Raw genomic sequence first — 144,179 nt, forward strand, 5'->3', positions numbered from 1 at the left:
ATGTATTTAAGGGGAAAAATGAAAACAGCAATAGCTTGGAGTCATTAATTATAACTAACATAACAGGTCAAATGGGAAGGAAAATCATTTATCTCAAACTATAGTTGGTCCAGTCAGAACTAACATGTTATCATAAAGATATTTCTTTCCTTGTATAAAAAACATATACATATTGACCATGCAAGCCTTCCTGATTCATTATCGTGTGCCTTTCAATTACTTTTTAATTTCAGTAAAATTTGAAAACAATGGAGGAAGAGGATTACAATCTAAAAATTACAATCTAAAATAATAGAAATGCACCTTGCATTTTTCCCATTTCAGAAAATTAGATGTCAAATTTTACTGTTGGAAAGTTGTTAATATTTTAAACATAACTGCAATCTTAATATATGTTTTTCATTATTGTTAATGTATTGTTAATGTTTCAATATAATTTAAAACAAGTGTGAAGTTACTATTAGAATTCAGAGTAAATTTATTAGATTGTATTTTTAAAATATCTTTAATATTTATACCTGTAAAAAATAAAATAAAGGAAAATAGAATGAAATAAAATTGCAAACAAAAAAAGAAAATATGCATGCAACAGTGGTCATATTAGGATGAAATATCACACAGCATAAGGGAAATCATAAAGGCAGGACTAAAAAAGATGGAGATTAACAATCAAGAAGACATTTAGATAAGAAGAGAAGTTAAAGAAAATATGTGATTAATGGATTAGATCTGTTAGTGATTCCAAATAATGACTTCTCCTGCTTTAAATTTAACATTCGATTAGGTTTAAATATATGTTAGTAATGGTACTTTTTGAATATATTTTCATTTTTGATTTGACCAGAACTGAAGAATGTACTAAAATTAAAATTTTAAAGTTGACATAAAACTAAACTTTCCTGACTAGATAAAATTTGTTAGATTTCTCAAAATGCTTTAGATAACATGAGTAAAAATGATGTATATGAAGCAATGAAACAATATTCAACTCTTAGAGAAAACAGTGGAGCAAGACAGTGCAAAGACTTGAAGTAGATAAGTGCTTTTTGCTTGACCAGAGCCTTTTAACATACATGCTTATCTCATATAGTCTCAAAATTTAATGGCTTACTGCAATAATGATTTTATTATTTCTCATGTTTCTGTGGGTTGTTTGGGCAAGGCTCAGCCAAGATAGCTCTGGTGTCTGTTCCATATGATGTTGGCTGGGTCATCCATGGGGCTGCTATTTGGACAGACATATCCATGATGTCACCAGTCATGTCTGGCCCCCCAGCTGGGATGGCTGCAGGCCTGAGGCTTGTCTCTCTTTGGTCTTTATTCTCAAAGACTTTTTTCCCTTCATGGTCATTCATCTCCCATGGCCCCTCTTACCATGTGACCTCTCTAGCATGATGGTCCGGACTGCTTTACATGGTGGCTTAGTTCTTCACAAGAGAGAGCCTCAAGGCCTCTTAACTTGGTTAGGGAACTTGAGAAACATCATATCTACCACATTCTATTGGTTAAAGCAAGTAACAGGTCAGTTCAGATTCAAAGTGGAAGGGGACAACACAAGGGCATGAATACAAGAAGATGATATTCTTTGGGGGAAGGTCATATTGTAACAACCTGCCACATACATTAATCAGTTATCAACTTAGTCATGTGTCAATAAGTGTGAAAACTGAAGTTGAACATCTGCTATTGCCCTTCAATGTTAGGTGCAGGAGATGCAAAGATAGTAAAACATACTCCAAACCTGATATCCATAGTGTTATGAATTCTGATTCTCTGTAGGATTTAATTCAACCAAAAAGGACTTTTTCATGAGATTGGTTTGGTTCAGGAAAAAAAAAAATCTGGAAATGAGAAGATAGCTTAAACATATCTACTAAATTGTGAGTACTGAAAATCATAAATTTTGAATGTTAGAATGGATGTTTCATCATATAAATAAACTGTTTCTATTTTTTTTAAAAATCAGCCTTAGCTCTTCAAAGGCAAGTGTGGAGGAAGTTAAATGGGAAAGTACCCCTAGCCTCAGTAATAATACTTCTGGAGTCTGTGCATTTCATTTGTTTACATCTCTACTTAAAATTTTATTTATATAAAAGTTCTGCTCTAAAAGATAAAATTATGAAAATCGCTGACTTAAATCTATCTAATCCTTTCACTCTAGAGCGGCTGAAACTAAAACCTGGAAAATTGACCTTTTTTGGGTCACATACTGGTTAGTTATTTAACTGTGTTTGGAGGTCTTGTCTTCTGATTCCGCATTAGCATTTTTCCCATGAATCTACATGAAACCAGGATCCCTTTCCTGTAGTACTAGCTACAGTGACTTCAGTTGAACCTAGTAAAGTCTCTGTACCGTATAACCAGAGTCTGGGGCACCACATGCATCTTACTATCCCTGAGTTCCTTTGAGTTGTATCATGTGCCATTTGTGGTGTTTGTCTTATTTCATCACTGGACCATTAGTGCCCAACATGGGACAGAAACTACTCTTTTGGAAGTGGAACAAGTATTTTTCGCATCCACTTTGGAAGTGGGAAGCATCTTATTTTGGGGGAACAATGATTAGCATTCAGTGGAACGGGATGGTCAATGATAGGGTAATCATGGAAATTATATCTTGGGACTACAGAATCATGGAGTGGAGGATCTACTGAAATATAGAAATCCAACACAGTAAATTTGCTTAAAATCTCAACTATTGAAACAGAAGAGCCAACAAATACCATGTCCACGAGGAGACAGATTAGTCCCTCTCAAACCATGTTATGCCTCCAGGAAGGAAACAGAGCAAGGGGACACTAAAAGTTTATTTCAGAGCTTTACTTGGTGCCTGACTGAACACTCCTATGTCTTTAATAAGAAAGGAGCCACTGTAACTCCGCTTATGCTGGTCGTTGTAACCTGAACTAACTGCGTTGTTATCACTGCCAGCATGTAGATAAATTTAATAGTGGCAGCCACTAAAGACATTGCTTGCATCTCACTGCAAATTTCCCAAGCACAGCTCACCGAGATGGATGACTGCTGTACACAACTGTATAGACATGAATTTGGAAACACTTTTGTATTTCCAAGATGGCATCTAGTGTTCATACACACCCATAGGGCCACTCTTACCATACTTTTGCTCATGCTTGTCTATGTTTGCACTGTATTCCAGCTCTGAACTTATGGGACCTTGGCCCACTTCTTATTCATGTGCAGCCACTCTCCTATATTTCCTGGAATTTTCTTTGGTGCTAGAATAGTGAATCCTAGGTGCTTGTTGAGCTCTTGAATCAGGGCAAAGGACAAATAGTCTGGCATTTCCAGAGGGGCATGACAGATCTCTGCTGGAAGTATGTGAATATATCCAACCCTGGAAGCAGGTAGGTGTTAACATGTGAGTAACTTTTCCCTTCTTTGTATTTCAGGTTCGGTTAGGCTGACCTAATCAGTCCTTTATTATTCTTGTAGGTAGTACTCCAGAGTAAAACCTTGCCATCCTCTGGCTACTAATTTTTGTGCCTTGTAAGGATGTTTGTCTGTCTGTTAAGCTTAATGTAAAGTAAAAATTGGCAAAATTTTAGAAACATATTAATTGTTGCCCACATTCCCCTCCACAATCATTTCTTTTTATTTTTTTTTTGTAACTGACATTTTGTTACTAGTAAAGCATCAGAAAGTTGTTGATTATATTTTCTGTCAAAAAGTTGGAGTAGAGACGTTGGATATTTCTGATTAAAAGTGGATTCATCTGCTTTGGGAACAAACTAAAAATTAACTTGACATTCTCTAAGAAAAACAAAATAATTCAGGACTCTTGACTGAAGTTTGGCCATTCTTTCTGGGAGAGCTCGATTTAGAATAAGGAAGCAATTCCAGGCTTGGATTATACATTTCCTAGTAACACTCTGAGGTCTATTTTAGTAAAGGAGCCAGATGAATGTTAGCACCTCAACTGTGGATGCCAAGCTACACGACTTGCTTATTCACTTTTTTTTCAAGTCTGTTGAGTTGTCTCTTTCACTGTGTGGCTTTGCTTCACTGTCTGAATCAAAATTTTATCATACCTCATACTTGCACAGCTTTTCAAATCCTCCTTATTTGTTTTATATTGCTCCGTCTGACAAATTCTTCTACACATGAGTGGTCTTATTGTTAGACTCCTGTGATAGAATTAAAATACCACCTTGCAAAGATTTTTGTTTTCTTTTTGTGTTTGGCAATTAGTAGGCATTCAGCAATCATTTCTTAAATCAAGAAACCACTTTTGGCTTGAAAGGTTTTCAAAGCAAATGTTGATGCTTGTTAATGTAATAGTTGGGTAAACTCTTAATCATTTAATAATAGAATATCTTTAAAATAGCGATTTATTTTTACAACATTGATTTTTAACCCATTCAGATATCAGTTTCACTTTTTCATGAAAGCTGTTCCTACTTTGTATCCATAAAAATCTTATGACTTTTATACAGGAGAAAATATGATTCTGTTCTCTCTAGAGTGTTGAAGAGGAAGTGTGAAAATCACTCAGATTAAGTAATGGTAGTTTCAAAACATTTAGCACATTATTTTAAAGGCAGGACCAAGTAAAGAGCAAGGATGTGATACTTTTCTTGGATGCCTCCACATTTTCATCAATTTCTCATAGTTTTCCATAGCGGAATAGCAACACCCAACATTCACTTTCTTCTCATGTTAATTACTGGGAACAGAAAGAGAATTAACTACATTTAAAGGACCTGGGAGAAAGTAGAGGCATACCTCAGAGATATTGCAGGTCCTGACCACCTCAATAAAGCAAATATCAAAATAAAGTGATTCACATGAATTTTTTGGTTTTCCAGTGCATATGAAAGTTATGTTGACACTATACTGTAGTCTATTGAGTGTGCAATAGCATTATGTCTAAAGCGACAATGTATATACCTTAATTAAAAAATACTTTATTGCTAAAAATTGCTAACCCTCATCTGAGCTTCCAGCGAGTCATAATCTTTCAGCTGCTGGAGGGTCTTGCCTCGAAGTTGACAGCTGCTGACTGATCAGAGTCGTGGTTGCTGAAGGTTGGGGTCACCATGGCAGTTTCTTAAAATAAGACAGCATTGAAGTTTGCCACATCAATTGATTCTTCCTTTTACAAATAATTTCTCTGCAGCATGCAATGCTATTTGATAGCACTTTACCCACAGTAGAACTTCTTTCAAAATTGGAGTCAGTCTTCTCAAAACCTGCAGCTGGTTTATAAACTAAGTTTCTATAATATTCTAAATCCTTTGTTGTCCTCTCAACAATCTTCAGTGCATCTTCACCAGGAGTAGATTTCATCTCAAGAAACCACTGCCTTTGCTCCTCCATATGAAGCAACTCCTCATCCATTCAAGTTTTAACAGGAGATTGCAGCAATTCAGTCACATCTTCAGGCTCCACTTCTAATTCTAGTTCTCTTGCTGTTTCCACCACATCTGTGGTTACTTCCTCCACTGAAGTCTTGAACCCCTCAAAGCCATCCACGAGGGTGGGAACCATTATCTTCCAAGCTCCTATTAATGTTGATATTTTCATTTCATCTCATGAGTCATGAATGTTCTTAATGCCATTTAGAATGGTGAATCCTTTCCAGAAGGTTTTTAATTTACTTTGCTCAGTTCCATCAGAGGAGTCACTGTCTATGGCAGCCAAGGCCTCGTGAAATATATTTCTTAAACAATAAGACTTGAACGTCAAAATTACTCCTTGAACCCTGGGCTGCAGAATGGATGTTGTGTTGTGCTATGTTTTCAGGCATGAAAACAACATTAATCTCATTGTGCATCTTCTTCAGAGCTCTTGGGTGACTCAGGTGAATTGTCAGTGATCAGGAATATTTTGAGAGGAATCTTTTTTTCTGAGCAGTTGTCTCAACAGTGGGCTTAAAATATTCAGTAAACCATGTTGTAAACAGATGTGCTGTCACCCAGGCTTTTTTGTCCCATTTATAGAGCACAGGCAGAGCAGATTTAGCATAATTCTGAAGGGCCCTAGAATTTTCAGAATGATAAATGAGCACTGGCTTCAACTTTAAGTCACCAGCTGCATTAGCCCCTAACAAGAGAGTCAGCCTGTTCTTTGAAGTTTTGAAGCCAGACACTGACTTCTCTCCAGCTATGAAAGTCTTAGATGGCATCTTTTTCCAATATAAGGCTGTTTCATCTACATTGAAAATCTGTTGTTGAGTGTAGCCACCTTATTAATTATCTTAGCTAGATCTTCTGGATAACTTGCCTCAGCTTCTACACCAGCACTTGTTGCTTCACTTGGCACTTGTATGTTATAGAGAGAGCTTCTTTCCTTAAGCCTCATAAATTAATCTCCACTAGCTTCAAATTTTCTTCTGCAGCTTCCTCCCTCCCTCAGCCTTCGTAGAATTGGAGAGAGTTAGGGCCTTACTCTGGACTAGGGTTTGATTTAAGGGAATGTTGAAGCTGGTTACAAACCTTAAATTTGTAAAAAAAAAGAAAAAAAACCCCACAGTATCTGCAAAGTGCAATAAAGCAAAGTGAAATTATAGGAGGTATGCCTGTAAACAGAATACAGGCCATTTCTATTCCTTTTATTTTTCTAGTTTTCAACCCTTGAAGGAGTCTATAACCAGGAAAAAATCATATTAAACAAGTAAATTACAAAACTTCATATATATGATGTAAAAATTCTCCACTATCCTAAGGGAACAGGATACAATCAAATTCCTTAGTATAACAAAGAAAGTTTTTCTCAACCAAGACATGTTATATTTTCTACTTTATGTCATGTAGCAGACTTATAGTATCTAAATTCTTACATGCACCTCTCTGATGTTGTTGATAAAATGTGCTATAATTTTCTAACCTTTTCAGTAGACGTAGATCTTAAAATAAGATGTAATATATATTCGTATCATTCTACCCCTAGTGCCTGTTGGAACACTGTAAACATAATATTCACATGTAGTGAATAGCAAATATCCTTTAAGTGTTACAGCCAAATTATAATATTACTTCCATCTTTGCACTTAATCTTTTTGGTCAAAGATTTCTCACCTCTCTTACCACATACACACCCACAAACATGCTCACATATAAACACACATGCACACACAAATAGAAGAAGGAGGGAGCGAGGTAAGATTTCCACCATGAAATCTTACTTCAAACAAATCCAAATAAATTCTAACAAGGACCACCCAGCTTGGTGCCAGTATCCTCTTCAAGTGAATTATTTTATATATGAAAGTATCATAAAATTCACAAATAGATATTAGTGTATACAGACAGATATTTTTAAAAATTAAATTATGCTTCTTAGGAGACAGAAGACATGAAATCAGGGAAATTAGGAAACAAAGCATTTAACTGAAAGCCTGCTAAGACTTTAAAAATGACCTTAAGTTGTACAAAACTATGGTAAGAACTTGGTTTAATTATTTGTCTAAATCTGGGTTTTACCTCCATAAGAACAATCAGATAGTTCATAGTCAATTATGCATGTAGTATAGTATATAAATATGCAAATATATGTAATTACTATGTAATAATATCCAATGCATCGGTGGCTATTTATGTATCTAAAACCAAATAAAGACTCAAAATTACCAGGATAGTTGAAGCAAAATCACATATCTTCTCTTACAATTATGCTAAGTGACTCTCCACATTTTTATCTATTACAGGTTGACAAAACTTAGTGAGACTCAGTTCAGCCATTGCTATCTAGTTGACTTGGAGCATATTTCTTTGACAAAACTGTGTCTTCAACTATGAAATTTAAGAAATAATGCTATTAGTAACATCGGGTAAATGAAAATTATAAAGATAAATCATGCAAAATATCTAACACAAAACTGGCATAAACCCCAAAAGAATTTTACTATTTTACAGATAGCTATTAAATATAATATATATAATAAATTATAGACCACCTCTCGACTAAAGAATTAAAGAATGAATTATAAAATTTTAACAATAATCCTTTATGTGAATCTTTTATCTCAGATTCATTTCAGGCTAGTGGAGCTTGGAAATGTGTAAATTGACACTCGTCACTGGATGAGTGTTTAGCCCAAAAGTTAAAAGGTATGTTCTTGAAACTGACAAGTTTTTACTGAGTTGAATAATCTCCTGTTTGGGTACTGATTCTTACTATTCTTAGAGAATCCTTTTACTTCCCCTGTCTTTTTCTCTATGCCATTTTCATTAACAGATTTTGACTATAGAGCTTTTCAATGTAGATATTTTTTGCCTAAAGGCCAAAAAAGAGCCTCAGTGCCATTTTAATGACACTTAGTAAAAAAAATACTTGTGCTTTAGATTTCAAAAAGTGACCAACTTGTCACCTTTGGTGTGTTATTTGAGTGATAACCCAAAGGCTCTCCAACAGCTCACCACAGAGACACTGTTTCCAGCTACGTGGGGGAAGACAAGCCGCAGCTGCAGCCAAAGAGCAAGCTCTTTGCAGCTCTTCCGTGAAGTTTTTACACTTTGCTTAATTCTCAGGTGATGGGGCTTATCAGTTAGAAGAGATGTATGTTAAGGGCCGACATTAAGAAATTTTGAAACAAATTTACATTCTCTTCACTCTGGTTTTATAAACCTCTCCCAACCCTAAACAATCAGAGAATGCCAATGTTTTATCCAAAATATATGTTACCTGTTAGATCACTATTATTTGAATGCTTCTTTTTCTCTGTAAACATCTCACTTTATAAAATAGCTATTAGGCAGAGTCGAGTGCTAAGAAAGATCTAGATATGTCCAAAAATTTCACATTGTTTTATTTCTTTCACTTGAGTCTGAGTGAGCTATTCCTAAACCAGATGCAGAATTGATTGCTGCTGTGGTTTTATTGCTTGTTTATCCTTTTATTTCTTTTGATGGGAAACAGTACTCTTGGCACCTTTAACTTCATGCAAAAAAGGGACACTTTCTTGTGTAATGTCTCTGGTCAATATCTATGATTGAATTTGTAACTGTCAGTTAAAATTGTAACAGTAAAATGATACCATACTTGTAAAAACAACAGTGCAGTATCCAAAACCAATAATATAATTATAAAGATACTGGGTAACATGTCAGAGGTCAAATTAAAATAATATGTTGAACAAGAACTGAAAATCAGATTCTCACCAATGGCAAATATTTCTCACTTGATTGGAGCTACAAGGTAATCATCTCTACTTCTTAGAGAAGGCCAGAGCAAGACCTGTTAAAGAACAATCCACCAATGGCAAATATTTCTCACTTGATTGGAGCTACAAGGTAATCATCTCTACTTCTTAGAGAAGGCCAGAGCAAGACCTGTTAAAGAACAATCCTAATTAATTCTTAGAAAACTTTCATCAGTGGAAATGAATGACCAATAAGAAGCCAGCTGCTCAATTTTAAATGGTGTCAGGATCTAGGACAAGATTATTCAAAGGTGGGAGAAATTTAAATGATTTCCTATTGCTAGGTATACTTGTGTGATCTTCACATTAAAGAAGGTATTGCACAGAGGATTTCTGGTGTATTAATAAATTTCTGCATCAGTAAAATACTGAAATACCAAAATACTTCACTAGAGGGACTTCCCTGGTGGTCCAGTGGTTAAAACTCTGTGCCTCCACTGCAGGGGCACATGACTGATCCCTGGTTGGGGAACTAATATCCTGCATGCTGCGTGGCCAAAACAAAAACAAAAACAAAATAATTCACTACGATTAAATATAGTCATCCTCATGGAAGCAACCTAAGTGTCCATCAACAGATGAATGGATAAAGAAGATGTGGAACATATATACAATGGAATATAACTCAGCCATAAAAAGAAACAAAATTGAGTTATTTGTAGTGAGGTGGATGGACCTAGTCTGTCATACAGAGTGAAGTAAGTCAGAAAGAGAAAAACAAATTCCGTATGCTAACACAATATATATGGAACCTGGGGGGTGGGGAAAGGTCATGAAGAACCTAGGGGCAAGACGGGAATAAAGACACAGACCTACTAAAGAATGGACTTGAGGACACGGGGAGGGGGAAGAGTAAGCTGGGACAAAGTGAGAGAGCGGCATGGACATATATACACTACCAAACGTAAAATAGATAGCTAGTGGGAAGCAGCCACATAGCACAGGGAGATCAGCTCGGTGCTTTGTGACCACCTAGAGGGGTGGGATAGGGAGGGTGGGGGGGAGGGAGACACAAGAGGGAAGAGATATGGGAACATATGTATATGTATAACTGATTTACTTTGTTATAAAGCAGAACCAACACACCATTGTAAAGCAATTATACTCCAATAAAGATGTTAAAATATATATATATATATATATATATATTATAGTCATCCTAAGGTGGAAAGACATACACATTCAGCACCACAATAAGCATGTTATGTGTGCTAAGTAAATGTTAAAATTCTCCCCTACTGAACCAGTTCATTAAAATGAAAATTAGTAAGCAACGGTAAAGTCTCCGTTATTTATCTTGCCTTTAACAACCTTACTTCAGAGTAACAAAATAATTGGTGGTAATTATTTTCTAGACTGCAAAAACAGATGTGATGTTGTTTACATGAATTTACACATGGGATAAAATTACATAAAACTATATACACATATATATACACACACATAAGTGAATAAATGCATGTGAAATCTGAATAAGGACTATAGATTGTACTATCGTTGATATCTTGGTTTTGATGTTATGCTTTAGTTATGTAAGATGTTAAAGGGATCTCCCTGTACTGTATATTTTTACAACTTTCTATCAATCTATATTCATTTCAAAATAAAAAGTGAAAAAAAGGTTAACAGAAGACAGTATATTTATTCCCTTGGTATTAGCACTAACTATCCTCATTTTCCTGTCCTTCTTATGTCTCAGCTACACTGCTAGTTCTTTCACTAAAGCAAATTCTGTTATATTCTTTAACAAGAGGTTCTTTCCACATCAGAAACAGTAAATTCAGAGATGGTGGATGTGCTAAATGTTTTCAAATCAAAGCTCACAGAACTCATTGTGCCTCTGTTATAACACTCTTTCTTGCTGAATTTGGACTTGAAGATTTCTGAACACAACACCCCTAAATATGTACTCTAATTGATGACAATAGGTACACAAGAAGATCATTCTCATCTTTTCACTGTGCTTCCAAGTGAACTTGTACACGTAGATCAGTGGGAGACTCATTCAGAAAGACCGATCTTGAGAAAATAGCAAAACAAGACCAAAAACAAACATGAAACATTATTGATAGGGGTCACTACTTTCTAAAGTTCATCTTAGAAGTTCAGCCTCTCAAAATTTCCATTAGATAATCATTGCTCGCCATTTTGTTTTGAGTAAAGTTGACCCCACCTCAGTATCCAAGTAGGGTCCCCACGGATTTAAGTCAACCAATGTGTCATCCATGGGCCACAGTAGTAATTTGTATCTAGCTTAGTTACTGTCAATAAGATAGAGAGGAATCCTTGGATAACTCTCACAAGGACTTGAGCAAAATAAACTAGACACAAACGAGTTTATATTATATTATTCTAGTACACATTTCAAAAGCAGTCAAAACTAAACTACAGTGTTAGAGGTCAAGATGGTGGTCATATCTGGAAGGAGAAAGAGGGTAGGAACTGGAAGGTTAAATGAGGAAAAATCTTGAGCATCTTGGAAGTGTTCTATTTCTTGACTGGGGTGGTAGTTACATGGGTGTTGCCTGTGATAAGTATTAAACTTTATGATTTTATTACTTTTCAGTATGAATGTTATATTTTATTTAGAAAAGGGTAAGAAGAGAAAATACGCTTGTTGAATTCTTTCTTGTCTTATTTAGGTTTTGATATGAGGTAGTTCTGTTAACTCCTTCTTACTTTATAGTAACCACGCTTCCATATTTCCAAGTCTATTTACCCTACTCGACCATGCTCAAATTTTAATCTTATTATGAGTTCTTTCTTCATTTCGTTCTGACGTTGTCTCTCCCTTCTCTGGTACACAGTTCTGGTCCAGAGTTACTGGGAACAGATTCAGATGTTGTCTCCTTTCTAATGAAGCAAAATTTTTGATAAAGAGCTGGGGTCTCTATCCCCAGATTGTCAGAATTCCCTTGTATTTCAGTTAGAGAGTAGAGATGAATCAATATTTTCTCAAGCCAGGTATCACACTGTTTTCTTTGGAAGACATTGAGAAATACTTCACAATTAAGTTGAACACTTAATTTGATTGGTAGACATTGAATGGAATCTGAACAAATTATTTGGTTTCTACTTGTACTCTAAAATACTCATTATAAAACTGAAATAGGTGCTTTAACTAATTACACAAATAACATAAAATTTAGGTTTTCAGAAAAAAGTGTATAAAACTCTTAGGAAATTTTATAATGAATAAAATAGGTCATTATTAAACATTAAAATATAGACCCCTGTGTTTTTGTGAAAATGAAATGGTCATAATCATGATTAAAATATACATATTCAATGTTCTTACCTGGTGATGTGACACTTAAATAGGCTTCTTATGTTCATGTTTTGCACTTTAGGAGATTAGAGATAAAATAGGCAACCATAATTCTAATACTTAGCTTGAATATAGAGTAAAATTTCAGTCTCATCCATGTTATTCAACAACCATTTAAATGTCTTTGAATCATAATTTTAACTCATTTCTATTGTTTGTTTTAAAATGATGTAGCTTTTTTTGCATCTCTGAAATAACATGTACAACCATCTTAGGAGTATGAAAATAAAAATTAGTCCATACTTTTAAGAAGAAAGCTCTTTCTCTGAGTACATTCAAAACCTGTGCTGACCGACTACACAAACAGTAGGACCTACGCAGTTGCCTTATCCACAAAGTTTCATTTGAATTCAGACATCTTGAGATGGAATTGCTAGCAATTTAGGAAGGAAGTGTTGCTTTAAACATGTATGTTCTGACCTCTCCTATGATGAGTGCACTTTCATGGTGATTTATACTCTATAATGGAATGGGCAAAAAAAAAAGGAACGAGGAGTCATGTGGTTATTCCCTTATTATAAGAGGAAATAATTTTGGAACATGAGGTTGAATGGCTGAGTGTGATGTCATGCATTTACTTTATTCAAAATGCAAGGTGCCCAGAGTTGCATAAGCAAAAGTAAATTTATGAATTTTTGGGTAATGGGGTTGCAGGGATTGGGATTCATTTTAAATGGTTTTTTTTTTTTTTTTTTTTTTTTTTTTTTTGTGGTATGCGGGCCTCTCACTGTTGTGGCCTCCCCCGTTGCGGAGCACAGGCTCCGGATGCGCAGGCTCCGGATGCGCAGGCCCAGCGGCCATGGCTCACGGGCCCAGCCGCTCCGCGGCATATGGGATCCTCCCAGACCGGGGCACGAACCCGTATCCCCTGCATCGGCAGGTGGACTCTCAACCACTACGCCACCAGGGAGGCCCCCATTTTAAATGTTTGACTGTTTCCAGCCAGGGCTTTCTGAACTCCCTACCATCTTTTTCCTGGCCCAGACCCTCAACTAGCACCTGCTTGTGGGACAATGACTCTGCTTTTTCCTACAATTTGTTAAGTGTCTGGTAGTTCTGGTGCTATGCTGCTTTTTTTTTTTTTTTAGTTTACCTTAAGATTTGACCAAGGTAATTCACATTTCATTGAATTGCACTAAAGGTAAAGTCTCAGGGTGTGAAATTTGAGACTAGAAGAGAAACAGGATAATAATTCATATCTACCTAGATTACCCTAGTAGGCTCAAAAGATGTTGCTGTGTCCATACATATTTTAGACTTATGATCATTTGTATACTGGAGTGTGCATATACACACATACACATAAACACACACACACACATCCCATCTCTTTTTTGTCACCCTCTAGAGTGTAAGGAAAGGGAAATTTAAAAAAAATCAAAACTATTGTATTTGTAAGAAACACCTTATTTAACTGTTTTCCTAGAAAAAATTCAAATCTCATCTGACTAAAAATGAAACCTCTTATAAGTCATGCTCATTTCTCTACCTCTAGAAGACAGTGAAATGTATCCATGTATATTTTATCTCATAATAAATATTCTATAAATACATTTGAAACCACTTATATTGTTGTTGATAAAATTTTTGTCTCTACTTGAAATATAAAGATTAAGAAAAATTATTTTTTAAATTTCCTAATTTTATTGTATTTTTTGTGCAAATTCATTGTATTATTTCAAGCACTAATAACACAACTGAGGGGTATATGATTTTTTCTCATCATTTCACCATACAGTGTGTCAATGTAAGGAAATCCCTTCATTTATCTCTTAAGATAGACAATGTGACTATCACAGCGAAATCATTTTTACTCATGAATAAAGTAAGAATTAGGAGAAATAAACTTAAGTTATACAATGATAGATGCAGATTAGAAAATGCCATCTTTCAAAACATTTGAAGTCTAAAGTTATGAATTGTTTCTTGGAGATGTAAATTTTTTTGCTTAATTGTGTAGTTTTCTGCATAAGCAAAACATGCATATGCTTTCAAATTCCATAGTACAGAAGAGCTTATTATGAAAATCAACAATTCTTTTTTTCTATTTTTCCTCAGTCTGGTCCTGCCCCCAGGGGCAAACTGATTCTTATCCTGGTTTTTCTACTTTAATTAGCTTTCCATGTGAAAATATAAAGAGGAGTTTTTTACATTTCCAGCCAAGAATGAATCTTGGACTTCTTTTGTCTAACCAAATCAAGATTCAGAAATACTATTTTCTAACTGACCATTAGGGTTCCATTCTGTTTGATTATGACCATTGTTGTTGTTGTTGAGAGCTTATGAGGATTATTGAATGTTGCAAGAAACAGGGGTGTTAAATAGGATGGATGCTACCTCTTTCAAAGGGAAATCATCTCCAGAAAATAGTAAGATGAACAGTTAGAATACCACTTAACAGCAGGAAATGCACGGTACCCTCCCACATAGAGGGTGAATCATCTTTATATATTTACCCATTTCCTATAATGATTCAAGACGTTGGTGAAGGGAAGTGCTGACTTGAGTGGCAGGTGAGTGTCACCCAATGCAACCTCTCTACTCACAGCAGGTCAGGGGGCAAGACTGATCTTGCCCCCTGACCTCTTTTTTATCTTCCGTGCCCCCCCCACCATTACACCATTAGCTTCTCTTTTCCCTCAGGTCAGGAGAGTTTTTCTTAGTCTTAGGGATGGGGAACACTTTTTTTCACACACTTCTTTTTTCAAGCATGCATCCTCAAATAGTCCCTGTGTATTAGAGAAGCAAAAGGAGCTGGAATATTTATATATCGAATCCCGAGATTTACTGGTGTGAGGGCAGCAAAGCTTTCAGCAGATCTTGGGGGGAAAGAAGGCTCCAAGAACAGAGATGCAGAAATCTGTCTATGTACAATGAGGGTCCCCAGGGATATGAGAGGAGCAATGATAACTTCTGCTACAAGTTAAGGTGAGTGGCAGGGGATGTTTGATTATACACATATATCAGGATGCATATTTCTCCTTATCTATGTGGACAAAATTTATCAATTTGTCAAGAAGATGACACAAACAATTGGATAGTTAAATCAGACTCACAGCATCATCAGAGATTTTACATAGTAGCAAGCTTTACTAGTAATTTCTATGATACAATCACTGTGACGTACAGACCAAGTGGTGAGAAGTACAAGCTTGCCCGGTCCTTCCTTTCCACCTTAGGATGTACTGTGGTCCAGACCAACAGATTAACATATGAGGGTCCAAATGATGCTTGTGGCTGCACCACAAACACAAAAGGAGATGCTATGGTCATTATACATCTCCATTTCATACTCAGATGGTTATATAGTTTATGACACATTTTCTAGGAAGCCATGCTCCATAAACCAATAGACCCCAATTCCATCTCTTACTTTGTTTTGTTTTGACCATAAACCATTTTAGGCAATCTAATGCATCCTCCTAAAAACAGTCCATGATGAGGATTTTGGCAAGCAAAACCCACTAGTGTTGGCTAGTAGGTTTGTCATTAACACATGTTTCCAAGGAGATTTTATCAGATCAGAATCTTTTTTTTTTCTTTTCCCAGGGAGTCCTTTCCCTCCCTTAAAAGGAGAATAATTTGCAACTTGATGCTAGCAATTTTCTTTCTACTCAGAGAATGCACACATTTTCCAAGTCATGAGATCAAAGTAAATTTCTCATTTGGGACCATTGGAATATATATTATTACTGTGTTCTGGAACATTTTAGTTATACATTGTTAGGCAGGGAAAAGACCTCACTGTTTATAATTAAACTGACATTCATTTATTTACCCCAGCTCTTTGTTTAGGTTTGAATGATCTTTTAGTTATTGGAGTCATTACTTGCTTTGAGCAAGGGCAATAGTAAAGTACAGGGAAGAAAAATTGTAGTTGCCTGCAATGGACACTAGGGCAGAGGAGATCCTGCAGAGAGACATGCATTTTCTGGAAGGACACCTAACATTTAACAAACAAACATGTAAGTGAAGCTGAACATTTCAGTGGAATTTCCATCTGGGTTCTCTCTGCAACAGACCCCTATAAAGGTTTGAGTGAAAAGTTTATTTGGGATGTGTGGTGGATAAAGGTAGGGAGTGTTGAACCAGGAAAGGGAAGGCAGAACACACTATAGGTCATTCTCTTAATCTAGATACTAGAGGAGGAGACTGGAACCTAACGCTGTTGAAAGATTCTGGGAAATGGGAAAAAAACACAATGTTCTAAATTGCTTCCCATTCAGGTCAAAGTTGCTGAACTACCCCAAATCCTGAGATTCGTTGCCCGAGGGCCATCCAGGTGAGAATTCTTTAGTACTTCTGGACTGTCATGTGTGAGAGCAGCAAAGCTTTCAGCAGTTCCAGGAGGAAAAAGTCTGCAGACACAGAGCTGCAGATACCGATTGGCCATAGTTTACAAACATTCCGAGGGATATGGATGGAGAAATGAAAACTTCTGCTCCAAGTGGAGATAAATAGTAGGGAAACTGACACAAAAACAGTTCAACTGCCTATGTGCAAAAATGGACCAATCAACCAGGGTCGACAGTTCAGAAAGAATTAAAGGGAGTTTATACACACACACACACACACACACACACACACACACACACACACGTACATATCATATATCTCTAACTATCTATCTATATCTTGTGTGTGTGAGCACGTGTGTATTCAGTTATCTTATTTGTGACTTGAGCTTAGAGTTGTTGCACTGAACACATCTTTGATGGATTTTGACTTCTGAGTTAGTGAACTAAGGTAAAGAGAGAGACAGAGAGCAAAAAATGAGCAAAATTAGGCAGTTTTTGCTAGTTCCGCTTTGTACAACATTAAAACAGACAAAATAGACTTTAAGAAGGCACAGTTTCATTTCTATCACATCTTTCAACTTGGATTTGCGTAAAATCTGGATGAAGAATTTTCACGTTCACATTCTCGAGGTAGGATTTATGTTTCAGCTATTTTGGTGATTCAGTGAAAGCAGCCCAATGCACACAGTGCAAGTTAAAAAGATGGAAAGCTTTTAGCCTCATGGAAACCAAGAAATCAAATCACAGTCCTGGTTTTTTGTTTCTCTTCTTCTTTTTGGTTGAAAAGCCTGTCTTTTACAAAAGGGTTCATCTATGGGAATATTATAATGCTTAAAAATAAACAATATAAATAACAAAAAAACTTGGGAGTTATGTTTTGTGTGGGGATGAATGGTAGATTATATTTCCTGACTCTTAATCGTAGATCAAGGTCTCTGTTCTCGACTCTTAATCTGCCTATTTGTCCCTCTTTTGAAATTCTCACTGTTAAGGTTACGCTTCTGAGGACAAAAATGTGTAACTTGAATTATCTCTATATTACCTGAATAACACTGTAAATGATTATAATAATTAACATATTAGTAAAAATAAGGAGAGTCAAGATTAAATGAATCTTTTTAAGGCTGTTGTGAATGAGGCACTACGTGTGGGCTTAGGCCAGCTGAGGCAGTCATAGTGCGTGTGTGTGTGTGGGGGGGTGGGGACAGTCATGGGAAGTCCCTCTGATTCTACCCTTTTTATCTTTGCCTTCCACACTTGAGTTAGTGAGGCAGGGATCAGAAGCACCAAATGAGAGCTGTAAAATTCCACCCACTCTGTACTAAAGAAAATAAATGAAAATCAACAAAACATATAGACACACAGAGATAGGCTTAATTTGAAATATATCACATATGTGCTCTAGAGAAAGACTACAAGGGTTTCAAACATAAGTGACCTTTTTCTAGTACTTAGCTTTACTATACTATACTTTTCTCATTGGTAAAACATGTATATTTATATATCTTTATTATTAAGTCATTTTCAGGGATAAATAAGCTAATATAGGCCGAGTGCTTTAAACTATGTTTGGCATATGGTAAATAATAGACATTTCTCATTATCAAAAAAGGAAAATTATGTGTGGAATTTTATTATACCAAGTAAATTTGCCTTTGGCTTGCTTATATTTTCCATTTTTCAGGTAATTTTTTTAAGATGACTTTGATGTTCAAACGTTAAAAAAACTTCCTGTCGCCTTCTTTTGTGATAGTCAAAGGGTGTGCATTGCACAAGTTCAGTGAGAATTTCCTGTATTGTGGTTCCGGAAACATTTTAGAAGATAGTGATTTTACTGCTTCTTGTTCATACTACACATCCATGTCTCATCAGCAGATGATGCAAGCACACTTGAATACACAATTTTTCTTTTTTAAAAAATTTCTTCATACACAACTTTCAGGTTCCTTAGCCTACAGCTCAGCTCCGTTATCTAACCCAATTCTTCTTGAACAAGCAGCCGTCGTGCCTTTCCTGCATCAACACTGGAACAACATTTCACATGGCAGGTATGTCAAGTCATAAAATGAAAAAATAAAAATAACCAGGAAAAATATCTTGTGGGTATGGCTAATTTGAAGCAACGCTTTAAGACAAAAGTATACATTTTTAGGCTCCCCATGTAGCTGCACTTTCTACTTTAATTTCATTTTTCTGATTCTTCATTCTGTAACTTAGAAATGATTTTGTAAAGATTTTTCCAACAGGTTTAAAGAGTGGATTCTGACAGGGATAGCTCTAAATTCTGATTGGAATCTGAATTTACCAGGAAAAATATAAACAACATAATTCTAGCATGAAAATAAATAGAGAATGTTAAATATTATCAACAAAATGTTAGAAAGTGTTTGTTTTTTAAATTTACCATTTGTGCTGTGACATCCCCCAAACCACCCAGATTAACAGTTTGACACATTGAACTGCTGTGAATGACAACACCCTTTGGGAGTGCACTAATGTTAATGCAGAATCTCCTGATGCTAAATTATTTTAGGGGAAATGCCTGTGAGCAAGTAATTTCTGGCATGAGAAGATGTAATACATGTAAAACATGGTTCCTGTAAAAAAAAGTGGGTTTTTACGTATCATAATTCAATGTACTGTGAAATGAACTCAGGTTCCCAAGTTATTACCGCTACATTGGTTGGGGAACCTCTCATCACACCATGTCTTCTCTTCACGGTACAGCCTCTACAAAGCTATGGGCAGCCTGACATTTCTCAGAGTAGCGGATACACTGAGATTAGCAGAAGGACACACTCCCAAGTAGTATTGATATTATTGTAACAATGATGGAATATATGTTGAATGAAAGACTCTGGGTCTAGACAAACTTTCATTTGATTTCTGACTTGGGTACTTAATAGCTCTGATTCCTTGAGAAAATATTATTAATGAATCCTACATTTTCTCAGCTATCTAACGGGAATCAGATTCTCTTCTCGTGATTTTTTTGTTGCTGTTACAAAAATAAGAGTTTGTTATATCAGCCCACAAGACCGAACTTGGTGCCTGTTGATCTCTTTTTACTACAGATCTCTAAGCTTCTTTGTCAAATTAAAAAATAAATGGTAAGTACAGTTTGATAAGATAGAACTGATAAAGAGGGAAAGGTATGGCTAATCTCACTGAATAATAAAGTATATCATATAAAATTTTTGGTATTGGGTGGAGTTCTAAATGGAATGTCTTCATTTTCCAACATTTCACTGGCAAAATGATTGGCTCATTAAACCAAGGACCTTTTTGGATTCCCTCACTGGTTTCTGCTTTTAATAACTTCAGCTCCTCTGTTTGTTCTTTAAATCTTTACCCTATCTCTCTTTCTTTATAGCTTTTCAGACCACTCCATGGAGGCTGATTTCTGGGGTCTTAGGAGTAATGTGCCTTTTTTTGGTGGCTGCTTTGGGAGTTTTGTTGAAAAATTGTAAGTTTTTCTAGTCAAGACTATATAAAAAGATCAAAATTGTGATGAAACTGTCTTACAATAAAGGTTTCATAATGTGTAATATTTTGTTATTTCATAAACCTGTGTCTGATGAAGTAAATTTCTAATTACTTCTTACAGCATTTACTAAACAAAGTGTTCAGCCAACATTCTCTCCAGGACCCTCCACAGATCTCCGGGAAGGTGGGTTCCATACTTTGGAAAACTTTAGTGCTGGTAGAGAATGAAATATTCTTGTTTTTCTCACACAGAAGCATGAAGGGATATTATGCTTAGTAATAGAAATTATAGGATAGTCTCATTTTATTGCTAACTTAAGAATTTATAAAATTACATTGAATGTGTGTCATTTATATATTAAGTAATAAGGAAAATATTAGCCTGAAGTGACCTATTTTTCCTATGTGACTGCTCATGTTTAAGTAACAGAAGCAAATTACAGTAAATATTGTAGCTGGTCCTAAGTGCCTCCTTGTGTTTCATAACCCATACTTCGATACCTCTTTACCTTTACCTCCGCTTCTTCCGTAACTCAGAAAGAAGCACAGAGATTTCTGCAATTCTAAACTCTACTTAACCCATGAACTTCAGCTCAAAGTCCAAGTTTTTAAACGTATCTTTTCCGAAATGATGTCTCACCATCTTCTGTGTTCATATAGCACTTCATTCATATCTTTTTTTCCCTCAGCGTTTTTCCAATTTTATTGAGATATAATTGACATATGACATCGTGTAAGTTTAAAGTGTACAATGATTCACTTATTACAATGTTATTACCACCATAGCACTGACTAACACCTCCATCATGTCACACAACTATCATGTCTTTTTGCGGTGAGAATGTTTAAGAAGCTCTCTTGTAGCAACTCCCAAGTATATAATACAGTATTGTTAACTCTAGTTGTAATGATGCACAGTAGATCCCCAAAACTTAATCATCTTCTAAATGGAAGCTCGTACCTTTTGACCAACAGCTCCCCATTTCCCCCACCTCCCAGCCCTTGGTAGCCACCATTCAACTCTACAATCTCAGCACCATTCATTTGACAAAGATTTGAGTGCCTACCACATAATATGACTTTTATCGCTGAAGATGGTAAATGTTGAAGACACTGTCACTAGTAAACTGGATGGTCAGATTTCAAGCTAAGTGCTTTATGAACTTCATTTTGAAATAAAATATCCAGAATTATTTTCTGACTCAGGAAATATGCTAAAATGCTTTCTTCCTTTAAATATCTCTTTTATCTAGTTCACTTTTAATTACACAGCAGAGATCAACTTTGGGTCACTTCCTCAAAAGAAGTTCTTCTAACTGCCCCCCATCCTATACTCTGCTTCACAATGTTTTAACATACTGAATTCCTTGTGTATACTTACACAAATTATCATTAAATATAATTCACAAATGACTGAGATTTGTATAATTCTGTCTCTATCTCTAGAATATAATCTTCATGAGGAAGAAGGATCATGTCTGAGTCATTCAGATTAATATCCCCTGAACTGTGGTGTATGCAGTAAATTCTCAAAGAAGAGTTGTAGAAAAAATTAAATAACAAATGAGTAAATAGCACTGAAAAAAAACGAATCTCCAATGTCATCAAGTCATGTTTTGTTTTTTCTCTTAGGGTCTGGCTGCTGTTCTTGCCGAGAAAAGTGGATTGGCTACCAATGCAACTGTTACTTCATTTCTAATGAATTTAAAACATGGAAAGAGAGTAGAAATTTTTGTGTTTCTCATAATTCCAGTCTACTTCAGATACAAAACAGAAATGAACTGGCATGTATTTAATTCTGGTTTTTCTACATTTTTTTGACCTAGGAAAATATTATCTAAGTAAGCTGAATACTTTGATTCAAGTCTTTAATCAGATAGTAAATAGGCAGTTATATTTGAACTAATTTCCTATACTTTGAAACAGTCATAAAATCTACACAAAATTTCTCAAAGATTTACATTATAAGAATGTGACAGATAAAGTACAAGAAACTTTTTAGAGAGAATTCAAAGAATAAATAATAGATCATTATTTTTATTCAAAGAACTTTGAATTTTTAGTTCATTAATTGAATTTATAATTTATTTTGTAATTATATAGCTTTTGTTATCACTCTTGGAATGAATATGAAGAATATTATAAAACAATCACCCAACTCTTAAGAAAAAGTGAAAATTTTCTCTTGCTCCATGCAGAACCTGTGCTAAGATTTATCCCTCAAGATACTGTTGATTTGGGATCAAATTTGATTGCTGATCCCTAGTGAAGGGAGTGTTCCATGAAAGCTCTAATTCTCTTTATGATGTTTTTCATTCTTTCAAGAAGTGAGATTCTGTGGTATGTTTTCCTCCATAAATGAATGGGCCTGATGAATGAGAAATATAAGGCATGTGACTTGACTATACCTCCTAAATTAAAAGTTTAGAATGATTTTAGTTTGTATAATTGAAAAACTGAATCTGAATACTGGACACTGACTTTATTAAAAGTACATGATCCCTAGAGTAGATTCAAAATAGGTTAATATGTTGGTCTTTGTTTCCAAACAGCATTTTATGAAATCCAGTTCCTATTATTACTGGATTGGACTCTCTTACAATGAAGAACATCATGCCTGGCTGTGGGAGGATAATTCTACTCTCTCCCAAGATCTGTAAGTTTCTGGCACTCAAAACCTTTTTCTGTTCTTTTTGAGTTTATCCTTAGATCTGATCAGAGAACGTAACATCCAGGAACACTGTAGGTAAGATATCCTGTTTAGGATGTGAGAATACAGAAAAGAGAATTGATGCAACAGAATAACAATTTTAGTACCAACCACCACACCCAAGTGTATGCTCAAGTGACATGAAGTTAGTGTACTTGTGACTCTAAAAGAGCTTTTGATATATGCTTTTATTTCCTGCCTTGGTACAAGCACTTGGATATGTATGTACATGTACAGATTCTCACATACACAAAAGCCGTCCAGAGAAAAGAGTATATCCACTATTTTCCTTATTCTGGTGGAGCCCAATATTCTCAGCATCATCCCATATTTCAAACATTCAGGGCTTATTTTCTGTGTACTTGTAATCTTCAAATCTCATTTTCATTCATAAACATGGGATTTACAGTATCATACAATGACAGGTTTTATGCTCTGATTTTTTTCCTAGACTAGATTAGCAGATGCATCTTAGAAGTAAAGTATATAACATATCAAAACCATTAAAAACAACAGCAAAAACAAAAAAATCTCCAACTTCATTGCTATTGATTATTGATGCAATAGCTGAGTTTTTGTAACATTGTACTCTGAAATTGTGAAAACTGACTTGAATGAAAAAAAAGGTAATGCCTCAATGTGGTAATATCTCATTAAAATGCTTTTAAAATTTCTATAGTTCTATCATTTAACAAAAACATCATCCTTGAACATTCTCATTTCCTTTTCCCAATATATTAAAAAATTCTTCTTCATTACAGATTTATATTCCTTCACCATCTAAATCCAAAGAACTGCATAATATATGGCCTAAGCGGAAGTGTTTTGGATGCAGACTGTGGAAGTAAATATCGTTATGTCTGTAAGCAACAGCTTATTTAGATGTTTCTTGGGGCAGAAGGGGTGTGCAATGAAGATTCAGTATACTTAGAATGGTAACATATATTACTAACTACCTACTTCTGGGATCTGTAAAATGTTTCAAATTGTGTCTTATCAATCATAATTTTCATGTATTTGAAAATGTGTTTAAATGTTTATCAAGATATAATTGACATATAACATTATGTTAGCTTCAAGTATTCAACATAACAATAACTAGACACTAGGTCTAATTAACATCCATCATCATATATAGTTATAATTTTTAAATTTTGCCATGTGTCTTAAAATTGATGAAATGTGTGCCTACACCTAAAATTATAGTCAAGACAAATAATTTCATGAATATTAATGTATATAGTAAATAGTGAATTCAATAGTTTATGCATATATTCTTGGAAATTCTGCAGAAATTTAAATAAAACTTAATTCATGCGAAATAATATATATCACATCATATCAGTCCTTTGTATGGCGTACTAAGTTGAGAAGCCCCATCCTCATCTCTCTTTTTCTGGAAGTAAAAATAATTTTAGTGTTCTTTTTTAATTCTTTCTGGATATCTATACATCTATATGTTCTAATTCAGAGCTGAAAGTGCCATATAATAGTTTCTTGTTATGTATCACCTGGCCTCAGAGGGGAACACATTTGTGTGTCTTCTCTTGATGCTACAGAGTTCTACAGAACAGTTGGAAGCCTTTGGCCAAATATATGGTCTCACGTGATTGCTTTCATATTTTGCAAGAGGAAAAGGCATCTAAGCCCTGATCATATAAATTTATAATACTTATTCCTTTACTCCAAATATCTTTCTTGCCTTATGCTTATCCATCAGTAAAAAAGCCATTCTTACATGTACATTGAAGATTTTAATCTCTAGCCAGTCCCCAAAGCCTTTTCCTAAAAGTATGTACCAAAAACTAAATACTGTAAGATGTTACAGAAAAACCCAAATGAACTTTTGGGCCAACCCAATAATTACCCTTTTTTTTGGGTGGAGGAGGGGCTAGCTCATTTTATTGAAGGATTTCTAAACAGGTAAAAGAAGGGGTGGGAACACAATGAGTTCTGATGCCCATCTGACCTGGAAGAGATTTTCCCAACCTCACAGATATCAAAAGCCAATTCTCTTTTTGTAATTGTTGCATCTACATCTTAAAAATTGTGTATTGACATCTATATTTGCTTTCTAGTTTTATATTTTAATTAAATAATAATAACTGGGCTTCCCTGGTGGCGCAGTGGTTGGGAGTCCACCTGCCGATGCAGGGGACACGGGTTCGTGCCCCGGTCTGGGAGGATCCCACGTGCCGCGGAGCGGCTGGGCCCGTGAGCCATGGCGCTGGGCCTGCGCGTCCGGAGCCTGTGCTCTGCAAGGGGAGAGGCCACAACAGTGAGAGGCCCGCCTACCACAAAAAAAAAAAAAATAATAATAATAATAATAACTAAGAACCCAAAGTTGATTTTTAAAATACAAAGAGGAAGGGGGCTTCCCTGGTGGCGCAGTGGTTGAGAGTCCGCCTGCCGATGCGGGGGACGCGGGTTCGTGCCCCGGTCCGGGAGGATCCCGCATGCCGTGGAGCGGCTGGGCCCGTGGGCCATGGCCGCTGGGCCTGCGCGTCCGGAGCCTGTGCTCCACAGCGGGAGAGGTCACAGCGGTGAGAGGCCCGCGTACCGCAAAAAATTAAAAAATAAAAAAATAAAATACAAAGAGGCAGGAAGAAGAAAGAACCTCTTATGTTTTATTTCTCAAAATATAAATATAATAGTACTACAACTTGAACTCTTGACATTCTTGTAATGCAGGTTGATTTAGGAAAAATGCACTTAAGTTATACTATGCAAAATTCAGGATAGACTATAACATCTTTCAAATGTTTAACTTGGACTAAGCGGACATGCATTGCACTTTCTAGATATTTGAAATGTTTTGCCTTTGCCGTCCATGTGATTTTCATAATCATATAGTTTAATTGAATTTAAAAAGAACATTATAGGCAGCTTATAATGAAAATAAATAGTTTTCTGTTCCAACTGTCCCATCAATCTGTCCTCTTCCCACAAAAATTTCCTCTGAGTTTTTTATGTGTTTCTTTGTTTTATCCTACCTAGAGTGGTTTTCTTTGTAATGAACCAAGGATAGTCTATTTTCATAATTTTTGTCCAGGATGAATCTCAACTGTGTTTATTTAGCCACATTAAAGTATAGGTTCAAATTGTTACTTTCATATCATCACACTATGAAGTGTCCAGAGTTCAATCAGCCTTTTTTTTTCCTGAGAATTCATGAACATTTATTACAATATTGCAAGAACAATGAGGGAACAGAAGGTGTTAAATATGATGGATGATGTCTAATTTCAGAGAGTAATCTATTTCAAAATTGTCTCCATTGAGGGAAGAAAATTCCTGTTGCTTCCCAATTATAGCTCAGATGTTTTTTTAAGCTCCCATATCTTTTCAGGGCATTGTGATGGAAAGTGCTGATTTGAATGAAGAGTACTGTTCACCCATAGCAGTGTTCTGCTCACATCTGGCTCCATCATACTAATCACACTCAATCCAGGACCATCTGACCCATTTCATTTTTATTATTTTTTCTCCCACTCTTTCCTGCATTCTGCTTTACTTCATCCTGAAAATATCTTTGTACTCCTTGGGATGGGAACAACTTTTTTTATAGAAAGGTTTTGCACAAAATATTTTTTCCCTCTGACATGACATTTCTGATATATTGTCTGGGGAGAGACATTTATTTTTCTTTTGATCTCTGCTTTTTGCTATGAAATGGGCTTAATGTACATAGGAGGATCTAGTTGAATGACTATCTCAATGTTGGATATAGAAGAAAAGGAAGAGTGTAAGGAAATTTGTAAAAAACACACAATATAACAAAATAATATTGCCAAAAGTCAGTTTATTCTTTCTTAATTTCATCCTGTTGCTTTGAATGTGTTATCCATTACCCTGAATGTATGTAATATGGGTTATGTATTGGTGCATAACAAATTACACTAAATTTAGAAACTTAAAACAGCATGTTTATTATCTCACACTATCTATGGATCAGGAACTAGGCACAGCTTAATTGTGTTCTTTGTTCAGGGCCTCACAAGGCTGGAACCAAGGTCTTGGCCAGGCAGTATTCTCATCTGAAACAGAGTCCTCTTCCAAGCTCATTCACCCTTTGGCCAGAATTTCATTCCTTGTGGTTGTAGGACTGAGACCCACAGCTCCCCTCTCCTCCCCATAGGCAGTCACACCGGGGCTACTTCCTTCTTCCAGGACAGGGGAGAGCATCCCTGACTCCTCTCTTTATGACCTCTAGGTCTGTTTTAAGTGTTCACCCGATGAGGTTAGGTCCACCCATAATAATCTCTCTTTTGATTAACTGAAAGTTGACTAATTTGGAACCTTGGTTACATCTGAAAAATAGCTTTATTTTTGCCATTTAGTGTAATCTAATCACAGCAGCATTCCATCATCTTCACAAATCTCACTGGAATTTAAGGGGAGGGGATTATATAGATGCACACCAGGGCATGAGTATTTTGGGGGTCATCTTAGAGCTCTGCCTACCATACCAACATACCCCTAAAAATATGTCATAACTGCTACTTCATAGTTGATTGAATTTTTTAAAGATTTTTCTCTTTTTAAAATTATTTATTTATTTATTTATTTATTTTTGACTGCATTGGGTCTTCGTTGCTGCTCTCCGGCTTTCTCTAGTTGCGGCGAGCAGGGGCTACTCTTCGTTGTGGTGCACAGCCTTCTCATTCAGTGGCTTCTCTTGTTGCAGAGCACTGGTTCCAGGCTCGTGAGCTTCAGTAGTTGTGGTGCAAGGGCTTCAGTTGTTGTGGCTCACGGGCTCTAGAGCACAGCCTCAGTAGTTGTGGCAACACGGGCTTAGTTTCTCTGCAGCATGTGGGATCTTCCTGGACCAGGGTTCAAACCTATGTCCCCTGCATTGGCAGGTGGAGTCTTAATCACTGCACCATCAGGAAAGTCCCCATAGTTTACTGAATTTCAGTACTGCCTTTTGATTCCTGATAACTAAGAATTTGGTTCACATATGTCATGACAAGTAATCTTTTTCTATTTATTCCAATATATTAATTCTTAGTTCCTCTGTTAGTGAATCTGAATTTGCTTAATGAAAATAGAGTTATTTTACAGCTAGACTGAGACAGCTCTTTGCTTATCTCCAGAGAAGCTTGAGAGTTGTTTTTGACTGTTGGCCATGACAAGGGCAGTGAGTTAACTAACTAACTGAACAATGATTTATGATAAATTTTTAGAGGTTCAGAATTCCTGAGTGGAACGTATGACTAATTTGTTTATTGATAACTTTCACTTGAGGTAGATATCCTATCTTTGATATGTGACTAGACTCTGCAGGAAACTTCTGCCTGAGCTCTCCTGAAACCAAGTTTCAACACATGTACATCAGCACAAATAATAACAGTTTCATTCAGAGATGATGAATCATGTCTTCAGGCAAATAAGAACATTGGGAAGCTTGTTCCTGGATGTTCCTTTGTGGTTTTTTTCCCCCTGGATGTTTCTTTGAATTATCTTTCTCCTGTTGTCTTATATTATTTGCCTTTATTAAAAGCGTTATATGATTATGCTCATTGGAGCCTTTTGATTTATGTCAATTATCTAAACCTGGAAATCTTTGGAACATTTAAACCACTTTTTTCATTTCCATAATTTTGGAACTTTTTGAAACTTTTTATATCCTAGTGTAGGGGTTGGAAAACTTTTTCTAAAGAACTGGATCATAAATAGTTTCAACTTTGTGAGCCAGTCTCTGTTGAAACTACTCAACTCTGTCTCTGTAGTTCAAAAGAAGACATTGATAATACAAAAATTAATGGTTTAGCTGCATTACAAAAGAACTTTATTTACAAAAACAGATGGTGGGACAAATTTGATCTGCAGGACATAGTTCACCAACCTGTCAAAATGTGTGAAAGGAGAATATATAGGCATCAATGCTACTGTACACTTTGCCTTATCTTTCCCCAGGTTAAATCCTACAGTTGTAAAAGTACTTATAAATTTTGATGTACAAAAACAGTTGTATCTTATATCATCAGTATGTACTAGCTACTATAAAACCTATATTTTATAATCCAATGTGATAATCTTCTTCTGTATGTTTCTTACTTCATCCAACATTAAAATTGTTAGACTTGCATTTTTTCAGCCATGAGGCTACAGTTGTTTGTTAGAACACTAAATAAATAACACAGTGAGGCTACCAGAAAGCAAATGCATACATGGAGAACTGTCACATCAGGTTAATATTTTAGAATGCTTATTCACTGAGAACTGTCATACGAGCTTTTAGTGGCTAAGAGTGTGAAATAGATTTTAAGTAGGGATCTAAAAGAAAGGATACTTTAAAAAATATACTAGCTAAATCACCAGTTTTATATTGTAAAGATGGTTGCCTGATTCTAAATATCCCCCAACCTTCCCCCTAATCCATAAAATCAATAAGGAAAACAAATAAAACCAGAAAAGACCCATGCCCTTTCAGCATATCCAGAGACACAGAGCATCACAACTGTCAAATTATCTGTAAGTAGAAATAAAAAAAATGTTAACAGAGCTCTTGCTCCAGACTACTACTGAATGCCTATGGTGCAGGTTAGGGAAATTAATTCTTAAAATAGTCTATGGGGGCCTCCCTGGTGGCGCAAGTGGTTGAGAGTCCGCCTGCCGATGCAGGGGATACGGGTTCGTGCCCCGGTCTGGGAGGATCCCATATGCCGCGGAGCGGCTGGGCCCGTGAGCCATGGCCGCTGAGCCTGCGCGTCCGGAGCCTGCGCGTCCGGAGCCTGTGCTCCGCGACGGGGGAGGCCACAACAGTGAGAGGCCCACATACCGCAAAAGGAAAAAAAAAAAAAATAGTCTATGAAAAAGTGAAAATAGAGAACATAGATGAAGTGTAGGCATAATCAACCTATAAAGATAAAATTGCAACAATAAATTCCAAAATACTTAACATAGGTTGGGACTTGGTGGTTCATAACACTGAAAAAGGGTTTGAAATGTAAGATAAGAAGTGAGAAACTTGGAAAATATTTTTTTTCCTTTGGAGATGCAGATGACAAAAATAGGGTGGTACCTCTTAGAGCTATGAGCGTGAAAGCGAAAACGTAATTTGGAGGATTTAATGATACTGAGGAAATGAAAGAGAAAAAAAAGACACACCTTTGCCCTCCTCACTTCCATAGCAGTACCATCCACGAAGGAAACTGCAAAGAATAGGGCAGAACTGACAGAAGAGGGAGCTCTCTAACTAGGAACCTTGATCCTTAAATAAATAGGAATAGAAAAAAACAGATTACTTCTACATAAAACCACTCTAAAAATTCAAGAATGTGAATTTAATATTTTATACCTACAAAAAGTCATCCACCTAAAAAGGGAAACAACCATAACACTGAAGAAAACTGTAATATACTACTGCAAAATAAATTAGATATACTCATACCATCATAAAAAAAAGGAAAGGTAAAAAATAAAAAAGGTTGAAGTAAAGCAGAAGTTGATCATACCTAGGAAAGTAACAGAATGCTAAAAGTAAAGTGATGAATAAAGATTTACAAGGCAAAAGGAAGCAAAAAGACAGCAGGGGTTGGAATCCTGATACTAGGTGAAGACATATACCTAAAGAGAATTCAATGAGAAAGACACTTTATAATGTTAAAAGCCAAATGCTACCATGAAGATTAAATAGTTCTGAATCCATCCAGTAAATAACAGTGACTATATAATATAAAAATTATAGGAGATGAAAAAAGAAATACATAGTAACACTTTAGTAAAAGGCGACTTTAACAGGCCACTCTCAATATAAGATAGAAAGTTTGGACAAAAAAATAAGTTATATTATCGATCTAAATAATATAGTTAATATGGTACATATTCTGGACACATACTGACCACTATACATAGATAATAGAAAATGTAACTTCCTTCCAAATGCACCTGAAACATCTGCAAAGATTGAATATACAAAACTTTTGAAAAAAGTAAAAATGTATGGATACTTCCTTAACTGGATAAAGTACATGTATATACTTTACTTATGTGTGTGTGTATATATATGTATGTGTGTGTGAATTCTAAAGCCAGCATTTTATTTTGTAGAAATCTTATGAAAAAAAAATACAAAATATTCCTGAAAGACAAAAAATAGGCTTTAAAAATGTAAATCTATCTCCTGGTTTCAGTTAGGACCTTTTCGTAATTTATAAATTTGTAGTGATACCAATAAAAATCCAATGACTGATGGATCTGGGTAAGCTGACACTGAAGTTCGTATGGAAAAATAAACACATAGAATGTATATACAGTCTACATGACTGTAAAAGTATAGCTGTGAGGAAGTACTAGACCTACTAATTATTAAAACACACCTCAAAAGCCTCCAGTTAAAACAGTGTAGTTGGTAATGGCACACAAATCAGCAAACCAGAGAAATAGAATAAGAAGGCCAGAACTAGTCTCAACTACATAGAGAAATTTGGATTATGATAAAGACAGTGTTCTCAAGTCATAGGCTTTTTAATAAATGCTTCACTTCACATTGTGAAAACAAGAACGTATCAGTATTCCTTGAAATGTTAGTTGAAGATAATTTTGGCCCTCGGGTTTCACTGTTTATAAAGCAAAGGTCAAATTTTTCTTCCAGTTATTGGTGATGTGTTCATGGCCATAAAGAAAAAATATGAGGGAAGAGTAGAGTAGTTTCTTACAGGTATTATTATTCTCAAAGTGCTACATAATTAATACGCAAAATTATAATTTACCAAAAAGAAAGAAAAAGGAGGTAACGTGGGACATTAATTATATCACCAAAAATAACATAAGTAAAACTTGGACATAGGCCTTTTAAATCACTTTTACATATATATAATTATATGAGTGCAACATAAAAACATTAAAATAATACTACATATTACTTAAATAAACTTTTTATTTATTTTTTTTTTTTGCAGTACGCGGGCCTCTCACTGTTGTGGCCTCTCCCGTTGCGGAGCACAGGCTCCAGACGCTCAGGCTCAGCAGCCATGGCTCACGAGACCAGCCGCTCCGCAGCATGTGGGGTCTTCCCGGACCGGGGCACGAACCCGTGTCCCCTGCATCGGCAGGCGGACTCTCAACCACTGCGCCACCAGGGAAGCCCTCTTATTTTTTCTTTTAACAAAATGCAAGTTTACTCTATAGCTTTTGTTTTCACATGATATAAAATGCTTACTTTCGCTATTCTTTAAATATTGGACTGTCTGTAGTTTCAGCTTACCCTCTTGTTTTTCATTTTTACATATACTCCCTAGTGATTCACCTAGTCTTTTGGCTGTAAATATCATCTAACTGCTAATGACTCAAAATTTATATCAATCTTGGATTTCTCTCCTGCATTCCAGACTAACTACACAGAATTGTAATCCAAATCATCTCTTGAATGTTACTAGAAATCTTAAACATGTACTCCAAATTGTACTCCTGATATTATCCACCCAAATGCTCTTGTACACTTTTTCTCACTTATATGCTCGCTGTCACGATTACATAAATGTTTTGCACAAATTTGACATTTGAAGTGAAAGACATGGAATTCAGCCAGATGAATGTAGGTTAGCCACAGGTCCACTGTTTTTCACTGATTCCACCTTGACAAGTAGGTTTAGATAATATTAAAGACTCAGAAGAATGCAAAATCAAGAAATTCAAGTTTAAGGAGTTTAAGAAGATATACATGTATTATCAAAGTTTGGAGCAAAGGCCTAGAGGATCTGAAAGGTAAAATCTGCTGTATCACCTCTCCTGAGAAGTCCATGGAGCAAGTTATTCATCTCAGATTCCATGTTTTCTATTCAGATTATATTCTTATTTTCATTATGTACTTAGAAGTTTCACATCTCTACTGAAATGTCCCGTATGTTTATGCCAGTTTCCATCTTTCCCACTAGATGCTTTAACCTATCAATCATTGTTATTTCAAATTCCCTGCCTAGAAATGACAACTGATCCATCTCCAGATCTGGTTTTTAATGTTTTATCTTTAAAAAATGTTCTACTCAGTGCAGAATTTATTGCTCAGACAGCTGGATTTTCTGTCCCTTTCGCTGTGACACCTGTCCTGTACTGGTAGATTTTGTGTGTGAGGCAATTTCCTCTCTCTCCCCCAGTGGAGGTCCTCTGCTCTGTACAATTTCAGGATCCTGGGCAGAAGATGGTTTTCTGTCCTTTCTCTAGAAGCAGGTGGCTTTTGCCTATTGTCAGTGCAGGGTACAGGGTGGGCTAGATTTCTACTTTTTCCTCCAGTAGCAGGTGAACTCCTAGAATGGGTGAGGTGGCGGGTGGTGGAACATTTATTAATCCTTCCCCAGGGGCAGCTTGTTTTTATTGGGGTCCTGGAGTCTGGACACCCACGGCACTAGGTGGGTTTTATGTTTGTCCCTCAAGGACAGACATTAACCACCTTGTACATAGTATGGGCTCAGAGCAGAGATGGCCCTCTCCAGGTTTACCCACTACACCCACAAGTTTTGGCAGATCCTGTAGACCCACATCAGAGAGAGGAGGTTCTCTCAAGCTTCCCAGTGGAAGCCAACAGATAATAATTGGCAGTTGGGTGTGAACTCCCATTAGTCTATGGCTACAAGAGATTCTAAAGTCTCATGATAGCCTGCCCTTAGCCTTGAAGATTTGTTGAAATTCTTCACTGTTTTATGACTGCCACTATTCCTCCTATGCTTTGCCAAAGGTGAAATAGAGTTTGTGTCCTGTCTTTCCAAGGAAGCGGGGCTTCACCTCTTTAGAATTCAGATCACCTAATCATTTTTAAATTCAGCTGCTTCGTTCCCTCAAAATGAGTTATGATTTTGTAGATTACCTCCTTTTTCTCTATTTTTAGGATGCGAGCTATATTGTTGTATAGTTTACTACACCTAAAACAGAAGAACTCTAAATAAACATTTAGAAGCTGATGTCACAAGGTTTATTCATCTCTTTCTACAGATCATCCTAATCCATCTTCTTCATGGAAATTTGTTGCAGTGATTCTGTGGATCATTGGCCTGGGGCTTCTTTCATCTGTTGTATACTTAGCCATTGAGTGTAAGTCACAATGTGAAATAGAAGTTTGCTTTTCCATTACTCACACAGTGAAATCTGTTGAAGATAGTACAGTGTTTTGATCATTTCTATTCCTTTACAAAGTATAATATTGTCTGCACCGAACTTAAGATAATTTCTTAGAGACACATCAAAATATTGTCCATTTTTAAGCATATCGTGAACATTACTTAATGCCTTACTATTTGTTCTCATGTTTCCTTTACCAGAAATGCCTTTTAAAAATTTTTAACTCTATGAAAAACTTGTTTACACTGTTATCAGACCAATTTTTCTTTCTTCTGTGATCGATTGCTGTGTGAAGTTGCTGTACATATATTGTAATTTGATTTTTATGATTTTGACTCTGCTAATCCGACTCTGCAAATTTAAGTTATTTGAAGCAAGTGATGTTTCATTAATCACTTTTGTATTTCCAAATTCAGTACAATGTCTTACACATAAGAATGTGTCCAGTTATTTTTCTTTTCAAGTTTAAAACTGACCTTTCTGAATTCTCTTCAATGAATAAGAAGTCATTTCAATCAGAAGGATGTCCAGGAAATATCTCCTCTAACAAGGAAGTAAATAAAACAGGTAATATTGGAAGAGTCCCTGAGTCATAATTTTATTGCAGGAGAGAAGTGATAATTAACTATTTTGCTTGATACATGTAAATGTATATGAGTCAAATCTACTTGTATGTCAAAGAGTATTTCTCTTGTAGTCCTCTGTATATTATGTATACACTCAAAATGATGACACTATCAAATGATGACCTAAAGTCAAATAAAATACTTTGACAAGGTATCTGTTTTGGGATATCTATATCTAATTTCATTTATGTATCTCCTATTTTCTCATTTTTGAAACTTATAGCTTTTTAAAAACAAATATATACATGTTTTATTTTCATTGTGAAGACAAAGAACATTATGTTGACAATTTTAACAGTTATATATATTGGATATATTTCCTGATACATTTCTAATTTTGTCATTAAAAAATTGTTTCCCAATATGCATCTTATGAGTCTTGAAGACCAAAATGTTTTCAAAGAAGTGAGTTATTAATTTAAGATAAATTTACTACTAAATTTAAGTGCACACAGTCTATAATGTAAAAATCAGAAGACTTTTTATTTGTAGACAGTAGATTTGCTATGTCAATTAACTGGATGTGATTTGCACTGATGGAAGTCATTCAGTTATATTCTAATTTTTTAATAGTTTGGAAATATCCTGCTTGTTCAAACAACTGGCATCAGTATGGAGAAAACTGCTACTGTTTTTAAAGAAACACACATCCTTGGAAAGAATGTCACCATTATTGCACTGATTTAGATTCAAGATTTCTTAAGTTGAATATTGAAGAAGAGATGGTAAAGACAAGATTTTTGTTTCATAAATTTCAGTATCAGAAAATTTTAGAATGACAGCAATCACTCAGGTTTTATATTCTTCTGAACTACCTTCCATATCATAGTCACAGAAATCTTTGCAATTTGTAATTTTGAATGTGTACTTCAATAACACCTGAGTGGTTTTCCCCAGCACTTGGGGTAAAGTAAAAATAACATGTAGATAAGGTCACTTGTGATCTGATTTCTACCTATTTCTCTTGCTTCCTCTGCTGTTAAGGACTCTCCATAACACAGCTCTAAGGGAAGTGTGCCATGGTCTCCAGCTGTATTAAAGTTATTTAAATTCATCATGGTCCCCCTATGCTCTTTTATGTGACAAATTTTATCTCCTTCACCTCCCATCCCAAACTGTTGTCTCTCGGTTAATACATTCTCATTTTAAAGATTTTAGCTTATTAGACGATCCCCTTGGGAAATATTCTTGGTTCACTAAAACCTGTTAAAATCCCCTGTTAATTCTTCTCCTTTGATCTTGTATTTCTGTTCTTGTAGCATATGTCACTTCTCATTACATAAGCTCATTGAATATTGTTCAATTTTTCAGTGCCTAATTTAAGCAACTACAGTTTTAAGACATTTTGCTCACTTTTACAACCCATAACTTAAGAAAATGTCTAGAATATAATGTGTAGTAAAAAAATTGCTCACTGAATAAATGAGTCATTAGCTCTGGACATGCAGCCTATGGCTGAAGAATTTATGGTTAATCCTTCCAGATTCTCTTGATATATAGAACAGAGAATCCAAAAGGAAGTTTACATGAAATATGAGCATTTAAACTATTATATTCCTCCTTTTCAAGGAAAGCTCTACTTTCTGATTTATTTTCCTCTTCCTCTCTGCAGAATTTTATAACAAAATTGTCAAAAATGCAATGTGGTATGCAAAAAGAAAAGTTTTCAATCAGTTTATACTACAACAACCAACAACTGAAATGTGTTTGGCTAGATGGCACACAACCTACCCTGAACAAGAAAGTCTCTTGCTGTTTTAAAATTATCATGAAAAAGACAGGGATCTAGGACATTAGACATGTGTTTAATTCACAGGGCCACGTTTACTAAGTTAATAATTTCACAAATTGCAAGAAGAAAAAAAGAAACAGAAAGAAATGGAGAAAGAGAGACAGAAAGAAAGGGGGAGAGGGAGGGAGTGAGGGAAACAAAGAATATTAACAAAACCTGGTGTGGGTATTTTAAAAAGTAAAAGAAAGGGGGCTTCCCTGGTGGCGCAGTGGTTGAGAGTCTGCCTGCCGATGCAGGGGACACGGGTTCGTGCCCTAGTCCAGGAGGATCCCACATGCCGCGGAGCGGCTGGGCCCGTGAGCCATGGCCGCTGAGCCTGCACATCTGGAGCCTGTGCTCTGCAGCGGGAGAGGCCACAACAGTGAGAGGCCCGTGTACTGCAAAAAAAAAACAACCAAAAACAAACACACAAAGTAAAAGAAAATGAAATGCATCTAGTATCAATAATGTAAACTATGTAGTAAAGTTCCTTACAGTGAAGAACTTAACGAAGAACAAAATAGTAGGTTCTAAAATTTTACGAAAAAGACAAGTAAAGAATCTCGTCTCTGAACAACACGAGTGAAAAATATTTTTTTTTCTTTTTGAAATAATCACTACTGGATATGTAAGAGCCTTTTATAAATGAAATGTGAATATGAATTACCTTTCACACCTAAAATTAAACTAAAACATTTTTTAGTTTATACATACAGTATGTAATTTAATTTAAACTTCATTATTAAGTATGTGAAAAATGTAGGTGTTATTTTATTTATTATTTATTTATTATTTAGGTAAATATTTATTATTATTTTATGGGTGAAGAAATTAAATCTTAGAGGTGGCCAAAATCATACCGCTTATTCAGTATAAACCTATCACCTATGAGTAATTTATAACACTTTTAGTTTAAAAAGCACTTTCAAATGTATGTCACTTGAGTTGACTATCATAGCAATCCACTAAGGTAAATATGGCATGTTTTATATCTCTATTTAATAGAAAAGGAAACATAAGTCCATAGAGGCTGTTATTGTCCCAGATCTCAAAGCTAGAGACTGGTAAAATTTTGATGAAAACTCAGTTCTAACTCCAAATACTAAGGCTGTTATCTCAAATTGTGAGATACATTCCTTTAGGTAGTTATTGAAATGAAGGAGGAAAGAACCTTTCAAGTTTTTGAAGCCAGGATTTAAAATATAACATGACCATAATATAAAATGAACATAAGTGAATCATAGTAAATTACTTTTCTATGACTTATATGCTTGTATCAAATTCTGGGTAACTTAAAATTGTACAGAAAGACCAAACTACATTTATGTGGAAAGTACATACCCGCATTGTGATGGGCCCACGGACCTCGGACTGACCCCATCATAGAATTATGACTGCCCATCTATCCCACAGATGAATCCAAACTCTTCATTTTTTACAAAGGTTTACTGAATAAAATAAAAATGGGAATTTTTTTCCTGTTTCCTCTCCTTGGGGTGAGTTGATATATTTAGATTAGAAAAGTGAGAATACAGAAAAATTTCACCCATGCAGACATGAAAAAGGAAAGAATGGAAATGAGAATTCATATAGAGCCAGGTAAAATTACTTTAAAATTTTCTCTTGCTATAAAATAAAAAACAAAATGTTAAAAAATGTAATAGCTGTTTTTAGTTCACCTACACTAAGATACTTAAAGATGTTTTTCATCACTGATAGTGAATGATAACACACAGAGTTTTTTATTTATAGTCATCTTATCTTATTTGGTGGTAACTTTATTGGTGGTAATTGCTTTCTTTGCAAGGTAAGTCTGGGTAGGATATATGAATTTTTGTTGAATGGTTTTTCCTAGTATACTTTAATTAAAGTTCTGCCCATATCGTTGTCATCATTTACAAGTTATCATTGTCATCATTAACAAAACTAATCTCACATTTGTTTATATAGTAACATCTTAACATTGCCTAGCAGAGCTCTCAGGAAAAAATAAAAGGTGTTTAATAAATGTGCATAGTGCTTAGATTTTAAAAAATATAAACTGTTTTACATTTGATCATGATAGTTGGAAACAATGAAAATAATTTGTTTCATTTTGCAAGTAAGGTTGTGTGTCACATCTTATAGTAATATCATAACTTCTGATTCTTCAATAAGTATATCCTCCTTACCATCATTAAATAAAGTGGAGCAGAATATACCTCAGAAGTAACAAGTATTCATTGCCTTCAGTAAGTCAATTCAAACACTTAAGAAACAATTAGAATTACCTATAGCACATATATTTTTAGAAATTTTCTTGAGGTTAAAACCTCAAGAGTTTCTTATTTATTGAACAATAGTTGTTAGAAACACACACACAAACACACACAGACACACATCTGATTAGAGAAGGAAGGTCCTGATTCTTGTGGATAAGAACCTCCTGAAAAAATTAAACATGTCCTGAGTTCCTGATTTAGATTTGATACTAGCAATATCCAGTCAATTCTGATCCCTGAAAAGGATATGACAAGTGTTATTCTAATCTCATCTTTCTGTTGAAAAAGCATAGCACAAACCACAGTACTTCCGCCTCTCACTACACAGAAAATTTCCCTTTTTGGTGGAATAAATGTTAGGTCCTAACATCACTTTATGACTTAAAAATGGTGAATTCAGTGATAAGAAGTCACCAGAGTTTTAAGAAACAAATGGTGGGATCACATAATCTCTTTCTGAATTTTTTTCAAAAGTGAAAAATTTGTAATAAAATATGGTTATAAGTACTATGTGGAAAAAATAGAGAAAAAATTAAACTTCTTAATCATTTTGTGCATAGGTTTTTATAAGTTTGAGTAGAATTAAGTATGGTGTATCATATAAGTTGAAACAACAGAGAGATAGCTTTCATATATATACTACATAGGTACATGTATATGCATACATACCTACATGTATATGCATACATATGTATATATGCATATGTGTGTACTTATATGACCTTTTAATAATGAAAATATAAGTGTATACAAAATAAAAATTCCATGATGAATCATCATATGCCTAATTTAAATAATTACCAACTTATGGCCAATATTATTTCATTTATGATATATGAGAGTGTCTCAGATCTATCTCTGCTCCTAAATAGGGCTCTTTTCTCCTTCTTCCTCATGTACACCACTCATTATATTACTCTCTCTTTATTGCTCAGAACAATAGCACCAAATCTCTTACCAGAATAGTAACATAATCAACTAATGTCTTAATGCTCTCATTTTTAGCTATTTATAATTTCTGTTATATTAAGAAATGATGACAGCCAAAAGGAGTTTAAAGAGACTGAATGACTAAAAGTAGCATGGTATCCTGGATGGCATAATGGAACAGAAAATGGATATTAGGTAAAAACTAAAGAAATACGAGTAAAGTATGTTCATTAATAATAATATATCAATATCAGTTCATTCATTGTGAAAAATGCACCATGCTAATGTAAGCTGTTAATAATAAGAGAAACTGGACACTGGGTGTAGGGAACACTCTACTATTTTTGCAATTTTTCTGTAAATTTAAGACTACTCTAAGATAAAAAGTTTATTTAAAAATAAGTATTGGTACTTCTTTATAATGTTATATTCTACAGAAGAGTAATAATCATTATCTTTATTATTATTATAAATTAGATGGGGCAATTTGAAAAAGAAAACCAAAAAATGACTCTAAAGGGAAACAGCTTAAAAAGGAGTCATTCATATGAACTTTCACTCAACATGCGCTTCTGAAAACAGAACTTCAACCAGTAAATCCACAACCTATTCAGTCAATAAGAGAATTATCAAGCAATAATTTTTAGTCAATAGAACAATTACAGACACTGTAACTATTTACTATGTACAATATGTGTGAGATAATTTAACATAGGTAAAAGTCAATTCTGCAAAGTTTGACAAAGCTATAATAATTTTTATGAAATCAATACATTATTTTAAATCTTCCTATAGGGATAACACAAAAGCCAAATATTTTTACAGGAGAGAAATAATAAACTTTCAAGGAAGAAATAATTAAAACATATAAACTTTCCTAAACTATAGGAGAGAAAGGAATTGTTGCTATTTTTTTTCACTATGACTAGAGTTGTGTTGATGTCCAAATTAGATGAGAATGTGTTAACAGGAAAAGGAAAAGTCAATCTTACTGTGAAAATTGTCACAAATTCTTAAAACAGTACCAAACCAAATCAAACAGTATATAAAACTGTCTAGTCTATAGATGACCAAATTGAGTTTATTTCAGGGTTGTAATAATAATTTTCTTTTGGAAGAAAAATTGTCAAATGAAATTTGCTCCAAACAATAGATTAAAGAAATAGAAGATGAATATATCCAGGTGGAATGCATATTTATTATAATTCAACAGCTTTTCATGATAAAAACAATCCTTAGCATATATATCAGAATGTGTATAAACATCATTCTTAACCTGGAGGTATTAGTAGCTTTTTAGAAAATCATTAAGACAAAATGATAATAATACCACTTCTTTTCAATATCATTGAGGAGATTCTCCAGCACATTTAAGACCACCATAGAAAATTAAAAAGAAAAGGACTTAAAAAAAATTTTTTGCTGATGATATATTTATCCACATAGAACATAAAAAATAATTTAATGACCAGTTAATAGAAATAATATTAGTATAACTGAATGTGACATTAATTTGCAAATACTATTAATGTTCAATAATAAACAGAAATAATTAATTAACTTAACAACCACAACAGAAACACTGTAAGGTACTTATGAGTAAATCTAACAGGAATAGACAAGATCTATATTGAATTTATTGTATAATTTTATAGAAATATTTTCAAAAACAACTAAATTTTGATAGGACCACTGAATCTAATAAAGATGTCAATTAATCCTAAAATATTTTAGAGATTCAGTTCAATTCCAATTAATATCCCAGGTTATCCTATGTTCATTAATGCAAAATCCAAGAGTAGACCTATCACTATTGAAGAAGAAAAAATGATGAGGGACTTGTCCTACTAATTTTTAAGACCTTTGCTAAAGCTATGTTCATTACAACAAAGTGACATGAGAATGTAGACAAATTCGATAAATTGAAAGAGAAAAGATACAGACAATGAAAAGCCATGTGAATAGATGAAAAAACAGATGAGGTAGCATTACAGATAAAGTAGGAAATGAGATACTATTAAATAATTACTGTTGTGAAATTTTTTATGCCAATATAAAACACACACTTGAATCTCTACTGTATATACATCATATGCAGAAGAATTAGGAACTTAAATCACAACCCTGGTGTGCATTAAAAAATAAGTAAATATATGAGAGTTGATATCAATTTATAAGATTGATTCAGTATATATTTTATTTATTTTCATTTATTCAAAACATTGAGATACAATATAAAGTAAGATAACAAAACATCATAAAATTTTGAGGAAAAGTAAGGTATCAAAGTCAAAATTCTTAAAAATATACTAAGGAAATAAGGAAAGCAAATTTGTTGACATGTTTCAACTTGGACAATAAACAATTTTATTCAACATAGGTTTTTTAGTGACTACTATTTGCTAGGTGCTTTTCTAAGCCATGAAAATGTTAAACAATCTAGGCAAAATTTCTTGCCATCATGGAGTTTACATTTTAGTGTAGGTGATAGAAAAATAGACCAGAAAGTGTGAAACAAGTTCAAGAATAAACAAGATAAGTGAATATGAAACAAGTTGAAGGAAAAAAGAATAATTTTATCTTCTGACAGTCTTCGACCAATATTCTTTTCAGCTAATCCACATTTTCCATTGACTATTTTAGAGTAAAATTAGATCTCTATATATGAAATGTAGGCTGACATTTACAACCACATTTTAAAAAAATATTTGGTTTATAAAAGGAAATGAATGTGGGCTTTTTATGGGGAAATCTAAATCACACTTACTTGAAGAGCTATTTTTTATGTTAGTGGCTTTTTTTTTTTTTTGCGGTACATGGGCCTCTCACTGTTGTGGCCTCTCCCATTGCAGAGCACAGGCTCCAGATGCACAGGCTCAGTGGCCATGGCTCACGGGCCCAGCCACTCCATGGCATGTGGGATCTTCCCAGACCAAGGCACGAACCCGTGTCCCCTGCATCAGCAGGCGGACTCTCAACAACTGCGCTACCAGGGAAGCCCTAGTGGCTTTGTTTTTAACTGATATTATGTGTCTCTTAAATAAAAGACCAAGAAAAAGAGATAGCAATAGGGTATAAACAGAACACCTAGTATTTCATTTAGTTTAAATAAGAACTTAGAGTCCTGTCGGAAAGTCACAAAACATACCTACAAGTACAGTTTCTGGAAATAGGTAAAGCTGAGCATGGAGAGCTATGGTGTCATATGTAAAGCCCTGCTACATAAATTAATGGAGTGAGGAAAGGATTCTTTTTCTTTGAAGTGGCGGTGGTGGGGGCAAAGTGTCTTTAATTAATTAATTGAGGTGTGATTGACATATAACATTATATTAGTTTTAAATATATGACATAATGATTCGATATTTGTATATATTGAAAAAAGATCACCACAACATCTAGTTAACATCCTTCCTTAAGGATTCTTAAAGAGATATATTCTGCATTAGGATGGTGAGCTAAAAAACTTAAAAGGCAGGGGAGAAGTTAAAAAACTTACTTGTAGGGCTTCCCTGGTGGCGCAGTGGTTGAGAGTCCACCTGCCGACGCAGGGGACACGGGTACGTGCCCTGGTCCGGGAAGATCCCACATGCCGCGGAGCAGCATGGCCATGGCTCCGCAATGGCTCATGGCCATGAGCCATGGCCGCTGAGCCTGTGCGTCCGGAGCCTGTGCTCCGCAACGGGAGAGGCCACAACAGTGACAGGCCTGTGTACTGCAAAAAAAGAAAAAAAAAACCTTACTTGTATAAAGAGACAATATGTACAAAGAAATTCCAAAATCTTTCTCAATGCTAAGCATATATTCACCTTGCATCTGTCATCATGGAACATTTATTGAGGATGTGCTGAATAGTAGTGATGTTTCAGTGACATGTGAAATTGCAGAAAGACATGACATTGCTTTCAGAAAACATACCTTCTAATGAATGGAATAAAACAAACAAAATGAATTTATGCAGAAAGAGTAATTTGAGTACAAAAGTACATGTATAGGTTGCATAAGGACATATTTATCTGACCTTTTAAAACCACTGGATATAGAAATGTACAATTTTGCTTTGCAAACAGCCTGGGTTCAAGTCATCTGAGAATAACTGCCACCACTTCAACAAACTATGCAGAAACTAAATTTGTTAAGTGAGAAAAACCACCATGGCCTAATCCGCAGGCCTTCTTGACCAGTAAATAACAGTCTGGTTAACATGACTGAGCCTGAATTAAGCTCTTCCTGTGTACCATAAAGGGAGAAGGTAGTGAGGCACAATGCAATTTTGTGGTGAGAAACAGTCCTCTGGGCAGGATACTGACTTCAAGCTGTGACTCTAAAAATAGATGTGGTCAGGGGTGTTTACTGGACCATTGCCTAGAAACGCAAGCATATGATGTATGGCCATGACCAAGGGAAACTTTTGTAGTCTTGACTTTTTTGTAAATGTGTTTGGATTAATAAGAGACATGACAAAAAGATTCTAAAATTCACATGAGCAATGAAGTAAATAAATGGGACAGGGAGAAACAGAGCTGAGTCTGGATATGCATGGGCATGTTGAAGCAGAACTGAAATGCTGAGTGACAAAAAAGTGAAAAATCTGCAAACACACTTGAAAAAATATTTATTCAGAACCTAAATATTTATTCAGAACACTTAGCGGGTATTACGTACTGTGCAAGTAACATATAATGCCAACTAGCACATTGTAGTAGAATGAACACAAGGCAGATAATTCATAAATCTTGAACTTCAGCAGGGAGGGAAAGAGAATAGATCACCATCTTGGCAACTGTTATTGCTTGACACAGTTTCCTGAGCTTGTAATGGGTAAATAATTTCTTGGCCCCATCTCAGTTGAAACCTTCTGTAATTCTAAAAAAAACAATTCTACTGAGATGTCATTTCTTTCACAAAGAAATATTTTCATTATATTAACTTAGTCCATGCTAGAAAACTTCATTTTTTGTTTAATATCCATCTATATAATATAATGAAACTGAACATTTTTTCTCCTCCTGTGGTATTAACTTAGAATTTGAGAATAAACAGCATGTAAATAGTAACTCTTTTCAAAATTGCTCTCAAGTAAATCACATGCATGACTTACAAATTAGAGGACTTCAAATTTCTATTAGCATCCTAGTTATTTTTCTTTGTTTGATTGCTTGTTTATTTGCCATTTAACCTTACATTTCCTGCCACAGCAGTAATCTCCACATTCATGGAAAAAAAGAAAGATGTTATTTACAACTTCTGCATCTTGCATCCAAGTGGATTTTGTGTTTACTTCAGTACTTTAAATATCAAAGAATAGTAGAATTTTGTAAATATCATGAAATTTGGACAGTACTTGTCCCAGGTGCCCAAGGAAATAGAGTTAGGAATAAGACAGCACTTTTCCCAAGGAAAAAGGCTCATTAGTTGAAGATCTAGGTAGAACCAAGATCTCCCAAGTCACAACCTTTTTTTTTAATGCACTTAATAACAGTTGGTCTAATTCTAATTTATTTATTGCTTCTTCAGTTGTTCCCAGTAGATTCATTTGTGTACACAAGAATGAAAATGCATTCAGTTTAAGCTCTACAATTCTCACATTATCCTCTTGGAGAGTTTGAAAATAACTACTAAAAGCTTACAATGTTCCTTCTGTGGTGTTAGCCCATCTCCTGGAGCCTTTTTATACTGCATTAATTTTTTTCTCCATTATTTTACACAGAATTAACAACATCAAAGCATAACAGAATATATAATTAAACATACAAATAGGAAACTGTTGTATTTTCATCAAGGCTGTTTCCTGTTTATTGTTTGAGCTAGTATCTGTTAAGGATTTCTGTGTGTCAAGCATATTGTTTGGCAATGGATATACATAGTTTAATAAAGTATAAAGCACAATCCCTATCATCGAATTGTCCACAATCTATTTAAGGCATAGACATAAGCATATGGTTTTAAATTAATATGAATTTGCAATGGTAGACACAATTACTGGGTATTAGAGAAGATAGGATTATACATAACAATTTTGCAATGGATTACCAGTATCAACTATGAGAAAATGGTGCTAGGGAAGATCTCCTGGATTAGGTGATTTGGAGGGAGTGTTTTTTTTAAAAATATGTTAGATATCAAGTTGAACGGGGTTAACACATACCAAGAATTGGAGATGGAAATGACAAAGACTAAGAAGAAAGAGACAGTAAAATGAATAAAGAGAGCTATACACACTCCAGTATTGTTGGTTTATTAGGTGGGGTTATGAATATCTGGAGATGGATGGAACCTGGACAGTCTGGAAGGACAAGAAGTGGGTGTGTGTGAGTGAGAAGAAGAAAGATTCATAATCTAAGCTTGAATAGTACCATAGAGTCAATAAAAGCCCTTTGAGGAGGGCTTTTATCCTTTTAGTCCTAAGAAAGGATTGACAAGGTCAGATTTCCATACTGTGGGTAGACAATTTGACCTGTTCAGAGGACAATAGATTTGATACAGATGGGAATAAAGAACAAATAAGAAAAATAGTTAGGAACAGTAGAAGTAAATAGTGTTTTTATCCAAAAGTGTGATGTTAGGAATTGTGAAGACGACAATAATTGGGAGGTTACTGACATAGATGATGACATTAAATCTGACAGTAGGTGAAGACAAGAGTGGGGAGAGGGAAAGGATAAGAGAGATGCATACGTTTTTAGTTTTTACTGAATGAAATAATGATGATACCATTGATATAGAGGATACTAGAGTAAGCAGTTTAGGGAAGGGGATGATGACCTAATATACAGACATAATAAGGTGTAAAGCCAGTTGGGATTTTTAACCCATTTCTATTTTAAAATACAAATGGGCCTCACGGGCCTTAGTTTTATGATTCAAAACACGAAATTTTACTTTCTAAATATTTTTAATGTTAGACGGTTTGTTTAAAAAATACTCTGTAGAATTTTCTCTTAATAAGAAATGTCAAGAAGACAGGTTAAAAAAGAAATTTTAAAAAGTGATGTGTTCTCAAGGTTAACATGAATAATCATTATTACACTAAAATAGGATTTGAGTGGTGGTTCCCGATGTGATTAAAAAACAGAAAGCCAAATATTTCCTTGTAATTAAATGTTGTTTTAGATTATTAAAGACATATATGCTTGTATCTTTAAGAGCAATGACTCACATTTTCAGTCTCAGTGGAGTGATGCAGTCAAAAGAATGAAAACCATCTAAAAAGTACTTTCAAAAATGTGTACCTTGGGCTTCCCTGGTGGCGCAGTGGTTGAGAGTCCACCTGCCGATGCAGGGGACACGGGTTCGTGCCCCAGTCCGGGAAGATCCCACATGTCACGGAGAGGCTGGGCCTGTGAGCCATGGCCGCTGAGCCTGCATGTCTGGAGCCTGTGCTCCGCAACGGGAGAGGCCACAACAGTGAGAGGCCTGCATACCGCAAAAAATAATAATAATAAATAAATAAATAAATAAAAATAATGGTCAAGAACTTCCCAAATCTGCTGAGGGATTTTGATATCCACATTTATGAAGCTCATGAGTCACCAATCAAAATCAACTTAAAGAGATTCTCTCCAAGACACATTATAATAAAACTGTAAAAAAAAAATCAAGGACACAGAGATAGTCTTAAAACCAGTGGGAGAAAAAGAAGCTATAACTTACAGGGGAACTCCTAGAGGGCTATGAGGAGATTTCCAGGCAAAACCTTACAAACCAGGAGAGAGTGGGATAGGGCCAGGGAAAAAACTGCCAAGCAAGAATATTCAACCTGGCAAAGTTGTCCTTCAGAATTGAAAGATAAAGATCTTCTCAAAAAAACAAACAAAAGCTGAGGGAATTCATCATCACTAGATCTGTCTTATGAGAAATGCTGAAAGGGGTTCTTTAACCTGAAATGAAAGGATGCTAATTAGTAACATGAGAACATAGAAAATATACAGGACATTGGTCAAGGTCAAATCCAGAATACTCTAATACTGAAATAGTATAAAGTTTAAAGGAAAAGAATATTAGAAATAACTATAGCAAAAATAATTTGTTTTTAAACACACAATATAAAAAGAGGTAAATTGTGATATGAAAAACATAAAAAGAGTGAGTAAAAAGGTAAGGTTTGTTTTGCAACTGAAGTTGTTATCAGCATAAAATAGATTGTTATATCTATAGCATGTATTATTTAAGCCTGATGGTAACCACAAAGTGAAAACCTATGATAGATTCACAAAAAATAAAGAGAAGAGAATCAAAACATACCACTATGGGAAATTATCAATTTGCAAACAAATGCAGCAAGAGAAAGAGAAAAGAACAAGGAAACTACAAAACATCCAGAAAACAATAAAATGGCTTAAGTAAGTGCTTACCTGTTAATAATTACCTTAAATGTAAATGGATTGAATTCTCCAACCAAAAGGCATAGAGTGACTGGATTGATAAGAAAACTGAGACCCAACTACATATATACTCATAGGGACTCACTTCAGCTTTGAGAATCCACTTAGGCTAAAAGTGAAGGGATGAAAAACGATATTCCACAGAATTGGAAACCAAAATAAAGAAGGGGTAGTGATACTTATAACAAACAAAATAGAATTTAAACAAAAATGTAACAAGAGCTAAAGAAAGTCCTTGCATATAATGATAAAAGAGTTATTCATCAAGAAGATATAACAATGCAAATATACATTCAACTTCAACAAATACTAACAAATGTGATGGAAGAAAGAGGCAACAATACAATAATAATATGGAACTATAATACCCACTATCATCAAATGATAGATTATCTAGACAGAAAATCAACAAAGGAAATGTTAAACTTGAAATATATTCTAGCCCAAGTGGACATAACAGACATATATAGAACATCCCAGCCAAAAGAAGCAAAATATACATTCTTATCAAATATATATAGACCATTCTCCAGGATAGGTCATATACTGATCATAAAAAAAGTCATAGTAAATTTAAGAAGATTGAATCATACCAAGCATCTTTTCTGACCACAATGGTATGACTAGAAATCAATTACAAGAAAAATACAGGAAAGTTTACAATTATGTGGACATTAAACAACAAGCCCCTGAACAATCCATGGGTAAAAGATAAGATCAAAAGAGAAATTTAAAAGTATCTTGAGACAAAAGAAAATGGAACAGAATATATCAGAATTTGTGGGATGCAGCAAAAGCAGTTTTAAGAGGGAAATTTATAAAGAAATACCAACATTAAGAAGAAAGAGATCAAATGAACAACCTGAACTTCCACTTCACAGAACCTCAAAAAGAAGAACAAACTAAGGCCAAAGTTAATAGAAAGAAGGAAATAACAAGATCAGAGGGGAGATAAATAAACTAGAGATAAAAAACAATAAAAAAGATTAATAAAACTAAGAGCTGTTTTTTTTAAAAAAACATAAACAAGATAGACATTGTATTTGTAAGACTAAACAAGAAAAAAAGAAAGAGGACTCAAGTAAATATAATTATAAATGAAAGAGGTGGCATTCAACTGTTATCACACAAAGGATGCAAAGGATCATAGGAGGCTCAGTGAACAATTATACAACATTAAATTGGGGAAACCTAGAAGAAAAAGGAGAAATCACAAATGACACCACAGAAAAACAAAGGATTATAAGAGACTATATGCTAATAAAATGGACAACCTGGAAGAAATGGACAAATTCTTGGAAAGGTACAATTTTCCAAGACAGAACCAGAAAGAATTAAAAAATATAAACAAACCTATCACAAGCAATGAAATTGAAACTGTAATTTAAAATCTTCAAACAAACAAAAGTCCAGGACCAGATGGCTTCACAGACAAATTCTATCAAACATTTAAATAAGAGATAACACCGATCCTTCTCAAACTCTTCCAAAAAATTGCAGAGAGAAGAACACTCCCAAATTCATTCTATGAAGCCACCATCACCCTGATACCAAAACCAGAAAAAGATATCAAAAAAAAGAAAATTATAGACCAATATCACTGATGAACATAGATGCAAAAATCCTGAACAAGATACTAGCAAACAGAATCCAACAACATATTAAAAGGATCATACACAACCATCAAGTGGGATTTACCCCAGGAATGCAAGAATTCTTCAATATATGCAAATCAATCAATGTGATACACCATATCAACAAATTAAGGAATAAAAACCATATGATCATCTCTATTGATGCAGAAAAAACTTTTGGCAAAATTCAACACCGATTTATGATAAAAACTCTCCAGAAAATGGACATAGAGGGAACCTACCTCAACATAATAAAGGTCATATATGACAAACACATAGGAAACATCATATTCAATGGTGAAAACCTGGAAGCATTTCCACTAAGATCAGGAACAAGACAAGGATGTCCACTCTTGTCACTCTTATTCAACATAATTTGGAAGTCCTAGCCATGGCAATCAGAGAAGAAAAAGAAATAAAAGGGATACAAATTGGAAAGGAAGAGGTAAAACTGTCACTGTTTACAGATGACGTGATACTATACATAGAAAATCCTAAAGATGCCACAGAAAACTACTAGAACTAATCAATGAACTTGGTAAGGTTTCAAGATACAAAATTAATACACAGAAATCTCTGGCATTCCTATACACTAAAATAGAAGAATCAGAAAGAGAAATTAAGGAAACAATCCCATTTACCATTGTAACAAAAAGAATAAAATACCTAGGAATAAACCTACCTAAGGGGGCGAAAGACTTGTACTCAGAAAACTATAAAAAACTGATGAAAGAAATCAAAGATGACATAAACAGATGGAGAAATATACCATGCTTTGGATTGGAAGAATCAATATTGTGAAAATGACTATAATACCCAAAGCAATCTATAGATTCAATGCAATTCCTTTGAAACTACCAATGGCATTCTTCATAGAATTAGAACAAAAATTTTTACAACTTGTATGGAAACACAAAAGACCCCAAATAGTCAAAACAATCTTGAGAAAGAAAAATGGTGCTGGAGGAATCAGGCTCCCTGACTTCAAACTATACTACAAAGCTACAGTAATAAAGATAGTATGGTACTGGCACAAAAACAGAAATAAAGATCAATGGTACAGGATAGAAAACCCAGAGATAAACCCACGCACATATGCTCACCTAATTTATGACAAAGGAGGCAAGAACATACAATGGAGAAAAGACAGCCTCTTCAATAAGTGATGCTGGGAAAACTGGACAGCTACATGTAAAAAAATGAAATTAGAACACTACCTAACAACATACATAAAAATAAATTCTAAATGGATTAAAGACCTAAATGTAAGACTGGACACTACAAAACTCTTAGAGGAAAACATAGGAAAAACACTCTTTGACATAAACCACAGCAAGATTTTTTTGACCTACCTCCTAGAGCAATGGAAATAAAAATAAACAAATGGGACCTAACTAAACTTAAAAGCTTGTGCACAGCAAAGGAAACCATAAACAAGACAAAAAGACAACCCACAGAATGGGAGAAAATATTTGCAAATGAAACAACGGACAAAGGATCAATCTCCAAAATATACAAACAGCTCATGGAGCTCAATATCAAAAAAACAAACAACCCAATTTAAAAATGGGTGGAAGACCTACATAGACATTTCACCAAAGAAGACATACAGATGGCCAAGAGGCACATGAAAACATGCTCAACATCACTAATTATTACAGAAATACAAATCAAAACTACAATGAGGTATCACCTCACACCAGTCAGAATGGACATTATCAAGAAATCTAGAAACAGTAAATGTTGGAAAGGGTGTGGTGAAAAGGGAACCCTCTTGCACTGTTAGTGGGAATGTAAATTGATATAATCACTATGGAGAACAGTACGGAGATTCCTTAAAAAACTAAAAATAAGGACTTCCCTGGTGGCACAGTGATTAAGAATCCACCTGCCAATGTAGGGAACATGGGTTCAAGCCCTGGTCCAGGAAGATCCCACATGGCATGGAGCAACTAAGCCCAAGCACCACAACTACTGAGCCTGCGTGCCACAACAACTGAAGCCTGCACGCCTAGAGCCTGTGCTCCACAATAAGAGAAGCCACCGCAGTGAGAAACCACGCACCACAACAAAGAATAGCCCCCACTCGCTGCAACTAGAGAAAGCCTGCATGCAACAACAAAGACCCAAAGCAGCCAAAAATAAATAAATTAATTAATTAATTAATTTAAAAAATTACAAAAAATAGAAATACCATATGACCCAGCAACCCCACTACTGGGCATATACCCTGAGAAAACCATAATTCAAAAAGATGCATGTACCACAATGTTCATTGCAGCACTATTTACAATAGCCAGGACATGGAAGCAACCTACGTGTCCATTGACAGATGAATGGGTAAAGAAAATGTTGCGTACATATACAATGGAATATTACTCAGCCATAAAAAGAAACGAAATTGAGTTATTTGAGGTGGATGGACCTAGAGTCTGTCATACAGAATAAACTGTCAGAAAGAGAAAAACAAATACCATATGCTAACACATATATATGGAATTTTTTAAAAAAATGGTACTGATGAACCTAGCGGCAGGCCAATAATAAAGACACAGACATAGAGAATGGACTTGAGGACACAGGGTTGGGAGGGGAAGCTGGGGCAAAGTGAGAGAAGTATTGACATATATACACTACCAAATGTAAAATAGCTAGTGGGAAATAGCTGCATACACAGGAAGATCAGCTCCATGTTTTGTGACCACCTAGAGAGGTGGGATAGGGAGGGTGGGAGGGAGGCTCTAGAAGGAGGGGATATGGGGACATATGTATGCATATGGCTGATTTGCTTTGTTGTACAACAAAACTAACACAGCATTGTGAAGCAATTATACTCCAATAAAGATGTATTAAAAAAAAAAAGAAACCTTTATTCTAAGTGAATACCTGGATATGCAGAAGGGAAAGAAGAGTTGAAAAAATTATGTGGATATATTTAAATGGATATTGAGTCAACAAAATGTTAACAATAAAGTTTCAAATTTTAAAATACATATTTGTATTCAAATTCAAGGGAGCAAATACGGCATAAGCAGTAAATAAATGTAGAAGGTAGTTATGTCTTTTCACTTTTCGAGAAAGAATAAAGGTACTAATTTGTTAGACTTTTATGAGTTAAGAATTTATGCTGTAAAATGTGGGGCACTAATAACATAATATTTAAAACATATTAAACTGACAACCTCTTACAGAGGACAGTTAAAATAGTTATTGTGAAAGATAAAAAGAAAACAACAAAAAAGTGGAGTTCAAAGAAATGGTAGCATTCATCTCTGATTAAGGCTAACAATATTATACTTAATTAATTATATATATACATACATTATATACTATACATACTTATATATAAAGAATATGTGTAAATATATCTTATAATAATTTTTAAATTATGTTAAATATAGAATAACTTCCAATTTAAATTCTAAGAATATTTATATTTAAAATAACTGTTCACTATCTTAATGAGAAACTCCTTTAACAAAAGCCTAAAGAAAGAGGAAAGTAAAAAGATGAAAAATATACCATGCAACACAAGCCAGTAGAAAATTGCTATAGTTAGTATACTGTTATAATAGAAGGCAAAAACCGTATTAGAAATAATGAAGCATGTTTCATAATGATAGATAGAGTATCTAAACTATTAGCAATGTTTTTAAAAAAACCTTTATGTACTTAATAATACAAGTTCAACATAAGTTTGAAAAAAGTGAACTATTACAAATAGAGATTTAAACAATTCTCTCTCACTGCTTACAAACAAGCAGATATCAGTAAGGCTAAAGAAAGATTTAAACTAGACAACTAATCAATACATATATGTAGAACACATACTATATACTTGTATGGACTATTCATATTTTTTTACATAGAAATTTTCAAAAAATACACTATAAGTCATATTTCCAAGCATATTCATATAAAAATATAGAAGTGGTGTCACTGCAGTAGCTGCTAGCCAAGTTTGGCAAGTGGGCATTTGAAATGTGGGTATTCAAATTTAATTTTAATTAGTTAAAAAAATAATATTTTAATATTGGTTCCTCTTTCACACCAGCCACTTTTAACAAAGATGTGGAATATTTCTAGCTTCACAGAAAGTTCTCTAACCAAATAGAATGCTCTTTACTATATGCAGAAGTCAATAACCAAAAATTTGAAAATCCTTATATGGTGTTAAATTCAGTAATAAATGTCTAAGTAACAGATGGACCATAGAAATGACCACAATGAACGTTCAAAATTTTTAGAAGAATTACAAGGAAAATATAAAACCAAATGTCTGTCTTATGACGTATTGATTGCCTTAAATTCTTACCTTACAAACTAAATAAAACAAAACAAAGCAGAAATTCAAGCATGCATCACAAGAAACTAAAAATGGAAAAGCTAAATTTAGGTGAAATTAAAACCAAACGAAGTAGAAGGAAGAAAAAAATAAATAGTACAAAATCAAGACAAATAACAAAATTACAATAGAGAGGAGCAAGGCCAAATGTATTCTCATTGAAAACATTTAATAAAATTGATAAAAGACTGCTGAAAGAAAGGTGAGGAGAGGGAATCCCTGACGGTTCAGTGGTTAGGACAATGTGCTCTCACTGCCGAGGCCTCGGGTTCATTCCCTGGTCAGGAAACTAAGATCCCACAAGCCATGCGGTGTGGCCAAAAAAAAAAAAAAATTTTGAGAAGAAACAAGTCTTTTATGTCTATAATAAATATGGGGATACCATGTGGTTTTTACAGATATCAAACAGATTAAAAAGCAATATTATGAAAACATTTTAGTATCTATAAAAAATAGAAAAATCCTAAATTGCAAATTACCAGTATGCATCACAACAAATAGAAACCTGAGTAAACCTAACACATATTGTAAAGAAATTGAGTTCGTTATATAAACCTTCCCACAAAAAAGTTCTAGAAGCTCAGATGGCATTGGTAGTGAATAATAACACTTGAAAATGTAGCAGTACTCTTTCACAAAGCTCCAGGTAAAAGAAAAGGAAATACTTCCTAATAATAGCCTTGGTAACAGCTTGTCAAGTACATAACATAAATGAAAACTCAGTCAAATCTCTTTGGGAACACAGATAAAGAAAAACTTTATCTAACTTGACATAGATATAATATATGCATTGATTTTTTAAAAAAAGGACAACACATGATCATTGTGATTTTACTTCAAAATGCAAGACTGGTTTAACATATGAAAGAAATAAAGGTAATTTACTTCATAATCATTATACAGAGAAAATATTTATCATTCCAGCTGATGGAAAAATAATACAAATGTAACGTCAATTGATTATAAAATTTGTTTGAAAAATGAGAATATCATGGAATTGTTTTCATATGAGAAACTTATGATAATAAAAACCTTAAGATGAACCTCATATTGATGAAATATTGAAATATTTTCCTTGAAAATAGAAAAGGATACATATAGAACCTTTACTGTACCTTCTATTCAACATTGGAAATAAAATCCTAGCCTATAAAAATAAGTCAAGAAAAAAAATTGCATCTGGAAAGAAGAAATAAAGTGTGATTATTTACAAATGCAATCGCTGTTATATAAAAATCCAGAAGACTAGATATTTGAAATGACAGAATTAATACATAAAGTCAGAGAAATCATTGGCTATAAGACCAATATGTAAACCTCATTGTATTACTGTTTACAGCAGCAAAACTTACTAAAAATTTTCAAATAAGGAAAGCATGAGAGTGAAATACCCATGTATACAAAAGCATGAGAGTGAAATACCCATGTATCTTTAAGAACTCAATATAGAAAAATCCAAAATATAATAGGGAGAATTTAAAGAAAACCTAATTCATAGAGAGATAAAGCATGATATTGACTGGAAGAGCCAATATTGTAAAGATGACTATCTTTACAAATTACTTTGAAGATTAAATGCAATCCCAAACATAATTCCAGGATTTTTTTTTAAAACAGCTTTATTGAGGTGTAATTTACATGGCATAAAATTTATCCACTTAAAGTGTATAAATCAGTGATTTTTTTTCTTTAGTATATTCAGAGTTTACAATCAACACTAACACACTCTAGACATTTTCATTGCCCCCAGAAGAAACATAGTAACCATTAGAAGTCATTTTCCAATCCTACCTCTGCTCTATGGTAACCCTTAGTAACCAACAATCTACTCTCTGCCTCTAGAATAGGTTTCCCTCTTCTTGATATTTCTTATAAATGGACTCACACAACATGTGATCTTTTACAAAGGTTGAAGGCCATAAAAATAATGTAGAGTAAAAAAAGCCAGACACAAAAGTAATGATATCTATACTTTTTGGTGTGCATATTATATTTCAATATAATTCATTTTAAAATTTATATAATCATAATATTATTTCCATTTCATAAAAGATAAAGTTACTCAACAGCATCCAAACTCATGTTTTCTCAAGCTGATCCTTGCAATTATATGTATGTGGAAACTCACAATTGTCTGATTTAATGCCATCTGGATATAGCAGAGCACAGTTATGTTTATGAGGTGATGAGTCTGTTATACTGTAATGGAAAAAAATGCACAATTCTGTTATATCATATGAGGACAACTCACAAAACAATAGCATTTTCCATGTCACTGTAATAAAAGATATTTTGAAAATGGGTAATGATTTTTTAATATAATTTTAGTAAGAGCTTGTTATTAAGGAAATGGGCTACTCAGTAGCCCATTCTTTAATAATTATATCAACATTTTATTAACTTTCAACATCTTCCTTCATCTTTCTATAATTCAACTAAAACAAATGTTTTAATATTATTCTTAAAATTTTTATTTTTAATCTTTTCCTCCTCTATACAGTATTATTTTAAAAAACTTACTGTAGTTTGTAAGTTGAACCATTTAGCCACATCCATGGATGATCACGGCCTTTACGAAAGACTGAAATCCATGACATAATTGATAGGGACATCAGGAATTTCTAGCCAAAAATAAAGAATTTTCACTTAAATAGTCATTATGAAAGATTTTTATTAATTTTTCAAAGGCAAGTAGTGTGTTCTTTCATAGGATCCTTAGTTTTCTGAACAAAATGAGAGTGTTCGAGTCTCATCTAACACTAAAAATATATTAAAGTTGAAAGTTTTAATATTGCCAAAAACATTAACCAAGATCTGTACTTTTGATGTAAAATTAACTCAAACAGTTATGCTTAGCAGTTTCACTGTTTTTCTTAGGTTAATAAAGAAAATTCTGATTCATGTAATTCAATTGTTACCCATGTTGTCAAAACTAACATAGCAAGGCTTTAAATAAGCTTTTAGATTCTGTGACATCCATTTCTCAGGATACTGTGACTATATCAATGGATTTCTCTTCTATGTTTCTCAGAGTTTCGGTTTTAGAAGGAAATTAAGGGAATGAAATTGAGAAAATAAGTGACATGAAAGCCAAAGATCACACTATTCTTTGACTAGATCAACCCCCAATCACTCTGTTTCTGTGTTGCTGGAATCCAATGGACCAGACAAGGAGTCAGAGACTCATTTCTCTCAGCTGCGTCCTGCTAAGTACAACTGTAAACACTGGAACTAATGAAAGACACAAGTCAAGGAGAACTCTGAAAGGTGGAAAGAGAAGGGTGAAATGGTTTGCGACCCTGAGGTTAAGGAACAACTATTAGGGGCATCTTATATCTGCCACCCAACCAAAGAAAGTGAGCTAGGCCTGCTGCTTCCCAACACCCAGCCTAGCCATTCCTCCTCGGTGTTCAGGGGAATCCTGTGGGCAACACCAGGTGAGCCTTACAAGGTGATCCAGCAGGACACTTGCTAACAAGAAGCAGCCAGAGTAAATGCTTCTCCTCACCCCCACCGAGAGATACCAGAGTTGGGGGGTAGAGGTGGAGGTGGGACCAGCAAAGGGGATCCCACGACTAAAAATACTGAACCCAGGAAGCCTCTTTATCCCTGAGGGCATAAAACTCCATCTCTACACAGAGACATTGGATAGATTGGATTTTAAATGTTATATTTACATAATGAGCAGTGGAAATTTACAAACTACACATAAATGCAATAATATGGATGAATTGCAAAAATAGCATATGGGGGTGAGAGGAGACAGGAAGAAAAATGCATACTCTATGATTCCATGTATATGAAGTTCAAAAACAAGCAAAGAGATTCTATAATATCAAAAGTCAGGACAGTGGGTATACAAGGAGGGTGGAGAAGTGATGAGAGAATACAGAGGAGTGGGGCTGCTGTGAAGTGGAAACTTCTATTCCATGATCTGATATGCAATTACATGGTTCTATACATTTTGTGATCAATATGCAAAATCATGATATGTTTATTTTCCTTTATATATTGTAAAATTAAATAGCACAGTTTATTTTAGAAAATAATAGCATTTGTAGAAACATGTTTTTTTATGAAAAGCAAGAACTGGAAATTATCAAACGTGTATTAATGGTATAAACATATAAATAGAATATCATAAAGTTGTATTCTGTTTTTTAATGGAACATTAATAGTCCTTAAACTACAAATATGTACAAAAACACAAGTGAATCCTAACAAATATAATTTTGACTGAATCAAGCCTTTAACAAAGTGTTTGCAACATTTAATATCTTACCATTTCTTCTTCATTATCTATATAAAGCAGAGTAGAGTTCTTAGTAGCACAGGCTGCCACACTCTCATTCCATGTTTTTTTTTCAAAATGAATATAATAGCAATTGTTGGAATATGTAAACCACTCTTTTGGACAATGACCAGAATGACATTCTGAAGAAAGATTGTGAATTATTATCTAAAAACAATATGAATTTTAAAAAATGAAAATTAACTTACATATATGCATAGGTATAAATATATATGTGTGCATATATATAAAACATATCTATGCACCCTCAAGGCTGGTGCATATAAAACAAACCACACTCATACATTCACAGAGAAGGGTCAATCCCTCCCCCCAATTTATGTCTCCATATAAAGCAAACACACAGAAATAGCCACTCTTTACATGTCCTGAAAATAAAAAAATGAAACCTGTTTTAGAATAGCAAAGTTATTTGTCTCTTATCATATTACAGAGGGAGGAAATTTGAACCAAATGGCAACAGTGGGTATGGTGATCATATGTTTGCATAGGGAGAAACACTCCCCTATAATCATTATTTATGAATATTTGTTGCCCGATTTTGTAATTTATGTTCTACCCCAAAATCTATTCTTATTTTCACTAGCCTAAGATAGAGACAAAATACAAACTGTATTTATATCAGAACTTTGAAAATCATTATGTACCTTTCTGGAGCCTTTTTATCGGAGAGGAGTTATTCTGCTCCCGTATTACAGTAGCTACAAAATTAATCATTATAAAAGTTAATATTGATCTAAATAAATCATAATGATTGTAGTTTCTGAGTTAAAATTTGGTTTATTGCTTAGGATTAGAATAATCTGGAATAAAATTGATTTTACCAAGAAAAATTAAGTAATGAAGGTTTGGTTGAAAAAATATTTCAAAAGCCTAAAGGAACAGATCAGCACCTTGTATAGTATTTGTTTTAACCAATCTCAAGAATTAATTTGTATTTCTCAATAAGATCTTTCAATCTCCTAAAGCATGCTTTTGAGTTATGAAATCAGAATATACATATACATACTCTGTAATTATTGTGTTGTATACTTTTGACAAATTCAGAATAACCATTCCACATTTAGTCTAAACACATACATTTTAATGAGAAGCCCATTCCATAATATTATGAAGTGTTTAGAGGCACTGACCATCATTAAAGTATAAAGTTCCCTTACAATTTTTCAAAAATCTACTTACAGGGAGTAAAAACTATCATTGTTACCACACTGGACATCAAAACAAGGCAGATGATTCCCAGAACCCCAGCGATGAGCTTCTCTGGAGGTGATGGTAAATCTACAGGGAAAGAAAAGGAAACACTGAGAAAAGAGTGATGGTGACAGTTGTTTAGAAAGTTTACAAACAAGAGAACCCACATAAACAGGGAGTTATACATAAAAACTTGGACCCCAAGCCCATTTCTACCACTATAATCTTTCTCTTAGAATATACCATTGCATTTTCAGCATATATAACGCTTCATGAGTTGTTGATCAAAGACTACAAATTACAGCAATGCGAGAATAAAAGTAGTCCTCCAATTTCACATTAGAATACCATATGCAACTTTAAGTTCTCTTCCTCAAAATGAAAAATATGTGAACTTATCCCCTACTCTTTCTCCAACCTCTGTACCCCAGCTGCATATCCTAGAACAGTTCCACCATGTGACTATTAAATGTTTTACCTTTGCAGTGGTAGTTCTTGTCATTCCCTCGAAGATTCTGAGAAGTATTTTGATTTAATTCTGCATAGGTTATTTCCTGCTCAGTTATTGAAATGGAACTTTTAGTTCCCTTAGGTTTTATTTGCTGCCTCTTTGAGTTCTTGGCTACCTTCAGTTCTGCATAGGTTACTCCTTGGTTATTCATCTCTGCAGCTGAATTATATCAAACAGTGCTCTAAGTGTACTTAGGAATGAATGGTATATGAGTAAGATGAGATCCTTATACAGTAAAATGGGCGGGGTAGAGTTTAGTGCTCACTTCGCAGTAGAACAATCTTAAGGCCTGGTTCTAAATTCTTTAGAGTTTTAAACAAGTATCTCATGGTTGAATACTTTTTTTTTAAGTTATTCTACATTTGACAATATATTTTGGTTGAAATAATGAAAAGCAATAAATTAGGGAGGAATAAAGAAGTTCATAACTAATAATATCCTAGTCAGGTTCCACAGAAATATTTTAACACCATTATAATGCTTGTATTAAAATTAAAATGTTTTATTAGAAAAGAGAGATTCACCTATATTTATGATAATTTTGAAATCCAGTAATGGTTAAAGATAGAGTATTTTAAAAATGGGGAAAGAGTAATGTTGGCATGTACAACAATTTCCTACACTAAATTACATTATTTGGTGACTTACATTTATTTATTAAAAGTGTTACCAAATGGTCATTATTTTGAATGGTTGAGGAGCACTGAGAAGACATTAAAAATTGAGGAAATACTTCATGTATTGGAAAATGTTACATGATACACTAAACTTATATATAACCTAGACAATATTGAAAATAAGACAACAGAAAAAGACTAAAAAATACTTAGTTTACAAAAGTAATTGATAATTGACTTAATGGCTAAGATATGAACCCACAAAATAATAAACAAATATAAGTAATTTATGGAAGAACACTGTTAGTTCAAACTTCCAGAAAGATCCTATAGGTGTCAAAGTTAGTAAAGGTCATTTTAGTTGTATAAGTGATGGTACTTACTTATAAAAATTACTTATAAAAAATCCAGATAACATAACTTAATAATTCAGTCAATGGACACAGTAGTCAGAAAGACCTGGAAATAAATTATGGCTTTGAAACTTACAAGAGTGTGACCTTTAAAAAATGATTTAGTATCTAGTAACCTATTTTACTAATCTAAAATGGAAATAAGAATAGGTAATATACAATGCATGTAACACTGAGTATTCAACCTGACACTTATAAGTTCTCAATAAGTATCCATTTTAATTATTATTTTAGTCACAATTTCTATGTTACCATTTCTAATTCATATCAGTTAGACCCTGTTAAGTAATTTATTAAGCAGAGATGTCTTTAATTAGCATGGTACATCTTTTTTGCAGTGTTTGTTCAATTTTTTTAAAAATTCTTTCATTACTTACAATTAAGTTTAAATTAGCATTTAGGAAGCTACCTCATCCTGATTTTTATTATAAAATCAGGCTGCTTTTATTGAATCTAAGTACACGTATGAGGAATTATGTTTGGCTTTTGATATGCAAAGAATTCCTTTCCAAGAATCTATTTATAAAGGTTGAGCAAAATATATATTAACATATTATTATACAAAAAACCCACCTTCTACTGATTATAAAATCCCAAACTGATTGTTCCCTGTCATGATGTCTGTGGGTTTCACTTAATATTATATTGATTTACAAACCCAAATATGCAAGTGCGTATGCAATTGACCTACTCCCTACAGACAATAAATTGAATACTTTGAGAAATCTTCCAACATATTTCATGTTTTATGATTGCTTTTTACCCTGAATTATTTTTAAAAAACACCAATGTTCTACTTTGATTTTGTTGTATATTAATTCTACCTCACTTGCATTACATTTAACATTTGTTATTTCCCACTAAGTGAGGTGGTATAGTAGAGAGACAGGAGAGGAGGGACACATACCTTCTGTTGTCCAGAAAGTCATGCATCATTTAGTGGGGAGGTCAGGTTACTCTCATAAAAGAGGCCTGCTATAGCTGGATAATAAAAGAAGAAATTTAAAAACATAAATCTAGGACAAGAATAAACAATTTCTGTGACCTCCACAGACTACCCTGTGAAAGCTCAGAGTGAAACAAGAGTGGAAAATGTTGATTTCTCATCAATGTGTCACTTTAGGTTTGAACAGGAAATTCTCACACTTAGGCTATTTTGAAGACAGTTTACCTCATCACAAACCTCCAGAAAATAGGAGACTTTGGGCTCCAGTTGAAAGGACAAATTGATCTCTAAGTGTGTCATTTAGATTTTCCATTTTCAAATGTCTCTGAGAAATTGTTTTCATATTCTACAAGATCTGAGGAGATGGCGGCTTAGCCACCCTGCAGTTATCTTGTTTCCATCTCAATCATAAACACTGCAAACTTCAAATACCCCAAGTTTTACTTTTAAACTAGTTGCTAAATCTTGGCAGTACATACACTATTTCCTCATATCCATTATTATTTCATTTCTATTGTCATGGAAGAAATTGTAAAAGCCATAATCCCATTTTCAACAAGTATTTAAGGATATTTGTCACTAATTATCCTGAGGAATTTCTACATTCTCAACCATACTCTACCTGGCACAAAGTCCATCATTTTCAAAATACCATCTCTATTTCTCTGTCCTAGTTCTTACATTCCATTTTATTCTTATTAAATAAATAATTTAATCTGCAGATTTCCTCTGACAAAAATAAATGCCTCTTGAAAGGATAAAAAACAATATTAAACTGTATCACCATGACATAGGTGGAAATATTAAATAACTACTCATTATATCATTCATGAATTCATCCTCCAATCATGACTAGTTGTCTATATTACACTAGGAATATTTGATGTAATGATATAAACCCAAGTCAAACTATGCAGTTCAAGAAAAGGTAATTTTTAAAAATATCACCTAACCAAACAATGGGAAGGGGAGGAGAAGAAGGCTTAAACCACAAGATAAATGGCACATGCAAATGAAAATGACAAGAAAGTATGGGTAGCAATACTCATATCAGACAAAATAGACTTTAAAACAAAGTTCATAATGAAAGACAAAGGACACTATATAGTGATAAAAGGATCAATACAAGAAGAGGATATTACACTTGTTAACATGTATGCACCCAATATACTTAGGAGCATCTAAATACATAAAACAAACACTACAGACATAAAGAGAGAAATTGATGGGAATACAATAATAGTAGGAGTCTTTAATACCCCACTGACATCACTGGACAGATCTTCCAGACATAAAAAGCAATAAGGCAAAGGAGATCCTAAATGACACAATAGAACAGTTGAACTTAATTGATGTCTACAGTAGACATTACATACAAAAAATCCATAATACACACTCTTTTTTAAGTGCACATGGAATATTCTCAAGGATAGACCACATAGTAGGACACAAGACAAGCCTCAAGAAATGAAAGGGATAGAAATTATTTCAAACGTCTTTTCTGACCACAACCATATGTAACTAGAAATCAACCACAGGAAAAAAAAATGATTACATGGAGACTAAACAACATGATACTAAAAACCAATGGGTCAAAATGAAATGAAAGAGAAAATCAGAAAATACCTGGAGACAAATGACAATTAAAAGACAACCTTACAAAATCTATGAGACATAGCAAAAGCAGTTCTAAAAGGGAAGTTCACAGCAATACAGGCCTTTCTCAAGAAAGAAGAAAATCTCAAGTAAACAACCTAACCTACCACCTAAAAGAATTAGAAAAAGAGGAAAAAACAAAACCCAAAGTCAGAAGAAGGAAGGAAATAACACACATTAGAGAGGAAATAAATAAAATAGAGATAAAGAACAATAGAAAGATCAATAAAGCCAAGAACTGTTTTTCTGAAAAGATAAACAAAATTGACATACCTCTAGCCAGGCTCACCAAGAAGAAAAGAGAGAGGAGCTAAATAAAAAAAGAAAGAAAAGAAAAGATAAAGGAGAAATAACAACTGATACCAGAGAAATACAAAAAATCATAAGAAAATACTATGAACACTTAGGTCAACAAATTGGACAACCTAGAAGAAATGGACAAGTTTCTAAAAATGGTCAACCTGCCAAAACTGAGTCAAGAAGAAAGAAAATTTGAACAGAATGATCACTAGAAGTGAAAAAGAATCTGTAATTTTTTTAAAAACTCCCTGTAAACAAAAGTCCAGGTCTGGGTGGCTTCACTGGGGAATTTTACCAAATATACAAAGAACTTATACCACTCCTTCTCAAAGTATTCCAAAAGACTGAAGAGGAGGGAACTCTCCCAAAGTCATTCTAGGAAGCCACCAACATCCTGATATCAAAATCAGACAAAGATATTACAAAAAAAAGAAAAGTACAGGCCAATAACTTTGATGAATATGGATGCAAAATTCCTCACAAAATATTGGTAAACTGAATGCAACAATACATAAAAAGGATCATATGCCATGATCAAGTTAGATTCATTCCAGGGTTGCAAGAATGGTTCAACAAATACAAATCAATCAATGTGATATGCCACATAAACAAAAGAAAAGACAACAACCACTGATCATCTTGATAGATGCAGAAAAAGCATTTAATAAAATTCATGATAAAAACTTTCACCAAAGTGGGTATGGAGGGACTATACCTCAACATAATAAAAGCCATGTATGACAAACCCATAGTTAATATAATACTCAACATTGAAAAACTGAAAGCCTTCCAGCTAAAATCTGGAAGAAGACAAGGATGCCCATTCTCACCAGTTCTGTTCAACATAGTATCAGAAGTCCTAGCCATGGCAATCAGACAAGAAAAATAAATAAAATGTATCCAAATTGGAAGGGAAGAGGCAAAATTGTCACTATATGCAGATGACATGATACTATGTATGTAGAAAACGCTAATGACTCCAACACAAAAACCACTAGAACCAATAAACAAATTCAGCAAAGTAGCAAGATACAAAATTAATACACAGAAGTCTGTTGCATTTCTTTGCACTAACAATAAAATATCAGAAAGGGAATGTAAAAAAAAAAAATCCTGTTTAAAATCGCATCCAGGGCTTCCCTGGTGGCACAGTGGTTGAGAGTCCGCCTGCCGATGCAGGGGACACTGGTTCGTGTCCCAGTCCGGGAAGATCCCACATGCTGCAGAGCGGCTGGGCCCGTGAGCCATGGCCACTGAGCCTGCGCGTCCGGAGCCTGTGCTCCGCAACGGGAGAGGCCACAACAGTGAGAGGCCTGCATACCATAAAAAAATATATAAATAAATAAATAAATAAATTTTGTAGGAAAATCATAGATATGAAACAATGTAAAATTGTTGCAGGCTGGAATTAAAGTTATATAGTAGGTAATCTGGTGTAAGAACCTCCAGGGAAGATTCTAGTTTGAAAAATAATCTAATAATGACATAATATTTTGTTATTCAAAGCATGCATGAAAAACTACAAAGGAAGTTTCATGCAACTGCTAATTTGTAGTTTACCTCCTCCACAAAATACCTATCAGGAAGTGAAAAATAGTGCTTTAATATGACATGACCTTTGGTATTTTGAAAATTATTTCATAAATTACAGACTTTTTGATTTAAAATGTATAAGAAAAATATTTAATGACTGCTTAATAAGAGTATTCCTATAACAAGTCTGAGGCCCTAAAGGAGAAGAAAAATGAACCAAATTACATATTGTATTAGAGGTTACATGGAACAAAAATACCATAGGATACAGAGAAAAGTATGTAGTTTTGTCAGAATAGAAATTGTATTTTTGGCTTTACTGGTTAAATTATAATAGATAATTCTTAGTAGTTGGTAACTACTTAGTGGTAGTTGATATCACCACCCATAGCAGGGAGTTTACATTTTGTTTTTATAGCATGTAATATAGTTTAGTACAGTCTGTTGTGTTACAGTAAATAACTGTATAGTTTGGAAAACTTCAGTGGTCACCAGCTTGTAGGTAAAAAAGAAAATATCTTATTATAAATTTCCAAATTTGTCTCTGTTGTTAGTTTGTACCTGATGACTGAGAACCTTAGTATGGATACCACCTCCCTCAAGCCTCTCCCACTTACTTATGAGTCTAACGTTCATTTGCCCTCTTCTCATTGTTGCGTGTGTCCTCCCGGGTAACCTTGTTATTGACCAGTGATGATGAATCACATTCTTCTGATCCATCAGTGTCCATGTGCACCATCCTCTTACCTCCCGGCCACTCAATTGCTCTGCTTCACCATCTCCATGTGACTTCTCCACTCTACCTCAGCCAACCCCTCCCATGAGAAAACCTTGCTTCTTGTCGTACCTTTAAATGTTTCATCTCAAAAATGTCTTATTAAAACTTCCCACCCTCCACAAACACACTAACTTTTCTAGATTGCTCATTTATCTCTTTCCAACATGAAAGTGTTTCGATCTCACTAGCATCTCTAGTCTTGTCTCCAGCTCGACTTTGTTCTAATCTATCAGTCTGCCTCTTACTTCACCTTCCTCCATGTCCACCTTGATTCCATAATATGTTTCTCTTCTGCCAATCACTGACCTCCTTGAACTTTTTTTGGTCCCACTTCTGCAATAAAATCATTATCTTATATGGTATAAATCATCTGTTTCTCTTTGTCAATGCCTGAGAAGCCAAGTGCTTTGAGATCACATCAGATTTTCTGCACTATAAATTCATTGTCACCAACATGAAATTGCTTTAACACTGCTGGGAGTCCTGTTACTTTTTTCAGGTCACCATTCTTTCACATTCTCTGAAACCAGTTTTATCACACTTTCTCCATTCTTCGCAAATCTCTGTCTCTTCCTCACCCACTCTTGTTCTCAGAAGATGACCTATATCACAGAAAAATAAAAGCCACCAGATTATCAGACTGAACATCTCTCACGTTGCTCCCTATATATGCGTGCATCTTATCTTCTCTCCTGTTCAACAGAGGTGTTCTTCCTCTTCAGTAAAGCCAATTTCAACTGTATTTGAGTCTATCCACTCCTATCACCGGAGAATCATACACTATTTATCACTCCTCTTTCCTTTTGGATATTCAATGTCTTCTTAGTGGTTTCCTTCTCACCAGCTTAAAATTACATGCAATTTTTAACCTTACTAGACCTCAAATCCCAATATAACTTCTATCTTCACTCTCTATCACTCTTAAAAAAGAAAAATTCTCAGAGTGCCATTGCATTTCATCTCTATTTCTTATCTTTTATTCTCACTACTCAAGCCGTTGCATCCTGGCTCCTGCCCCAGTGATTCCTTGGCATCAGCACACCTTTAGATCATAAGTGATCTCTGCTTCACTAAATGGATCCTTTTATTTCCCTTTTAGATGAGCTTTTAATAGCATTCAACACCATTTACCACTCCCTTCTTTTTGAACATTTCTTCTTAATTCTGTATTTTCTTGGTCTCTTTAGCCACAATCATTGTTTCAATGATTTCTTATAACAAGTGTTTATACATGTGTATGTGCTGAAAAGATTTTTCCTTTAGGTTTCAGCTCACTTGTCTCCTTGTCAATTAACATCTCCTCTTAGTGCCCCAAATATTAACAACTAAAACTCAACACCTCAAAAATGAAAACAAAGTAAACAAGATCATCATCACAAATGCATTCCTATATTAGTAAAGGTCACCATTTTCTTTTTTTTTTTTTTTTTTTTCTGTACGCGGGCCTCTCACTGTTGTGGCCTCTCCCGTTGAGGAGCACAGGCTCCGGACATGCAGGTTCAGCGGCCATGGCTCACAGGCCCAGCCGCTCCGTGGCATGTGGGATCTTCCCGGACCGGGGCATGGACCCGTGTCCCCTGCATCGGCAGGCGGACTCCCAACCACTGTGCCACCAGGGAAGCCCACCATTTTTTAACCTGTTGAAGGAGTAAGAAATCTGGAGTTCTCCTACTTATTATCTCATTCTCTGTATATCTCTGTCAATTACAAGACTTGGCCTATTTTAAATAATACATTATTCTCAGACTGGCTGCCTCTGCTCTGCCTTGCCTTTGCAGCTCCGTGTGATACTACACTGCTTTCTATCTTTATGCTCTTGCCACATCATTCTTCTTTAACTGAATGAGCCATTCTTCCTAACATCACCAGGTCTTTACACATCCTAACGTCCTTGCCTGAAACACTCTCTCCCTCTTTTCTTTACCTAAGTAACTGTAGGAATTCAGTTTGTAAAATACTTATTCCAATCTGCACTCCCTTAGAGATCTTCAGGGAACTCCTACACTAGCTCAGTTACCTCTATGATATTTCTCATAGCACCATGCAGATAACTTACCTTTTTCTAGGCAATAATCAACACTGCAATTTAAAAATAATTTCTGTAGTTATTTGACTGATATATGTTTTCTCCACCAATTCTAATTTCCACAAGGATATGTCTATTATTGTTTATCATTTTAGGACTTGACATATCGTAGACACCCAAACATGTTACTTAAATGGGTGAATCAGACAGTAAATTATAGAACACTCAATAAATTGTGTTTAAACAACTGGATATACTTTTGGGGAAATTAACCTTAACTCCCTATGTCAGGCAAATGAAATACTAAACGTAAGTAATATGTATAAGGGAATGAAACACAGAAATTGTATTTTTAATCTTTGAGTAAGGCCAAGAAAAATAGAAAATAAAGACAACTTTTTTAAAATAATATATTTGGTCAGAAAAAAGAAAAAACAGAATATTTTAATTTATATAACACCCTTTATTTATTAAAATATGAAAACTACATAACCTATGTATATTGTATAACACACATATATAACATGTGATAAAGTCTGATGAAAATATAATCAGTTTCATCTTAGAATGGTTAATTAGGAGTTTCTCCCACCATAGACAACACCAGTTCGGTTTTTAAACAATAAGCTTGCTATTTTTTATATCCAGTTTTCTCAGAAACAGAGCCAAAAAGACATGAAATACTAATCTAAAATAATGAGCACTAGCCATGCAGAAGGAAAGCAGAGCTGGGACCAGGGCTAGGGTAGGGAAGGGAAAAGGTGGGTAAGGGTGCAAGGGTGTGGTTGCAGATGAAGGAGGGGCCATAAGAGCTGGAGCCTAGGATTAGGAGATGGGGAGCAGTGATGCCACCCAGCCACGTTTTCTCCTGCGGCAGAATCTACCCTGCCTTCTTCTACTCCTCTTCCTCAGCTGGTCAGTGGGGGGCTGAGGTGGGTAGAATCCAGCCGTCAGAGATCTTAAGAGAAAAACCCAAGATAGAAAAGCATCGGTAAAATTTAAATAAGAAGGGGAGTTAGTCAAGGCAAATGATCTAAGAGCATAAACAGATATTGAAATTTAATTTGGGTTCAGAGAGTAGAAGAATTTTGGTGACCTATTAAGAGCAAGTTTATTTGAATGTCAGAAAAGAAAGTTTGAGCAGGACACTGAATTGGAGAAGAGAAGGCACAGGCAGGTGCTGAGTTAGATTCAGTACAATCAGGTGCTAGGAGATTTTAGATTTTACCCATAAAACATTTTTTCAATTTTTTACCTCTTCTCCATCTATGTTATTTTTCTTATCTGAGATATTATTTACAGGGTCTTCCCATCTCTTTTATTTCAGTTGTTGGCTTAAATTGCCATAAGTACAAGTTCAATCATGCTGCTTTCCAATGTGTTCAGTTGGTGACTCCCTGCTTCAATGCCTTTTTGAAGCACTTGTATAAAGTTGGATGGGTAATAAATCCTTGATCCTAAATCAGGGCTTGAAAGTTTGAGAGGCAGCCTTTGTGATGTACACTTTGGACACATATCAGAAGCCACCGTTATTTAAATTTCCATCCTTTCCTAATATGTGTGAGGTTTGATAGCAACACTGGTCTCTCTTTTTAAAAAATATGCTCTCCAAACTTAATTATAACCTTAAATTTGGTTAAGGAATATGTACTACATATAACTCAGATGAAAAGATTGAGAGAAAGAGATAAAGTATATTTGGTATAATCTGTTAGGACATTGCAGTACTAAATTATGTCTGTATAATATCTCCAATACAGTTCCTATTAATACTCCATTAAAATAACCGTAGGGCTTCCCTGGTGGCGCAGTGGTTGAGAGTCCGCCTGCCGATGCAGGGGACACGGGTTCGTGCCCCGGTCTGGGAGGATCCCACATGCTGTGGAGCGGCTGGCCCCGTGAGCCATGGCCGCTGAGCCTGCACGTCCAGAGCCTGTGCTCCTCAACGGGAGAGGCCACAACAGTTAGAGGCCTGCGTACCGCAAAAAAAAAAAAAAAACAAAACAGAAATAACTGTAGAGAAATCAGGAAAATGCAGAGAACTAATTACTAATATGGACAGTCAGTACTGCCATCCTTTCCCCTCTACCAAACATTCAGCTGCTACAGTGAGAGTGTCATATAAGAGAAACACATCATTTCCCCATTCTCAGCATCAGACCTGTGCTCGGAGAATTTGCCCAGGGAGAGAAAAAGGCCATAGAATAAAATTCCAGATTCCTCCTCCAAGGAATTGAGGGCTGTGGGAGATAGGGTAAATGGCCCCCAAAGATGTCCACATCCTTATCCCTGGAAATTGTGAATACATCACCTTATATGTCATGTCCCAAGGGAAGCATTTAATTGCCTAAACCTATTTCACATGCCAGGATTCAGAGAGAGAGATTTCCCACACATTCTTATCTTCCTTGGTGAAATTCAAAAGATATTTAATAATTAAAGTCAAACAGTGCATTGCATTCCCCTGGTCTCCATTATTGCTTCAGTGCCTGCTGATGAATCTTGGTGAAACTTGGGTCTTTACAAAAACTATCGAATTTGAATTATTCTTTGCATTGGCTCTAAAGCTATGAGAATACAATATTCATACCATCAATAGCCATCCTGTGACCTCAAGTAGGCAATCTATCTCATAGTGAGGTCAGTCAATATCATATAAGAGATTTTAAGTAATTTTTAAATTTGGGGAAAATTTTTCGTGACAGGCTGAACTTTCAGAGCTTCACTATTGGTGATGATTATTTTAAAATAAATGTAGATTATTTTAAAAGCATAGAGCATTATCTCAAAACCAACTTCTTGTCCAGTTTTAAATCCTCTAGATCTTAACTTTTTTTTCTATTTCATATGAGTTAGCGAATGAGAAACTTGAAATGTGAACTTTCCCTCATCTTTACCATTGCCCTATGGATACTTTCTGAATACGACCACTCAAAACTGATATGAATAAAATTACTAATTTCCCTGTAGTGGATTTCTCCTCTGCAAATAAAACAACATCAGATTAAAGGCAATTTCAGGGCATGTGCAGCTTGAAATCTTTCAAAACATTGCCACTACAACTGGATGAAATAAATCTGACTTCTCTCGTACCTTTACAAATTACTTGCCATTTCTTCTTTAAAATAAAATCTGTTCAGCACTCAGACAAAATCTGAACAAATGAAAGTTAAGATAAGAACCATAACCTAGTTTTTAATTTTGAATTTAAAAATCAAGACAATAATAACTCTTCTTCTTAATTTAAAGCCGTAAGAAAAATCTTTAGTGCAAAATTCTTCATTGTGGGGTCTGGTTTGTGTCTTCTTAGAAATAGAACAGCAGGCTCTTTATATAAGATTTATCTTCTTGTAAATAGATTGTAAAGGTCCATTTAAAAATATTTGTCTGCAGTCAATTGGCAAAAAATACTTCTACCATGTTCTTGGGGTAAGTAATTCAAACCTCTTACCAGTCCTAAAGATAGCATTGTGACATTACATCTATGGATACTACTGCCAACCTAAAAGAACACTAATTCCCATGTATACTGTTGAGAATATATAACAGTGTAAGAGAATAAATTTGTATAATCAAATTTTTTCTTCTGTGAGTGGATGACAAATTAATATCTTTGTGCTTTGTAAAGTTATGAATCAACAGACTCATGCGAAAAAATTCCTCAAATATAAGATTTAAGTATAAAATGTTTTGTGTTCAGTGTGTATATCAATTCTTGGAAAAGTTATTAAAAACAAAAGTCACCTGAGAATGGTCAGATAAAGTGTGACCTCCTTTAAAATATCTAATACTTTATGTAAGCTAATATTATATAATACTTCTCCTCCTCGTTACTTTCTTTCTTGAGAGCTGGGCAACAGATAACTTGCTTTTAATTCATAGATCACTCAAGGATCCTCGTTCACAATTTGACTTTATTTAAATGATGAGGTCCTGGACTTCAAGGTGAGTGCATTTTGAATGTGGGAAGGATGTGAATTGTGTGCACAGGGTGGACTCTTATACATTGTGTTTCCAAAGTTAGCCACAAAAATATCTCCCTTTCTCATGTGTTCTCTGCTATGTATCCATGCTTTCCCTTCTTCATAATGTGTAGTTTATTTCCCTTCTGCTTGAGCTGGTCTTATGGTTTGCATTAACCAATACCAAAGCATTAAACTATTTAAATCTTGAACTACCTACACAATAGAAAAATAAAGACATTTCTGTGACTATATTGGTTTAGAAGTCCACTGACTAAAAGGGATGTTAGGTGACCAACAGATTAAACCTTCCTCAACCCCATCTCCTTCTCAAGTCATTGCCCCCATCTCTCCATACAGCTAAACATCTCAAAAAAAAGTTATTTAAACTTCCTTTCTCCATTTCTCGCTGCCTACTTTATAAACCATTGCAATCTAACTTTCATTCTTTTATCACCTATTAAAAGTGCTGAAACCAAAACCAAAAATGATACCCTTATAACTAAATCTAATGGACATCCTTTAGCATTAATCATATTTATCACTCCACCATTCTTGAAATATTGCCTTCCATTGGTTTATAAGACATCACTGTTTCTCATTTTTTTCTTTTATACGACTGTATAACAATACATCCTGCTGTGTCTCCATTTACCCACTGCCTGCTTTATAAACCATTGCAATCTAACTTTCAACCTCTTATCACCTATTAAAAGTGCTAAAACCAAAACCACAAATGATATCCTTGTAACTAAATCTAACGGACATTCTTTAACATTAATCATATTGATCACTCCCTCATTCTTGAAATATTGTCTCCCTTTGATTTATAAGACATCACTGTTTCTCATTTTTTTCTTTTATAGGCTGTATAACAATACATCCTGCTGTGTCTCCATTTACCATTATATGTAATTTCAATATCGATGCTGCTCAGATTCGGTGCTAGATCTCCTCCTCCAGTCACTGTCCTACTTGACAAATCCTTACTAATAATGGGAAATTGTCAGTTATATTTTGCTGACTGTATTTTTGTACTGCATTGTATTTAAATTGTATCATACTTCTGCACCATGTCACCAAAGCAGTTATCAGTTTAGTTGCAAAAACAAATATCCAGGTGTGATCTTGACTTCTTGTCATAGAGAAATGAAAGGGAGGTATTGTAGTTAAACTGTCTTTCTTTTGGTTTCTAACCGATTAGCAAGTGATTGTTTTTTACTTCTTTCCAAATGTGCAAAACTATATACATATGAGCAAAATGAGGTCTATATGCTCAAGAAATGTTTGAGCCTACTCTCTTCCACTTTGTTGCTGTTTCCTATTTCCAGGAAATTGCTGTTGAATGTTTTTTTAAGGTGATAAGGGGAATCGATTATGATTTTGTTTAATAAAAAGTTTAATATAACATTGGCTGGGACTGGAGAAAATAAAATGCAGAAAAGAAAATGTCTTTCCCTGCCCTCCAAGTGGAGGCTTCAGCCAACTAGCTGTTCTACCATATCACTGGACCATGATTCTAAACACCTGATTCAAGTGGATTAAAAAAAAGATCCCCTTTTTATTCCACCTCCTTTTATTCAGGAGTTGTATGGTTACTGAGTATCCCTTTCTATGCAATAGGCAGTGTCTAGGCACCCTAGAATATATCTTGGTTCCTTCCAATTTAATTCATAACTATGTCTCTATTTGCTACCGTGTAACCAACATCTCTCTTTTTTATTACTGTAATATGTTTTTACTAGTCTCACTGCCTTCAGCACTAACGCTAGTTCATTCATACTCATGGCACAGTAACTGAGATCTTTCTACAACACAAGTTTAATTAAATTATTGTTCTGCTTAAAACACTTGAGTCGATTCCCACTAAGTAAAGTTTAAACTCCTTACCATGACTAAACAGTACCAAGCCGTGAATGGTTCTTAAATATTTTTTAGTCTTTTCTATATGCTTTTCAGCTGAATTGGATTCTATTTCTTCCTTATGTTCATTTATAGGGTTTTTTTCTCTACAGAAATCTCATTATCTGTAACATCAGTTCTGCCCAATTGCAACTCAGTCCTTCAGATTTGATTTCTTTATTCTGTCATGAGTGCTGTGCTGTGCCCTGATTCCCCCTTCAGGACTACAGTACTAACTCCTACAAATGCTAGGAATGCTGACACATGACAGCTTTTACATCTCAACCAAGAGACATTGTTCCCAGCTTAAGACATCTATCTCACCTAGTATCACCACCCTCTCTATAGGCCACCTGCCGCCCATATCTTGTTGATACAAGAGATTTAAAGGCCCAGCCTTCACCCTAATTTGGGATTATTCTGAAGGACATTCCCAGCCTCAGAAATCTCCATGCGGTTGGCTGCAGCTGAAGCTAGATTTATCACAGCTCATTCTGTTCGATACTGTTTTCCTTCTTTCCCACTAAGTGTTGATCCCAAGAGCACTTCTGACACAATAACCTCTGTCTCAGATAAAATTTTCCTAAGAACATAACTTCCAAAGTATTCCCCCAAAATTGAGATTTTTGGGATATATCGATATATTTTTCTAGATATAAAATCCACTAGGATTCCTCTCCTGATTCATCCTTAAATTTGAGTTGCATCTCTTACCTGTGCTCCCCAAAGAACATGTTCTTTATCTATCACTGCAATTCTACTGCAAAACTGCAAAAGCTGTATAGTCTTCTGTGTTCCCCACTATTTTGTATTGAATACAGAATCATGAAGATTTTTTATTCATGATTTTCTAAGGTTTCCAGCATAATCTCACCTGTTATTAAGTGGTATATTATGCTTTTGCTAGACGCTTCTTTGAGTAAGTATATGAGAAGATATACATATAGTCATGTGTTTCAGGTCCTGGGTTGTGGCATTAAGATGCCTAAGTTCAAATTCTGGCTCCATTACTAACAGATTCTACAGTCTTGAAAAAGTTAACCATTTCTCTCATCTATAAAATATTGCAATTTACCTTATAAGGTTATTTTGAGAGTAAAATTGATTAACATTTGTAACAGCACTTGACATGGAGTAAATTTTAAATATATGTTTGCTATTATTTACTTTTTCTTAGAATCTCTAGACTTTGTCAAGGAATATTTTTTATTTGGGGTAACTTTTGCTTGTACAGGAAAAATTAGTGCATAATTATAAGGGGCATCCATGCAATTATCAGCCAGCATACAGCTCTTCTCCTGAGAACTTCCCACCCTCCAATATATACAACTATGGCTAAGGTGACTGTATTTTTAAGGCTTAGCACTTTCTTTCTTTTTTTTTTTTAACCTCTTTATTGGCGTATAATTGCTTTACAAAGTTGTGCTACTTTCTGCTTTATAACAAAGTGAATTAGATATACACATACATATATCCCCATATCTCTTCCCTCTTGCGTCTCCCTCCCTTCCACCCTCCCTCTCCCACCCTCCCCTCCCACCCCTCTAGGTGGTCAAAAAGCACAGAGCTGATCTCCCTGTGCTATGCGGCTCCTTCCCACTAGCTATCGGGTTTACGATTGGTAGTGTATATATGTCCATTAACTCTCTCACTTCGTCCCAGCTTACCCTTACCCTTCCCGTGTCCTCAAGTCCATTCTCTAGTAGGTCTGCGTCTTTATTCCCGTCCTACCCCTAGGTTCTTCATGACCCTTTTTTTTTTTTAGATTCCATATATATGTGTTAGCATACGGTATTTGTCTTTCTCTTTCTGACCTCACTCTGTATAACAGACTCTAAGTCCATCCACCTCACTACAAATAACTCAATTTCATTTCCTTTTATGGCTGAGTAATATTCCATCATATATATGTGCCACATCTTCTTTATCCATTCATCTGATGATGGACACTTAGGTTGTTTCCATCTCCGGGCTATTGTAAACAGTGCTGCAATGAACATTGTGGTACATGACTCTTTTTGAATTATGGTTTTCTCAGGGTATATGCCCAGTGTGGGATTGCTGGGTGGTATGGTAGTGCTATTTTTAGTTTTTTAAGGAACCTCCATACTGTTCTCCAGAGTGGCTGTATCAATTTACATTCCCACCAACAGTGCAAGAGGGTTCTCTTTTCTCCACACCCTCCCCAGTATTTATTGTTTGTAGATTTCTTGATGATGGCCATTCTGACTGGTGTGAGGTGATACCTCACTGTAGTTTTGATTTGCATTTCTCTAGTGATTAGTGATGTTGAGCATCCTTTCATATGTTTGTTGGCAATCTGTATACCTTCCTTGGAGAAATGTCTATTTAGCTCTTCTGCCCATTTTTGGACTGGATTTTTTGTTTGTTTTGATACTGAGTTGCATGAGCTGCTTGGAAATTTTGGAGATTAATCCTTTGTCAGTTGCTTCATTTGCAAATATTTTCTCCCACTCTGAAGGTTGTCTTTTCATCTTGTTTATGGTTTCCTTTGCTGTGCAAAAGTTTTAAGTTTCATTAGGTCCCATTTGTTTATTTTTGTTTTTATTTCCATTTCTCTAGGAGGTGGGTCAAAAAGGTTCTTGCTGTGATTTATGTCATAGAGTGGTTCTGCCTATGTTTTCCTCTAAGACTTTTATAGTGTCTCACCTTACATTTAGGTCTTTAATCCACTTTGAGTTTATTTTTGTGTATGGGGTTAGGAAGTGTTCTAATTTCATTCTTTTACATGTAGCTGTCCGGTTTTCCCAGCACCAGTTATTGAAGAGGCTGTCTTTTCTCCATTGTATGTTCTTGCCTCCTTTATCAAAAATAAGGTGACCACATGTGTGTGGGTTTATCTCTGGGCTTTCTATCCTGTTCCATTGATCTATATTTCTGTTTTTGTGCCAGTAACATACTGTCTTGATTACTGTAGCTTTGTAGTATACTCTGAAGTCAGGGACAGTGATTCCTCCAGCTCCATTTTTCTTTCTCAAGCTTGCTTTGGCTATTCCGGGTCTTTTGTGTTTCCATACAAATTGTGCAAGTTTTTGTTCTAGTTCTGTGAAAAATGTCATTGGTAGTTTGATAGGGATTCCATTGAATCTGTAGATTACTTTAGATAGTAGAGTTATTTTCACAGTGTTGATTCTTCCAATCCAAGAACATGGTATATCTCTCCATCTGTTTGTATCATATTTAATTTCTTTCATCAGTGTCTTAGAGTTTTCTGCATACAGGTCTTTTAGCTCCTCAGGTAGGTTTATTCCTAGGAATTTTATTATTTTTGTTACAGTGGTAAATGGTAGTGTTTCCTTAATTTCTCTTTCAGGTTTTTCATCATTAGTGTATAGGAATGCAAGAGATTTTGTGCATTAATTTTGTATCCTGCTACTTTACCAAATTCATGGATTAGCTCTAGTAGTTTTCTGGTAGCATCTTTAGGATTCTCTATATATAGTCTCATGTCATCTGCAAACAGTGACAACTTGAAAGTAATGCATTTTAAATGGAAGTGGTTGCATATATGTGAAAGGGGAATTAATGGCATTAAAACTTGAAACAGCATTGGGGATAGGGGAAAACTGATCTAGATTATATTTTTCTTAAACTTATATTTTATATTGGAATATAGTTGATCAACAATGTTGTGTTAGTTTCAGGTGTACAGCGGAGTGATTGAGGTACATGTACACATGTATCTATTCTCTTTCAAATTCTTTTCCCATTTAGGTTATTACAGAGTATTGAGCAGACTTCCCTGTGCTTTACAGTAGGTCCTTGTTAGTTATCTGTTTTAAATATAGCAGTGTGTACATGTCAATCCCAAACTCCCAGTCTATCCCTTCCCCCCCACACCTCCCCCTGGTAACCATAAATTCATTCTCTAAGTCTGTGAGTCTGTTTCTCTTTTGTAAATAAGTTCATTTTTTTTAGATTCCACATATAAGCACTAGCCTTTGGCAGGAAATTTATCTCTTCTGTTATGATGAGAAGCAAGGAATTAAAGGTGTGAGTGAAATTGATATATTGAAAATCTGTTAGGAAGACTTCTGCAAGCAACTTGAGAAATAGATGACTACGTCAATTTGTTTTAATTAATTTTTTTTAATTTCTGCTTTTTGTTATTATTGATATTTCTTTGTATTTTTTACACTCTTTGTATATTATGTGGTAAACCATTTATCATTTATATTTCCCACTGTATTTGTTCTAAACGCTTATTTCCACAGGTCACAATTGTAAATGAGTAATTAGATTTTGAAATATAAAAAAAAGACTCCCAGGGCCTCCCTGGTGGCGCAAGTGGTTGAGAGTCCGCCTGCCGATGCAGGGGATACGGGTTCGTGCCCCGGTCTGGGAGGATCCCATATGCCGCGGAGCGGCTGGGCCCGTGAGCCATGGCCGCTGAGCCTGCGCGTCCGGAGCCTGCGCGTCCGGAGCCTGTGCTCCGCAACGGGGGAGGCCACAACAGTGAGAGGCCCGCATACCGCAAAAAAAAAAAAAAAAAAAAAGACTCCCAAAGACTAAGTATTTCTGACAAATGATATGTTTATTAATTCATTTATATAATTCTCAGAAAATCAAACAGGTTATGAGTTTCTAAGTTTTCTGTGCTTCTCTGTTTTTTCTCCTTTAACTCTAGACTCTGGCTTCTTCTATCATGAAGTCATTTATCAGTTTCTGTTACACACAAAAAAGAGTTATGAATAACATGAAGTGCCAATAGAAGAAAGGCAGGCAGATCTTGAATATGGAATGTTATTGAGATGTGCAAACCTCATCAGTATTTTTTTAACTTTCTTCTGAGTGTTTAGCACAGACAGGCTTCTCACACACACATGAAGAGGACACGGTGCAGGTATCCATGCCAACAGTGTGCACATTTGCATACACACAATTCCCCTGGAAATCAGTACTTGGCTTTGGTAGACTCCTGAGAAATTTAGAAAACACAAGTCACTGGCCACTCACTGTGTTCAAATTAAGTAGCATTAGTTAAGAACATGCTATGTGAAACCGATTATACCTGGCACTTTAGGGAACTCAAGGGAGTAAAGGCACTCTCCCTCTTTGCAAAGCACTCATACATGTATATATACAAAAAGAGATAGACATGTAAGTCATAAATAAGCTTCACAAAATGTGATAGTTATTTATGAGTATTTATAAGTGGGAAAAGGTACACCTGTATAGAGAAGAAGAGAATGGTCCAGCTGGAAAATTATGGAAAATTATGGCAGGAAAGACAGGACATATGATCTGGGGTACGTAATTAAGTTTAAGTACAGATTAGCATGATAGAAACCACATGCATGTACAGCTACCGTTGGAGGAGGGATATTTACTTATAAATACATTAGATATAAAAGCTAGCCAAAATTAGTAATGAAATTTAGAATATATATGTATATGTATATATGTGTGTGTGAGTGTGTGTGTGTGTTTATCCTTGAATAACCTGGATTTGAACTATGCAGTTCTACCTATATGCGGATTTTTTCAATGGTAAATACTACAGTACTACAGGTTGGTTTAACTGTGGTTGGTTTAACATGTAGTTTTGGAACCACCTATGGAAGGGTAGACTATAAGTTCGAAGCAGATTTTCCACTACATGGAGGGGTTAGTGCCCCTAACACCGTTGCATTATTCAAGGGTTAACTGTATATGTAATATTTCAGGACACTTGCCTCTGCTCTGATAATGTTCATTTTACTTTAATTCACATATTACTTTAATTTACCACTAATATAAATGCCAGAGGGTAGATGTTATCAAATACGCTGATTGAATTTAGCCCTTTACTAAAGGTCTAGATTATAAACAACATTTTAGATCAATGTTAACAAGACGATTTTTCATCAACTCTAGAGCAAAGCTGGTTGTTCAGTACTACCTAAAAAAAAAAGGCAAAGCTTATTTTGTGATTTATTAAATGCAGAGTACATTTCTTTTAAAAATGCCAAAGGAACTAGAAAAAAAATTCTGAACTGTGTTGGGAATATTAAATCGCCAAAATATTTCATATGTTATTTCATTCATTAATTCAACATACCTATTGAATGTTCTATGTTCCAAACATTGTACAAGGTTTGAAGTAGAGGAAAACTTTCAATTCACAAAATTCCAGTAATTAAAATGATCAACAATAAAGTTAGAATAGACTAATAATTTGATGCAATAGTGCAGGCAAGGCTGGGAAAATATTCAAGAATATTTACACATAAAATATTTACACAAACTATGAAATACTTAAGGGACACGTAAAAAGACTAAAATTATTTAAATATTAAATTTTAGTGTATGATAAATGACATTAAAATCAGTGATGAAAGTAAAATGAATCATTTAAACAATATTGACAATTGATTACTTAATTGAAATAACATAGAGAGACATATAATTATATCTACATTTGAACATACATGTACATGTTTCAGCTTTCTACCTTATGTCTTAAAATAAATTTCAAATGAACAAAGACAATTTCATTATACTTCAATGTTAACCATTTGTTCATATAATAAAAGCAAATAAACTTAAAAGGACAAATTATTAAAGGAAAACACTGGTAAGATATGTGTGCAAGAGAAATTAAAAACTTAATATATAAGGAATCATACCAAGAAATAAAAGGTAAATATTATAAAATGGTCAAAAGTATTATTATAGGTTATAAGAAAAACAGCCTCACTAAACATCAGAATAATATAACCTAAAGGAACAAAACAAAAATAATCTGCTATCAAAATTATCAAAACTTTGAAAGATTATCTAAGACTGGCACACAGTGATGAAATAACTTGAAAATATTTTTTCTGCCATAGCTGTCTAATGCAGTGTTTCTGAAAAACAATAGAAAAATATGTACTTAAAACCAAAAAAAAAAGTCCCGAATTATTTGGCTGAGGAAAGACAATTTTATCTATACTTCTTCCCAATAAAAATACCAGAGAGGTCCCCATATTCATACTAATGATATTCTTCCCCACATTATATTTCTTATCTGAAATTGTAATCATTCAGCTCATCTAATAATAAGGGTATATTTACACTAATTATGAAATATCCAAGTGACTTTATGATTTACAAAATTACTGACAATATAATATGAAATAACAAAAACAAGAAATAAAGAGGTCTAAATTCGATCCCTCTTTGAGAAGAGAAATGATCTTCTCTCTATTTCCTCAAGCTCTTTAGGCCAAAGGATCTTCTCTATTTCCTCAAGCTCTTTAGGCCAAAGACATTGAAAAAGGAGTAAGGAATTGGATTTTATACTAGAAACTTACAGGCCAGGAGAAGGAAGGGAGCCATCCTCCCACTTCCACAGATTGTCCTCTTCATTATAAGACAGGCCAAGCCAAGTGTGATTTACTGCAAGTAACTTCATGATGTACTACATGGAACCAAAATACACAAAGGTGTTAATACTAAGAGTGCATTAGAGATAAAAATATAGAACTTGTGTCTAAAGAATCATAAAAATAAAAATAATGCAGTCTATATATGCCCACTGATAAATAAAACATTGAAAAAATATTTCAGTTCTTTAGTGTCTGTGCATTTCTTAAACCAGGAATTAAACACCAAGAAGAAAAAAAAAAGAGAGAGAGAGAGCTAATAGAAAATTTTATTTTTTTTAGCTTAGTTCCAGTAATGATAAAGGTTTTTATTTCCCCAGTGTATTTTAGAAATATTTAAGTTGTAAAAAGAAAGGGCACAGTATTAACTGTATTGTAATTTCATCCAATTTTTTACACTTACATATATTTTTAAAATCTATCACACAAATGCATGCACTTGGTTTTAGAAGTCAAATGATGCTAAATATTGGTATATACAAAATAGTAGTCATTTCCTCCCTCAATGAATGCCATTCTCCAGAGGCAATTAACTGTTCCTAACTCTTTATTAGTTCTATGACTTCCTATTTTATGAAGGCAGAATTTTTAGTCTCATGCCCTATCTTCTCACCTCCTGTATCCTTTTGATATAGTTATTTCACAGTTTTTACTAGGTAAAATTTACCATACTTTTACTAGGTAAATATTATTCTTTTCTGAACCAAATAGTAAATGATGATTATAATAGAAAATTTTATATTTAAGAAGACACCACACCAAGATATGAATTACTTTCTTATTCTATCATTTATTTAATGCTGTGCCTATTCTTAGAGCTTGAGATATATCATTGAACAAAAATGAGAAAGATCCCTGCTTCTGGGGGATGTGGGCCAGATAGAAGTAAAAAACATACGTGTAAATGATATGATACATAAGAAGGTGACAAGTGCTATATAATGTTAAAGCAGGGTAAGAATGCCTAAAAGTACAGAGGAGGGGTCTGGCGGTGGGGTGGGCACTGGTACAGAGGTTGCAATTTTAAGTAAGGTTGCCGGGGCAGGTCTCATTAAGAAGGTGACAACTGAATAAATAGTTGAAGGAGGTGAAGTAGTTTGCCATGGTTGCACCTGAGAGAAGAATTCTCCATGCAGAGGGAACAGCAAACACAGTGTTTCTTCAGTGAATGCATGCATGGTGTGTTAGGAAAGAAAGGTGTGTTGATGTGGATCACGCCAGGGAAAGATGAGTGGAAAACGAAGCAGGAGAGTGCCCCTTACCCTGGTTTCAGAGCTGCAGGTGAGCCCTTCCTTCTCCTGGTGGCTACTATACATTTATCCCAGAAGTAAAGAATGAACTACAATCTCACCATCAATCTATTCCTTTCTGTCTTTAAAAATGTAGCATTCAAAGAGACGCAAAGATCCGAACACTCTAACCAAGAAACAATTTGCACGGTTTGGTGGTAGCAGTGGTCTCTGTATTGTACCCAGTGACTCAGAGAAGGTCCACACCTGTCTCCTAGGAAAGAAAATATTTACAACTCAGAGCCCACAGAACCTCACAAACAAGGCCTCATGTCTTCACACGTTCTCCCACTTCAAAGAATGAGGCTGTTATTAAAAATTGCTATCTACTCAGAATTTTCTCACTTCCAAATTACCTTGTTCCACATTTAGTTCTTGTAGAGTCTCAGTGATATACTCATTCTGTTTTAGGAGCTGCTGTAAGATTTCTATATAAGACAACAAGACTTAATATTAGATAGGAATATCTGATTTTTTTCATCTGATTTTTTACTGTGCAAGAGTCATAATATCAATAATGATCAAGTGACAAAATGTACAAATAATTTTAGTCCAATTCTCTTCCCTACTTAATTAGCTTCATCTCTGGCTGAAGTAATCAGCTGCTTAGAAACCATCCTTTTTAAATGCACAACTTAGGGTTTCCCTGGTGGCGCAGTGGTTGAGAGTCCGCCTGCTGATGCAGGGGACACGGGTTCGTGCCCCGGTCCGGGAAGATCCCACATGCCGCGGAGCGGCTGGGCCCGTGAGCCATGGCCGCTGAGCCTGCGTGTCCGGAGCCTGTGCTCCGCAACGGGAGAGGCCACAACAGTGAGAGGCCCGTGTACCGCAAGAAAAATAAAAATTAAAATTAAAAAAGAAAATGCACAACTTAGTTATTATAGTCAGCAATACTGTATTATAAACACAAAGTTGCTAAGAGATTAAAACTTAATTATTATCGACACAAAAAGGAAATGATAGTTATGTAACATGATAAAGGTGTTAGCTAACACTATTGTAGTAATCATATTGCAATATATAAATGTATCAAACACACATGTTGTACCCCTCCAAATTACACAAGGTTATACATCAACGTCGTATCTCAGTAAAAAAAAAAAGAGAGAGAAACCAGTCTTTTAACATGACGAATCACTAATGGACTTTCAGATGATTCATTTAATTTTTCAATATAGGTTCAATACCTCAAAGGAAAAAAAATCCTAACATTTCAATGCAAGGCCTTTGTAAAATATTTATTTATCACAACATAGACTATTTTTATATTATAATTTAATTAGCATAAAAGCAGCTTTATGATTACTCTATTATAAGTGCCTCTCCTTAGGAGGCACTAAGAAACTATGAAAACACCACTGCTTTTCAGATATTTGAGTTCTTCCATTTTCATGCTCCCTGAACATCTTGCACATCTACTGCACACCTTGAAACTTTGGTTTATTTTTGGTCTATGTATTTTCTCTAAGCCTCCCAAGGGCAGGGTTCATATTGTATTTATCCTTGATCACCAGCCAAGTGGCTGGCATCTGGTGTGCGCTGAATAAATGTGAATGATTAACTGAATGAATGAATGAATGAATGAATACAAGAGGCTACATTTGGCAAATGTGAGACACTCAGTTTCAGAATATCCATGAAGAACTAAGACACAAGAAGCTATCAAGACCACCATGCTGCTCTATTAGCTCCTATTGCATTAATGCAACCAACCATTTTATGACTGCAACAAGAAAAACAATCTAGCATTCTAAACTATCTAAAGATAGTTTGTTTTAGCTCTAACATTACCTTTATTTTGCTCAAGAGCTTTTCAGACCTGAAAAAAGTTTTCCTCTTTGTTTTGCAAAGACTCCGTCTGTTGGATAAGGCCCTTCATCTTGTTCTCTGATTCCTGAACACTTTGAAAGTCTGGAACAAGAATTCCAGACGAGTATAAAACACATGCTCAGTTATGAAACAGTAGGGTATTAGACTGTGAAGCTTAATTTCTATAGTAGATCTTTAATAAAGTTCCCCATAAATGTTTTCAAAAACTGCAAAAAGATATTTGGCTAAGTATGTTTTCATTTATCCACTATTATTTCTAAAGTCTATGCCTAAATCTAAAATGTCATCCTAATTCCATATAAGATTAAATGTGTGTTTATATGAACAGGACAGTGGTTCGACTGAATTAAAATAGATGACAACAGCAACAAAAACCAAGTCTCAAATGAATCTTTTGGCATCATGACTTAATGTAATGTGTAGAATTTCACTTCCTAATGAAATTGTAGAATTCTGAATTTCAAGCTAACATTATCAATGAGAAACTACTATTTTAAAATGACCAGTTATGAACAATTTTAATAATAATCCAAACATTCTGTTGATCTAATTTAGGATGCTGCAGGAATGGGCAGTTTGAACAAACTGAAAAATTCCTTTTTATTTTCAACATAAAGACAGTTACAAATTCATTGAGCTTAATATATAGTAACTTCCAATTTTCAAAATACTGATAATAATCATTACACTCAGTAAATTCTGCAGTAATTTCAACAATATAGCTTCCCTGGGAAAAAAATGTGGTTACTGAGAACTCACAAGGTTAAATTTGTTCATACAGTAAAAAGTTGTGATACTTTCATGTCATTTTTTCCTGTTCTCCATTCAGTATGGCAATAAAACATTTATCAAAAACTATTCTCTGGGAATGGTTTAATGAAATATGATCATCTGACTAATCGTCTATTATTTCTTTTCTCCCAATAGGTCAGACTTACACTGATAACCAAAGAATCCACACAACATCAAAAGCAGCAGGCTGAAGACTCCCAGGATCACAGGGATTATTCCACATGGAGAGAAGGAAAAACGAGAAGCTAAGAAACAGAGTGAGTGAAAATCAGAGATAATGTAAACTCCTGCTATTTGAAAGATTAATATCATTATTTTCCTTTTATTATTGTTAAAATGCCCACATTTTCTGAAAAATAATGCCCAATGTGTGAATTACTATGAATTATTAGGCTGAATGACAGGGGGAAAAAACTATTTTGGAGGATGTACAGAAAAGAATTAAAGTAGCAGACCTGACTTGTTATCCTGAAAGGCCCGCTTACAAGGCTGGCCTTGGCTGGCATCTGGAAACCTACATTTCAGTAGGGTTTCCACAACCATTAATGGATAGGCACGGCTTACCATGTCCCCACTGTTTGTGCAAACAATATAGCTTGTGCTGAACCCATTGCTTTCCTTCAGGAAGTCTGATTTTGTTACATGCCAGCTGGAAGCTGCCTATGTGATTAACCCCCAATAAATACCCTGAACATTGATTCTCTAATGAGTTTCCCTGGTTGGCAACATGTGACACATAGTCCCAACTTGGTGCTGGGGAATTCATGTGACCTGTGTGACTCTACTGGGAGAGAACCCTTGCAAGCCTGAGCTTGGTCTCCCCAACACTTCACTCCATGTGCCTTTTCCATTTGCTGATGATACTTGTTATCCATTCATTGTCGTAAATCTCAGCTAGAGTACAACTGTATAGAGTTCTGCGAGTTCTCCTAGTGAAACATTAAACCTGAGTGTGTCTTTGGGGACTTCCAACACAGATGAAAATTTTCCATACAGGGATTATTAAATACCCTTAAACTAGACACAAAATTTCAGTTCAGATTACGTTATCCTCATTAATATGATCAGATGGAGAAATGCTTAACAATTTTAAATCTGTGTTATTATTAAGATAGAACTCTTTATTTGAACTTGATGACTAGTGGTACGTTCCCTTCATAAAGAATTACAGTAAATCTTAGTGAATGTTTTAAAGGGATGATATTTGGTTTTAGGTCAAACAACATCTATCATTTATTCAATTTCACAAAAATAATATGCTACATCCCCACATTCTAGAAACTAAACTTTCAGAGATCATCGTTAATAGTCTTTTATTGGTAAGTTTATTTCCCTCCAAAATAAATGTATAAACTCCAGCATAAAAAAGATATTTCTTTTTTTTTTTTTCTTTTTTTTTTTTTTTTTTTTTTTTTCGGTATGCGGGCCTCTCACTGTTGTGGCCTCTCCCGTTGCGGAGCACAGGCTCCGGACGCGCAGGCTCCGGACGCGCAGGCTCAGCGGCCATGGCTCACGGGCCCAGCCGCTCCGCGGCACATGGGATCCTCCCAGACCGGGGCACGAACCCGTATCCCCTGCATCGGCAGGCGGACTCTCAACCACTGCGCCACCAGGGAGGCCCAAGATATTTCTTTATAGTTTGGAAGAATTGTATTTCTGAAACAAGGTCAAAAATTGCTGTCAAGAGAATGGTTATATTCATGACTAATACCCAAACCATTTCTTTAACTTTCTGAATCATATAACTTGGTGGTTGTCAACCAGAGGAAAGTTTGTTCCCCAGGGGACATTAATAAATATCTGGAGACATTCTTGGCGTCATAACTGACGGACGGGTGGTACTGACATCTAGTGCATAGATGCCAAGAATGGTGTTAAACATCCTACAGTCACTAAACAGTGTCCCACAGCAAAGAGTTACCTAGCCCAAAATGTCTTTAGTGCCGAGGTTGGAAAACCCTGTTCTATTAAAACATGTTAAGTTTAATTATGATCAAAAGGAGGCATCATGTAATAGGGTTCTACCTTTCTTTGTCTTTTTTACAAACTTTCTGAGTTTTAAACCTTGAACAAGCTTAAGTCTCTCCGTTTCATGTGAGAAAACGAGTCTAAATTTCGACCAATGGCTTCTTTCATCTTTAACTATGCTCCTTAATATATGAAAATTTCAAACCTGTCAGAAAATACACTTTCATTTTACTTCTATATATATTTTGAAAATGTTTTAATCTTTGTATTTTCTCTAAATTTATAATTTCCGAATAGTAACAACTAGAGAAACATAAAATGGAAGATGTATCTAAAGATAACAAAGAGAGACCGTAAATGAATAAAATCTGGTATATCTACTTTACCATCCGCATTGGTGTGCTCAGGAATCGGGCCCCATGCATCCTCAGGTGGAGGAGGAGGAGGAAGGGCAAGAGGCCGTTCCATGTCCACAATAGGGATTGTCTCTGTCTGCTCTGTGTTTTCTTTTAGCATAGAAAATATATAATTACTTTATAACCTTGTAAAGCAAGTGAGATTAGAACTTAAGAGATTCATTACCACTTTCAAAGATCACTAGAAATACAAATATAGTAGTAGTAAAATCGAAGATACTCAAAACACATTTCCACTCAACAGCCCATCCAGCTTTCCTAAAAGTATTTAAACTGTTGATTACACTTTGGATCAAGCCAGGAAATAGATAATTATTTCTTTAAAATATATTTAAAAGCACTCTTTCAGGTATATGTGGGAAATATTAAAAATACAATGTCCCTAGTATAATCATAACCAGCACTTATGACAAACAAAAACAACAAAAATTTTATTTTCATTAAAATGGCACAAGACATTTAGATTTTAAAAAAAATACCTGGAGGTTGATCACAGTCTGAAGCATTTGACATTATGGAGACTTTTGGATGATTTCTTTATCCCAAAGGTGAAGAAGAGCTTACAAAGTTGTTGGCAGATGAATGAAGAGATATTTCTTCCACTATCCTCCTACAGTTGATGACAAGTCCAGACCTAGCCTCAGGTGGTACAGCTACATACAGTTGTATGAAACTAACTTAATTTGGTAAAAACCACAGAGGAAATCTGAATCTCTAACTGGATATTTTCTAATAGGTATACAAAAATAAAATCACCCCTACTTAACTAAACTATGTACAACAAGCCTTTAAATACCATCTAGTTTGTACAGGTAATAGTCCATCACTCCAGAAATAAATTAGGAAAAGCCACTGTCATAAGTAATATAATTGAGTAGTCTAGAGCGAAAATTTTTATGAGAACTGAGTATGCAGTAAAGGAAGACACAGGTATATGGAAACTAAGGCTCTAGACAACCAGAGGAATTTTAAAAAGGAATAAGGCTGTAAATAACATATCTGTTCATCAAAGGTGGATTTAAATGACTGCTTATATAAAAAGACATTTGAAAAGAGAAATCACATAATAAAACCTATATGTCCAGATAGTGACAGTTTGGCTTAAAGTTTTTTGGTACTACCCCCACCCTGACTTTGTTTCAGAGGAAAAACAAATTCTATTCATATAAATATGGTTGGGTAGCCACCGACAATCTACCTTTTACTCTTTACTGCTCAAGTGAAAAAAGTTCAATATTTGTAGTGGGAATAAATAGATATTGTACACAAACAAAAATAAACCTAAGACTCTTATCAGGGCTATAACCTCATAGAAACTAATGTATGTGTGAGTCAGGTGAAACCACACAAGATGCCTCAGATACAGGCAGTGGTCATAAGTTTCCCACGGTCCTATGTCCAGTTCAGATCAAAAGGTCTTACAAATACTCCTAAAAATATATCACATTTTATCTTTTAATGTATGAAATACAAGGTTGGTTGACCCAGAAGAATATTATAACATTCCTGTTCATTCAAAGATCTCAGTAGGGGCTTCCCTGGTGGTGCAGTGGTTGAGAGTCCGCCTGCCGATGCAGGGGACACGGGTTCGTGCCCTGGTCTGGGAAGATCCCACATGCTGCAGAGCGGCTGGGCCCGTGAGCCATGGTCACTGAGCCTGTGCATCTGGAGCCTATGCTCCGCAATGGGAGAGGCCACAACAGTGAGAGGCCCACGTACCGCAAAAAAAAAAAAAAAAAAAAAAAGACCTCACTAAAGCCAAGGGTAGAGATGGCAGAGATTTTATAAAAAATATTCTACACTGATTGTCTGCCTATATTGTAATTCATTTTTATTTTGTTTCCTTTCTGACTCTAAATTGAAAAATCTGGTGTCACCTTCAAGATGGCAGAGGAGTAAGAGGTGGAAATCAACCTCCTCCCCACAAATATATCAGAAATACATCTACATGTGGAATAACTCCTACAGAAAACCTACTGAATGCTGGCAGAAAACCTCAGACTTCCCAAAAGCTGTGTGGCTGACAGGGTCTTGGTGCTCCGGCTGGGTGTCAGGCCTGAGGTGGGAGAGGCGAGTTCAGGACATTGGTCCACCAGAGACCTCCCAGCTCCATGTAATATCAATCAGTGAGAGATCACCCAGAGATCGCCATCTCAACGCTAATACCCAGCTCCACTCAGCAACCAGCAAGCTATAGTGCTGGACACCCTGTGCCAAACAACTAACAAGACAGGAACACAATGCCACCCATTAGCAGAGAGGTGGCCTAAAATCATACTAAGTTCACAGACACCCCAAAACACACCACCAGACGCAGTCCTGCCCACCAGAAAGACAAGATCCAGCCTCATCCACCAGACCACAGGCACTAGTCCCCTCCACCAGGAAGCCTGCACAACCCACTGAACCAACCTTAGCCACTGGAGGCAGACACCAAAAACAAAGGGAACTACAAACCTGCAGCCTGCAAAAAGGAGACCCCAAACTCAGTAAGTTAAGCAAAATGAGAAGACAGAGAAATATGCAGCAGATTAAGGAGCAAGGTAAAAACCCACCAGACTAAACAAATGAAGAGGAAATAGGCAGTCTACCTGAAAAAGAATTCAGAGTAATGATAGTAAAGATGATCCAAAATCTTGGAAAAAGAATGGAGAAAATACAAGAAATGTTTAACAAGGACCTAGAAGAAATAAAGAGCAAACAAACAATGATGAATGACACAATAAATGAAATTTAAAATTCTCTAGAAGGAATCAATAGCAGAATAACTGAGGCAGAAGAATGGATACGTGATCTGGAAGATAAAATAGTGGAAATAACTACTAAAGAACAGAATACACAAAAAAGAATGAAAATAATTGAGGACAGTCTCAGAGACCTTGGAGACAACATTAAACGCACCAACATTTGAATTATAGGGGTCCCAGAAAAAGAAGAGAAAAAGAAAGGGACTTAGAAAATATTTGAAAAGATTATCGTAGAAAACTTCCCTAATATGGGAAAGGAAATAGTTAATCAAGTCCAGGAAGAGCAGAGAGTCCCGTACAGGATAAATCCAAGGAAAAACACTCAAGACACATATTAATCAAACTATCAAAAATTAAATACCAAGAAAAAAATATTAAAAGCAGCAAGAGAAAAACAACAAACTAAATGCAAGAGAATCCCCATAAGGTTAACAGCTGATCTTTCGGCAGAAACTCTGCAAGCCAGAAGAGAGTGGCAAGACATATTTAAAGTGATGAAAGGGAAACACCTACAAGCAAGATTACTTTACCCAGCAAAGATCTCATTCAGATTTGATGGAGAAATTAAAACCTTTACAGACAAGAATAAGCTAAGAGAATTCAGCACCACCAAATGAGCTCTACAGCAAATGCTAAAGGAATTTCTCTAGGCAGGAAACACAAGAGAAGGAAAACACCTACAAGAACAAACTCCAAACAATTAAGAAAATGGAAATAGGAACATACATATTGATAATTACCTTAAATGTAAATGGATTAAATGATCCAACCAAAAGACATAGACTGGCTGAATGGATACAAAAACAAAACCCATATATATGCTGTCTACAGGAGACCCACTTCAGACTTAGGGACACATACAGACTGAAAGTGAGGGGATGGAAAAAGATATTCCATGCAAATGGAAATCAGAAGAAAGTTGGAGTAGCAAATCTCATATCACACAAAATAGACTTTAAAATAAAGACTATTACAAGAGACAAAGAAGGACACTACATAATGATCAAGGGATCAATCCAAGAAGAATATATAACAATTTTAAATATTTATGCACCCAACATAAGAGCACCTCAATACATAAGGCAAATGCTAACAGCCATAAAAGGGGAAATCAACAGTAACACAATCATAGTAGGGGACTTTAACACCCCACTTTCACCAATGGACAGATCATCCAAAATGAAAATAAATAAGGAAACACAAGCTTTAAATGACACATTAAACAAGATGGACTTAATTGATATTTATAGGACATTCCATCCAAAAACAACAGAATACACTTTCTTCTCAAGTGCTCATGGAACACTCTCCAGGATAGATCATATCTTGGATCACAAATCAAGCCTTGGTAAATTTAAGAAAACTGAAATCATATCAAGTATCTTTTCCGACCACAATGCTATGACACTAGATATCAATTACAGGAAAAAAATCTGTAAAAAACACATACACATTTAGGCTAAACAATATACTACTTATTAACCAAGAGATCACTGAAGAAATCAAAGGGGAAATCAAAAAATACCTAGAAACAAATGACAATGAAAATACGACAACCCAAAACCTATGGGATGCAGCAAAAGCAGTTCTAAGAGGGAATTTTATACCAATACAATCCTACCTCAAGAAACAAGAAACATCTCAAATAAACAACCTAATATTACACCTAAAGCAATTAGAGAAAGACGAACAAAAATCACCCAAAGTTAGCAGAAGGAAAGAAATCATAAAGACCAGATCAGAAATAAATGAAAAAGAAATGAAGGAAACAATAGCAAAGATCAATAAAATTAAAAGCTAGTTCTTTGAGAAGATAAACAAAATTGATAAACCATTAGCCAGACTCATCAAGAAAAAAAGGGAGAAGACTCAAATCAGTAGAATTAGAAATGAAATTTGAGAAGTAACAACTGACACTGCAGAAATACAAAAGATCATGAGAGATTACTACAAGCAACTATATGCCAATAAAATGGACAACCTGGAAGAAATGGACAAATTCTTAGAAAAGCACAACTTTCCTAGACTGAACCAGGAAGAAATAGAAAATATAAACAGACCATTCATAAGCATTGAAATTGAGACTGTGATTAAAAATCTTCCAACACACAAAAGCCCAGGACCGGATGGCTTCACAGGAGAATCCTATCAAACATTTAAAGAGCTAACACCTATCCTTCTCAAACTCTTCCAAAATATAGCAGAGGGGGGAACACTCCCAAACTCATTCTATGAGGCCACCATCACCCTGATACCAAAACCAGACAAAGATGTCACAAAGAAAGAAAACTACAGCCCAATATCACTGATGAACATAGATGCAAAAATCCTCAACAGAATACTAGCAAACAGAATCCAAACGCACATTAAAAGGATCATACACCATGATCAAGTGGAGTTTATCCCAGGAATGCAAGGATTCTTCAATATATGCAAATCAATCAATGTGATAAACCATATAAGCAAATTAGAGAAAAACCATACGATCATCTCAATAGATGCAGAAAAAGCTTTTGACAAAATTAAACACTGATTTATGATTTAAAAAACCCTCCTGAAAGTAGGCATAGAGGGAACTTACCTCAACAAAATAAAGGCCATATATGACAAACCCACAGCCAACATATCTGTGAAAAACTGAAACCATTTCCTCTAAGATCAGGAGCAAGACAATGTTGTCCACTCTCACCACTATTATCCAACATAGTTTTGGAAGTTTTAGCCACAGCAATCAGAGAAGAAAAAGAAATAAAAGGAATCCAAATAGGAAAAGAAGAAGTAAAGCTGTCACTGTTTGCAGATGACATGATACAATACATAGAGAATCCTAAAGATGCTACCAGAAAACTACTAGAGCTAATCAGTGAATTTGGTAAAGTAGCAGGATACAAAATTAATGCACAGAAATCTCTTGCATTCCTATACATTAATGATGAAAAATCTGAGAGAGAAATTAAGGCAACACTCCCATTTACCACTGCAACAAAAAGAATAAAATACCTAGGAATAAACCTACCTAAGGAGTTAAAAGACCTGTATGCAGAAGACTATAAGACACTGATGAAAGAAATTAAACATGATACAAAGAGATGGAGAGATATACCATGTTCTTGGATTGGAAGAATCAACATTGTGACAATAACTCTACTATGCAAAGTAATCTACAGATTAAATGCAATCCCTATCAAACTACCAATGACATTTTTTCACAGAACTAGAACAGAAAATTGCACAATTTGTATGAAAACACAAAAGACACACACAAAAGTGGTGCTGGGAAAACTGGACAGCTTCATGTAAAAGAATGAAATTAGAACACTTCCTAACCCCATACACAAAAATAAACTCAAAGTGGATTAAAGACCTAAATGTAAGATGAGACACTATAGAAGTCTTAGAGGAAAACATAGGCAGAACCACTCTATGACATAAATCACAGCAAGATCCTTTTTGACCCACCTCCTAGAGAAATGGAAATAAAAACAGAAATTAAAAAATGGGACCTAATGAAATTTAAAAGCTTTTGCACAGCAAAGGAAACCATAAACAAGACGAAAAGACAACCTTCAGAGTGGGAGAAAATATTTGCAAATGAAGCAACTGACAAAGGATTAATCTCCAAAATTTACAAGCAGCTCATGCAGCTCAATATCAAAAAAACAAACAAACCAATCCAAAAATGGGCAGAAGACCTAAACAGAAATTTCTCCAAAGAAGATATACAGATTGCCAACAAACACATGAAAGAATGCTCAACATCATTAATCATTAGAGAAATGCAAATCAAAACTACAATGAAGTATCACCTCACAGCAGTCAGAATGGCCATCATCAAAAAATCTACAAACAATAAATGCTGAAAAGGGTTTGGAGAAAAGGGAACCCTCTTGCACTGTTGGTAGGAATGTAAGTTGATACAGCCACTATGGAGAACAGTATGGAGGTTCCTTAAAAAACTAAAAATAGAACTACCATATGACCCAGCAATCCCACTACTGGGCATATACCCTGAGAAAACCATAATTCAAAAAGAGTCATGTACCACAATGTTCATTGCAACTCTATTTACAATAGCCAGGACATGGAAGCAACCTATGTGTCCATCGACAGATGAATGGATAAAGAAGATGTGGCATATATATACAATGGAATATTACTAAGCCATAAAAAGAATCCAAATTGAGTTATTTGTAGTGAGGTGGATGGAGTTAGAGTCTGTCATACAGAGTGAAGTAAGTCAGAAAGAGAAAAACAAATACTGTATGCTAACACATATATATGGAATCTAAAAAAAAAAAAAGTTTCTGAAGAAACTAGGGGCAAGACAGGAATAAAGATGCAGATGTAGAGAATGGACTTGAGGACACAGGAAGTGGGAAGGGTAAGCTGGGACGAAGGGAGAGAGTGGCATGGGCTTATATATACTAACAAATGTAAAAATATAGCTAGTGGGAAGCAGTCACATAGCACAGGGAGATCAGCTCGGTGCTTTGTGACCACCTAGAGGGGTGGGATAGGGAGGGTGGGAGGGAGACACAAGAGGAAGGAGATATGAGGATATATGTATGTGTACAGCTGATTCACTTTGTTCTAAAGCAGACACTAACAGAACATTGTAAAGCAATTATACTCCAATAAAGACGTTAAAAAATAAAAGCAAAATAGTGAATACTAATAGGTGTGACCTGTTAGCTCATATTATTAAAATACTAAGGCAGAAAGTAAAATAAATTTCCAATGTGTATATAAAGGAAGTATATAAAGTATACTTTGTATACTTTATACTTCCTTTAGTATATAAAAGAAGTCAGAAAATACATATTGATTTTTAATTGTTATAATCAGTGAAATAAAGCACAAATAAAATTTTGAAAAATGTGATATCACCAAGATTATTTTTAAGTAGTATACATCATAGATGATAAATATTGTGTTCCCAATGCTAACATTTTCTTAACATCCTCCTCTTTTCCATATTTTGAAATTTTGAGTTCTTTAAGTTTGTTTCTTTTTCCCTCTTGGTGCTAACTGGAAGCTGAGGCTTACATGAAATAACAGGCTCTTCAATATACTGTGAGTTTTGGATGTTTTTGTGTTTATCTACATATGTGTGTTATTGAAATTAAAACAGAAGGAAAAGCCAACAAAAAGTTAACAATGCCTACTATGTTGTATTATCATCTAATAATAAAAAATGTGATTTTTTAAATAAATTTCAAATTATTTCAGGATTAAATGAGATAATACCTGTAAAGTGCTTAGCACAGTGCTGTAAAAGATTCAGTAATCTGGGTAAAGTCATTTTTTAGAATTGGAGAAGATAATTTGTAAGGTGAAGCATAATCATAGTAAAGACTAAGATAACTATTTTCAATATGAAAGATTAAAGAATTAGTGAACTATTTAGAAATAATGGGGCATATATGTTTCATGATGAAAATAATTATTACATTATATTGTTGGTTAAAAAAGAAAAATTGCTGTTAAGAGGTATAATATTGTAAAGAAAAATGATAAAGAAGTAGATCCGAGAATTGACTTTTCGGTTAAGTGCAGAGAGTTAGTGATTAGGAAGAAATGGAAATGTTTGATGGACTTCCAAATGTGAGAAGCTAAGCCCTAAGCAAATGTTTTCAGGTTCTAATATTCCAATTACAGTGGTGTTGGGTGTTGAGCTTACCAGATGGTTGTTTTAGATGAAGTCTATAGCAGTTTGAGAGAGCAAGACAAGAATAAGAAGGGACTATAACAAAGCCAGAAAGAACATATAGCCAGAACATAAATAATATTCCTCTTTCTCAGGCTACATAGGGTTATTTTTTTATTACATTTATTCTGTTTGAAATTTTCTGTAACAACTTGTTTTTACATCAAAATCGGTTTTTCTTTTGTCATCATTTCTCCATACTAGAACTCAATGGAAAACTCTTGCAAATGTACCAGTCTAAAATGGGTTTTTTTGAAGGAATGAAATCCACAATTGAAATACATTTCTTGATTGTGTTTTTTATCATTATTGAATGGTGAAAACAGATAAAGCTATCAGTCTTTTTCTACTGAGTTGAAACGTATATATTCCAACAGCACTGCCACCGTTTATCCATTACACCATTGGAAATGCCACTTTAGGCTATTAAGGGGGAAGCCAATATATTTCTACTCTTTATAATTAGAGTACAGACTGAAGGAGAAGGGAACCAAAACCTCAAAACCTGAAGTTTATATAGAGAGAGTATATTTAGAGAATATAGAGTATACTTGTATTGGAATGAATTGAAAAACCAGACTGTAAAAAGTATATGTTCTGAAAAAAATGTTTCGAAGAATAAAGCAATTGAATTTAGATATATTTTAAAGGAACCAGGTATTGACTGGCTCTTCATCTAATAAAACTTAACATCTTAAAACTTTATTTTTCAAAATCTCCTTCAGATAACTGTGGAGAATTATGGACTATTAGTGTTCATGTATTAATATTTTCACTTAGCTAACACTAACGTAGTTTAGAAGATGGATTTAAATATCCCATTACATACAGTTTCTATTTAGAGCCCAAACTAGTGTCTGATCTATATAGGGATTATATTTAGAACCATAGTATTTGGTGGTGGTCATAGTGGTGATGGTGACCTTTTTTGTGCTTTTTTTTTTTTTTTTAAAGTTCAGTGTTGAATTCTGTGCACAATGGGCATGGCCCTTTAAATTATATTGCCCATTCATCTCCCTTGCTTAAAAACTGCCTTTCTCCGTAGAAGATGCAAATTGTGAAGCCTGAAGTACAAATATGAACTGCTTTCTCACATGTTCATGAAAAGCTGGCAAATACTGAAGCTTCTTTGATAACAAGAGCCAATAACATATAGAGCCCAGAAGAGTCGTCTTGAGCTACAGCTTACACAACTGTGCCATTCGCCCACTGGGGTTCACCTCTTCCACTGGGACCAGATTCCAGCAGAAACTACCACACTGACACAGGTATCACCAACTGTATCTCTAGCTGTCGCTCTCAGCTTATCTCATCGTTACTAGTGTCCCTTGATTGCATATACGGAGCACAGAGAATAGAGATTTTAAAAAGTAATCCAGTAAATTTAATCTTGTAGAAAAAGAACTAACCCATTCAGGTTTAAAACTCACTTTACAAGGTAAATTACCTCAGATTTTTTTCATGGTTTACCATTGAATATAACTGATAGCGTGTTAGCAAATATTTCAAGAGATCTCTCAGATTAACTGAGTTAATAAAGCAAATGGTCACATCGATGAAGGTAGGACATGAATAATAAAATAATTATTTAATCAGTAATTAATTGTTCTTGTCTGTATAATAGTGTGTTTCTCTATTTCACATCCAAATCTAGAATTTTCTCATTTATGTGCTATAGTTTCCATATTCATGAGATATTACAAAGTTGATAAAGAATTTTTAAAGGCATTATAAATCTATTTCTGCACAATCATGTTTTCTTATGAGAAGTTATCTTGTGGGAAACTATTAAATGTTATAAGTGAATATTATGAACACACAAAGGCCTATATATTTTAATCATAGTATAAAAGACAACAACAGGGCATAATTCTCTGAGGAAATAAAATATATAAAGTGTTTTATTTGATGATACGCTGGCAAACTAGTGAACATAAGAATTTTAAAACTTTTTACGTTATCAGAATTCTATTCTATATAAATTGCTTTGATTATAAAAATGATATTTGAAATAAATTAATTAACTTTTCAAAAAATTTGCAAGCAAAGTTAACATTTCAAGGAGAATTGGTTGCTTTTAGCCTACGCCTTCAAATATTATGGGCACAATGCTACACACCCCACAAGAGTACAACTAAACTAATTTGCATCCCAATTGTAGGGCTTTCATTTTTAACAACTTGTTGGAAGAGATTCTTCAGGAGATTATGGAAAGTAAACTATCTTTAATCATAAAAAAAAGAGTGAAGATAAATAGAAAAAAAATCAGGAGAACTCCTGAAAGAGAAATTTTAGAATAACCTATCATGTAACACTATTTATCTTTACAATACAAAATGACTCATAAAAATTATCTTATTATTTTTCTGGATAGGGACAGTTTTTAAGTGTAGTATAAACATTTCATAGATCATAGCACTGTTACCCTTTTAAAGTTAAATACCACATTTGGAGAACTCCAGGTAACAGGTGAAATGACATCTAAAGAGATGCTGGTGACTGATAATTTTAAGAATGAGAAAGAAAATAATCTGAGGCAAAAATCTTCCTTGGAAGAAAATTGCAGAAGTAAAATCATGCATCAGTATTTAAATGGTATGAAATAGTGATTTCAATAATACACAGAGAACTCAGAAAGATAGAATTTGAACACTTAGTTTCAAAAAGAACTGTTGATTTCTGCGTCTTAGAATTTTATCTCAAAAATTTTTAGAGATGAATGAAAAACAACCAGAATATGCAGAGTTGAAACTCATTCCTTCCAAGAAGCAGAAGCAAAAAGAAAGTGAGTATTTTTTTCTCCCAGTTCCTACTGAATTCTGATATTATTTTCTTTTCCTTGTTAAATAATTTTTCTAAAGAATTTCATTATAATTTATCATATGACACATTATGCCTAACTCTTTTTCAAGATCTTGTTACTTAAAAGATTTACCTGATGGACTTCACATGGTAAGAAGAAAACAAGTAGATAGATCTCCTCGATTTGGAAAAAATCCTATTCTGTCAACTCCCTTCACACATACTGATAACCTACATGCTTTCTAAGAAACAGTGTGACTATGGCGTGGTAACCACGTCTCTCTTTTAATCTCCAGAGAAAAAAGAGCAGCTAATTTACGCAGAAATGAAAATATGCACTACAAAGTCCAATCGGACAAAGATAACAAGAACTGAATCACCTGAAGAAAAAGGTAAAGTTTATGTAGAGGACCTAGCTTACTTGTCCTCCAATTGCTCAGCTTACCACAGTCGCAAATAACTACGTTAGCCTGCCCAGTTTCATGAGGTTGTTTAAACTATATCTTATACTCTAAACAAAAAAATGGTATTGAAAGTGAAATGTCCATATTTAGTATATTCCAGATAATTAATGTAGTTTGGGTGCTATATACATAAATTCATAACTGAGCAAATCAAGTAGGAAAATTACTGCTTTTCAATTTGGAAACAATTGTGAATCTCCTGATGTCTATATCCACTCATTTTATGAAGTTTCAAGAAACAATATTTGATTAACATTATTTGATACATGTTTGGAATTATAATTTCTTCCACTGTTGAAGAACTGTAGTGAGGCTCCAATGAGAAAATGATGGATATTTATATATATATGCAAGCATATGATATTTACAGGATAATAAATATCTTCTGATTATGGGTCAATAAAATTGACTATACAGATATGTTTTGTTTAGTTTATTTATTTATTTATTTAGTTAGTTAGTTATTTAGTTACGGCTGTGTTGGGTCTTCGCTTCTGTGCGAGGGCTTTCTCTAGTTGTGGCAAGCGGGGGCCACTCTTCATAGCGGTGCACAGGCCTCTCACTATCGCGGCCTCTCTTGTTGCGCAGCACAGGCTCCGGACGCGCAGGCTCAGTAATTGTGGCTCATGGGCCCAGTTGCTCCGCGGCGCGTGGAATCTTCCCAGACCAGGGCTCGAATCCGTGTCCGCTGCATTGGCAGGCAGATTCTCAATCACTGCGCCACCAGGGAAGCCCCGGATATGTTTTATTTAGAAGTATGTTTGCATCTCAGAAACCCAGTCCACATATCTAGCATTCACTTTGTATTCATAAATCATGAAGATGAATCAGAGGATTATTTTGGTAAAGTTAGAATAAGTGACTTCCCTAAGAGGTATATAGTAGCAGAATAGGGAGTAGAACCCAGGCATCTAACTCTCAGTCCATTGATGTTTCAAATTGTACAGTATCCCTTTCAGTTTATAATTTCAAGTTTGAAGACATTCAAGAGTTAGGGTCTTGAATTTACAGAACGTCTCCCTCTAAACCCTGTAATTCAGTCTTTCCTCTGCTGATCTCCTCAACCTCTTTTTTTTTCTCTCTGGGCAGGGTCTTCAGTTCCATTTGCCTGGTTTCCCACTATAATGATTCTTGGAATCTTCTGCTTCTTTCTCCTTTTAACAACAGGAGTCTTGGGATTCATGGGTAAGTTAAAAAAGATCTGTGACCTGAACCAAATGTCTCCTCCCTTAAGAATTAACATTTTTACCAGTCTTCCCTTTCCTAGTAGTTCCATAGCTATGATCTCCAGTTTGCTACCCTTCCACCTTCACCACTAATGTAATCACTTGCCCATTTACCAAGTTCCTCAAAAGCTTTTGATTTTTTCTTTACTTACATAGCCTGGATCATATTCAGGATATTTCCAGGAAAGACTATATTTCAGGTTTTGTTGATGACGGATCATACTGTGTCAACATTAATTTTCTCTGTACTCTGTGACACCTTTCAGTAAACAGTCAAGCCCTCTTCCAATCTCCATTCTGCAGCTCAAATCTACTTATTTTTAATTGTTTATTCTCACAAATACCTAATACAACCCAACAATACTTTTCTCCTGTACTATTACTGTCACCTCCTAATTTATCCTGAAGTCAACAGACTTTCAAAGTCCTATTGCAATTGCCAAATAAACTTCTCCAAATATATCTATGATCACGTCATCAAAATGCCAAGAAACCGTTAACAGTTTTTCGTCCTCTACTGAATTATGTTAAAATTCCCTTACTTATATTTGCTTTCGTGAATCACAATTTTATTTCAACCAAATGATTTTAAGCTTTACTCCCTACGTCCAAATTGGCTTCAAATAATTCTAGATCATTTTCTGTTCCCTGCATGTTCTCTTAAATTTCTCCGCCCCAGCACAGTTGTCTATGCTGTTCCCTTGATCTGGACAGCCTTCCTCATGTAGCCTATCTCTGCCTATGGAAATTTTATGCATCCCTCAAGACCCATCTCATAAGACATGGATGCCTTTTCTAAATCATCCATGACGTATTTTCTAATTCCCTAACCAGATGTTAGTTCTCTCTGTCTAAAACCCATTTTGTGACCTTTTATTATTTTTATCTTGCAATTTTCTCCCTAGATCAGGGTTTCTAAACCTCATCACTATTGACATTTTGGTGGAATGATTGTTAAGGATGCTGTCCTGTGCTTCATAAACTATTTAGCAGCATCCCTGTTATCTACTCACTAAATGATGGTAATTACAACCAAAATGTCTCCAGATGGTGTTAATATTCCTCAGAGGGTAAAATCACCCCCAGTTAAGAACCACTGCTCTAGATCATTTTCTTTTCATATTAGACACTGAAGGTGGTTCAAACATAAATTAGTAACTAACAAGTCTTGCATTAAAGGAAGTTACAGTCACTTGCAGTCAGTTGAGTGCTTACAGTTCTCTGTGTATATTTTTTAAAGAACATCATGCTGTTTAGTGACATAGCTGAGCCTTGGCTTCAGGCTTCCTGGTTTGCAAACGAAGCTCTCTGAACTGTGTGTATATCTATAGTTGTGTATATAATAGATATATATTACTTGTATTGAGATACAATTATCCTGCCATAAATTCCCCCTTTTACAATGTAAAATTCAATGGCTTCTAGTATATTCAAAGTTGTACAAATGTAATTATAATCAGTATTAGAATATTTTCATGACTCCAAAAAGCAATCCCATACCCATTAGCAGTTGTTTCTCATTTCCCTCCAAATTTGCCAGCCTGAAGCAACCACTAATCTATTTTATGTCTCTGTAGATTTTCCTATTCTCGACATTTCATAAAAATGCAATCATATAATACATGGTCTTTTGTGACTGGCTTCTTTCACTTAATATGTTGTTTCCAAGGTTCATTCATGATGCAATGTTTCAATATGGCATTCCCTCTTATTGCCAAAAAATATTCCATTGTATGGATATAATTAATCTATATATTAATCTCTTATCAGATATACAATTTGAAAATATTTTCTCCCATCATTTGTGTTACTTTTTACTCTCTTGTAGTCACTTTTAATGCATAAAAATTTTAAATTTTGATGAAGTCCAATTTATCTATTTTCACTTTGGTCACTTGTGCTTTTGGTATCATACCTAAGAAACCATTGCCTAAGATAGGATCACAAAAATTTGCACCTATGTTATCTTCTAAGAATTTTATATTTTTAATTCATATTTGTGTGATCCATTTTGAGTTAATTTTCATATGTGATGTAAGGTGAATATGGGATATCTTTCCATTTATTTAGGTCTTTAATTTTTTAACAAATTTTATTTAGTTTTTAAAGGATATGTTTTACACTTCTTTTGTTAAATTTATTCCTGATTATTTTATTATTTTTGATTCTACTATAAACAATTGTTTTCTTAATTTTATTTTCAGATTGTTCATTGCTAATGTATAGAAATACAGTTGATTTTTTCATGTTGCTCTTATAGGATGCAATCTTGCAGAATTTGTTCATTAGTTCTAATACATTTTCAGTGGATTCCTTCAGATTTCTTATATACAATATTATGACATATAGAAAGAGATAATTTTGCTTTTTTTTCCTTCAAATCTGGATCATTTTATGTCATATTCTTGAATACTGTGACTAACTAGAACCTCACGTACAGTGTTGAATAGAAGAAGTGAAAGTGCACAATCTTGTCTTGTTCCTGATCTTAGGGGGAAAGCGTTCAGTCTTTCACCAGAAGATGCGTCCCTGAACACGTGCACAGTCACCCAGAGATAGCAATGATTTCATCAGGGCTTTCTTTGACTCTCTCTTTCCCTGGTCTCTGTTAAGATATCTGCCTCTGTTGCTGTCACACCCGTCTGTTAGACTGCTGGCTGATTGCTCTTTTATTTTTGACAATGCCCAGGGAATAAAACTGTTCCACAGTTTAATCCAATTTGATTTGGGTCCTTTTTCAGGGGTAGTTCTTGAGGCCAATCTTTGACATTTGTCCTGATCCCAAGAAGGCTTTTCTTAGCTATCTCTTTCCTTGATTCTCTGATAAACTAAGCAGCCTGTGTTTAAGATCATTACTTTCACAGAGCTACCACCCTCCTCTTAACTGTTTAACACCCCCATCCCAAATCTCCATCATTTTCAAGAGCATCCCTAAGCTTGAACTTTCCTGATCAGATAAAGTCCGTTCCTTTGGGGAAAGATTTGGAGCTCTCTGTTCTTATGACATTACTTTTTCCCTGGGCAAAATCTCTGTGACACTTCCCTGGAGCTGTGATCAGGGCCAGGGGCACATTGCTCTTAGTAGCACCCTTGAGCTGGTCCTGGGAAAAGGGAACTGTAACCTCTGGTATTCTTGGCCTGCCTCTCCTGGGTAGGCTCCTCCTCCCTACTAGTGAGCTGGGATGGGAGCAATCAGTGCTCCAATATTTTTGGCTTGCTCCAGCTGGGGGAGTGCCCCTACTCTGTAAGTATGAGGTGGGTGAAAGACAGGGGTGCCAACCTTATAACTGCAACTGCCTGGAATTTAGCCTTTCCAATGTGGAGCTGCAAGGAATTAGAAAAGTTGGTGGCCTTCCCTTCCATTAGAGATAACCTAGTCTTAGACTATATATCTATGTAGAGATACCATGAACTGGGAACTTGGGGAGAAGGAACTTATTCTTCTCGGCCACATCCACTTACAGTGAATCATCCATGATGCTGAGCTCAGGTAGGGAGGGGGAACAGCTCCAGTGCTACAGACTCTCACTGTTCTTATCAAGATTTAGTAGATTTTCTTGAACAAATATTTCTTAATTTAACCTATACCCTTAAGACAAGTTCTAAAAACTTTAAATGGTGGGTTTTTTTTAATAACGGTTGTTTTCATCAGTTGTGGTTGTTTTGCTGAGGAGTAGTTCTTTTTTCTTTAATAAATTTATTTATTTATTTATTTATTTATTTTTGGCAGTGTTGGGTCTTTGTTGCTGCACGCGGGCTTTCTCTAGTTGCAGAGAGCGGGGGACTACTCTTCATTGCAATGCACGGGCTTCTTATTGTGATGGCTTCTCTTGTTGCGGAGCACAGGCTCTAGGCATGCAGCCTTCAGTAGTTGTGGCACACAGACTTCCGTAGTTATGGCACATGGGCTTCAGTAGTTGTGGTGCGTGGGCTCAGTAGTTGTGGTACATGGGCTCAGTAGTTGTGGCTTGTGGGCTCTAGAGTGCAGGCTCAGTAGTTCTGGTGCATGGGCCCAGTTGCTCCGCAGCATGTGGGATCTTCCTGGACCAGGGCTGGAACCTGTGTCCCTTACATTGTCAGGCAGATTCTTAACCACTGTGCCACCAGGGAAGCCCCAGGAGTAGTTCTACTGAGCTTATCCTGCCACCATTCTGGAGGGAGACTCTTCTGTATTCATTGTGATTATGCTCTTTAGAAGTTAAAATGTCTGTATCCCCTTGCCATGGCAGTTTTCATGATACCTTACACACCACAGAAGACTATTTAGTATTTTCTAGATTGAAATGTATTTCCTCTCTCTCAATCCTGCATCTAACATATTATAGCAACATTGAGACAAGTAATCTGCAATTTTTGTGTGAGATTCATTCAGTTCTTACCTCAAAGAGAGAGGAAGGCAAGGAACAGCCTTAGGATGAATCAGGTTGTATAGTAATCAAAGTACCTCAAGACAGTGTTGTAATTCCACCCGAAGATTCCCTATAATTAATGCATATATAGAATTTTGAAGTAATATATTTTTCACTTTTTTTCTCTTCCGGCTCTATGAGGATGAGCTTCTTGCCAAATTTTGTTTTATTTTTATTTATTTTTTTACCAATGTAATTTAATAAATAGATAAGAATTCAATCATTTTTTTAAAATGTGGTACATTCATCCTTACCTTGAATAGTTTTGGAGATAGATGGATACAATTTATGTTTTAATAGTTACAGGTTACTTGTAATTCATTATGGCAAAAAATATAGGGCCCCATTTATGGTGATGACATAAATTTTTCCTCCAAATTACCTTTAAGTTGAAAAATAGTTGACATAAAATATTGCATAAATAATCATATGGATTGAGTGCAGACATAGCAAAAATTGTCTCCTGGCACATAAATGACTAGAGTTTAAAAGCAGTGATTAATAAAAGTTTAAAGTTTTAAAAGAACATTTTTTAATTTAATAATAATTTATATACTTATCAAAAAATATTTATTCCCTCTTAAAAATAAGTTATATATTACATATAGCCATCAACCATTCTCTTTATAGGAAACATTCTGATAAGTGTGAGATTAATTTAAAGATATAAGCAGTCATCATCAATATTTTAAAAGACTCTAATACAAAAATTACCTTTTTAAATTGTGGAAAAATGGAAGACAGCTAACCAAAAGAAAAAAAATTATTGAACAAAATTAACAAATTAAGATATTTTTATCATGTATCTAGGACCAACATTTTATGTTGTCATAAATATTAAATAAATTAAGAATTCATATATTAAAGTATTAAGAACAATTTGTGTCACATTGTAACCACTCAAATATTGTTCTTATCGTTTTATAATCAAAACACAAAAGCCATAAGAAATAAACCATCTAACCATTTAAGGAAGATCTTATCATAGACTTTCCACAGAAAGATAGTAAGGGCCTCCCATCGATAGATTCAGAAATGGACTATTTAGAAAATGTTTATCAGACAAGGAGTAAGACTTTTTTTTTTTTTTAGCAAGCTATTCTACCTACAACTCCTCTACCTTCAGTTATCAGTAACAATCACTCTTCAAGATTCTTGAAATAGAGATAATGCTGGACATGTACATGACTATCTTTTTAAAATTTATTTATCTAAAGAAGAATTATAAATGGATAAGGGGGAAGAAATGCAGATATTTATAGAGGAATAAACATTTGGGGTAGATTTCATGACTGATGAGCTGTGGGAGGTAAAGGAGAACAATAAATTCAGTTTTAAATCCAAATTTTGGGATCCCCTTAGGTGGATAGTGTTGGCTTAAATGAGAAGAAATAGAAGAATATAATGAGTATTATACTGTTTTGTATGAAGACATTGAGCTGTGTAAGATCTTTTGAGTCGACTAACTGACAAGTATATAGACAGTAATGTTACAACTGTAGGATTGCAGCATAAAAAATTCAGTAGAGCAATCCTGCCTCTGTATTATTCTTCATGATTCCAGTATCTTTACACTTCTATTCATCCTTTGCCTAGCAATGAAGTGATGTTTTAAAATCCGACCATTTGGCTTTACTGTTGAGTAGTTTTCAAAAGCTAAACAGACACCATATCAATGATTGTGAAGGAGTAACACAACTTCTGGGGTAGTCGGGCAGACTTTTTAATGATTAAGGCCATTAGAATCACTAGCAGAGTGTTGAACATTACTGATATTTCTCAAATGTATTGGCATAGAAATTTGAAATGTTGAAATCATGGGCCTTACCTTAAAAATCCAAATAACTTAGCATCCATAAAAGATTTTATTATGATGTAATTTCTGTCTTCCTTTATAGTCCTGTACAGATCCTTTATAGATCTCCCTGAAATCCCTTATATACAGCCTATCTTTTGGAGTACTGACTAACTTTGGAATACCTTAATATGTCATTTTCTCCCCATTTCTCTACTTTGGGAAAATGACTGCAGCAATCTAGAATTTTATTGTCCATCCTTTTCACTTTCCTACCTCTTTCTCATACATAGCCAGAAAACAAATTTAAAATTAACTCTAATATGTGAAGTCTTGCTGACCTGTCACACTATTCTAGAACCTACATTTAGTCAGTCAACCCTCTTCTGAATTCTACCTGATTACCTTTGCTACATCACTGAACATGTAGTCCTCTAATTGCATACTCTCCCGACTCCAATGAGTGAGTTTCTTGAGGACAGAGGCTTTGTATTTTTCATCTTTCTATCATCAAGGTCTAGTAAGATGTTTTATCATTAATGTATTTTGAACAAATGAGATGTAAGTGTATATATAAATCATATGCAGAGAAGAGATGCCTAAAAAGCACAGGAATAAAACTCCTGAACATTAACTGACATATTAAAATTTAAATTGTGCCTTTTAGTCTACCCCATGTTATGTTTTCCTTGAGCTAATAATGTACAGTAAAGTTTTCCAGGGCCGATTACCGAAGCCTTCATCAGATAACATAACGCAAGAAGACAATTCAACATTTAAGAACATGACTTTCAAAGAGAAACCACTTAACAGAGGTATGCAGTTATGAATTGAAGACTGAGACCAACAAGTTTCTTCTCTGTTTCTCTTAATCACTTGATAACCTGCTCAAATTGGATTTTCTTTTAGACTCAGCCAGTTGTGGAATCCAACTTTCATTTTATTTAATTGGAAAAAAAAAACCTCAGTCTTTCCCAGGGGTTAGATTCTTCTGTATAAATGATAATATATTCTTTTAAATCACCATTTCTCAAAATAATACTTTTTCTACAAAAAAATCCTATCTCTCCTTTAGCTTATTCTCTAATCATTATTATACATTCTGATATGGGTATGTTGATCAGGTACTAAGTTAATGTACTAAGCTAAGATGAGCTCTGTACCTATAGATTTTACTCAGTCTAGAGAATACAAAGAAGCTATTTTCTATTGTGAAGTCTTCTCCATAGAGGTTGTGAGGGAAAATATCAATTTTCTAAGAAATGTGTCCTAGAGAATTTTAATAATATTATGCATTTTGGACATATATACACTACCAAACGTAAAATAGATAGCTAGTGGGAAGCAGCCACATAGCACAGGGAGATCAGCTCGGTGCTTTGTGACCACCTAGAGGGGTGGGATAGGGAGGGTGGGAGGGAGGGAGATGCAAGAGGGAAGAGATATGGGGACCTATGTATATGTATAACTGATTCACTTTGTTATAAGGCAGAAACTGAGACACCATTGTAAAGCAATTATACTCTAATAAAGGTGTTAAAAATAAAATAAAATAAAAAATAATATTATGCATAGATTTGGAGGGATATAAGTCATCTCCCCAAGGCCAGGGCTCCTTTCAGAAAACAGAAATGAAGTCCATCCATCTCATGAAATAAATGTTTTTACAAGGACAAGAAAGGATTCCTCAATCTCTGAGCTCCAGAGCATTCCTTTCAAGATGCATACTGAATGGTCTTTGGGGGATATCTTTTGTTTTCAAGGAAGGGAAAGCAGCACATGTAAAACTAAATGGTCATGTTGTGGAGAGAAATGTTATTATTTTTCGGATGAATTGAAGAACTTTGAAGAGAGCAAAAAAATCTGCAAGGGAATGAACTCCACACTTCTTAATATAGAAGATGAGAAAGAACTGGTGATGTATATTTTCTGTTTTCCCTCTCACACTGTATTTGTCTAGCCATTAACTGTTGGCTAAATCTCAATGCTTGATAATATTTGAGTGGCCAGCGTAGTTTACAGTTGTAAGTTGATTCAGATCAAGACAGTTCTAATGTTAAAGTCAGAAATACAAGTAGAAATGAAATTAGAATTTCATTTAATTCATCTAACTCACCCACAATTAGAATTTTTACAGTATAGCAAACATAAAGGCGAACATGAAGCAATTAGAAAAAAATTTTATCCTTAAAATATATCAGAGATAGTTGTATTTCTATATTGATAATTTCATGGAAATTTAGCTTTAGCCTCTCTGAAAAAAATATCATTTTACCTCTAACAAAATCTAGAAATACAGCATTCACTGTGCTTGAGGTAAAAGGAAAAGCTCAATATGAATTTAAAGTTGAAGATCAATTAATTTCAACTCATATTAAATTTTAACTCATACTAGTGTCCAAGAAAACTGAAGTAAATATTTCATAATCCTTATCATTATGTCTTGCTTTGAATGTAGAACTAATTTACCGTTATTCTTTCAAAAATATATATATTCTTACATTCCAGGTTAATATCCGCTCATAGATAAATAGACACTAAGAATCACTCAGTTTTCTGTACTAACCCAATTACCTATATCCTTGACTTTTAACAACTCATAAATAGCTATAAAAATATGAACTTGGAAACCATCAAGAAAACAAAGCAAATCTGAACCTGAAAAGAAGACATTCATAGAGTCTGAAATAAACTTCTTTTGACTCCAATAGAAAATGCATGTAGGTAATGAATGTTAACTAGACTTTTGTGGTAATCATTTTGCAATACATACAAATAGCAAGTCATTATATTGTACACCTGAAACTAATATAACCTTATGTCATTTATATCTCTAGTAAAAAAAAGAAAAGAAAATTGTTGTTGATAGGGTAAACTTTAAAATTTGACTTTATTTATAGACAGGTTAGAGAGCTTATATGAAAATATAACATATTTAAAAGTAGCCAGGTAAGGAAGCAAATATAAAATGTGTCTCTGTCCAACATAAATTAATAATCACATTTTAGTGAGAAAATCCCTTATAGCCTTCTTAGGTAAGAACTATAGAATTTATATGGATAATGACCAGATTTTCAGAAGTATTTATACTATACTCTACCACCCAGAATTATTATAGAAACATTAGGAAAGAGGCGAGAGGTGTTAGCCCATGGAACATTTGGCTTTTCCTATGAGTGTCTGTACCTTAACTTTGTTTACCCGAAGCCTTTTTATAGAATTTTACAGAATTTCAAAGGAACATTGTAAAATATGTCATATTCAATAATCCTCTTACTTTATCCACTGTATCTTTTGACATAAGAAATCTTAACTTGGCGTCCATAGATATACAGAGGGTCCAAGAATTAGTTTCAGAGTCTAGAAGCCCTGATCTTTCATGCAGGGTATCTTCATCAAGAAATAAAAGCATTGGGACTTCCCTAAAGGTCCAGTGGTTGAGACTCCATGCTTCCAATGCAGGGGGCACGTGTTCGATCCCTGGCTGGGGAACTAAGATCCCACATGCTGCATGGCATGGCCAAAAAAAAAAAGAAAGAAAAGAAAGAAAGAAAAGCATTTATGAAAACCCTAAAATTGAATGCCAAATTTTATGTCTAGATGTATATATGTAATTTTTTTTCTAGGTAGATGGACTAAGTTTTTGTCATCTTCTCTATGGGGGAAGAAACAAAAGAAAATAAAAACTAAGGGTGACAATTAAAACAGAATAGGGAAACATAAAAGTTGCAGTCAGAAACTCTTGCTTTAACTCCCTTTCACACGTTATTTTGTTTGTAATAAAACTGGCTATATTTTCTTTCCAACATATTTAGGAAGATCATGTGAGATAATATATGTGCATACATGTTGTAAAAATTAAGGTACAAGATAAGTATCAAGTAATTTCCAGCCAGCTATAAAAACATCTCATCTGATAGCATAGGGACCACTTCTTCAAGATGCCCACTACACAAAAAATAAACAGAGTACTTGTGGAACAAAATGTAAAACATTCATAGAAATCTCACAGCTATCACACCTGGACCTCAAAGTACAAATTAAACTTTGCTCAGATTTGTCTTTGAGCTACAGGTATAAGTTTTGAAAGGAAATTTTAAAAATTTCAGTCTGAAGTCTAAATAAAGATAGGTAAACTAAGAGAGTGTTAGTTTATGTCTCATTTATGCCACTAAAGTTAATAAAATATAACTGAGATTCTATTATTTATCATTTGAACGGAATGAGGATGAAGTTGATTTTTATAGTTTTTGTTATTCAAAATAATAATATTAAGATTATTATTTCATTTCAGAAATATAAAAAGAATTTTTCTCACAGAATATATCCTTTTTTATTGCAGAACTTCATTCAAAGTCAACTATCCTATTTCTATTGGGTTGGATTGTCCCGTAAAGGAAACAGAAGTCCATGGAAGTGGGAAGAAAGCTTATCACTTTTCCTCAAATTGTAAGTCTCTAGAATAGATAGTAATTAATAAGTTCTGTAATCACAGATTCTGATTTACATTTCTGAAAGTATATAGGAAAAATGCACATTCATATATAGACATATATGCATACATGTATAGGCATGTACATGTACATATGGACACACACACACACAAAGAATTTAAGTTCAGGAAATGAGTATATGGAGAGAGGGAGGCTTTTCAACTTCATTCCTGTAATCCTCATAAGGTACACTTTGGGAAAGGCTAAGGCACCAAGGGATAGTTTCCTAAAAGGAAAGAAAAAATATACCACCTTAACTTTGGACCAATATTTCTTATTATGTCTGCATTAGTGAATGCATGTTTTACATTACTCATATACTTTTATTTTATGTTAAGTGATTGGAAAGAATCAAAGGATGGAAACTGTGCAAGTATAGCAGCGACGAGGATGGCTGCTTTTGACTGTTCCAAATTCATGTACTATATTTGTGAGAAGTAAATTGCTTGTCTTGCTACGTAATGAAACAACAATAACAGAAGACAATAATTTTTCCTTATGAAAACTCTGACTCTTGGAAGTTCTAGACTATATCTCTCTCATTTCAGAATATCTTTGCTTTGTTATGGGCTGTACCTATATTCTAGCCTCTGAGATACATCGGACCCTCCACTTCTGCCCCTTTCACATGTAGATGCCAGATCACAGAGATTATGAGCACAGGCAGGTGGAGTGAGAGAGTATCAGTGCTTCTCATGAGTGTTAGGAAGCAAAATTCTATATACTCAATTTCTGCAAGTCACACAGAGTTAGTAAGCAATCTTGCAAACTTTGTCACTATCATGCACATTTTATCTGGCATTTAATGTCAACAATAATTAAAGTCATTATTATGTATGAACTGTGTACACATTTCCATTTGATTCCTTAATTTTTAGGAGAAAGACAGTATAGTATACCAGAAAGAGAATAAACAGTATCTTGAATCGATCAGTGTTTGCGACCTGCACCACAACTAATAGATTTTGTGCTCTCTGGCAAGTCCAATCTTCTGAGTCTGTTTCCTTATCAGTAGCTAAACTACCAACTGTTTTGCAAAGTGGCTGTACCAGTTTGCATTCCATTAGCAGTGTGTGACAGTTCCATTTGCTTGTATCCTTCCCACATTTAACATTGTCAATTTTTAACACCATTTTAATAAAGGCATGGTATAATTTAACTGTGGTTTAAATTTGTATTTCTCTAATGAATAAATGATGTGCACCATCTTTTCATATGTTTTTTGTTAACCTCATATCTCCTATGGTAAAGTACTAATTAAAACCTTTTGCCTATTTTTATTGTATTGTTTTCTTCTTATTGAGTTCTGAGAGCCCTTTATATATTTTAAATACTGATATTTTATCCAACATGTGTTTTATAAAAATTGTCTTTCAGTCTTACATTGTATTCTCTTAACATTGTCTTTAGAAGTTTTTAGAAGTTTAGATGAGCAGAAGTTTGCAACTTGATGAAGTGCAGTTAATAATTTTTTAAATCATAATTTGTTTTTGTATTTTAAGAAATTTTTAATTAACCTGAAATTGAAGGTGTTTTTCCTATGCATTCTTTAAGAAACTCTAAGCTTACATTGAATTTTGTACTCCATTTCAAGTTAATTTTTGTATATGGTGCAAAGTATGGATTGAGTGCCTTTCTAAAAAATGTTTGCATAGAGATGTCTAATTATGCCAGCACCACATTTTGAAAACTGTACTCTCCTGTTGAAATATCATGGCACTTTTGTCAAAAATAAATTGGCCAATATGCATGGATCTATTTCTAATCTCTCTATCCTGCTCCATTGATCTGAATATCTATCTTCTTTCACCAAAATCTTGATTATTGTGACTATATAGTAAGTCTTGAAGTAATGTGAGTTCTACTGCTTGTTCTTTTTCTAAATCGTTTTGACATTTTTTTTGCAAAGAAAAAAATTTCACTTAGTGGGGATTTTTTAATTATAATTCCATTACCCAGTAAATGGAATCAGAGCTCCTTGGAAAAATGACTGATTCTAAGATCCGGGTAGGAAATATATAAGAAGAGCCTGGAGCTTTTCGTAGTTCTAGAAGATGGAGAAGTGTTTAAAATGATAGCGGTATGTCAACAGGATTGAGGAACTAGGTAAAGGAATTCCCAATGGCGAAAGCTGGAACAGTTTAAGCAGCAAAAACAAACAAAAAAAAAGGTAGTGTTGCATTATAACCCAAAATATAAAATAAATATCCATGAGTCCATAGTAGTATAAATGATTGAATACTTAAATAAATGGGGGAGATGAGACAAATCTCCAGTGCAGAATAATTCCAAATAAATTATGTAGATGCTCCTGCCTGAAGATGTTGGGACCTAACTCCTTACTCCTTTTAAGTGTTTACTGCACATAATGACTTCCTTCCAAAGAAATTATTATAGAATCATATGGAAAGGGGAAAAAAGAGTAACTTTAGAGTGGAAAACCTGACAGACACCTCCTCAGTGAGCAAAGGTGACATCAACAGTGATAAGTTATATTCACAGTTTGTTCTCTTGATATGAAATGACAAAAATGGCACTCTGTGGTCCTGCTCAAAACGTTTAACCCCATCCTACTCATGAGAAAAATGTCAGATAGATCTCAATTGAGGGATATTCTAAAATATACCTACCTAGCGCTCCTCAAAATTATCGGGATCATCAAAAACAAGGGAAGCCTGTAACAGCCACGGGGAGCCTAAGGAGACATGCCAACTAAACGTAATGTGGTAACCTGGATGGGATCCTGGAATAGAAAAAGGACATAGGTAAAAAATTAAGGAAGCATGAATAAATTATGGATTAAGGTTAATAAAAATATATCAGTGTTGGTTTATTAATTATAACAAATATGCAATACTAGTATAACATGTATTACAGAGGAACTGAGTGCAGAGTATATGGGAATTCTACACTACCTTCAAATTTTTCTGTAAATGTATATTGTTCTAAAAACTAAAGTGCATTTAAAACAATATCAGTGTGTAAATTTCTACAGAATAAAAGCGTACTGGGTTTCTGATTTTGATTGGCTTAAATTTATAGATCAATTAGGGGAGAAGAGGAATCATCATAATATTTAGACTTCCAGTTCAGGAACATGGTTTATTTATCAATTTATTTGACTTCTTCAATTTTTCTCACTAGTGTTTTATAATTTTCAGCATACAAATGGTGCACATATTTTGGTACATTTATACTATCAAATTAATGTTTTTGATACTATTGTAAATGGTACTTTTTGTTTATTGCAATTTCCAATAACTTAATTTTAGTATATAGAAATATAATTGATTTTGATATGCTGTTCTTGTATCTGAAACCATGCTTAACTTCCTGATTAGTTTTAGAAGAATTTTGGAGAGACTCTGTAATTTTCTATGCAGACAATTATGTCATTTTGCAAATAAACATAGCTTTGTTTTCTCTTTCCAATCTGTATGACTTTTTTTCTTGCCTTTCCAATCTGTATGACTTTTTTTCTTGTCTTATTGCACTGAAATGACCTCCATTATGATGGTGAATAGGAATGGCGAGAGCACATATCCTTGTCTTATAAGCAATGTTAAGGAGAAAGTAATCATTCTTTCACTGCTTAATATATTATTAGCTGTAGGTTTTCTGATGATCATATGGTCTTTCTTCTTTAGTCAATCAGTAAGGCAAATCACATTGATGGGTAAATTCTGCATATGCAGAATAAATTCCAATCAATCATGATGTATACTCTTTTTTATAAATTGCTCAATTTGGTGTGTTACTATTTGTAACAAACAGTACAAAATGGGTTGGAACAAGTTTGATTCTCTTCTATCTCCTGGAAGAAGTATTTTTTAAATTTTTATTCTTTATTCTTTAAATATTTGGTAGAATTCACCAGTGAAGCCATCTGGAGTTTCCTCTGAAATGTCTTAATTACAAACTCAGTGTCTTTCTTTAGATATACAACAATTCAGGTTATCAAATTCTTCTTCTGTGTGTTTTGCAAGATCATGTTTTTTCAAGAAATTTCTCTGTCATCTAAGCTTTAGAATTTATTGGCAAAAAGTTCTTCATAATATTCTCTTAATATCCTCTTAATACCAATAGTATCTGTAGTAATGTTGCTCTTTCATTCCTGGTATTTGTCTTTTATGCCTATTTTTTTCTCTTGATCAGTCTGGCCAGAGGTTTATCAATGTTACTGATCTTTTCAAAACTTCTTGTTACATTTATTTTATTATTTTTATTTCAGATTTCACTAATTTCTGCTCTTAATTTATGATTTCCTCCCTTTACTTGATTTAGTTTTTATTTCATTTTCTTAGTCTGTGTTCTCAAGGTGGAAGTTGAGATTATTGATTAGAAAAGTTTCTTCCAATATAAGCATTTAATGATATACATTTCCATCTACACACTGATTTAACTTTATCCCACACAGTTTGATCTCTTGTTTGTCTTCATTCATTTCAAAATATTTTAAAATATCTCTCATGATTTGTCTGACCTTTGCATTATTTCTAAAAGTGTTGTTTAGTTTTCAAATATTTGGAGATGTCTTAAATATTTTTCTATTATTGATTTCTAGATTAAATCCACTGAGGTCAAAAGAACATACTTTGTGTGATTTCACTCTTACATACTTTGTGTAAGTTTGTTGAGGTTTGTTTTATGAACTAAACTGAATTCCAGATATACCTCATGAAAATTACTGACAACTATTCTTACAATTGCTGACCAAGAACCTTGAAATCTCTTCTTTTTACCTCCATACACAAAAAGGTATTTTGTGATATAGCAAAATGTGTTGGACTGCATATCACTCCATAGCATTTATCATCCTCTAATATGCTATACAAATTACTTGGCATATTTGGTTTATTATCATTCGTCCCTACTGCGAAAGAATGCAGGAAGAAATAATGCTCTTTTGGTCTGATTATTTGGGGCCTGAGATTTGCATTTGGTTGCCAGTCTGAGGAGTGAGATCAACTGGAATTAAAGATGTTCCCTAAGTCCCCAAGGGGGACTTGAACTTGACTGTTCTTGACCTGTAATCTATGGATCAGGTACTGAGAATGAAAGGGAGGAGGGAGACTATAAAATAAAAGCTTACAGATTCTTAGAAGCACTAGTGCCATCCAGCCACATCCAGGGATGATTAGCTCCTCTCCTCTCTAACCCAACCCAACGATTGTATTTTATTTCTGACTGAATGAAGGTCTGTGGGAAAATTAGAATCACTAGCATTATTCATAATATCAACAATAACACTTAGCTACAGGAAATTCTCATAAAATACTGGGCATATTTGTCTTCAAATGCCCCTACGATAAATAGAGCAGGCACTAATTTCTTCATTGTGAAGAGAAGAAATGAAACTGGAAAGGCCTCATGAACGAATCACTCAATTCTTCATGTCTGGATGAAAGATATAAAGGAAGGGACGTGATGGACTTTAAAAAAAAATCACCATGTATAACAGAATACATAGGTAAAGATGACTGCTCTAAATATAGAACTTCTCTTCATCAAAAGATACCTGAAAAAACATAAAAAGACAAGCCTGAAATCTGCAGATATCTGTAGTGATTTAGTTTGAAGAACAACTAAAATATCCCATAAATCAATAAGAAAACTAAACTATGCAATAAGAAAAAAATGGGCAAAAATTAAGAACTTATGTTTCAAATAAATAAAACATGTAGCCCATAAATGTGGAGAAGGGACAAGCTCACTAGAGATCAGGGAAATGCAAATCAAAACTACAAAGATATATTGACAGCTATTCAATTGGCAAAAAATAAGAATAACAACACCAAGTTTGTGGGATGGTAGAGAACAAAGGTATCTTTAAAACTGTTGCTAGGGACTTCCCTGGTGGTCCAGTGGTTAGGACTCCATGTTTCCACTGCAAGGTGCATGGGTTCAGTCACTGGTCAGGGAACTAAGATCCCACATGCAGCCAAAATAAAACAAAACAAAAAGAAACAAATAAAACTGTTGCTAAAATTATACTGAAAAATAATTTGGAATTATTATATAAAATTGAACTTTTACATACCCAATTACCCAATGATTCCACTCGTAGGGTGATTTGTGATAAAGAAAAGATAGGACACATGGAAAAATCTTGCAAAGAGACATGCTTAAGAATGTTTAATGAAGGATAATTCATAACAACAAAAAGTGGAAACAACTCAAATTCCCATCATCTAGACTATGGATAGAGTATATCTGCACTATGGAATATTATGTAGCAGTGAAAATGAAGAAACTATACCTACAAGTTTTAAAACAAGTCATTCTATTTACTTGCATGTAAACTTAAGTAAATAAACTTTCTTAAGCATTTTCCTTGTCTATAAAATGGGAATCATACTATCTGTTTTGGAGATTTTGTGCACTAAAATAATTCATGCAGTGTCTGAAGCACTTTTAATATAAAATATTGTTAATTATCTGTAATCATTATTCCAATTGGTATATCTTACTCACTTCAATTATTTTTGTATGGATGCAAATGTGAAGCAACAAATTCTCCTTCCTAAAAGCAATGTCTCTGTCTCAGTCTCTCTCCCCGTCTCTCTCCCTCTCTCTCTCTCTCTCTCTCTCTCACACACACACACACACACATCAATATTTTTACACCATAATTAAATTGTATAAGAGGAATATTATAATAGTTTATTTTTAATGCCTAGGAAAATTGTATGGGTATTATAGAGGCACATCAAAATATACTTTATTGTTTCTAGGTCTCTGAAAAAGCACTAAAATTAAATGTCCATTAGGTCTTTCATTTATATATTTTTGCTAGTTGTTAGATGTATACATAAATGTATAAAAGCCAATCTCTGTTTTCAAATACCAGTGGATTTAAGTCACTGCTCTAATTACATTCTTATGCTCTGTAATGCAGCAAAAGACTGAAAATCTTAAACCATTATTGTGAGAGTAATGCTGTCCCAGGACAAAGTCTGTCCCAGAGTTTGCAGAGTGTATAGTGTACAGTTTTAGATACTGACAGCAAGGTTATCATCAAATGAGGTAACAGAGTATGAGTCATGGCTTTCACTCTAAACAATGTTAACAGTTTTCAGAAACTTCAAAGGAACTAAAATAGTTCATGGAAATACAGGGATAACAGGAATAAGAAGATTCATTGAAACTCTAAGTCCAGAAACTTCAATGGCAGGAATAAAACTGAAGAGAACAGAATTGGAAATTACAAGAAAAATGTGGGGCTTCCCTGGTGGTGTAGTGGTTGAGAATCTGCCTGCCGATGAAGGGGACACGGGTTCGTGCCCCGGTCCGGGAAGATCCCACATGCCACGGAGTGGCTGGGCCCGTGAGCCATGGCCGCTGAGCCTGCGCGTCCGGAGCCTGTGCTCCGCAACAGGAGAGGCCACAACAGTGAGAGGCCCGCGTACCACAAAAAAAAAAAAGAAAAGAAAAAGAAAAATGTGGATTTTACTCCTGAGAGTAAAATAAAACTCATATCATTTAGGAACTGATTGATCACAACTGAGGTTTAAATTGATCAGGAACTTGTAATCTGTATCTGGATATTTGTATTTCTTTGACGTCGTATTCTACTACTTAGGTCATTCAGTTTTTGTAGTAAAGAATGACTCGTTCATATTATTTTGATAATATAAATTTTATAAACAAGAAAACATAGGGCTTTAACCCATGCTTTATAAGACACTAATAGAAATAACATTGCTGGGACTAAATATCATAAATGAAGCTCAGGGCCTAAATTGAATCATTAGAAGGAAATCTACAAAATCTGTTAGATTGGCTTTATGTTCCCAAACCTTATAAGTGATGGCAAATGTGATCTAGATTTTCTCTTCCAGGAAGGAGAAGCTTCCTCTGTCATTCAGGATTATGAGTAAAACAAAATCATTTTTGAAGAATCGTTCCAGCTAAATTCATTCTCTTTATTTTTCATTCTATATTTTCTATGGTCATGAAAGTGAAAAACTCATCCTCCCTTAGAAATGTGATCCTTCCCAGATACTGATGGTGGAAGAATAGAATTCAATACAATGAGATGTTATCTCTTTTAGACTGCTCATATCATAGAAGGCAGTTTTTCTTTTGCCCCGAATTAGCCCCAAGAGGCTAAATACTGAACAGTCTGATGTATACTAAAATGTCAAGATGCAACACACATAATCAAAAGACTGAAAATCATTCCATGGCCCCAACACCCACAGAAAAGCTATTTCTCTTGGTTTCAAAAATCATTCTTCCAGGTCTCTGTTACACCTATGTCCCCTCCTCGGCAGGTAAATCTACACCAATCTGTATAAGGGCTTCAAACCAAATTGAACAAATAATATTGGAAGAAAGCCTACACAATCATCCGAACACATGTGAACTTCTCTTAAAGCACTTACTCAGGTTTAATAAACATACCTGTTCCTTTTGGTCATCAATCTTAATGAGATTAGAACCCAGGTCTTTGCATGACTTCTTGCTCTCACTCCAACTTTTCTCTTCTTTTGAAAAATAGTAACAGTTTTTTCCACAGCAGGACCATTTTCCTTGACATGTGTCATAGCCTTTATTTTGAAAACAAAAACCACCATCATCCACAACCTCAAGACCATTTAGAGACCTGTACTTTTTCTGTACTTCATTGCTTAGACTGATTGATCAGACAATAGATGATTTCCCTGCATCCCCAAACTCATATGTTAGGAATAGCTCTCCTGCCAAATTCTGTAGGTAAGAATACTGTTGAGTCAGAGACTGTCTGTCACAGACCCAAGGCCATTTAAGATTGTGAAATCTTGACTTCTCAGATACAAATAAACTGCAGCGAAATGGAGCAGTTCTCTCTGAAGGAAGAAATCCATCAAAGTAAATATATGGAAATATTATTAATTCCAAGGGATCAATTATATATTGGGAAAAATTCATCAACAAGCACAAAATACTCAGATCAATATAATAATCTAACAGAAGCTTCTGTAATGAAGCAGGACCCTATGGGGCCTACCTGGGACAGGCCTTCCCCCATGTCCTCTGCTTTAGCTCTTCTCTGAGTACCTAGATAACAGTATTTGATGCACATTTCCTGAGTTGTTTTGCACATGTGAAACCCCCCACCAAATAGAAGATGTTAACTACTTGATGACCATGAGCACGTAGCCCCAGGCCTCCTGGAGCCTAAGGACTGATAAATTTAACCCCAGTGACACCACCTGTTACCTCACCATCAGCCAATCAGAGAACTGTGCACGATCTGACCATGTATCCATCCCCCTCACCGCACCTGGCTTTTAAAAATGCTTTGCCGAAACCCTTCAGGGAGCTCGAGGTTTTTTAGGGCATGAACCACTTCGTCTGCTTGCACTGCCTTGCAATGAAGCTTTCTCTGCTCCAAATTCCGAAGTTTCAGTTTGGTCTCAGTGTGCATCAGGTACATGAACTTGCATTAACACTTCTTATTTTGTAAATGTCATGTTCAATTAACTATAATCCATAAAATTTATTCGATAAGAAAGGGTGATACTTACCTGTGCTAGGTGGTTAAACTGAGTGATCCTCAACTTCTGGTACAGAAGTGTTTCTTTCTTTTGTGTCTTTTGTATCTTGTGTATTGCACTTAAAATCTGTCTGAAAATCTTCAAGCCGTACTATAAAATTAAGATTGTGAATGGATTTAATAGATCACTTTATTATGACCATTTACTCTATTTCAGAATTACAAAATAAACGATGTTGACAAAATGAAAGTACAATCAGAGAAAATGTAAGGTTAAAATATTCTGAAGGGGCTTCCCTGGTGGTGCAGTGGTTGAGAGTCCGCCTGCCAATGCAGGGGACACGGGTTCGTGCCCCGGTCCGGGAAGATCCCACATGCCACGGAGTGGCTGGGCCCGTGAGCCATGGCCGCTGAGCCTGCGCGTCCGGAGCCTGTGCTCCACAACGGAAGAGGCCACAGCAGTGAGAGGCCCACGTACCACAAAAAAAAAAAAAAAAAAGTAAATTCTTGGGCCCTACCCCAGAATCACCAAATCAGAAACTCTGAGGTAGGGCCCAACATACTGTATTTTCACAAGCTCTCCAGATGATTCTGATGCAAACTGAAGTTTGAAATCCGCTGATACTAACATTGGAAGCAAATGAGTCACAGCTATTATAAGTTCCTCACATTAAGCCCGTGGGTAGGATAAATAAAAAATGAGAAACTAAAAAGTTAAATAACCGAGGTTAACCATAATTCAGAAGTAAGGATGTTCCTAAAGATAAAATTCTTTCTTAACCTAGATACAAAATGGGAATATGTTGAATCATTTATGTGGCATCCCATTATGTTTTTATAGAATAAAAACCAGGCTGAATTGCACTTTATGTTTTTGCTTTCATCCCAGTTTTTGATACCTGAAAAAGGTACTCTCCAGGTCCAGGCTAATAGAGCATTATCCCTCACTTGATGGTAATACACCAAGAGCAGGCATAGTGCTAGAGAGATTCAATTCATAGCCCAGATAGAGATGTAGCCCTGAACTCACCTTTCAGTGATACATCCTAATGACTTCTCCTCTTAGTGAATTTACGTTTGCAGTTTTTCACACTCACCTAGTTTCCTGCCAGCACCTCACCCTTCTTGGCCCACCTTCACTGGTTATCAATTGGTTAAAGCTCGGGGAATGTCATCATTGGATATTGCTTTGACTAAGTGTATGCGAACCAATAGTAAAATACAAAATACAATTAAGTAACACATAAGCAAGTTTTAGATCGCCTGCTATTTGTCTATGCCAACTCAACCCTCCACCATCATGAGGATAATTAAAAGTCCGTTCCGAAAGGCACAGCAAAATGCTCTATGAAAATAAAACATAAAAATAGACCCAGAGACTCCCTGAGAGGTTGTCAACATATCTAGCCCAGCAGAGGAAGAAAAGTAGCTAGAGGTACCTCGGGTATTTGAGCTAAAACCACACAGGAATTCTCAACGTCAAGGAGCTCACTGTGCAGTGCTCGGGGTGATGTACCTTTCACTGTGTGAGGGCAGGGTGATGCCGTCAAGGGCTTCCTCTCTTTTCTCACTTTCATGCAAGGTCTGGGAACAAAGCAAAAGGTAAACTTTTTAAATATTATTAATTTGAGATCTACCTTTAAATCCTTGGCTTACTTTAAATTTGGCCCCTTGGGCATGGATTCCCCCAGTATGGTTACAGTAAGAAACATACACGTGAAAACCTGATATTGTATTAAAGTGTCTGATGATTGAAAATGTAGTGTTTGGTCCCAGAAGTTGTCTGTTGTTGTGTTCTTAGAGTATATTTTTTCCTCTCTTCAGAGATGAGTGTGGGCCAGTTCTTTGTGCTGTCATCTATATTTTGTTGCTTACTAAGTGAGGCAAACTAACATTTAGAAAATCCACGTGCCAAGCACAGTTCTGGGGAATTTGGGGAAGTTTTGGTGATTGTTGCTGTTCTACATTAAGTCACTTCATCTACTCCTCAGCAAACTGGATAATAGATTGTTATCTTAATTTTACTGATGAAGAAACTCAGATTTTTTTTTCTTCCCTCTTGGTTTCCTGGTGCGCGAGGAGAGGGGATTAAGAGCGCCGCGTAAAGGAGCTCCAGAGACGGGCGCGAGTCGCGGCTGAAAGCGCAGAGCCCAGAGACGGGCGTGGGACGCTGGGGCTGCTGCTGCCGCCGCCAAGAAGCCTGTGTGCGAGCGCAGGACACTGTCCACACCGCCCTTCCGGGAGCCTGTGCAGCCTGCCACTGCCGGGGTCCCGGTATCCAGGGGCGGCTTCCCTGGAAGAACGCACGGCGCACCTCGGGCTGGTGCAACGTCACGACGACCTCTGCCGCTGCAGGCTCGCCCCGCACTCCGTGCCCCTCCCTCCCGCCCGGCCTGAGTGAGCCAGAGTCCCCGAAGAGGCTGCTCCTTTAACCCTGTCCTGTCTGAGCGAAGAACAGATGCCCTCCGGCGACCTACGCGCAGAGGCGGGGCCAAATCCAAAGCTGAGACCCAGGAGCTGTGAGAACAAAGAAGAGAAAGGGAAACCTCTCCCAGCAGCCTCAGAAGCAGCGGATTAAAGCTCCACAATCAACTTCATGTACCCTGCATCTGTGGAATACATGAATAGACAACAAATCATCCCAAATTGAGGAGCCAGGAGTCAGTGCTGTGCCTCTGAGGTGGGAGAGCGAACTTCAGGACACTGGTCCACAAGAGACCTCCCAGCTCCACATAATATCAAACGGCGAAAATCTTCCAGAGATCTCCATCTCAACACCAGCACCCAGCTTCACTCAACGACCAGCAAGCTACAGTGCTGGACACCCTATGCCAAACAACTAGCAAGACAGGAACACAACACCACCCATTAGCAGAGAGGCTGCCTCAAATCATAAAAAGTCCGCAAACACCCCAAAACACACCACCAGACGTGGACCTGCCCACCAGAAAGACAAGATCCAGCCTCATCCACCAGAACACAGGCACTAGTCCCCTCCACCAAGAAGCCTACACAACCCACTAAACCAACCTTAGCCACTGGGGACAGACACCAAAAACAACGGGAACTACGAACCTGCAGCCTGCAAAGAGGAGACCCCAAACACAGTAACATAAGCAAAATGAGAAGACAGAAAAACACACAGCAGGAGAAGGAGCAAGATAAAAACCCACCAGACCTAACAAATGAAGAGGTAATAGGCAGTCTATCTGAAAAAGAATTCAGAATAATGATGGTAAAGATGATCCAAAATCTTGGAAATAGAATAGACAAAATGCAAGAAACAGTTAACAAGGACCTAGAAGAACTAAAGACGAATCAAGCATCGATTAAAAACACAATAAATGAAATAAAAAATACTCTAGATGGGATCAATAGCAGAATAACTGAGGCAGAAGAACGGATAAGTGAGGTGGAAGATAAAATAGTGGAAATAACTGCTGCACAGCAAAATAAAGAAAAAAGAATGAAAAGAACAGAGGACAGTCTCAGAGACCTCTGGGACAACATTAAATGCACCAACATTCGAATTATAGGGGTTCCAGAAGAAGAAGAGAAAAAGAAAGGGACTGAGAAAATATTTGAAGAGATTATAGTTGAAAACTTCCCTAATATGGGAAAGGAAATAGTTAATCAAGTCCAGGAGGCACAGAGAGTCCCATACAGAATAAATCCAAGGAGAAATACACCAAGACACATATTAATCAAACTGTCAAAAATTAAACACAAAGAAATCATATTAAAAGCAGCAAGGGAAAAACAACAAATAACACACAAGGGAATCCCCATCAGGTTAACAGCTGATCTCTCAGCAGAAACTCTACAAGCCAGAAGGGAGTGGCAGGACATAATTAAAGTGATGAAGGAGAGAAACCTGCAGCCAAGATTACTCTACCCAGCAAGGCTCTCATTCAGATTTGATGGAGAAATTAAAACCTTTACAGACAAGCAAAAGCTGAGAGTTCAGCACCACCAAACCAGCTTTACAACAAATGCTAAAGGAACTTCTCTAGGCAAGAAACACAACAGAAGGAAAAGAACTACAATAACGAACCCAAAACAATTAAGAAAATGGGAATAGGAACATACATATCAATAATTACCTTAAATGTAAATGGACTAAATGCTCCCACCAAAAGACACAGACTGGCTGAATGGATACAAAAACAAGACCCATATATATGCTGTCTACAAGAGACCCACTTCAGACCTAGAGATACATACAGACTGAAAGTAAGGGGATGGAAAAAGATATTCCATGCAAATGGAAATCAAAAGAAAGCTGGAGTAGCAATTCTCATATCAGACAAAATAGACTTTAAAATAAAGACTACTAGAAGAGACAAAGAAGGACACTACATAATGATCAAGGGATCAATCCAAGAAGAAGATATAACAATTGTAAATATTTATGCACCAAACATAGGAGCACCTCAATACATAAGGCAAATACTAACAGCCATAAAAGGAGAAATCGACAGTAACACACTCATAGTAGGGGACTTTAACACCCCACTTTCACCAATGGACAGATCATCCAAAATGAAAATAAATAAGGAAACACAAGCTTTAAATGATACATTAAACAAGATGGACTTAATTGATATTTATAGGACATTCCATCCAAAAACAACAGAATACACATTTTTCTCAAGTGCTCATGGAACATTCTCCAGGATAGATCATATCTTGGGTCACAAATCAAGCCTTGGTAAATTTAAGAAAATTGAAATTGTATCAAGTATCTTTTCCGACCACAATGCTATGAGACTAGATATCAATTACAGGAAAAGAGCTGTAAAACATACAAACACATGGAGGCTAAACAATACACTACTTAATAACGAAGTGATCACTGAAGAAATCAAAGAGGAAATTAAAAAATACCTAGAAACAAATGACAATGGAGACACGACGACCCAAAACCTATGGGATGCAGCAAAAGCAGTTCTAAGAGGGAAGTTTATAGCAATACAATCCCACCTTAAGAAACAGGAAACATCTCGAATAAACAACCTAACCTTGCACCTAAAGCAATTAGAGAAAGAAGAACAAAAACATCCCAAAGTTAGCAGAAGGAAAGAAATCATAAAAATCAGATCAGAAATAAATGAAAAAGAAATGAAGGAAATGATAGCAAAGATCAATAAAACTAAAAGCTGGTTCTTTGAGAAGATAAACAAAATTGATAAACCATTAGCCAGACTCATCAAGAAAAAAAGGGAGAAGACTCAAATCAGTAGAATTAGAAATGAAATTTGAGAAGTAACAACTGACACTGCAGAAATACAAAAGATCATGAGAGATTACTATAAGCAACTCGATGCCAATAAAATGGACAACCTGGAAGAAATGGACAAATTCTTAGAAATGCACAACCTGCCAAGACTGAATCAGGAAGAAATAGAAAATATGAACAGACCAATCACAAGCACTGAAATTGAAACTGTGATAAAAAATCTTCCAACAAAAAAAAGCCCAGGACCAGATGGCTTCACAGGCGAATTCTATCAAGCATTTAGAGAAGAGCTAACACCTATCCTTCTGAAACTCTTCCAAAATATAGCAGAGGGAGGAACACTCCCAAACTCATTCTACGAGGCCACCATCACCTTGATACCAAAACCAGGCAAGGATGTCACAAAGAAAGAAAACTACAGGCCAATATCACTGATGAACATAGATGCAAAAATCCTCAACAAAATACTAGCAAACAGAATCCAACAGCACATTAAACGGATCATACACCATGATCAAGTGGGGTTTATTCCAGGAATGCAAGGTTTCTTCAATATACGCAAATCAATCAACGTGATACACCATATTAACAAATTGAAGGAGAAAAACCATATGATCATCTCAATAGATGCAGAGAAAGCTTTCGACAAAATTCAACACCCATTTATGATAAAAACCCTGCAGAAAGTAGGCATAGAGGGAACTTTCCTCAACATAATAAAGGCCATATATGACAAACCCACAGCCAGCATCGTCCTCAATGGTGAAAAACTGAAACCATTTCCACTAAGATCAGGAACAAGACAAGGTTGCCCACTCTCACCACTCTTATTCAACATAGTTTTGGAAGTTTTAGCCACAGCAATCAGAGAAGAAAAGGAAATAAAAGGAATCCAAATGGGAAAAGAAGAAGTAAAGCTGTCACTGTTTGCAGATGACATGATACTATACATAGAGAATCCTAAAGATGCTACCAGAAAACTACTAGAGCTAATCAATGAATTTGGTAAAGTTGCAGGATACAAAATTAATGCACAGAAATCTCTGGCATTCCTATATACTAATGATGAAAAATCTGAAAGTGAAATCAAGGAAACACTCCCATTTACCATTGCAACAAAAAGAATAAAATATCTAGGAATAAACCTACCTAAGGAGACAAAAGACCTGTATGCAGAAAATTATAAGACACTGATGAAAAAATTAAAGATGATACAAATAGATGGAGAGATGTACCATGTTCTTGGATTGGAAGAATCAACATTGTGAAAATGACTCTACTACCCAAAGCAATCTACAGATTCAATGCAATCCCTATCAAACTACCAATGGCATTTTTCACAGAACTAGAACAAAAAATTTCACAATTTGTATGGAAACACAAAAGACCCCGAATAGCCAAAGCAATCTTGAGAACGAAAAATGGAGCTGGAGGAATCAGGCTCCCTGACTTCAGACTATACTACAAAGCTACAGTAATCAAGACAGTATGGTACTGGCACAAAAACAGAAAGATAGATCAATGGAACAGGATAGAAAGCCCAGAGATAAACCCACGGACATATGGTCACCTTATCTTTGATAAAGGAGGCAGGAATGTACAGTGGAGAAAGGACAGTCTCTTCAATAAGTGGTGCTGGGAAAACTGGACAGGGACATGTAAAAGTATGAGATTAGATCACTCCCTAACACCATACACAAAAATAAGCTCAAAATGGATTAAAGACCTAAATGTAAGGCCAGACACTATCAAACTCCTAGAGGAAAACATAGGCAGAACACTCTATGACATAAATCACAGCAAGATCCTTTTTGACCCACCTCCTAGAGAAATGGAAATAAAGACAAAAATAGGGCCTCCCTGGTGGCGCAAGTGGTTGAGAGTCCGCCTGCCGATGCAGGGGATACGGGTTCGTGCCTCGGTCTGGGAGGATCCCATATGCCGCGGAGCGGCTGGGCCCGTGAGCCATGGCCGCTGAGCCTGCGCGTCCGGAGCCTGCGCGTCCGGAGCCTGTGCTCCGCAGCGGGGGAGGCCACAACAGTGAGAGGCCCGCATACCGCAAAAAAAAAAAAAAAAAAAAAAAAAAAAAAAAAAATAAAGACAAAAATAAACACATGGGACCTAATGAAACTTCAGAGCTTTTGCACAGCAAAGGAAACCATAAACAAGACCAAAAGACAACCCTCAGAATGGGAGAAAATATTTGCAAATGAAGCAACTGACAAAGGATTAATCTCCAAAATTTATAAGCAGCTCATGCAGCTCAATAGCAAAAAAACAAACAACCCAATCCAAAAATGGGCAGAAGACCTAAATAGACATTTCTCCACAGAAGATATACAGACAGCCAACAAACACATGAAAGGATGCTCAACATCTTTACTCATTAGAGAAATGCAAATCAAAACTACAATGAGATATCATCTCACACCAGTCAGAATGGCCATCATCAAAAAATCTACAAACAATAAATGCTGGAGAGGGTGTGGAAAAAAGGGAACACTCTTGCACTGCTGGTGGGAATGTGAATTGGTACAGCCACTATGGAGAACAGTATGGAGGTTCCTTAAAAAACTACAAATAGAACTACCATATGACCCAGCAATCCCACTACTGGGCATATACCCTGAGAAAACCATAATTCAAAAAGAGACATGTACCAAGATGTTCATAGCAGCCCTATTTACAATAGCCCGGAGATGGAAACAACCTAAGTGTCCATCATCGGATGAATGGATAAAGAAGATGTGGCACATATATACAATGGAATATTACTCAGCCATAAAAAGAAATGAAATTGAGCTATTTGTAATGAGGTGGATGGACCTAGAGTCTGTCATACAGAGTGAAGTAAGTCAGAAAGAGAAAGACAAATACTGTATGCTGACACATATATATGGAATTTAGAAAAAAATGTCATCAAGAACATAAGGGTAAGACAGGAATAAAGACACAGACCTACTAGAGCATGGACTTGAGGATATGGGGAGGGGGAAGGGTAAGCTGTGACAAAGTGAAAGAGCGGCATGGACATATATACACTACCAAATGTAAGGTAGATAGCTAGTGGGAAGCAGCCGCATAGCACAGGGAGATCAGCTCGGTTCTTTGTGACCGCCTGGAGGGGTGGGATAGGGAGGGTGGGAGGGAGATGCAAAAGGGAGGGGATATGGGAACATATGTATATGTATAACTGATTAAATTTGTAAAATAAAAAAAATAATAAAGTAGGTGGAAAAAAAAAAAAAAGAGACATGTACCAAAATGTTCATAGCAGCCCTATTTACAATAGCCCGGAGATGGAAACAACCTAAGTGTCCATCATTGGATGAATGGATAAAGAAGATGTGGCACATATATACAATGGAATATTACTCAGCCATAAAAAGAAATGAAATTGAGCTCTTTGTAATGAGGTGGATGGACCTAGAGTCTGTCATACAGAGTGAAGTAAGTCAGAAAGAGAAAGACAAATACTGTATGCTGACACATATATATGGAATTTAAGAAAAAAATGTCATCAAGAACATATGGGTAAGACAGGAATAAAGACACAGACCTACTAGAGCATGGACTTGAGGATATGGGGAGGGGGAAGGGTAAGCTGTGACAAAGTGAAAGAGCGGCATGGACATATATACACTACCAAATGTAAGGTAGATAGCTAGTGGGAAGCAGCCGCATAGCACAGGGAGATCAGCTCGGTTCTTTGTGACCGCCTGGAGGGGTGGGATAGGGAGGGTGGGAGGGAGACGCAAAAGGGAGGGGATATGGGAACATATGTATATGTATAACTGATTAAATTTGTAAAATTAAAAAAAAATAAATAAATAAAAATAAAAATTTAAAAAAAAAAAAAAGAAACTCAGATTTAGGAGCATTAGGTGACTCACATGCGTGCATATATATATGACTTTATGTAGTATATTTATATTTACTTTTACAGGTAAAGAATAAGTGAATTACATGTACATTCTCATCCCACTTTTCTGTTAATAACAGAAAATGTTTTGTCAAATTCCAAAAAAAAAAAATACGGGACTTTCCACAAAATCATTGTGTTTTTTACATTCAAGGGCTATCATGCACAAAATTTAATTATGATAGATGGGAACAAAACCGAGACAGGCTAGATTTTTGCCTCCAGATGGCCAGTATGATCTCACAACGATATCAGGAAATGAATGAAGAGCGAGGAAGTAGTTCAAGCGTCCAAAATTAGGTAGATTTTGGGAGTTTTCCGGAGAACAGTGTGGGGTAAGGAGAGAGCCACTAAGCTCCAGCACCATGGCAGCCTAAATTAGGGCCAACTAAAAATTGTCACTCACCATCTGGTTCTACAAGGATGAAGTCACTAGCCACTGCAGTCCTCACCTTCAACACACCCTAAAAGGGGTTCAATGTGGAGATCAGGAATGAGGCACTCTGTGCTCTGGGAAAAGCTGGCAGAACAGGCCTTCAGATAGTTAGATATTTTCAGGAGGAGAGTTTATGAGCCCAATTTCTTGCATCTTCTGATACGTGGAAAAGCACTAAAATCACTCAGGGAGGCATCTGTTCCTTGTGACTTGCAGTGACTCTCTGCCAAAATGTGAGCTTGACTGCACGTGCCCCCTTCTCTAATATATGTATACTGACCTCCCCCCACCAACTGCCACCTCTTTGGAGCAGTCCCTCACAGTTATCTGAGGGGCTATCTTCCAGGCTATAGTACTCATTTGGCCCCAAATAAAACTTAACTCACAACTCTCACGTTGTGCATTTTTTTTTCAGTCAACATAAGGAAAGATGTGCACTCTCGTTACCTTGTTGAAAGAATTTCCATTCACCTTTCTGCCTTCAAAATGATTGTTCAACGTCTCCTTCATCAGGACTGCATCTTAAATGTTCAGCAAGCAGAGGGCCATGGACCAGACCTTCTGTTATTCGTAGGAAGAAAGATCCCGTAATCTCCCTAACACACCCTTAGGTCTGCAGTCCAGCAATACCTTAACGGGCTATGGGGCTCAGCACTCTTCAAGCCCCAGTGCTTGTCCATACTAATTCAATCCCCTGCTTCTAGAGAGAGGAAAAACTTCCCAAAAGGCAGTTTTTTGAAGAGTAACACCTCTCCAAAAAGAGCTGCCCACGTGTTTTCCTTCTTCACACATGCACTCTGTTGTGCTTCTCTTCCAGAGAAGAGGGAAAATCTTGTGGAAATCTGTTAGTAAAAATCATTTCGGCCTCACAATCCAAATGCTGGTAACCTCAAGCAACCAAGATTTTTTCATAGCGTTCTACACCATAATCTACCTTAATAACAGCAGGAAGAATCCATCTCTCACAGGTAGATAATATCTTTTCTAACAGAATAATACTTGTAACCACTGAATAGATAATGCAAATATTATTTACTCATGTATCACGTTTGCTCTTGGAAATTCTTAAACAATGAAAACTATGTACAACGTTCAGTAAATCACAGTCACAAATCAAATATTGGAGAGTTCAAAGTGGAAAAATTAAGGGAATTCCCTAGCAGTCCAGTGGATAGGACTCCACGCTTTCACTGCCGAGGGCCCGGGTTCAATCCATCCCTGTTCTAGGAACTAGGATCCCACAAGCCTCGTGCAATGAGGCCAAAAAAACCCGAAAACAATACAAAACAAAAAAAACCAAAGAGGGAGAATTGAGACTATCAAATGGGATAAAGTAAACGTATCATACCGTTATTAGTCTTTATCATTGCATCTGTCATATTACCTTACAAAATATCTGTTTATATATCTCTCTCTTCAAGTTGACCACATGTTCAGTAAAGACAGAAAATGTGTCTTATTTACTTTCATGTAACCATCACCCACTGAGATGTCTGGCATATAGAAAACACTAGATAACTATTAAATAAATGGATATTTTTATGGTTTAACATAGTAGAGGACAGAGAATTTTTAATGATGATAAAGCACAGAAAGGTTTTATTCCCCTGCTTTGTTGTTCTCACACTTGATTTCTGCCTACTAAAAAATATATGATGGGGCTTCCCTAGTGGCGCAGTGGTTGAGAGTTTGCCTGCCGATGCAGGGGACATGGGTTCGTGCCCCGGTCCGGGAAGATCCCACATGCCGCGGAGCGGCTGGGCCCGTGAGCCATGGCTGCTGAGCCTGCGCGTCCGGAGCCTGTGTTCCGCGACGGGAGAGGCCACAACAGTGAGAGGCCCACGTACTGCAAAAAAAAAAAAAAAAAAAAAAAAAAATGATGTTATTTCCAGCTAGTCATTGATGAAAATTGGGGCAAGGAAAATATGAAGAAAAAATCCTTAAAATCTCCTTATAAAATTATGCCAATATGTTTCTTTCCATATTTTCTATGTATATTTTGTGCATAGGAGGAATTACACATTAGTTTACAATCCAGTTTTTTCAATTAACATTATGTCAGAAGCATTCCTTATATCATTGAATACTTCATACAAATAATTTTTAAATTTTCGTATTTTTTCAATTGTATGGTAATATTATATATATTTAACCCTTCTCCTATTGTTGGATACAAGATTTTCGCTAATATTTGGCAAGTCAAATAATGCTGAGGTAAAAATCTAAGTGTGTAGCATCTTGTTCACATGTATTATTTCTTGAAGGTAGATCTATAAAGTAGAATCATTAGCTCAAAAAGCACCACCATTTTTAAAACTACAGATATATTTTACTAAAGCTATTTGCAGTAATGGTCTACTAACCTTCCTAGTAGCAGCCTATAAGAACATATTTATTACTTTATTCTTATGAGCAAGACATTTTCAAATTTAAGAACCTTAATTTCAGAGCTTGATTTGTGTGATGATGCCATCTGGTGGCCATAGTACAAAATTACAAAAACAGACGTAGAAAAGACCCGTTGAAAACTAATAAGCAAAATTAAATGTATAAAGAGGCGGCACGAAGTGAGACAGTGTCATGAACATATACACACAACCAAAGGTAAAATAGATAGCTAGTGGGAAGCTGCCACATAGCACAGGGAGATCAGCTCGGTGCTTTGTGACCACCTAGAGGGGTGGGATACGGAGGGTGGGAGAGGGAGGGTGGGAGGGAGGGAGACGCAAGAGGGAAGAGATACGGGGATATATGTATATGTATAGCTGATTCACTTTGTTATACAGCAGAAACTAACACACCATTGTAAAGCAATTATACTCCAATAAAGATGTTAAATAAATAAATAAATAGGCTATAAGCGAGTCTTCCGGGTAAGATGGCGGAAGAGTAAGACGCGGAGATCACCTTCCTCCCCACGGATACACCAGAAATACAGCTACACGTGGAACAACTCCTACAGAACACATACTGAACGCTGGCAGAAGACCCCAGACCTCCCAAAAGGCAAGAAACTCCCCACATACCTGGGTAGGGCAAAGCGGAGAGATCCCCACACAGAGGATCAGTGCCGAGCGGCACTCACCAGCCCGAGAGGCTTGTCTGCTCGCCCGCCGGGGCGCGCAGCGCTGGAAGCTGAGGCTCGGGCTTCGGTCAGAGCGCAGGGAGAGGACTGGGGCTGGCGGCGAGAACTCAGCCTGAAGGGGACTAATGTCCCACAGCTAGCCGGGAGGGAGTCCGGGAAAACTCTGGAGCTGCCGAAGAGGCAAGAGACTTTTTCTTCCCTCTTGGTTTCCTGGTGCGCGAGGAGAGGGGATTAAGAGCGCTGCTTAAAGGGGCTCCAAAGACGGGCGCGAGTCGCGACTGAAAGCGCGGAGCCCAGTGACGGGCGTGGGACGCTGGGGCTGCTGCTGCCGCCGCCAAGAAGCCTGTGTGCGAGCGCAGGTCACTGTCCACACCGCCCTTCCGGGAGCCTGTGCAGCCCGCCACTGCCGGGGTCCCGGGATCCAGGGGCGGCTTCCCTGGGAGAACGCACGGCGCGCCTCGGGCTGGTGCAAAGTCACGCCGACCTCTGCCGCTGCAGGCTCGCCCCGCACTCCGTGCCCCTCCCTCCCGCCCGGCCTGAGTGAGCCAGAGTCCCCGAAGAGGCTGCTCCTTTAACCCTGTCCTGTCTGAGCGAAGAACAGACGCCCTCCGGCGACCTACGCGCAGAGGCGGGGCCAAATCCAAAGCTGAGACCCAGGAGCTGTGAGAACAAAGAAGAGAAAGGGAAACCTCTCTCAGCAGCCTCAGAAGCAGCAGATTAAAGCGCCACAATCAACTTGATGTACCCTGCATCTGTGGAATACATGAATAGACAACACATCATCCCAAATTGAGGAGCCAGGAGTCAGTGCTGTGCCTCTGAGGTGGGAGAGCCAACTTCAGGACACTGGTCCACAAGAGACCTCCCAGCTCCATATAATATCAAACGGCAAAAGTCTTCCAGAGATCTCCATCTCAACACCAGCACCCAGCTTCACTCAACGACCAGCAAGCTACAGTGCTGGACACCCTAAGCCAAACAACTAGCAAGACAGGAACACAACGCCACCCATTAGCAGAGAGGTGGCCTAAAATCATAAAAAGTCCGCAGACACCCCAAAACACACCACCAGACGTGGACCTGCCCACCAGAAAGACAAGATCCAGCCTCATCCACCAGAACACAGGCACTAGTCCCCTCCACCAAGAAGCCTACACAACCCACTAAACCAACCTTAGCCACTGGGGACAGACACCAAAAACAACGGGAACTACGAACCTGCAGCCTGCAAAAAGGAGACCCCAAACACAGTAACATAAGCAAAATGAGAAGACAGAAAAACACACAGCAGGAGAAGGAGCAAGATAAAAACCCACCAGACCTAACAAATGAAGAGGTAATAGGCAGTCTACCTGAAAAAGAATTCAGAATAATGATGGTAAAGATGATCCAAGATTCTATTTCCCAGATCCAAAATCTTGGAAATAGAATAGACAAAATGCAAGAAACAGTTAACAAGGACCTAGAAGAACTAAAGACGAATCAAGCATCGATTAAAAACACAATAAATGAAATAAAAAATACTCTAGATGGGATCAATAGCAGAATAACTGAGGCAGAAGAACGGATAAGTGAGGTGGAAGATAAAATAGTGGAAATAACTGCTGCACAGCAAAATAAAGAAAAAAGAATGAAAAGAACAGAGGACAGTCTCAGAGACCTCTGGGACAACATTAAACGCACCAACATTCGAATTATAGGGGTTCCAGAAGAAGAAGAGAAAAAGAAAGGGACTGAGAAAATATTTGAAGAGATTATAGTTGAAAACTTCCCTAATATGGGAAAGGAAATAGTTAATCAAGTCCAGGAGGCACAGAGAGTCCCATACAGAATAAATCCAAGGAGAAATACGCCAAGACACATATTAATCAAACTGTCAAAAATTAAACACAAAGAAATCATATTAAAAGCAGCAAGGCAAAAACAACAAATAACACACAAGGGAATCCCCATCAGGATAACAGCTGATCTCTCAGCAGAAACTCTACAAGCCAGAAGGGAGTGGCAGGACATAATTAAAGTGATGAAGGAGAAAAACCTGCAACCAAGATTACTCTACCCAGCAAGGATCTCATTCAGATTTGATGGAGAAATTAAAACCTTTACAGACAAGCAATAGCTGAGAGAGTTCAGCACCATCAAACCAGCTTTACAACAAATGCTAAAGGAACTTCTCTAGGCAAGAAACACAACAGAAGGAAAAGACCTACAATAACGAACCCAAAACAATTAAGAAAATGGGAATAGGAACATACATATCGATAATTACCTTAAATGTAAATGGACTAAATGCTCCCACGAAAAGATACAGATTGGCTGAATGGATACAAAAACAAGACCCATATATATGCTGTCTACAAGAGACCCACTTCAGACCTAGAGACACATACAGACTGAAAGTAAGGGGATGGAAAAAGATATTCCATGCAAATGGAAACCAAAAGAAAGCTGGAGTAGCAATTCTCATATCAGACAAAATAGACTTTAAAATAAAGACTACTAGAAGAGACAAAGAAGGACACTACATAATGATCAAGGGATCAATCCAAGAAGAAGATATAACAATTGTAAATATTTATGCACCAAACATAGGAGCACCTCAATACATAAGGCAAATACTAACAGCCATAAAAGGAGAAATCGACAGTAACACACTCATAGTAGGGGACTTTAACACCCCACTTTCACCAATGGACAGATCATCCAAAATGAAAATAAATAAGGAAACACAAGCTTTAAATGATACATTAAACAAGATGGACTTAATTGATATTTATAGGACATTCCATCCAAAAACAACAGAATACACATTTTTCTCAAGTGCTCATGGAACATTCTCCAGGATAGATCATATCTTGGGTCACAAATCAAGCCTTGGTAAATTTAAGAAAATTGAAATTGTATCAAGTATCTTTTCCGACCACAATGCTATGAGACTAGATATCAATTACAGGAAAAGAGCTGTAAAACATACAAACACATGGAGGCTAAACAATACACTACTTAATAACGAAGTGATCACTGAAGAAATCAAAGAGGAAATTAAAAAATACCTAGAAACAAATGACAATGGAGACACGACGACCCAAAACCTATGGGATGCAGCAAAAGCAGTTCTAAGAGGGAAGTTTATAGCAATACAATCCCACCTTAAGAAACAGGAAACATCTCGAATAAACAACCTAACCTTGCACCTAAAGCAATTAGAGAAAGAAGAACAAAAACATCCCAAAGTTAGCAGAAGGAAAGAAATCATAAAAATCAGATCAGAAATAAATGAAAAAGAAATGAAGGAAATGATAGCAAAGATCAATAAAACTAAAAGCTGGTTCTTTGAGAAGATAAACAAAATTGATAAACCATTAGCCAGACTCATCAAGAAAAAAAGGGAGAAGACTCAAATCAGTAGAATTAGAAATGAAATTTGAGAAGTAACAACTGACACTGCAGAAATACAAAAGATCATGAGAGATTACTATAAGCAACTCGATGCCAATAAAATGGACAACCTGGAAGAAATGGACAAATTCTTAGAAATGCACAACCTGCCAAGACTGAATCAGGAAGAAATAGAAAATATGAACAGACCAATCACAAGCACTGAAATTGAAACTGTGATAAAAAATCTTCCAACAAAAAAAAGCCCAGGACCAGATGGCTTCACAGGCGAATTCTATCAAGCATTTAGAGAAGAGCTAACACCTATCCTTCTGAAACTCTTCCAAAATATAGCAGAGGGAGGAACACTCCCAAACTCATTCTACGAGGCCACCATCACCTTGATACCAAAACCAGGCAAGGATGTCACAAAGAAAGAAAACTACAGGCCAATATCACTGATGAACATAGATGCAAAAATCCTCAACAAAATACTAGCAAACAGAATCCAACAGCACATTAAACGGATCATACACCATGATCAAGTGGGGTTTATTCCAGGAATGCAAGGTTTCTTCAATATACGCAAATCAATCAACGTGATACACCATATTAACAAATTGAAGGAGAAAAACCATATGATCATCTCAATAGATGCAGAGAAAGCTTTCGACAAAATTCAACACCCATTTATGATAAAAACCCTGCAGAAAGTAGGCATAGAGGGAACTTTCCTCAACATAATAAAGGCCATATATGACAAACCCACAGCCAGCATCGTCCTCAATGGTGAAAAACTGAAACCATTTCCACTAAGATCAGGAACAAGACAAGGTTGCCCACTCTCACCACTCTTATTCAACATAGTTTTGGAAGTTTTAGCCACAGCAATCAGAGAAGAAAAGGAAATAAAAGGAATCCAAATGGGAAAAGAAGAAGTAAAGCTGTCACTGTTTGCAGATGACATGATACTATACATAGAGAATCCTAAAGATGCTACCAGAAAACTACTAGAGCTAATCAATGAATTTGTTAAAGTTGCAGGATACAAAATTAATGCACAGAAATCTCTGGCATTCCTATATACTAATGATGAAAAATCTGAAAGTGAAATCAAGGAAACACTCCCATTTACCATTGCAACAAAAAGAATAAAGTATCTAGGAATAAACCTACCTAAGGAGACAAAAGACCTGTATGCAGAAAATTATAAGACACTGATGAAAGAAATTAAAGATGATACAAATAGATGGAGAGATGTACCATGTTCTTGGATTGGAAGAATCAACATTGTGAAAATGACTCTACTACCCAAAGCAATCTACAGATTCAATGCAATCCCTATCAAACTACCACTGGCATTTTTCACAGAACTAGAACAAAAAATTTCACAATTTGTATGGAAACACAAAAGACCCCGAATAGCCAAAGCAATCTTGAGAACGAAAAATGGAGCTGGAGGAACAGGCTCCCTGACTTCAGACTATACTACAAAGCTACAGTAATCAAGACAGTATGGTACTGGCACAAAAACAGAAAGATAGATCAATGGAACAGGATAGAAAGCCCAGAGTTAAACCCATGGACATATGGTCACCTTATCTTTGATAAAGGAGGCAGGAATGTACAGTGGAGAAAGGACAGTCTCTTCAATAAGTGGTGCTGGGAAAACTGGACAGGGACATGTAAAAGTATGAGATTAGATCACTCCCTAACACCATACACAAAAATAAGCTCAAAATGGATTAAAGACCTAAATGTAAGGCCAGACACTATCAAACTCTTAGAGGAAAACATAGGCAGAACACTCTATGACATAAATCACAGCAAGATCCTTTTTGACCCACCCCCTAGAGAAATGGAAATAAAGACAAAAATAAACACATGGGACCTAATGAAACTTAAAAGCTTTTGCACAGCAAAGGAAACCATAAACAAGACCAAAAGACAACCCTCAGAATGGGAGAAAATATTTGCAAATGAAGCAACTGACAAAGGATTAATCTCCAAAATTTATAAGCAGCTCATGCAGCTCAATAACAAAAAAACAAACAACCCAATCCAAAAATGGGCAGAAGACCTAAATAGACATTTCTCCACAGAAGATATACAGACAGCCAACAAACACATGAAAGGATGCTCAACATCTTTACTCATTAGAGAAATGCAAATCAAAACTACAATGAGATATCATCTCACACCAGTCAGAATGGCCATCATCAAAAAATCTACAAACAGTAAATGCTGGAGAGGGTGTGGAAAACAAGCGAACACTCTTGCACTGCTGGTGGGAATGTGAATTGGTACAGCCGCTATGGAGAACGGTATGGAGGTTCCTTAAAAAACTACAAATAGAACTACCATATGACCCAGCAATCCCACTACTGGGCATATACCCTGAGAAAACCATAATTCAAAAAGAGACATGTACCAAAATGTTCATAGCAGCCCTATTTACAATAGCCCGGAGATGGAAACAACCTAAGTGTCCATCATCGGATGAATGGATAAAGAAGATGTGGCACATATATACAATAGAATATTACTCAGCCATAAAAAGAAATGAAATTGAGCTCTTTGTAATGAGGTGGATGGACCTAGAGTCTGTCATACAGAGTGAAGTAAGTCAGAAAGAGAAAGACAAATACTGTATGCTAACACATATATATGGAATTTAAGAAAAAGAAATGTCATGAAGAACATAGGGTAAGACAGGAATAAAGACACAGACCTACTAGAGAATGGACTTGAGGATATGGGGAGGGGGAAGGGTAAGCTGTGACAAAGTGAAAGAGTGGCATGGACATATATACACTACCAAATGTAAGGTAGATAGCTAGTGGGAAGCAGCCGCATAGCACAGGGAGATCAGCTCGGTGCTTTGTGACCGCCTGGAGGGGTGGGATAGGGAGGGTGGGAGGGAGACGCAAAAGGGAGGGGATATGGAAACATATGTATATGTATAACTGATTAAATTTGGTATAAAGCAAAAAATTTAAAAAAATTCCTCAAATTAAAAAAAAATAGGCTATAAGCATTCAAAAAAAAAAGAGGCGGCAACTATTATAGATAAGTTTTCAAAAAGCACTCTTGCTATTTGGATTTCTAATCATCCTCAGCAACCATATCAAATAAGGCTTCCAAACTGTTTCAAATGATACTTATTAATTCATCTTAGTCAACCTGGATTTCTGGAGCACTTTCCCCACTGTGACTAGTCTATCGCGTGCCGAAGACAGGTATGAGTCACAGCGTGTGACCTCAACGGGTTTATAGTTTAATGAGGATACACAAAAGCAAACTGATCATTACAAACCTGACCAAAGGCTTTTGCAAATGGAAAATAATATTTATTAATATTTGTATATTTGAATCATTCTTGTTTTATAAAATACCTAATATCTCATTGTGTAAGCAGCCCCTAAAATGACACCCAATCATCATTCCCCACCCCCTCGTATTCATACCTTTGTGGAATCCTCTTCCCAGGAGTGTGATCCCCTCTCCATCTCTCTCTCTCTCTCTCCACCCCCAGGGGAAACAGGCTGCTGTGATGTGCCCTATGAGAATGCCCACATGGCAAGGAAATGAGCCTCCAGTCAATAGCCAATGAGGACCTGAGACCAGCCAACAGCCACGTGAGTGAGCTTGGAAGTGTTAGCCCCCTAGTCAAGCCTTGATCCGAGGCCCCAGCACTGACCCACACCCTGAGGGCAGCTTCGTGAGAAACCCTGAGTCAAAGTCACCCAGCTTATCCATGCCTTGCTGCTGACCCACAAGACGTGTGAGATAAGTTGTAGGGTAATTTATTACACAGAAATAGCTAGTTCCCTAATAAAGAGAATTTGAACCTATTGAAACATTTCGACATTAATTTCAACTTAAGTACTCAATTAAGTGCTATAAAAAATTTAACCTTCAATTAAAGAGTCTAGCTAACTCTTTTGAACACCTCAAACACCTTAAGTAGCAAATATAACAAGTAAAATTATTATAAAATCTATTGCTATTCTTGTACTTAAACCTATTCTAAAATATAACAGTAGTTTTTAAACTTTATTGTGTGTGTTATCCCTATAATTTTTTATACTTCTCTAAGGTTATAATTGTACTGGTACTTTCCAATAGTTGCATTATTAGATCCTTTGATACCTTCCTAGTTTGCAGTAATCTCCCTGGACCAAAAAAAGCAAAATATTTCAGGAAATGGTTTATCAGACAACTGGTTTTTAGGCTGAGTTTGGAACCTGTTCGCTTTTCCCACAGTGATTGAACTCAAGCTGCAGGCCATTAAGTTAGCTCTTGTTTTAAACTTCATTTATTACAAAAATAGCACATTTGAAATTCTCACTTTTCACATAGGTTTCAGATTTTTATAACCTAGTATCTCCATTGTAAATGATGTATGTTTTAAGTCTCACTTAGCTAACATTTCATTATGTATTATCCTATCCTTTTAATATATTGCTATTATCTGTTAGCACTGTTACACATTGTGTATGTTTTCTTGTAGCATTTAAGTTTTAGGGCCATTTAGAAATTCTAAATCCTAGGAAAAGAGGAATCAAGTCTTGCAGTTAACTCCCTTTTCAAAACATTTGGCTAAATCATCATTTTAAAACACAATACTGAACTCTTTTCCTCTTTCTACTTTTTTATTATGTATCATTATCCTGTTTTTGGTTCTGCTTTTTCTGGACTATTTCACTTACAGTTTCCAACATTTCCCTTCTTTACTTACACAGTTAAAACAAATACCTTTCTATACTTCATAAACACATATATTATAAAAGAGTAAACAAAATCATTTAGCTGTATTAACACACATAATGAAATCATTAACTCATTGAAATATATTTCTGAAACAATCTATTAGATTCCTCCTTTCAGATTGCAACTACCTATGCCTACAAACTTTTCTTTTAATTATCATTATGAACACATGGCCTTGTAAAAGTTAATCAATCTTTATTGATTTATATATTTATTTATTATTACCATTGATGCTCAAAGTGTCACAACCTGCCCCCAAAAAACCTCCTTTAAGCTGACATCTATGTACTTTGTCTTCTTTACAAAAATTTTAAGACTTAATTTTTTTAGAGTTTTGGATCACAGCAATATTGAGGGGAAGGTACAGAGATTTCTCATAAACCCCCTGCCCCGACACGTGCATAGCTTCCCCTGTATCAACATCCCCCGCCAGAGGGGTGCACTTGTTATAATTAATTACCTACATTGACACAGTCCATAGTTTACCTCAGGGTTCACTTTGGTGTTACACGTTCTACGGGTTTGGACAAATGTAAGATGACATATATCCATCATAATGTCATAAAGAGTATTTTCATTGCCCTAAAGATCCTATGTGCTCTGCCTCTTCCTCTCTCCACCCACCACCCCTGACCTTTTTACTGCCTTCGTACTTTTGCCTTTTCCAAAATGTCAATGTACTTTGTCTTCAGAGTTTCTTTATTTGCTGATAACAATAAGATATCCCTGCTCCAAACTTAATTTTTCCCGTTTGACATATATATACTACCATGTGTAAAATAGATAGCTAGTGGGAACCTGCTGTATAGCACAGGGAGCTCAGCTCGGTGCTCTGTGGTGGCCTAGATGGGTGGAATGGGGGAGGAAGGAGGGGATATATGTATACATATAGTTGTTTCACTTCATTGTACAGCAGAAACTAACACAACAGTGTAAAGCAATTATACTCCAATAAAAAAAGAGTTAACTGAAAAAAAAAAAAAAAGAGACATGAAATCAGCTAAATCTCAAAGAGCCCCGGTGCTTCCTCTTCTCCGTCATCCTCCCCTCTAGCTGAAATCTCCTCCCACACTGCCCTCCTCTGAGGTTTCAAATGCACCAGAATAGGTATTTGATCATAATTTCCATTCTGGAGGATTTTTTTAGTCTAGTGGGAGAAAGCGTTGCAATAAACAGAAACAACAAAAACACAATATCTCCTTGGTATCACTGGCACCCAGCACAACACCCGGAATGTGGCTGGCCTGCAGTAAACAACTGTGATTAAAGTACGAGCAGATTGGAATGATAAACCAGATGAAAGTAATTAATATATAAGTTAAAAGTATTATTGCAACAGTGTTCAAACAAAACTAATATTACTTATCTAGGTCAAAAGAAGATTACAGAAGCATGAAACTATTGGAGATGGCTGCAGCGTGATGGGGAATACTGCCCTATAAAAGATACTGAAAAAGACGAGTTTAAGAAAATCTTCATGGACGGGAATTCCCTGGCAGTCCAGTGGTTAGGACTCTGCACTTCCACTACATGGGGCATAGGTTCAGTCCCTGGTTGGGGAACTAAGATCCCACATGCTGCGATGTGGTCAATAAATCAATAAAGATCCATTCTTAAAAAAGGAAAAAAACTTCACAGAAACCTGCCATGCCTGTGCTGCTGTCTTGCCTCAAGCTGCTTAGAGTGCATGTCTGCCCTTAGTTTTTATATGTGTAAATATATATCAGCAAATAATGAGGGACTTCCTTGGTGGTGTAGTGGTTAAGACTTTGCCATCCAATGCAGGGGGTGCGGGTTCGATCCCCGAGATGGGAGCTAAGATCCCACATACCTCGCAACCAAAACATAAAACAGAAGCAATATTGTAACAAATTCAATAAAGACTTTAAAAATGGTCCACATCAAAAAAAAAAGGAAGCCAAATAATGACTTCCTACAATATCTAAGAATAAATGGCTAAAATGCAGAATTTTAACATTTAATAAATCATTAAAGCAGAATGATAGAATTCATGTTTGTCCTAAGCCCCCTTTCCTAATGCCACTCACAACAAATTACAGCATATGTTTTTCTTTTCTTTGATTTTTTTTACAACTGCTATAACTACAAGAGCAAAAATAATTACAAGTCAGATTTTTATATAAGGAGTTTGCAGAAGCTGTTCGAAGCCATAAAGACCAAGACATTTTCTTTCACTTCTTCCACTGGTATGGCCATCTGTGGAAATAAAGCCCAGCACAGAGTATTCACTTGAATTATTTTTTTTTCACTTGAATTATTGACAGGGTCAGTCAGAAGAAAACCATTAAAAATTGGTGATAAGGACCCAAATATTAGTGTATAATGCATATACACAATTCCTAACATTAGTATTTATCTCCTTAAAAACAAAAGACTCTTAAATAGCAAACATACA

General features: G+C 35.5%; 2 protein-coding genes across 2 annotated transcripts; both read right to left on the reverse strand.

The window, feature by feature from the left end:
- Nucleotides 1-56,069: 56,069 nt before the first annotated feature.
- LOC132498879 (NKG2-A/NKG2-B type II integral membrane protein-like) lies at nucleotides 56,070-60,159 on the reverse strand. Its single transcript, XM_060113086.1, is given in 7 exon segments — nucleotides 56,070-56,190; nucleotides 56,512-56,612; nucleotides 58,274-58,425; nucleotides 58,951-59,004; nucleotides 59,464-59,488; nucleotides 59,490-59,584; nucleotides 59,976-60,159. Coding segments are annotated over 7 exon segments (732 nt in total).
- Nucleotides 60,160-78,938: 18,779 nt separating this feature from the next.
- LOC132499390 (C-type lectin domain family 12 member B-like) lies at nucleotides 78,939-88,319 on the reverse strand. Its single transcript, XM_060113952.1, is given in 8 exon segments — nucleotides 78,939-79,080; nucleotides 81,440-81,546; nucleotides 82,863-83,014; nucleotides 83,157-83,228; nucleotides 84,592-84,711; nucleotides 85,569-85,667; nucleotides 87,777-87,896; nucleotides 88,286-88,319. Coding segments are annotated over 8 exon segments (846 nt in total).
- Nucleotides 88,320-144,179: the final 55,860 nt, after the last annotated feature.

The sequence above is a fragment of the Mesoplodon densirostris genome, chromosome 11 (assembly GCF_025265405.1).
Source record: "Mesoplodon densirostris isolate mMesDen1 chromosome 11, mMesDen1 primary haplotype, whole genome shotgun sequence".
Lineage (NCBI taxonomy): Eukaryota > Metazoa > Chordata > Mammalia > Artiodactyla > Ziphiidae > Mesoplodon > Mesoplodon densirostris.